The 137,259-nt window shown below is 40.6% G+C and overlaps 7 protein-coding genes across 12 annotated transcripts; 2 read left to right on the top strand and 5 right to left on the bottom strand.

Annotated features, from left to right (window-relative positions):
• Nucleotides 1–20,808: 20,808 nt before the first annotated feature.
• Nucleotides 20,809–32,781, bottom strand: mmadhcb (metabolism of cobalamin associated Db). The gene is made up of 8 exons (XM_054614970.1): nucleotides 32,638–32,781; nucleotides 31,868–31,915; nucleotides 30,963–31,107; nucleotides 30,487–30,692; nucleotides 30,209–30,317; nucleotides 29,808–29,938; nucleotides 23,012–23,098; nucleotides 20,809–21,514 (listed from the first exon to the last, which is right to left on the bottom strand). The coding sequence occupies exons 2-8, from the start codon at nucleotides 31,874–31,876 to the stop codon at nucleotides 21,320–21,322; spliced, it is 882 nt and encodes a 293-aa protein (XP_054470945.1). The 5' UTR covers nucleotides 31,877–31,915; nucleotides 32,638–32,781; the 3' UTR covers nucleotides 20,809–21,319.
• An 11,369-nt stretch (nucleotides 32,782–44,150) lies between these two features.
• On the top strand, nucleotides 44,151–54,702 carry LOC129104337 (rho-related GTP-binding protein RhoE-like). Its single transcript, XM_054614973.1, has 5 exons — nucleotides 44,151–44,337; nucleotides 44,419–44,506; nucleotides 51,164–51,273; nucleotides 51,848–51,973; nucleotides 52,758–54,702. Exons 1-5 carry the CDS (start codon nucleotides 44,233–44,235, stop codon nucleotides 53,001–53,003), a joined length of 675 nt encoding a protein of 224 aa, XP_054470948.1. The 5' UTR covers nucleotides 44,151–44,232; the 3' UTR covers nucleotides 53,004–54,702.
• An 874-nt stretch (nucleotides 54,703–55,576) lies between these two features.
• nmi (N-myc (and STAT) interactor) lies at nucleotides 55,577–62,819 on the bottom strand. Of its 2 annotated transcripts, none has more exons than XM_054614963.1 (10): nucleotides 62,731–62,819; nucleotides 62,589–62,630; nucleotides 62,433–62,504; nucleotides 59,621–59,779; nucleotides 59,419–59,535; nucleotides 59,152–59,314; nucleotides 58,509–58,615; nucleotides 57,774–57,960; nucleotides 57,301–57,404; nucleotides 55,577–56,299 (listed from the first exon to the last, which is right to left on the bottom strand). In XM_054614963.1, the coding sequence occupies exons 2-10, from the start codon at nucleotides 62,625–62,627 to the stop codon at nucleotides 56,093–56,095; spliced, it is 1,155 nt and encodes a 384-aa protein (XP_054470938.1). In that variant the 5' UTR covers nucleotides 62,628–62,630; nucleotides 62,731–62,819; the 3' UTR covers nucleotides 55,577–56,092. The 2 variants fall into 2 exon arrangements, with proteins under 2 accessions (XP_054470938.1, XP_054470939.1); XM_054614964.1 differs by having other exon boundaries at nucleotides 62,433–62,501.
• A 2,372-nt stretch (nucleotides 62,820–65,191) lies between these two features.
• ubxn4 (UBX domain protein 4) lies at nucleotides 65,192–80,313 on the top strand. 2 transcript variants are annotated; one of them, XM_054614961.1, is made up of 13 exons: nucleotides 65,192–65,404; nucleotides 66,129–66,231; nucleotides 67,881–67,909; nucleotides 68,962–69,080; nucleotides 69,458–69,617; nucleotides 71,394–71,502; nucleotides 72,059–72,113; nucleotides 72,989–73,153; nucleotides 75,498–75,625; nucleotides 75,837–75,939; nucleotides 76,973–77,104; nucleotides 77,633–77,844; nucleotides 79,503–80,313. In XM_054614961.1, exons 1-13 carry the CDS (start codon nucleotides 65,323–65,325, stop codon nucleotides 79,639–79,641), a joined length of 1,536 nt encoding a protein of 511 aa, XP_054470936.1. In that variant the 5' UTR covers nucleotides 65,192–65,322; the 3' UTR covers nucleotides 79,642–80,313. The 2 variants fall into 2 exon arrangements, with proteins under 2 accessions (XP_054470936.1, XP_054470935.1); XM_054614960.1 differs by having other exon boundaries at nucleotides 77,630–77,844.
• A 3,302-nt stretch (nucleotides 80,314–83,615) lies between these two features.
• LOC129104334 (interferon alpha/beta receptor 2-like) lies at nucleotides 83,616–98,628 on the bottom strand. 4 transcript variants are annotated; one of them, XM_054614965.1, is made up of 7 exons: nucleotides 98,272–98,627; nucleotides 97,364–97,496; nucleotides 95,885–96,060; nucleotides 95,565–95,716; nucleotides 91,616–91,778; nucleotides 87,008–87,141; nucleotides 83,616–85,404 (listed from the first exon to the last, which is right to left on the bottom strand). In XM_054614965.1, the coding sequence occupies exons 1-7, from the start codon at nucleotides 98,309–98,311 to the stop codon at nucleotides 85,237–85,239; spliced, it is 966 nt and encodes a 321-aa protein (XP_054470940.1). In that variant the 5' UTR covers nucleotides 98,312–98,627; the 3' UTR covers nucleotides 83,616–85,236. The 4 variants fall into 4 exon arrangements, with proteins under 4 accessions (XP_054470940.1, XP_054470941.1, XP_054470943.1 ...); XM_054614966.1 differs by having other exon boundaries at nucleotides 83,617–85,404; nucleotides 87,023–87,141; nucleotides 98,272–98,624; XM_054614968.1 differs by having other exon boundaries at nucleotides 85,312–86,675; nucleotides 98,272–98,628.
• Nucleotides 98,629–98,711: 83 nt separating this feature from the next.
• Nucleotides 98,712–113,032, bottom strand: LOC129104331 (interferon alpha/beta receptor 2-like). The gene is made up of 8 exons (XM_054614962.1): nucleotides 112,658–113,032; nucleotides 111,933–112,082; nucleotides 110,984–111,113; nucleotides 110,294–110,469; nucleotides 109,207–109,355; nucleotides 108,424–108,580; nucleotides 106,945–107,060; nucleotides 98,712–101,440 (listed from the first exon to the last, which is right to left on the bottom strand). The coding sequence occupies exons 2-8, from the start codon at nucleotides 111,979–111,981 to the stop codon at nucleotides 100,736–100,738; spliced, it is 1,482 nt and encodes a 493-aa protein (XP_054470937.1). The 5' UTR covers nucleotides 111,982–112,082; nucleotides 112,658–113,032; the 3' UTR covers nucleotides 98,712–100,735.
• A 7,420-nt stretch (nucleotides 113,033–120,452) lies between these two features.
• LOC129104329 (interleukin-10 receptor subunit beta-like) lies at nucleotides 120,453–133,131 on the bottom strand. Its single transcript, XM_054614959.1, has 8 exons — nucleotides 133,020–133,131; nucleotides 132,307–132,424; nucleotides 131,692–131,812; nucleotides 125,321–125,481; nucleotides 123,940–124,103; nucleotides 123,123–123,285; nucleotides 122,577–122,695; nucleotides 120,453–122,101 (listed from the first exon to the last, which is right to left on the bottom strand). The coding sequence occupies exons 2-8, from the start codon at nucleotides 132,353–132,355 to the stop codon at nucleotides 121,304–121,306; spliced, it is 1,575 nt and encodes a 524-aa protein (XP_054470934.1). The 5' UTR covers nucleotides 132,356–132,424; nucleotides 133,020–133,131; the 3' UTR covers nucleotides 120,453–121,303.
• Nucleotides 133,132–137,259: the final 4,128 nt, after the last annotated feature.

Below are 137,259 nucleotides of genomic sequence, written 5' to 3'. Positions count from 1 at the left end.
CAACAGTTACATGATAATTAATCAACACGCATCCTCTTTTGACTCTTGTAGTAGTCGGTCATCTTCTTACATACATACGCTGCACATACAAGCAAGCCCAAAGCTTTAATGGGCTGCACTTATATTATCACAGGTTAAAGTATTCATGTGGCTCATCACAAAAGAATAGGTCAGACAGTTCAACAGCACATGTAAAAGTACTCTCCCTACAGTAGTTTAAAGAAATACACTCTGTCAGCAGGGGCCAAAAGGCTCCCACTGTGAGAAACACTGTAAGCATAGACATTAGTCCTGTCATCTCATTAAAACGGCATTCATTCATGTTTTTATTTCGAAATCAGATCACATACCTACAGAGAATAATTCTCCATGTCTGCAGTTCCCTTCATCTCCACATAACTTTTGGGCCTCTTTTAGCTCATAGTTTTGGTTTTGCATTGTTCAATCCCTTATCAATACTAGTAGTAGATGTGAAATGACCTTCAGCGTCATTTCACATCTACTGTTTTGTCACAACTTTAGCAGGATGATCATGTTGCTCTGTGTCTTCTCGATTGTTTGGAAAAAATATTCGTAAAGACAATGATTTATCAGCGTTTTGGGTTCTTCTCTTAAAATACTGTTTTGTCTAAAATCTTTAGGATTTGATGTTGCATGTGTGAGTCAGTAATCCAAAGTACGTCATTGATGTACATTTACATCGTATTTATTTTATATTAACTGTTAGATTAAGGTGAAGGAGTTGTGGTTCAGAGCTGAGGTCAAAGAGTTATCTGCCAATCCAACATGAAAAACATAAATATCATGACTAAAAATCATGGCATTCAGTTTCTATGAGATTTTGAATTAAACTTGGTGTACTTTAGCAGTTACAACATGAAAAGAGGGCTTCTCCTCTTTTCTGAATAATTTGAAAGCATTTTAGCTAGAATTATCTCTGCCATATCATGTGGTGGAAAACAGCAGGCTAAATGAAATAAAAGAGGGGGTTAGAAATGCCCATTCCATGTCAGTGGGATTAGTTACCCCTGCCCCCTGAGAGGAAAACATATGTAGCCTTTCAACATGGAAGAAACTCAGTGAAGAGCTGTTGTGCAGTCAACCCACATACTCAGAATGAATTAAAGCATTAATAAAAATACAGTAGAAGTTAAATATAATTTACAACGTTTGGAGTTTTTGTGATTTGCCTTTTTGGCATGTTTATTCACATCTTTATATGTCAATGCTCTCAGACCACAGAGGCCCTCTTCACATGATCAGCTACAGCATGGCTCTGCACCTCATTAGCAGGATTGGTCAGGATATGATTGATTTTATTGCGATGGTGTCTGCACAGGTATACTGTAAGTATCAAACCTTCAATGTTCAGAAGACTGGTTCAGTCTTTATGGTTCACATGAGCCCAACAGTCTTCAATAGCGTCCTCATGCTGCTGCTCACTGATTGGTTATGTAATATCTGGCTCTAATGGCTATGGTGAACTTCCTACTTATTGATAAGTGCATGTCTAAATTGATTAATGTGCATATACTCTGTTACTTCCAGTCCAGGCTGTTTTGGATTGTTTTTCAGCTGCCCCTGTCATGCTTTGCTCATGTCTTCAACAGAAGTCCCACAATTCAACATAAATAGAATCTCCACAACTGACAGGACTGAGGTTGTGTAGAGCATGAAACACAGACATTTTGTCACAGGACCACCATCAGGTCATAATTTCACTTGGTTCACTGAAAACTAACATGCTGAGTGTCCCCTTCTGTTTCTGTTGACCCTGGCCTTCCCTCCAGCACCTCCATCTTGTTACCCATCTGTCTCCTGCCCTAAATTTCACCTTGTTAGGGCATCTAGGAGCTGCAGCTTTTATTGTACTTCAGGCTATATCTATAAAAAAAAAAAAGCTGTGACGTGACAAACTGTCTTACAGAGAAAAACTCACCATAACAGAATTCAGAAGCAAAATTCATAAACCACTTTACTTGGTGTGGTAGGATCAGTAGCTCACGATGACTAATGCTATCAAGCTGCAGACACAGTACATACTGTGCAGATAGCTCTTCTTTTATTAGACATGACTGAAGGCAAGTGTGCACTACACTTCCCACAATGCTAGACAGAAAATTGTTGTAACATTTCCTGAGTGAGTTAGCCTTGTTGCTGTAAAGCTACTGAAGATCATGAAAGACATTGATGTCCGCCACACATACTAGTTACACTCTGGACCATTAGTGCTATTCAGCCCCTCTCGTCTTCTGCTGCAGTCCCACAATTCTCAGTGTCTGGATTACCTATGACACGTATCTCATCCGTCACGCTGAGAAAATGCTGCATCTGCATTTGCAGTGTTATTGTGCCGGTTTATCTAGGCTCGTGGGCAGAGACACGGTGGAGTTTGCCCACTTCCCCTCTCACTGTCTCTCTTTTTCTTATCTGTCTTTTTCAGCAGGTTTCCAGAGAAAACTTCCTCTAATTCTGATTTACAGACACATATCCAGTTCGTTCTGTGAACAGTTCAAGGCTAAGAAGTGCTTCATCCTATGTATCCAGCAATATTTGACAAATTCAAGCTTCTGAATCAACTCAAAATATGTTTCACAAGTTGCCTTCACTGACATCTGGCAAACTTTTGAACAGAGGATGTGAAAATCAAACAGATGCATGCCAGTTTTGTGCCAACTTGTATGTAAACATACATTTATTTGTATGTATGTGTAGACATGTCACTTTTCATGTTACAGATGAAGTTCATGTCTTGTTGTTGTACTTGTTCACTGTAGTCTGTGATTTTCCGCTGATGGTTAACTTTCCATGCTTTAGACTGAGCATGGAGCCAATAAAGCAGCCAGAAGTTTCTAAGTGCAGCCTTCTAATTGATTCCTCTCCAGTGTTTGCCAACATTATCAGTACAGGCAGCCGTATCCTCAGATAAGAGTTTCCTGCTGACCTCTGTCTCTTCTTAAAGGGGAAATGATTAAGCAGTTAACACTCACCAATTCTTTTGTGTTTGTGCTGAATTACAGCGCTTTATTGTATTTATGAGCCAGACCAAGAACAGACTACACCAGCAAATGTTTCTCTTTAGTCACTATTCATAGAATGTTTTTCTCTATTAATTAGAACAAAAGAGTGGTGTTTTTTACCCCGTCTCCACCTGCTATGAACATGTTAGCCTTTGCATTACACTTGCTAGTATACGCGTTACTGTTGAGCTGAAGGTTCTCTGGTACAACTTTCAGGAGCCTTAAACCACATCTTGTGGCCTTCCTCAGTGGATGGAGTTGCTCAGTTGTCATCGATGTCAGTCACATGACCTACCTAAAGAGTTTGTGGCAACGTGGTAAGTACAGATATATGCTGGTACCACTACGTGGACGAAACGTTTGCCAGTATGAGGAGAAGGGATGACGTGTGCTCATGTGGGCCACAGGAGCACTTAGACCGCAGAGTGGAGACAGACCAGCATAAAGTCCTATAGGTCACATGATACGGCCACAAGCTTCAGGCAGGGATATGGTAATCAGGACAAGGAAAATAAAAATGTAACCGTCCTTTACCCTTCAGGCTGTCCTGAACTTCTGATGGCTGGAGCTGGTTGGCGCTATATGAAAGTTCTTTCATGTCCTTTAGAGGTCTTTCATTGAACATCATTTAAAGATACGACAGTAAACAACTTATGATCTATCAGCCGGTTCCCAGTGGAACGAGTGCATCAATAGAACAACTGTTTGACCTGCCCTCACATTATCATATGCCTCTCAGACTAAACCTACACCTTAAATACTTGGCACACAAACATAGTGTCAAATCCTCCAACTGAAAAAGGACAAGGTTTAACACACACACACACACACCTTTCTGACATTATTGAATTAGGGATGCTGTCCGTGGTGACTGGCCAGCTGTGTGAATGTGAGAAAGGAATCGAAAATGTGCGCTGTCTTCTACAGAGGCAGTTCTGTAGTGATGGGAAAACACGACGTACATAGCTCTTTGCTAGCAGAATCCAGCTCTAAGTCTTTGACTGAATGAGGTGTCAGGTTGCCACAGACCATCGCAGAGTGGGTGAGAGTTGTAATCCAGGATGGCTCAGATCTTGATCTCTCTGCCACGGCTTCCTGACTGTCCAGTCCCAGTCTGAGCACACATTTGGCCTTCTTGACTAGCTTGTGGATTTCCCTTGTGTCAGAAGCACACCACAGCAAGAGTTCTTATCTCACTAAAACATAGCAGAAGAAGATGGCGTTGCATTTTTTGACATTCTCCATGAAATAAGTTTTTCAGAACTTATTTCCTTTTCAGACTCACTGTGGATGTTTGAAGCCCGCCGCTATAGAGTTATAAATAGAGGTATAAGGGAACATGTGACTCTTTGTGTCCCAGTTGGGCTATGTGCACTAAATGAAGTGGACTTTGCTGAACATACACATTTGGTTTCACAGTGTGTTGGTGTGAGCAGCAGCCTCTCTGCTTGTCTAATGTTAGTCTGGAAACAACTTCACTAACAGAAAGAAAGCCTCTCAACTTCTCTTTTGCCTTCTCCTCTTTCCAGGACAGCCTGCAGCTTTCTCAGGCTTTCTACCCCCAAGTGTAATTTTCTAATCCTTTTTCCAAGAAGGGATTAGTTTTCCCCATGACCTTAGGACCTGTGATGGTGTTCATTTAATGGTGACCTGCTCACTGATCCATGATATGCTTTTACCCACATGTTGTCTGCAAGAAGCTTCAATGAAAGCTTAGAGGGGAAGCTTACGGCTGTACTGGGGACCAATAACTGTTTGTAAAATATTCCTCTGCAATGCAATATAAGGTTTACTTTATGGACGGCTAACTGTGTGTATTATTGTGTTTTATGACCATGTTTTTGACATTTTATGAGGAATAAACTGCAAAAGGGTGGTCAAATGTATTATGTTGTTACAGGATGCTAATAATGGCTTAAAATAAATGGCTGAATTGCTACGCTGTAATGTTATGCTAATGCTAGATTTCCGCCCTAATGTGCTTTTTGAGAAGAATATATGAGAAAATGTTTAGAATCATGCCCATGTGTAAAGTTGAATGTCTTTTGATGAATGCAGATAATCGTAAGAACTCATTTATGTTTAATCTGTTCTGTAGCTCTTGCAGTGTTTTCTGGAGGCTGGTTGTAAAGGAGAGAAAAGTTAATTTATGTTCATCAAAATAAGGCTGACAGTTGAACATGAATAAAGACCTCTGGAAACATCAGTACGCTTCACCATTGTCCGGCTGGGGTTCGCTACACCAGATTCAAGAAACATTTCAAGCATTAAAATTAGATTAAAGCTCCATTTGGTTCCCTTCATTCTTTCAGCTTGACTTGATTGTAGTTTGGGAGGGAATCCCTTTGTTTCATTTTTAAGAACCAATCATAATACAAAGTATTTGTCCCTCCACTGTCATTTTTCAGTTGACTTAGAAGGAGTTTCATGGATGTGTACTAGGTAGAGAGTAACAGGACCCCCCAAAGATGTCAACATCACAGCTTTTTCTCCCATTTATTCACATTGTAAAATTAATTTCCATGTTTAAATATTGAACATTGGAGCTACACAGAAAACTTGACTAACTGAGCAGACAGCAGATGTAGCCTTTGTTGCTGCCGCACATTTGATCAGCCTGTCAGGATGGGTTGGGTCTGGAAATTATTTGGAAATAATTCAATTTAATTCAATCTCTTTTGTATAGCCCAAAATTGGTGCTTTGGCAGAAGGGGAGAGGGTAGGTGTTGGGACAGCTGCATGTGTGGAGCTTGGAGGAGATACATGATAGCTCTTCTTCTGGAGCCGCTCCCTCATTTCTTCTAGCTCTCTGCTGAAACTCAGGGCCCTGTTGGTTGCATCCTCCTTTATTCTAATAGTCTGGGCTCATAGTGAGGTGTTCTCCTCTTCCAGCTCACGTATAATCTGTGTCAGCTGTTTGAATCTCCTCTGTGTCTCCTTCAGCTTTGTGGCGGTTTCTTCATTCATCCTACTCAGCTCTGCGATGGCCTCATGGCTGTCCTGCTTTAGTTGTTGGAGCTCATATCTCAGCTGTTGGGTGGTATCATACTTAGCTAGTCAGTGAAGTCCAGCTCTAGGAGGGACAAGTTCTCTCTTGTTATTTGGAGGAGCTTGGGGGCTGTTGGAAGGAGGGGGCCTGATGGACTGGTTGTTGGCTTCAGGTCTGGCTCTATGACTTCCTGATCTGATGTTGTGTCTCTTCTTAAAGTGCTGCTGCTGATACTGGGTGGGCCTCTCTCAGCCTCTGCCTTCATCCTGGGAAAGAGTTTCTCAAAAGAGTTGAGGCTTGCCTCATTTACCTTTTCAGTATAGTAGGTACCGGTGAGCAGAGGGTTGTCTGTGTCGAGGTGTCCTGACAAACAGTTAAGCAGCCACCTCGACTAATGCCTTCTTCAGTGTGTGTAGTGTGTGTGTAGTTTTTACAGATAACCTTTTCCCATGTGCTAATGTTGTCTCTATGAAAGAGGACATTGTTTTTAGTTGTTCTTGGCTCTAGCACTGTTACAGGGTATTCTACCTCACTGCTGTATCTGTTTTTATCCGTCTCCATGGTAATAAACTCTGTTGGGAGGAGTTTTCAACTGATATCATCTGTGAAGTTAGCTAGCTAGCTAATTTTTGACATTCAGGCTATTAAATATTTTACAACTGATTTGTTTCACTTTATTCAGTGTATCAGATGAAGAGTCTTTGTCTTCTATCAAGTTTCCAGTTCATTTCTTCTCAGCCTCATTTCCTACCTCCAGGTTTTGTGTCAGGCTAGCAGGGTGGTTGGGTGGCTCCTTGCTGTCCTTCCGGTTTTTCAGGTGCTGGAGATCTTTGTTATATATTTTTGTTGCTATTTGTCTTCTTTCTTTAAGTCGCTGCACCTTTATGTTTCTATTCACAGGTTATCGGTTTCTATGTTTCTCATTTTCATCCACAAAGTGACTTTCAGAGTAAGCTTTTATAGAGCTAATCAAGTGCTCTCCCTCTCTCTCTCTCTCTCTCTCTCTCTCTCTCTCTCTCTCATTAAGTACAACAATTCCAACAAAGCGTGATTTCCATTGGACAGCTGAAACAGTGATACATTTAAGCATTTGCACCTGGAGAAGTGGAACCATGAACTGCTCAGTGCTAAAGGCTGATTGTATACAGCACAAACACACTCACTCCTCCAATGAATCGCCACCTTATCGTGGTGGAGGGGTTTGTGTGCCCCAGTGATCCTGAGAGCTGTGTTGTCGGGGGCAATAGCTCCTGGTAGGGTCTCCCAAGGCAAAGTGGTCTCGGGGGAGGGGTCAGACTAAGAGCGATTCACAAAACCTCAATGAATCGGACGATACAAGGTTGTGGCACCTCGCCCGGAATAGGGAAACCGGGGCACCCTCCTGGAGCCAGACCTGGTAGGGGAGCTCGCCGGCGAGCGTCTGGTGGCCGGCCTTGGTACATGGGGCCCGGCCGGGCCCAGCCCGAAAAAGCTACATCGTGCCGCCACCCTGTGGGCCCACCACCCGCTTTCAAAAAGGGGGGCGGAGAGTGTGCTCCAATTATAGGGGTATCACACTGCTCAGCCTCCCCGGGAAAGTTTACTCCAGGGTGCTGGAAAGGAGGCCTCACCCACCTCGAACCTCGGATTCAGGAGGAGCAATGCGGATTCCGTCCTGGACGTGGAACAGCGGACCAACTCTTTACCCTTGCAGGTCTGTTGGAGGGTGCATGGGAGTTTGCTCATCCAGTCTACATGTGTTTTGTGGACTTGGAGAAGGCCTTCGACCGTGTCCCTCGGGGAGTCCTGTGGGGGTACTGCGGGAATATGGGGTACCTGGTTCGTTACTACGAGCCATTCGGTCCTTGTATGACCAAAGTGAGAGCTGTGTCCGGATACTCGGCACAAAGTCAGCTTGTTCCCAGTGCGTGTTGGCCTCCACCAGGGGCCCATTGTCACCAATCCTGTTTGTGATTTTCATGGACAGGATTTCAAGGCGCAGCCGGGGGAGGAGAGTTTCCGGTTTGGGGACCTCAGAATCACATCCCTGCTTTTTGCAGATGATGTGGTTCTGTTGGCTTCTTCAGAACGTGACCTTCAGCACGCACTGGGGCGGTTCACAGCCGAGTGTGAAGCGGTCGGGATGAGAGTCAGTACCTCCAAGTCTGAGGCCATGGTTCTCTTCCGGAAAACAGTGGATTGCACCCTCTGGGTTGGGAGTGAGTCACTGCCCCAAGCGAGGGAGTTCAAGTATCTCCGGTTCTTATTCACGAGTGAGGGTAAAATGGAGCGGGAGATGGACAGGCGGTTCGGTGCAGCGTCAGCAGTGATGCGGGCGTTGTACCGGACCGTTTTGGTGAAGAAGGAGCTGAGCCGAAAGGCAAAGCTCTCGATTTACCAGTCCATCTACGTTCCAACCCTCACCTATGGTCATGAGCTTTGGGTAGTGACCGAAAGAATGAGATCGCAAATACAAGCGGCCGAAATGAGCTTCCTTCGTAGGGTGGCTGGGCTCAGCCTTAGAGATAGGGTGAGGAGCTCAGACATCCGGAGGGAGCTCGGAGTAGAGCCGCTGCTCCTTCGCGTCGAAAGGGGCCAGCTGAGGTGGCTCGGGCATCTGATCAGGATGCCTCCTGGACGCCTCCCTTTAGAGGTTTTCCAGGCACGTCCAACTGGTAAGAGGCCCCGGGGTAGACCCAGAACACGCTGGAGAGATTATATATCTCGTCTGGCCTGGGAACGCCTCGGGGTTCCCCAGGAGGAGCTGGAAAGTGTTGCTGGGGAGAAGGACGTCTGGAGGACCCTCCTTAGCTTGCTGCCCCCGCGACCCGGCCCCGGATAAGCGGAAGGAGATGGATGGATGGATGGATGGACAAACACACTCTCTCACACTCTCACACACACACACACACACACACACACACACACACACACACACACACACACACACACACACACACACACACACACACACACACACACACACACACACACACACACACACACACACACACACACACACACACCTGGAGTGTCAGGGGAAAGGGATTAGAGATGGGTCAGAGGCCAGGTGAGATTACACAGGCCTGTGATTGTGAGCATGAAACCCCATACATAAAGTTCTGTGTGTATAGCTGTTCGTGTTAATGTATGAATGTATAGTATGTGACACATGTGGTGCACTGTTTTATCAGTTCCAATAGTGTTTCCACAGGCATATATAGAAGGCTGACACACCAGCTTTTAAAGTTGTGTCTTACTAACTAGACATGTAGTCAATCAGGTTGCATTTGAAATGCTTAAGAAATGTCTTGGAAGATAAACATCTCTAGAAAGGTGCATTCACTAGATATCTCTACCAGGTGTGTCTGCAATGACCACTGCTGTTAACAATTGGCTACCCCCCCTTTAGATTACAAGTAAAAGGGCTTTTCAAACTGGTTTCTTTTTACTTTTTGCTGTTTTGTTTTTATGTCTGTTATCTGTGTTTTTATGTGGTGAAACTTGAATGTTCAATCTTGGCCAGGAGCTTCTTGTTGAGAGATTAAAAAACTCAAAAATAAAGGTTTAATATAAAAAAATAATAAAACAGAAGAATGTGAGATTAGCTGTGGACAGACTCACACGCGTGCACACACTACCAATCTCATTATTGCCTGGCGGAGATGATGATAACACAATGCATTTGGACATCCTGCAAATATCCTCTGAGACATGTCCCAGCATGCCTTCCTTCCCATGCCTGCCCTAGTCTGCAGCATGTTTGTGCTTTTGTCAGCCCAGGAACATGCAGTGTGGCTCATTACAAACCTCAGGGCTGATCCGAGTCCTAATTGAATTCCTGGTGTGAAGGCCTAACAGGATTACAAGATAGAGCAGGGCACCCTGCATGGTCAGCAAGGGGATTACACTGTGGGCACACACACTGCGGCTTTCAGCAGAACATCAACACTGGCATGTTCATACCCTCACACACTTCCTTTGCACTGTTTTCCACAGGTGTCAAGACATTCCTTTATCTTAAAAAATATATATACTCCTGATGCAATATAGTTGTATTCTAATACTGAGTGAATGTGATATATACTGCTTAAATTGAAGCGCTCATAATTCATTACTGCATCCATAATGTCTACTCAAAAAGAACATTTCAGATATCCATGACTTTATTCTTCCTATTCAATTCCATTTATCTATAAAGCTCAAATTGACAAATTAACCTCAGAGGGCTTTACAATCTGTACAGCATACGACATCCTCTGTCCCAGGATCCTCACATCGGAGAGAAAAAGACTCCTTGAACAAGGTAAAAAAAAAGAAAGAAACCTCAGGGAGAGCAGAAGAGGAGGGTTCTCTCTCCCAGGATGGACAGAGGAGCAATAGATATCATGTGTACAGAAGGAACAACATTATAAAATTACAACATAGCCAATCCGAGCTCTCGTTTGGGCACACCTGTTGTAGCAGGTCCTGCTCACCACTGAGCTTTTCCTTTTACATTTGTGTTAACCCTTTTTAATTATTTATTATTCTTTACTGTGTGATTACTTATTTGATCTTGTTTTTTTACTTAAGTCCTGCAAATTTCCCCGCTGCAGTACTAATAAAGGATTATCTTATTTTATCTTATCCATATGACTTAAGTGTTACATATAATGAGACTAGTAATAGCATTAATAGCACTAGTAATAGCAGAATAATAATAGAAAAATTATCACAAATGATAACAACAGAGGCAGTGGATAAATAGAATAATCATGATATACAAGCAGTAACTAATAGAAATATGACTAATAATAAGAGTAGCAGTGGGTGTCAGAAGGGCCACAGCAGGAGGCACGACCACAGTCCAGATATAACCACGAGTCATGGAAACCTGCGAGGCGAGAAAGCACAAGGACTCCGGGGCAGAAGCAAAGATCACTTAGATATAGAATGAATAAAACAATTAAACAACACAGATAGACTTTGTTATAATGACACAGATTGACGTATGTACATGTGTACCTATATGCATAATAACTGAATGGACAGGATTTAACTACATTTTTTTGCACAAATCAGTGTCCTGGCTGAGAGGCAAGATAGGGAGAACACTCCTTCCCCTCTCTGGTGGTCTGTGTTTGGTTAAGATTAAAGTTAAATGCAGAACAATCAACATCCAGTTTAAATGGCAGGATCTAAAAGAACTGTAAACTGAGTTGGCTATCATGAACTTAAATATACATCATTTTTTACAAACTCAGATGTTCCAAATTTAGAGATTTTGTAAACTTCAAGCTTGCACAATTAATGTATCAGGACACTATACATAGTGAGTCAGTAACGTAAGATTACTTGTATGACTACAGAATACAACAATGCAACAAATGCAGAAACAAATGTTTTGACAGTTAAAAAGTAAATGGTTTACAAATGAAGTAAATGTATTACACTAAAGTAGATTAATATATATACAAAGACAAGGATTAACATGGGAACATAAAAGATGCATATATGAAAATACCAATGAGGCAGGAACTTACTAAATCATTAATATAAAAGGATGGGCCTTTTTATTAGTATGAGTTTGTATGAGTAGTAATTAGAGTAATATAATTTGAAATCGGGCAAAACAGAGTTGTTTAGTCCGCACCAGATCACCAGGGGCCGGTATTTCAAAATGATCCGACAGGATTAATCCACCTGGATTGGATTAAATCCTGATCAGATCCTAAAAACGGGTATTTCAAAGCAAATCTGATCCTGAAGATTCAGATTCAGATTTGGCAATCCAATCCTGCCTTTGATCCGGATTAAAAGCTGCTGTTGAGTATTTCAAAACTTAAGTGGGAAATCTGGATCAGTTTGATCCTAAAAATCAGGATCACCCTGATCCCACCTCAGAGGTGGATTTGAGGGAGATTACATGTTAAGATTTGAACAGTTGAAGTGTAACTGCTCCCAAAGTTCTTTGTTTAATACAACTAAGCTTCACTGCTGTTTGATCAATGTTTATTTCCTTTTCACGTTCCTTTTTTTTTTTTTTTACTGCAAACATGCACGCTGTTCACTGCAATGCTTTAACAAATCGGCGTCAGAAGTGCAACACAGAATAAACATTACACTACTGCGTGTAAGTGACATTACAAACTCCAATTAACAAGGAATTATGAAGGAAAAACAATGTGATTTATTAAACAAACAGTGTTAAACTATGCAGTATACATTTCAGTCTTTTAACTGCTTTTCCAGCAACTGAATTCTTAACTTCACTTCTTCTTGTTTAAGAAGTGTTAGTTTGATTTGTTCATTTATTAGAATTATTTGTTGCTGAGCCCGTTCCGTTTCCACCTTCAGTAGTTCATTGTATGTTTTTATTCACATGCATTCAGCACACACACTTAATTTTCATAGCCAAAGCTCAAAAAGTAATGCCATTTGGAGCAAGTCTGTGCAAGTCTCTTCCCACAGACATCTGTAAAGAAAATCTAATATTAAGGTTTTAGGGCTGTCCCCTTTGTTAACAACTGTTTCCTAAAAAGATATGTACAACACATTTTAAAATCTACACACAATGCCTTGCGAGTGAATGCATTCAAATGGACTGTGGACCGCGACATACAGACGCTAGCCTATTTACTAGCTTGTTAGCTCCTTAACACAGGAGTCAATGGAGCAGCGTTAGCTCGCATTAGCGCGAACTCTGCTTAATTAGAGATCGCCGAGCTCTTCTTTCAACTTTGTGCTGATTTACATAATTGGTTAACTCAATATAATGATTGCCTTTCATCTAGTCTGAGGACGCATCAACACTGGCTAAGATTATACTTTAATTCAGAGACAATAGTTGAGCTAGCTTCTCCTTTTTCTGTAAAATGTTGGCTCCATTTCCTGTTTGCTGTCTGTGATCCAGGGGCGGGACGGATTTGGACATCCCAATCTGCCGGTATCAGGATCACTCTGATCCAATCCAGCAAAGTTTTGAAATACCGGGATAGATCAGGTTGATCCGTGGCTGAGGACAGGGGGATTTGGTTATCCGGATCATTCTGATCTGGATTACAAGTTTTGAAATACCGGCCCCAGATGGTCAATCTCCCACCTGTAGGCTGACTCATCCCCACCTGAAATGAGCCCATTGAGGGTGGTGTCATCCGCAAACTTCTGGAGCTTGACGGACTTGTGACTGGAGGTGCAGCTGTTGGTGTACAGGGAGAATAGCAGAGGGGAAAGAAGGGAGAGACAGAGTCTGGGCCGGCTGCTTCGTTCTGCCTTCTAAACAACCTGTTGACGTCTCTCTCCAGAATAGAGAGAGTGGTCGTTGTGGTGGGGTATGGGGGCGGGGGTCAGGACTGCCCCATTGTCTTTCAAATCGACAGTAAAACTTGTTCGTTTGCCAGGCGGAGGTCATTCATGGAGTGGGGGGCTTTAGGCTTGTAGTTGGTGATCTGTCTGAGACCTCTCCAGACAGAAGCACAGTCACTTACTGAGAGCTGGTGTTGCAGTTTCTCAAAGTACTTGTAGTGGCCCCGTTGCCAATCAAAAAAGGCCACTACGGCTGCTGATTGTTTTGTTTAGACGCGTGCCAAAAATCTGATGAAATGTTCAGCTTCCAAAATAGTCCAATTTATTATTCACAAACACAGGGTTTCATAGAACATACAGAGCACAGCCAGTTTCTTTGCTAAATCACAGTCAACAGAATTCATACCGTTCATCCTCCTTCACTATTGCACGGTCAAAAACTATTTGCCTTCCCATTTCAGCAGCTCCTGCATCAGGTAACCCTCACTGATTATATACGCCCCCAAGTGGTGGGAGGTTTACAAAACAAAACAATGACAAAATGGCTCTTACAGTACTGTTGTTTAGCATCTCTCACCGCCTTGCTAAACCTGTTTTTTGACTCTTAATACAAGTCCTTGTCCCCACTCCTGTGGTAGCAGTCCTGAAAAGATCCTAGTTTGTACAGTCCAAGCATACATGAAGATCCTCCCTGGCTTCACTGTTCCACTGCTTTGATTTCCTGGCAACAGGCTTACAGAGCTTTAATCTCTGCCTGTATGGAGGAATCAGATGGACCACAACGTGGTCAGAGTGTCCCAGTGCAGCACGAGGGAAGGCAGATAGGCCCCGCTAATTGTACTGTAACAGTGATCCAAAGTGTTCTCCTCTCTGGTTGTGCATTTAATAAACTGTCTGTATTTCGGGAGTTCATGGCTGAGGTTTCCTTTGTTAAAGTCACCAAGCAGAATAACTAAAGATCCGGGTTGGTCCGCTCCACACACAGTATCTGGTCGGCGAGAGTGTGCTGAGGTCTGGTGAAGGAGCTCCGGGTATCACAGCAAAAAACTGAATAACAACAAAAACTAAACTTAATCATAGATAAGAAGTAAAGGTAAACAGAGGTTTCATTTCTCTGTAGGGTTTTTCCATAATGTTGTCATAATAACAATCTGAACATTACATTACAGTCATTTAGCAGACACTTTTATCCAAAGCGACTTACAATAAGTGTATTCAACATAGGTATTCAAGAGAACTACTAGTCACCAGAAGTCATAAGTGCGTCTCCTTTCTTAAACAAGCATCTAAAAGCATAAACCAGAGCAAAAGTATAGTGCAGAAGCAAATTACTACGAAAACAATAAGTGCAACAAACTAATACGAATGCAATAAGTGCTAAGAGGAAGGCTCAGGGTAGTACTTCATGAAGAGGTGAGTTTTCAGCCTGCGCCGAAAGATGGGCAGCGACTCTGCTGTCCTGACGTCAGTGGGGAGTTCATTCCACCACTGTCGGGCCAGGACAGAAAAAAGCTGTGATCGGCCGCAGGGACCTCTGAGCGACGGGGCAACCAATCGCCCCGAGGCAGCAGAGCGAAGTGGTCGGGCGGGGGTGTAGGGCTTGACCATGGCCTGGAGATAGGAAGGAGCTGTTCCTTTCACTGCCCTGTAGGCTAGCACCAGAGTCTTAAACTGGATGCGAGCTCTTACAGGGAGCCAGTGTAGAGAACGGAGAAGGGAAGTTGTGTGGGAGACTTGGGGCGATTGAACACCAGACGAGCTGCAGCTTCCTGGACAAGCTCCAGAGATCTGATGGCCGACGCCAGCAGACCTCTCACCTGTCAGGGTCAACAACAGGCTCTGTTAGTGGACACACATTGACGGTGTGGAGCGGTGACAGGACAGCCTGTTTACCGGCTGCCATCTTCAGTGTTGTCCCTCAATACTGGCCTAATTGCAAACATTGTTGTTGCCGTTAGTCACTGAGGCCCAATCCCAACCCCTAACAAGGATTCAAGGGCTTTATTGCTCTTTCCCGAAAGAGTCTGTGAGTGTTTAGGACAGTCCTACCGTGAAATTGTTAAGTGTTTTAGGACTCTCCTGAGACATTTTGAGCCCTTTATGAACACATTTCGTAAGTCCATATTTCTGCAGACTTAACCCAAGGGAATTACCCACAATTCATCGCAAGGTGATGTTAAAAACAGGGTTACCAGTGGAAACGGTAGAATAAAAAATAAAAAAAAAAAGAGACAACCACATTGGTATTAAGCCTGGCATATAAAATATATACAAGGAAAGCAGAGTCTATATGAAACACCTGGTTTATCCATCAAACATTTCATTTTGTTACTGATGCCGTTTGGACAAAAAATACTAATTAGAATATTTGACAATTACCTCTCATCCGGTTCATGTAGTGTTGTTAATAACTACCTTAAAATAAAGATATTGCTTAAGTAAAAATTGCAGGGCACCACTTCTGAATAGAAGAAACAAATAAAAATACGATCAATAATTTGGTAACAAATGATCCAGTCTCAATATCTCAGGCGTAAGTCCTGATTTCAGTGACCTCAGAGTTTCCACCTTTTGAAACAATATGACAGACAACGACTTGGCGGTATTAAAATTTATTAAAAAGATAATTAAATGAATAGATGAATTAAACAAGAATACAAATCATGAATGAATGGATTTAAAATGATCTGGCAATATTATATCAAATAGTGAAGAAAAGTTGCGGACTCCTCTTTATCTGATTCCTACTCTACCTGGTCAATCTAATTTATTATTCAGAGCTTCTATATCTCCTACACCAACTCTGGATCACAGTAACGTTGATTGTTCCTACTTTGTGCCGTGGGGTCCAGATGCCTTTTGCGGGTCCCTGCAGTTGCTTCAGCGGCCCTGGTAGTTGCAGCTCTGCCATCAGACTGTCGGAGGTGAAGAGGGTGAAGTTGAGGGTTCGCGGACCGGTGGCTCTCCGCTGTCTCCGGGGTCCTCACTCAGTCAGCAGGCAAAAGTCTCTGAATTATTTGTGTCTTGCTTCAAGACGGGCATTACATTACATTACATTAATGAAGTTTTAAATAACGTAGTTCGGGAACAATGACCACGCCCTGAACACCTAATTGGCTCTGCACAAAGTATTTAAGCATGACGAATCCATCCACTTCCTCCCTGACTCTGTTTTTTCATGACGTCAGAATCGTGAGACAACACAAAGAACCCAAAACCGCTTACCCAGCACCATGGACCAGGAACTCTTCCTCAACCCTTCCGACAGCGAGCTGTTCGAAGAACACGAGCTCACCCCCGAAGTCCCGAGGCTCCAACCTTCTCCCACCATCCTTCGTCGCCAGCAACCTCGGCTACGTTCCACCATCCACGTTCCTCGTGGCTCCCAGCATTCATCCCCGGACAACTCCGAGGCCGTCGGCCCCTCGCCTTCCATCAGCCCCAGGGGGAGAACTCGACTTCGGCGCGCGAGGGACATCGTCCCTCCCCGACGCCGCTCTCCCATCCGCTCGAGATCCAGGCGCTCGAACGACGGGCAAAACCACCCCGACCCTCCTTCACCACGCCGACTCTCCAACAGCGCCAACACGTCCCACATCTCCAAGTGGACAGTCGCCCGTCTAAAGAACGTACTCACCCAGCGCAACATCCCGTTCAATAAGTCCGACAGGAAAGCAAAACTTTTCAAACTTTTCACGGACTCCCAACACAACACTCAGCAAACCTCCAGAGCACTTCCGGATTCCCGCCGCCGCGTCAGCCGCTACGCCGATGACGTCACGACGCATCCGACGGCCGGGGAATCCCCGTCAGCCACAGCAGCCCCCCAGAGGGCCAGGTCGTATCACAGCAAACCCTCTCTGCCCCAGAGACATCACATTCTGCACTTGTTTTCCCCCAATCTGCACTATCAACCCATGCACATGCATCCTTTCATCCCAACATCCTTTCCTCTTCTCTCCCTCCTGCCTTTCCTGCATCATCTACCTTTGCCAACTTTGCTCCGCCCTACATGAATCCACCTACCTCAGCTGCTCAGACAGTTCCAACAGCAGGGGCCCATAGCGGAGCAACCGGCCAAAACCTATTCTTTCCTCCTGTTTCTGCTCTTCCCCCCTCCCTACCCCTACCCCCCCCCCACCCCTACCACTCCCTTCCCTGTAACCCATATGCAAACATAACCCATCCTACCCCAAATGCACCCCCTTTTTTCCCAGGTCAGCCAGCAAGCAGCGCAAGCTTCTTTCCAACCCATCTCCCTCCACCCACCAGCTTCAGCTTAGCCACAGCATTACCCCCAGTACGCCCAACAGCATCTGCTCGACCATCACCCGTGTCACTCACACTCCGGCAACAGATACTAGCCGGTAACTACGTCGACCTCGCTCAACTAATCCACCCATCCACATGCAATCCCCAGGGAATTGCAAACCGCTTTCGGCCCCATCGAGCTCAAACGGCCACTCCCCACCCACTCCAAGGAACTCACAACAGCCGAATTCGCCTATTCTTTCTCCCTTTTCCGCGACACCATCTGCTCGGTTTTTCCCGACCGCAGGCCCGAACTGGACGACTACTTGTCGTTAATCCTAGACCTGGCCTTGAGGTTCGGCGGCAACAGTTTTTACTCCTACCATGTTCTTTTCACATCCGAAGCCGCTGCTCGAGTGCAGCAGTTCGAACAGTCAAAGCCAAGGAATCCCTGACCACGTCATCAAGACCCTCCTTTCCCCATATTCACCAGGGAACTTACTGGGGTACACTAGACCCCGAATTATATTGCAGAGTCTTTGCAGCTCTTTTTGCAAATTTATAAAAAAACAAAACTGAAATATCACATGGTCATAAGTATTCAGACCCTTTGCTCAGTATTGAGTAGAAGCACCCTTTTGAGCTAGTACAGCCATGAGTCTTCTTGGGAATGATGCAACAAGTTTCTCACACCTGGATTTGGGGATCCTCTGCCATTCTTCCTTGCAGATCCTCTCCAGTTCTGTCAGGTTGGATGGTGAACGTTGGTGGACAGCCATTTTCAGGTCTCTCCAGAGATGCTCAATTGGGTTTAGGTCAGGGCTCTGGCTGGGCCAGTCAAGAATGGTCACAGACTTGTTCCAAAGCCACTCCTTTGTTATTTTAGCTGTGTGCTTCGGGTCATTGTCTTGTTGGAAGGTGAACCTTCGGCCCAGTCTGAGGTCCTGAGCACTCTGGAGGAGGTTTTCTTCCAGGATATCTCTGTGGCCGCATTCATCTTTCCTTCAATTGCAACCAGTCGTCCTGTCCCTGCAGCTGAAAAACACCCCCATAGCATGATGCTGCCACCACCATGTTTCACTGTTGGGATTGTATTGGGCAGGTGATGAGCAGTGCCTGGTTTTCTCCACACATACCGCTTAGAATTAACGCCAAAAGTTCAATTTTGGTCTCATCAGACCAGAGAATCTTATTTCTCATAGTTTGGGAGTCCTCCATGTGTTTTTTGGCAAACTCTATGCGGGCTTTCATATGTCTTGCACTGAGGAGAGGCTTCCGTCGGGCCACTCTGCCATAAAGCCCCGACTGGTGGAGGGCTGCAGTGATAGTTGACTTTGTGGAACTTTCTCCCATCTCCCTACTGCATCTCTGGAGCTCAGCCACAGTGATCTTTGGGTTCTTCTTTACCTCTCTCACCAAGGCTCTTCTCCCACGATTGCTCAGTTTGGCTGGACGGCCAGGTCTAGGAAGAGTTCTGGTCATCCCATACTTCTTCCATTTAAGGATTATGGAGGCCACTGTGCTCTTAGGAACCTTGAGTGCTGCAGAAATTCTTTTGTAACCTTGGCCAGATCTGTGCCTTGCCACAATTCTGTCTCTGAGCTCCTTGGGCAGTTCCTTCGACCTCATGATTCTCATTTGTTCTGACATGCACTGTGAGCTGTAAGGTCTTATATAGACAGGTGTGTGCCTTTCCTAATCAAGTCCAATCAGTTTAATTAAACACAGCTGGACTCCAATGAAGGAGTAGAACCATCTCAAGGAGGATCAGAAGAAATGGACAGCATGTGAGTTAAATATGAGTGTCACAGCAAAGGGTCTGAATACTTATGACCATGTGATATTTCAGTTTTTCTTTTTTAATAAATTTGCAAACATTTCTACATTTCTGTTTTTTTCTGTCAAGATGGGTTGCTGAGTGTACATTAATGTGAAAAAAAATGAACTTTTTCGATTTTAGCAAATGGCTGCAATGAAACAAAGAGTGAAAAATTTAAAGGGGTCTGAATACTTTCCGTACCCACTGTAGCTCTGAATAGTTTAATAACTCAGGCTACTGGTTGATATAAACTAACCTCGTTTTGGCCTAAACGATAATAATAAAAGTTGATATCTCACGAGGTCAACAGATGTCCACTAAAATAAAATAAGGCTTGCTTAAAAGAATAATTCTAAGGTATATACATTTGGTATACAGAAGTTAACAGAGGTTATGCATGTCATATATGTATTATCACCAATTGACCACTGGAGTGCAGTATGGTCACATGATGAGTCCAATCTGAAATATCTGAAAAATTATTTTTAACTCTGTTTCCCATGTCATAAAGACGGGAGAAAGACGTATTTTCATAAATCAAATGGGAAACACTTTGAGTGGGGTTATTGAATACTCCAAAGACGTATACAGTGTAATACCGAGCTACAGAGAATATTTGCAAAACACTAAGGGTCAGTTCCTGTTTCCTTGACCCAAGTAGTTTATGATGTGACCTGGGAAGACCAGATGTTCAGTTATCAGATAGAAAGAAGAGGGGGAGGAGAGGAAGGTTATTCATTGGTTCGGATTTTCCGGGCTGACTTCGTCATCTCATATCCACTGTTCATACTGTTTATACTCTCATACTGTTATTTTTTCTTTATTATTATTTATACTGTTATTTATCCAGCACATTGCACTGCACCTTTACTGCTTCTTTTGCACTTCTGGTTAGATGTTAAAACTGCATTTCGTTGTACTAGTACTCTGTGCAATGATAATAAAGTTGAATCTAATCTAAAGTGCTGTCCCATTCATATTTATACTACATCAAGCCTTTATGGTCAGACTCAACCATTAACCAGGTGACCTCATTAAAGTCCTTGAGGGATCAGGGCTTGAAGCCTTATGGGGGACAATGGGAATGGCCTTTAGACACAAAAATTGGGAAAATAGAATAAAACCCATTTAGCTGAGTTAATGAGAGCAGTTGAAACTGAGATATTTGTAGAGACTAAGTTGTTGTAACACTCGCTGACATCGGAGCACCCTTGTGTAGCAGGCGTACGTGTGAATGGAGGACTGGAGCCTGACCAATACTGAATATTGACAACATTCAAAAGTTTACTTATATATTTAAGATTTTTTTTATGAGGGGCCCTTAATTAATTGTAACCCTGTTGATATTTTCTTTGAGCCCTAGCCTTGATTTCAAAAGTGAATCCCTTTTTGTGAGCATATTAGCAGTAATAGCCATTAGTGTGTCTTACTGTACAACACTAACATTAGTTTTGCATGATACATAGTGTTTATGTATGTTTATTTTGTTTTCGAGCACTGTACGCAATGTTTACAAAATATATTGTCATTTATTTCTGATTACCTCTAGTCTTGTTTTCACACATTCAAGCAGTAGGAAGCAGGAGTTTCTTGAAGTTTCCAAGAATGTACATTTTAAGATGGTAGGGTAGAGTCTACATTGTCAGGGCACGGGCACAGCTACAGTAGAGTTCATGCCATAAAGTAACATGAAGACAGTTCAGGCAACACAATCAGATAAGCAGTGAGACAGAGACAGGGCCGGGTTCCTGAGAGGGTTCTGAATCCAAAAGGTTCCACAACCCCGCAGTTTAGTCAAGAACCACTTTAATATAAAGACAGCAGCTTTAAGCCTGTGGGATTGTAATCTAGAATTAGAAAGCAATACATACATCTTGCAAGGTAAAACACAAAGAAGTCAGTTTATGATATTCTTAAATAATTGTGTTACAGATTTACAGTTTTAATGGCAACCCAGTGTCCCCGAGCGTGTGTTCAGCTGCTCTGCAACTTCTTCATAATGAGGCTGCTGGGCGGTGCGCTGGTGAATATAGTCCCCACAAAAACATGGGTCCCCCACAGAGAGTGTCGGATCACTCTGCAGCAGCCCAGGTCCTCGATCTGAAAGCCCAGGTGACGGTACCGGTCATCCGTCTCAAACAGTGTGTTGTTGGTGTATGAGCCAAAGAACTGGGGAGGAACACACATTCATCATTCAGTTATCTGATCACATCCGTCTCCAGAAAAACAGATGAACAAATTTTCTTCAATATGTTTACAATTTATCAGCAGCGCTGATGGTTGACAGAGGATTCTAATCGTGAATTCATTTTCTGACCGATAGTCCACCCTTGTTGAACGATCATTAACCGTTAACCTACAAGATTAGTTCCTTGCATGCAAGGTGGTTGAAGTCTACCATTTCTCAAACAGGTTAAATCCATCATTTAAAGCATGTGTTCATTGTCATGGACACATCCAGCACATGAATGATCTTATCTTATGTTAACTCTGTCAGGGTTCACAGCAGAGTATTGTTAGTGTTAACATTAGTGAGCGTCCGGTTGATAGAGACAGAGGAATATGACGTCAGCAGTAACGTCAAGCTGCTCCTCTGAGTTTTGGTAATTTAAAAAAAATATATATATGTACTTTTCTTTTAACTGTTTAACTGATCAAAATGGTTAAACTTCCTCCTGTTGGTTAATGGGTAACGTTTAATTATTAACATCCCTAATGTTGACAGTGTTAAAGACAACACGGCCTGTATTGTTTTCCTACAATGCTCAAATTGTGCCACTTGCTTGAACAGTCCAAGTTAAAATGATTTGAACTTAAACTGTGTTCATCTCTTTCTTGCCAGGCCTTAATAGCTTTTTCTTAAGCAGGAATTTAATAGATCTTATAAATCAATCAAAAGTATTGAGCTTGACGCTCAGCACCGACTCTGCACCTTTCCCCATTGTTGAATCCAGCTCAGACACTTAACATGAATCTAAAGTAATCTCTCCCAGGTCACTGTTCACATTTCAAACTTCACAGGGTACACCATTGCAAGTAGGACAGGCCTACACAACGATGTGAACTTTGAGTAGATACAGCTTAATAGCTGCTGTTAATACAAGACTTACTGAATATGGCTGGCCTTTTCAAAGTGTGACCGACAATTCGAGGCAGGTATTAAAACATGTGAAATGCAATATTTGTGGGAGGATTCTAACGATAAAGAGGGAAAAGTCCCTGTTTAAAATATTGACCTATCAGATTCTGTGACCTGCAGCATTGTAGCAAGTTCAAATCGGCTGGTTTTAGCTGATATCTGCTGAATGATGAAGTAGAGTTCAATTATTTACACAGAATAGCACAGTGACAGTGATTCACAGTTTTCCCTCCCAGCAGTAGGAAAAAGGTGGCTAATAGAGACCTGCACCCTTTCAGCACAGTTGAGTCTCTGTGTTGTGGATCGATACCAATTGGAAAAATATTGAATAAAAACAGGACAGAGTTTTTCCACAAAGATGTCATCATTCCACCAAACAAACTACCTAAAAAGATTTTATGAGGGATTGGAAAGGATTCAGATTTATAAGCAGATTCAGAACTGAATTCAGATTTTATGAAATGCTATGGGGCCGCATCCCTTACGAAGTGTACCCCCTAAAACACTGAGTGACAGCGGTATCTTACCGCCAGGCCTGAGGATGGGTCGATGAAGTCAGCCCAGAAGCCCTCCCTCTGCAAAGCGTAGCAGATCTCCTTCGCTCCATCAATAAACTGCAAAGCAGAAAAAAAACAGCTTATTCAACTGGCTACATCCACACTTATACGTTTTCGTTTAAAAACGGGGTTTTAAAACCAAACGATGTCCCTCCACACATGTGTTTCAGCATCGTTTTAGAAATGATTTCCGTGCAGACTAGCTCCCCTAAAAACAAATATCACATGACTATTCACGTACACTGAGCATGCGGATGCCGGTGTAAACCGGAAGCACATTGGTTGCTTGGTTACAAATAATATGATAATATATTATTATACTACTCAAAAACAGTTGTGCTTGATACTTAAGAACTTCCTCTAAAATCTTCCTCTATAAACTCAAACAGACAAATTTCATGGAAGGTTTTAGAAGTTTATTTTTCATAATTATTTACAACGCTGCAGGTCTAACCCTATCTCTCCCACACAGACATCAAGGTTACTTTGAAATGAACAGTTATTAAAATAAGTTTACTAGATTATGGGACCAAACATTTGGCCAACACACGTCTCTCACTCGTTTCCTCGGGTTCGTTGTTTTCTGTTCTCTTACTCGTAGCTCTGCCGGTTGCTAGAGTCCCTGTCTACTGGAGAGCATTTATGCTTTTGTTCCTTATCGGTTATTTGTGAAGTTCACAATAGTGGTGGAAAACAAAATAAACATTAATTAGAAAAGGAACATCCTCCGTTTTGTGTCCATCCCCCTCCTCAAAGCCTCAAACCGTTCCTTCAAACGTCCGCTCCGTAGAGCTGCTGGACACCGCGATCACTAATCGTTCCAATAACAGCTGCTTCCTTCGCATGTCGGCAGTAGTAGAATTATAAAATGCAGAATTTAACTGCACAACAGCTGCTAGTAAAGACAACAAGTTCAGCAACACCTGTAGTCCTTTATCCATGCTGAATTCACCAGTGGATCGTCAATCAAGGCTATTGTTTGTTTGCCTCTGGAAAGGGTCACGTGATAAGGGCGTGACGAATCAGGGAAGGACACATCATCACTCCTAAGATACAATCAAATCGCGAAAGCCGGTGTCCACGTCACCATTTCCAAACTTCTCAGGAAACCCGGCATTTTCAAACTTATCCCTCTTTGGGAGTCTTTTCAAACTCCTCCGTTTTTGGTCCCCTAAAACTACCGGCCTAGTGTGGATGCTCAGTGTAAACTTCGCAAAAGATATACGATTTATAATGAAAACGAAGTAGTGTGGAGAGGGCCTTAGTGATTAGTGATTTTGTGTTTGCTGGTGGTTGACTGTCTTCAGCTACCCATTTGTGTGACAGATGTGCATATGGCTAACGCACCAAATTATTAATTAAAAGTATTTTTTACCAAAATGTTCTGGTTTTATGAAATTAATTTGAAGCACCTATAATTCTATAATGTTGAAAATCGTAACAATACAGTTTTTTCATGCCACGGTCATGAGGGAATGTTGGCTCTATATAAAAGTGTCTGCAGATAACTTTTGCTATGATTTGACGCTTAATGAATAAGTGAATTTTCAACTCCATAGCTTTTTTGCCAGAAATGAGATTTCACATTGTACTCTCTCAATACAGACAACATGTTTATATGATCATGAACTTTAGTTCTTCAGTGTTTTAGTTGTCTCAAACTTAAATGAAAAGTAAATAATGTCAGGACAGAATATCGCCCTTACCTAAATTAATTGACCAATGCAATATCACTGATATTTAAATGTTATCTGGTGAGGTCAAAATTAAGGAGGAAAATGGTTCAAAGGTCAAAAGGGAGAAAATCCCGATTCAAACACATTCAAGTTTGTGTAAAGGGAAAAGCAATGAAGTTACAAAAATAAAGTAAATCTATGTATGGTGCACTGATAACGTGAAAAGTATAAATTGATCATGCAGAGAAGGACACTACAGTCATTGGCCTGATTAATAACAACAATGAGACTTCATATAGAAAGGAAGAAAGGAGTAGAAATATGCCAAAAATGTTGTCTCTCAGGGTAATAATATCACATCACGTTATATTATATTTATGTATTTTTTGGGGCTTACAATAATCAGTGCAATTTATGTAATGTTTATCATTAGAAGAAACATCAGAACCCACAATTATTGTTATTTTTTATTTTGACTCTGAAAGCTAGGGTGGGCGATTTTGGAGAAAACAGCCGTTGAGATTCCGTCGCGTGCTCTCTGGCCTCTCCCTGCCACGCTACCTGCTGTAGCTCCTCCCACCGAACGTCAGTTATGCGCGTTCATGTGAATTCAGTTACATTGATAGGAAGACGAAACACGCAGGGACGCACCAACGTCGTTGCCAAGGTGACCGGACAGTCCCACAGCCAATAAGAACGGAGAATCGGAGCCTCGCTCTGATTGGTCAAAGTGTACATGAGCGGTGGCAATTTTTGGGTGCGGCCCACAGAGGCAGGGGAGAGCAAAGTTATGAGCAGATATTCTCAGAGCACTTCACCTACATATAGCTGACTGGCTATTAGGACAGTTTTGCCAAATATTACAGTAAAGAAATTACCCACCCTAGCTTGAAGTTGCAAGAGGGCTTATATGGTACCTGGGCTTAATGGTGATATTTACCCCATAGCTGGTTAACCAACTCCTGTACTCAGTCAATGGATTCTATGGATCTCTAAATGCATTTCCACAAGGGACAGCTTGACACCAGCCATCATACTGCCATAGTTATCTAATAGAGCAGTCTGGTGGTCTCTGATGGTATTACACACCATGTGCCCATTCCTCCCCTACAGAGGGCCACATCAGCCCCATGGCTTTATTCTACAACACCACCATTTTGTAATAAGAGAGCATTACTACAAGACGGAACTATTTGTGGGAATAAGTTCAGAAAACTGCTGTTCCCTCAATGGCTGTCAACATTACAACTCCGTAACCACTCCCTCCTCCCCTCCTTGTGTTTGCTTAACAGGTAGTCAGACAGAAAACAGCCCTGCATTAACACAGCGCTGGGGGCTGGCGCCATTCAATTTAACAAGAGGGCTGCGTTTTTTTGCAGACATGGCTCAATGGCATCTGCGGCACGTGCAGATGAGGGGGACGGTCACTACCATAGACTTCGCTTCATGCATGACAAAAATACACTCATCCACATTTTGGATTAAGTGAAGCAGCTCTTGAGACGATCACCACCCACAAAATCCGACCCCTCAGCCAGACCGTCCAAACCAAACGGCAACGAAAGCGGTGTGACTGCCCCCAGAAGCCTGCTCCTAACTAATAATAATAATAATAATTTATTCGCACATATATTGTATAGTTGGAAGAAACAAACATAATCACATGCTCGCTAGGAGACTGATCATGGTCTTGATGTCAGTCCCCTCAAACTCACATTCTCTCAGACCCTCCCGAACATCACATAGTTCTTGTGTACAAGTAGCAACATCCATACAATTAGCAACGGTATCATTACATATTTGGCGACGCAAAACACGGCTGTTATACGTCAACATATTTACATTAGTTTTGTACATGAGAAATCGTTGGTTAATAGCAACAGACGTCTGACTATACATCAATCCATCAGAACATAGGCAAACTAAGGCATTATCGCTATTATGCACAGTGCATAGGAACATAGAGAAGCGAGATGACAATTGACATTCACTATTAGATGCTGACATAAGACTGGGTAACAGATTGCAATGGTGTGGTGTTGGGGACACGCCAAATGCGTCGTGCCAATTTACGCCATGTTACATAAATACGCTGTATATGGGAGGAATCGAGTCTCCACAACACAGAACCATAGAACGATGCACAATAAGTAATTTCGCTTTTGTGCTTGACGCACACATATTGAACCTGGCCATCATAGTATTTGCACTAAAAATCAAATTATTGGTTCCTTTTGTTATGTTTTCTACATTACTGTTCTGACCTATTACGTGTCCGAGATGTATGCGTTCTCAGACTGTGTGATCGGCACATCTCATATATGAGATGTCCACTTGACAATTAAATGACAGACTAACACTCTTTGATGGGTTAAATTTAACATTAAACTCATCAAAGAGCGAACTCATCACGAATAGACAATAATGCATTCATAGAATATCGTGAGGGTGAAATTAGAGTCATCTGCATAACATATAGCACCACAAAAACGCGTCCCTATATGACAACCAAATCCTGATTTGTTAAGCATATAAAGTAGAACATCCATATAAACAAATAATAATATTGGTGACCGCACACCACCTTGTTTTACACCATTTAGACAAACAAAACTATTAGTGACACACTTGCCCCATTTCACTCTGAGGCATTGGGTGGTATACATGTTAATCAGTAGTTTGATAGTTTTGCTACATATGTTTCTATCTATGAGGATGTCAAAAAGCCTACAATAGTGGACCCTATCAAATGCCTGTGATGCATCTAACAAAACAAGATAGTGAGCCGAGTTGTTTCTGACATATAGATCAATAACCTCATTTAACACATACATTGTGCTGTTGAGCTTTTGGCCTTAAACCCATATTGCAATTCCGATGTACATAGTTTATCGAGATTCCTAAAAAGTATAACATTATCGAGTACTTTTCCTATTACACTACCAAGAGCAATGGCATGATAATTGTTACTATCACATACTGACTTCTTGTTGCCTTTTGGTATTGGAACAAGAGTAGAAATATTCATGTCAGTCGGTGTGTAGCCATGATGCACCATAGCAGAGAACAACATACTAATATGTTCATACAATTCATCGGCTCCTTGCATCAGACGATTAGAGAATAATTCAAAATTTGCATCACCTTTGTAATTTTCATTTCGGCGACTGCATCACGTACATCAGATGCTGCAATAACATGATTGTCATCGCAATTGCCACGTGTGAACATCGAGACGTTATGTTACTATCCACCCTGTCAATCAGCTGTTCCATTTCCATAACATCATATGGGAGACTGCTGTATAGTGTCTTATACTTGTTCAAAAACAGGGAGTTTATGTCTTGGTCACCCTGGGCACCAACTACTAAGGTGGCAGCACTATTATTGTTTGACCGCAAAACATTTTTAACCTCCTGCCAGAAACTGTGTGAATTATTTGACAGAAGGCCATCAGCCATACGTTCCATTTTCAACTTATTTTGAGACCTGATAACACTGCGAGAGACACGTTTGTGATCTGCTCGCGCTTTAAGCATAATGAGTACACCTTGTCTAACACAACCATTCTCTCTCCACAACCAGTGCCAAAAGATAGACCTTTCCTTATAAGGTTGTACACGTTCGGACAATCCGGCCACTGGTTTACGATTTGAAGACATTGGTATAGATAAGCAACTACACTCAATACATGCCTGCACAATCGCCTTATAATACACATCAACATCTCCAGTATGTACACAACACCTGGCATCAGTACAGTTGATACAACTCTGTGGAGCTTGTATGCTATTCACCCGGTCACTGAGCAAGCGTTTATAGTTATCAATATGTTCTTGAGTGGCCTTACGCCATACAACATGGGGGGCGGTGATACATTTGTTTGTTAACTATCAAACGCTCCACTGGTAAATTAACACACATCTGAATAGCGCTGTGATCAGACAGATTATCACCATCATGACGTACATCGTATGTCAGTACGTTATCTACAAGATTCTGTGAGACTACAAAATGGTCTATAACTGATCTGTGACCTAACGCTGAATCAAATGTGAAGTCTACAGAGACAGCGACACTGAGGTTAGTACATAAAGACAGAGATTCTCGCTCACAAAAATCATTCAACGACGCGGTACGCGAGGAGCGGGATCTAGCCAAATCTGTGTTAAAATCCCCACCGACAATGACGTGATTTACATGCGGATACCGATTAATGATAAGATTGATATCGTGAAGGATATCATTGTATATTAAGTCTTGGGAGCAAGTGTAACAATCACATGGCATATAGACAGTCACAAGAAGTATATGACAATTACCCACAATCATCATAACAGCCACACAACGCTTGTTATCAACATCGATAGGTGTAACAGTACATTTAACATGCTTGTCATACACTATAGCACATCCGCCATAAGGCCTGCCAGTACGTATCTCGTTATCGCTCATACCAGAGGTCACATTAACATTATCCAACAAAGACAACAAGTTAGACAACTGCGAGTTAAGATACCAGTGTTCCTGAATGAATAATAACAATAATAATCATTAGACTTTAATAAGGTGTTGATGTAGTTAATCCTATCCATGCGGGTGAACAAAATTAATTTTTAACTGCAATGAAAATGTTAAAAGGCTAAATGCCAACTAATAATAAGAAATTGTAATTGAAGATTTCATCCATCTTTTTTCAATAAATGGTACCTTTAGGGCTTTACAACATTCTGGAGTTATTGGAAATGTTTGGATCACATAAGTCGGTATCAGTCCTATGAATACATATGCAAAATATACGTATGTCAATGTTATGAACGAAGCTTTGAACTATTCGGTCTAGCCCTTCTGAAACCCAGCAGGGGAGTATGACATAATATTTTAGTGATCGCCCTCAAAATCTTGATTGGGGCACCTTTGATATTCATCTTTTAGGTTTTAAGTCTATTGGAGGGAACGGCACCTAAACAAGTTGATTCTTTAACACTTGTGAATGAGGTGCAAAAAAAAAGTTGCTAGAGAGTATCCAAGTCTGAGTATCCAAGTCTGCCCAAACATAGAAAAACATAACCCACCCCCCAGCAGCTCACCTTGTCAAGCATCTGCTCCCTCTCTTGTTCCACCTCAGCACACCATGACGTCATATCGTTCTGGGTCTTTTGGGTCACTGTCACCACCATCATACCAGTGGATGGTGCCTCAGGAAACATGGACTGGAAATCTGTTCATCACATCAGGAAACAAACACATCAGACAGAAAGAGGAACCACTTCTCATCGGCAGTAAGAGCCACACTTCAGTCATTTGTTCTCTCCTGAAGGTGGACAGAAAGACAATGACAAACATTTGAATAACAAAGTCACAAACATTCACATAACTTTTAATTAAAGGATTGCCTGTTGCTTAATAACTGGTCCAAATAAAAAAAAAAAGGAACATGTTGTTATGGATAATTGTGTGAGTTGCTGCAGTGCAGTCTTAAGTTTTGTACCTTTCTTTAGAAGTTCAGGGCAGGACTGTATGGCACACTCCAGTCTGGAGCTGTCAAAGTACTGTTCAGCCTTATTGACATTCTGAGACGAGGCTAGGTCATCTTTTTCCTGACAAACACGGACGCACACACACAAAAATCAGCTCTCAGAAAAGCAAGTGCTCCCATTGTTAGTGTATGAGAAATAGAGATCATTCACAAGAGCACTCCAGTGACCACAGACTGCTGTCTATCTCCATTTATGTAAAAACTACTAGTGTCAACAATAATATACTTACAAAGAACTCTCCGATGACCTGGGCCAGAATGAACTCGTGTCGCTCACTGCTGGACGGGGACGACAGCACGTCAGGGACCATCTTTAGTGCCTGGCCCTTCTTCTTCTCCGCTAATCCCTCCAGGTGGCAGTCAAATCCCACATTACCGGGCAGCTGGAAGCGCTGGTCCTGGGGTCCAAAAGGGCCCATGCTCTCATCGGGCCAAACTGTCCACAGTCCATAAACAGAAAGGTACATTATTTACAGATCATATAAATGTGATAGATGAAATTATTTTCTTACAGGCTTGGTCTCCAACAACATCAATGGATCAGAGGAAGAGGCTGCATATCTTGTTGCCTTTAATACCCTTGCAAAGCTTTGTTTTCCCGCTCAAAATGAATGCCACACATTAGGATCTATACCAGGCTTCTCATTTCATATTTTATTATCAGCTCCAGCTAATTCATGTTATAATGTAAAACCAAACATCCTACCCATGTCAGAGGGAGTGATGGCTATGCGGGGCTCATCAGAGCCCGATGATCCAGCAGCAGAGAAGGCTCTGGCTCCAGCCACACGATGCACCAACACGTGAAGCCCTGGGAGGTAGCTGACCAGCCTGGATCTGCTGCACAGCACCTGTTGTTGATTCATAAAGCAAAGTGTTTCTTTTATTTAGCCTACCTTTTTAAGCATGCACATATACTGCACATACAATACAAATAAAGCCCTGTCTACACATTAACAGATATTTTCATCTACGTTTTAAAATTAAATTCTGTCCACATGACCTTGGTTTAACAAAATGTCCAACATTGTGGTTTAAGGACGACCTGCTCTTCCCTGAGCTACAGCTGCCCTTTCCAAGAGTGTTCAGAGAGCTACAGTGGCCTGTAAAAAAAACTAAACGTAAAAGGCTCCTTCTAGAGCCAGTGTGTGTGGTTTGTCTGTTCTGGGCTTCTTTAGAAACGCACATCCTTAATATACACTTCACACTTTTGTAACAGACTTGGATTAACGTAATCTAAACTTGTTTGATCAGATCATATTTTATTATACATTTTCACTTCACTATTACACTGTGTTTATTGTCACGCACCAATCACCAAGCTAAATAAACCGTTTCTGATTCTAAGCTTACAAAAACACGATTCTTAGTCTCCGGTGTATACACCACTGAAACTGAGTTATGATTATTATACACAAATTCTCCTAAATCCTACACACTGTTCTCTTAACATCTCCACCTATGGCTCCTAGGTGTGCTCTGTGCATGCATGTATCTCAGGCCGACTTGTGTACAATAAGAAGGAGTGAAAAAAACCTGAATTTACCCTGATTTCTGAAGTCATTCTTTGTCTCTACTCACTCAAACACACAGAGTAATGGGTGGACTTACGCTGGCCATCCTGGTGCGCCTGTATTCCTGCAGTGCCCACTTATGTTTCTGTGAGAGAAAGAGGTGAAGCAGTCAGGAACTATCCCCAAACCAGTGGTGTACAGTAACGATAACGAAGTAGAAATACTTCGTTACTGTACTTAAGTCGTTTTTTTGGATATCTGTACTTTACTTTACTATTTATATTTCTGTTGACTTTCACTTTTACTTCACTACATTTTGCAAAGAAAACTGATACTTTGACTCCGATACATTTCCCCTGAAACCTTCGTTACTCGCTACAAAATCAAAGAGAGACAGGTGTCTGATCTTCTAATTTAGCTACACATGGTGTATGTTAGGCTGCTGTCTCTGTTTGTACCTCCTTGTCCTTGGTCATGGTGGCCACAGCACTTAAAATAATAAACTTCATAATTCTCAAAATTCTAACCCTTTGCTTTTTTATTAACAGCATTTACTTGTACTTTTACTTTCAATACTTAAGTACCATTAATATCAGAAAATTACTTTTGATACTTAAGTACAGTAAATATTAGATACTTTAAGACTTTTACTCAAGTAGTATTCTAATAGGTGACTTTCACTTTTACTGGAGTCATTTTCCAGTAAGGTATCTTTACTTTTACTCAAGTATGGCTTTTGGGTACTTTATACACCACTGCCCCAGCTATCCTACGACAGATTGTCCTCTTACGTCACTGAATCTGCTGAGTCACCGAACAGTTAGAAAGTTGCGTTTAATGGACAACGGAGTAAGAACCAGGACTTACCTTACGATTTAAAGTTCAAAGTGTTACTTTGCAGCCATTTGCAGTGCTAATAAACACCACACAAACAAAAAGACGTTGGAATACTATCTGTATCGCACAGGTTCATCCCTGCTAGATTCACCTTGAATTCGCGCATGCGTTGTTGTGATGGAGGCGCGACTCTGTTTCGCGAATTCGATGAATGTCGCTTGGTTAACAACCAAAATACGCATTACTGCCACCTACTGACCGGAGTGGGGATGTTTATGGCTTTTTTGGCGGCCATTTGCAGTGCTAATAAGATACATAAGATAATCTTTATATCCCGCAGCAGATTCAGAATCAGCATAGTTAAAGTGCACAAAGAGACATAGCAAAGAAAGACAAGATAAAAATTCAAAAATGAAAAATAAAAAATAAAAATAAAAAACAAGTATTATAAATAAGCAATAAAAACAGTAGAAAAACACAATAACTGAAATATAATATTTACAGACAGAAAAAAAAACTATATTAACTATTATTGGACAGTATACATATTCTAATATCAGATATCAGAATCAGCTTTATTTGTCCAAGCATGCATGCACGTTCAAGGATTTTTTTTGGACTTACACAAAAAGAGAAATAACAGCGAGGGAAAAGGACAACAAACCTGGACAGATAATTCAAAATAAAATGTCTACATACAACTGTTGCAGGTACTGGATCATGATGTATAATATGTACATGTAATGATGACTATATACGTTATATAGGGTTGTAGGGTTTATATTAAAAGTGACAATTAAATTAAATTCATTTGATTTTGTACAGCCCAAAATTACAAACTTCAAATTTGCCCCAGAGGGCTTTACAATCTGTACACATACGGCATCCTCTGCCCAGAACCCTCACATCGGCACAGGCCCTAAAAAAACTTTAACGGGTAGAAAAAAAGGAAGAAACCTATGGGAGAGCATCAGAGGAGGGATCCTTCTCCCAGGATGGACAGAATGCAATAGATGTCATGTTTACAGAATGAACCACATAACAGAGTTGCAATACATTCATAAGACTACTTATAATAACAGCAGCAATGCATATAGTAGAATAATAATAACGATAAGAGCGGTAATGGTATAGGGAATAGTAATAGTAATGTGATTAATAATAGTTATCAGCAGAGGGTTTCAGCAGGGCCTGAGCCAGCCCTAACTATAAACCTGAGCCAGCCCTAACTAAAAACCTGAGCCAGCCCTAACTTTAAGCGTTATCAAAAAGGAAAGTCTTAAGCCTACTCTTAACAGCTCATCTGTCTTGGCTTACTTAGCCTTCTGTACTGAGACCGTACTGACCACCAAAACCATCAAGGTGTTCCCAAACCAGAAACCATGGCTGGACAGGAATGTACTGTCTCAGCTCAGAGCACGAGATGCTGCCGACAGGTCAGGAGACAGCCTGGCTTACAGTAATGCCCGCAGAGAACTAAAGAAGGGCATTAGAGAAGCGAAGAGCAGATACCAGCAGCGTATCGAGGGGCCTTTTGAAAACAACGACCCACGCAGCATGTGGAGAGGCATTAAAGTCTTAACAGACTACAAAAACAGCACCTCACAGACCAGCCATGACGCCACGCTTCCTGATGTCCTGAACCAGTTCTTTGCTCGCTTTGACAACCACACCAGCAGAGTGAGAACTAAGACAACACCACCAAGGGAGGAGCCTGTACTCGTCCTACAGCGCCACCAGGTGAGATCCACTCTGATGAAGATTGACATCACCAAAGCAGCAGGAGCAGACAGGGTATCAGACCGCACACTGAAGTCATGTGCCGACCAACTAGCAGGGGTGTTTACCAACATCTTCAACCTCTCACTGCAACAGTCTGTGGTCCCCACATGTCTCAAATCCACTACCATTACCCCCGTGCCCAAAAAACAAACAGTCAGAGGTCTCAATGACTATCGCCCAATAGCCCTGACACCAATTGCGATGAAGTGCTTTGAGAAACTTGTACTGTCCCACATCAAGGCCAACATCCCCACTGATCTGGATAGCCACCAGTTTGCCTACCGGGGAAACAGATCTACGGAGGATGCTGTCTCAATAGCACTTCACCGCAGGGCTGTGTGCTCAGTCCTGCCCTTTTCACCCTTTACACCCATGACTGCACACCCATCCACTCCTCTAACACTATAGTGAAGTTTGCTGAGGACACCACTATAGTAGGACTATAGTAGGCCATGATGGGATTTCGATCCCGGGCCTCCTGGGTGAAAGAGTGCTTTCTTAACTACTACACCATGATAGTTGTGAGCTTCAGCTACGTCTCTCTCTTTTGTTGTTTGAGGGCCAAACTAGCCGGAAGGAGTTTTACGTGACTTCCTTTACATTGTGACCTCATAAAGTTACGGAAGTTTAGGAAATGATTCAATGGAGCCGTTTCAGGCAGTTCAGGAGCAGTGTTTCTGAGGGGTAGGGTAACTCCTTTTAGGCGTGGACTTCAGGTTTTATACTCTACGGACCTTTTACATGTAAAAAAATATATATAACACACACAAAGAAGAGGGAAAAAGTGGAAAAGCATATTAGGGCCAGATAGTCCAGGCACTGGGTAAAAACAGAGTTCAACCACTAAGTGCCTTTATGCACTGTAAAGAATGTTTCCGTTAAATAACAGTAAAGTGCTGGCAGACAGTACTCATACCGTGAATTGACGTAACTGCCTATTACTGTAAAGTAGAATACAGTATATTTCTGTATTTTTTCAATCTACAGTGAAATACTGGCAGCAGAGATGCCAGCAATATACTGTAATTCTGCAGTAGTCATACTGTTGAACAATTTCACAGTCTATTACAGTAAAAATTAATGCAGTATATTTTTGTGATTATTTTAATTTACAGTTACATTCTGGTAATACAATAACTCAGTTTAGCAGATTAGATTATTTAAAATATCAACATAGACATAGCTATAATTATGGAAATTATGCAACATACGCAATAAACAACTTAGAAAGAATATAATTCAAACAAACGTTTATTTTATAATATAATAATTAAATACTGCTAGTGTATAAAAAACAACAACACTTGGACGACCCATCAAAACAAGCCAAAACGATTTGGAGTAGCAAAATAAAAACTGTGAGTTAGGCTCCTGTTTTGCCTCTTAAAGGAGTCCTTTGAGCTAGGTGCATCAGCAAGAGTCTGGGTGGTTGTGGACAGTCCTAATTCCAAGAGGATTCCTCTGGGTCAGATAGAGATGACCATCACATTGATGGTCGGTGTTCGTCTCCATATATTAATTCCAGTGTTGCAACTGTAAAACAGCAACAAACATAAAAATGAATCAAAATAACTCAATAATAACAATGCCAAACCAATGCTTATAAAGCTGATAATACCTAAGTCTCTTGTGGTTCAATGTGGCAACGTCAGTCTGTCAAAACAACATATGGAGTGAGAGAGAGATAGACGAGAGAGAGTTCTTTTACCGATATGAAATCCCATTTAAAGTCATGAGGTTCTTCAGTAGTGTTGATACGTGTGTATTCACGGTGGTAGACTTCTTCTGGACAATCACATCGTCCTCTTGGAGACAACTTTGTCCTTTGTCCTCTCTTTGGATTAATACCAATGAAGCGTCTAAAATCACAATAGTCTAAGATCACAGACTGAATGAAAAACTATTAGGAACACTTTGTAGTCTTAAATGGGTTGTTTCGGTTTTGTAACACAAGGTGATATGACTACTATAATCCCCACACCATTCCCACCTTCAGGTTTGTTTTGTGTATTTTTGTGGCATTGCAAACTATTAACAAGGGGCAAAAGGATATCAGCTAGCTAGCTTACAACCACTGCTAAAAATCTTAAGAGCATTCTCACATGATAAACCGTTAGCATTTGATTGAAGACCGTGAATCCAAAATGCACGTAAATATAAATGTTTGAGCTGTTTAATTCTCAAACCTCATTGGTAAGTCACATTTTAAAATCATAGACTGGCTAGCTAGACAGCTTGCTGAGCATCAGCTTGATTTCAAACCTTATATTCGGTAATGCTACGTTACCTGTATGAATAAGATACTGAGAGGAAAATAATATTGTTTTTAATTACCGTCTAATTTGTAGCTGCACAACCGGATCGATGCAGATGAAGCAGGTCTTCTTGTTGATGTGTAGCACATGTCCTCCCAAGTGCGTCCTCCTCTTGAATAACTGCTTTCCAAATTACTTTTCTAAAACGTCCCCTCAACAATGCCAGTATTCTCTTTGCAACACAAATTTCCCAAAAATACTGTAGTTTACTGTAATTAAAAACATTAAGATACTGTTTAGGGCCTCTGTGCTGTTGCTTCAAATGGGCCAGCCCACAATGCAATGCAAACCGTATTACATAAATACAGTAGATTAGTGTTGGAAATTGGCTGTAAATTAACAGCAATTGTTTACAGTGTGGTCGTGAGAGCAGTTCCTGAAGGAAGTTGATAGGTTTAGATCATCTCATTGACACTTGGATTCATATTGTCTTGGTGGATGTCCGCTACACTTGTGCTTCCTAGAGTATCAAAAAGTAGGATTGGAGCCAGAGCCTTCAGTTATCTTTGGAAACAGCTACCAGTTTCAGTCCGGGGGGCAGACACACTCACCACTTTTAAGAGTAGCTTAAGACTTTTCTTTTTGATAACGCTTATAGTTAGGGCTGGCTCAGGTTCGCCTTGGTCCAGCCCCTAGATATGCTGCTATAGGCCTAGACTGCCGGGGGACTACCTAGGATACACTGAGCTCCTCCCTCCTCTTCTCTCCCTCCATCTTTATGTATTCATGTCCTATTTATCCACATTACTGACTTTACTTCTACCCTGGAGTCTTTGTGCTTTCTCGCCTCGCAGGTTTCCATGAATCGTTTTGGTACCTGGACTGTGGTCGTGCCTCCTGCTGTGGCCCTGCTGACACCCACTGCTACTTCCATTATTATTATTAGACACATTACTATTACTATTCCCTATAGCATTATTATAATTCTACCATAGTCATTGCTGCTGTTATTATTATTAGTCTAAATTTTTTCCTTTGTTACTCTGCTTGCTACTCTTATTATATGAATCATTTATGTCATACACATTGAATATGTTGTAACTCTGTTATGTTGTTCATTCTGTACACATGACATCTATTGCATTCTGTCCATCCTGGGAGAAGGATCCCTCCTCTGTCGCTCTCCCATAGGTTTCTTCCTTTTTTTTAGGGGAGTTTCCCTGCTAAAGTTTTTTTTCTCTGCAGGGAGTTTTTCCTGTGCCGATGTGAGGGTTCCGGGACAGAGGATGTCGCTGCTCTTGTCCTGTTTGCTATGTGTACAGATTGTTAAGCCCTCTGAGGCAAATTTGTTATTTGTGATTTTGGGCTATTCAAAATAAATTGAATTAAATTGAATTGAATTGAAGGACAGGCTGGCTTCAACGATGTTCTCTGCAGTCCTGACTGTCCGTTGTAGTCTGCTCTTGTCCTGTTTGCTAGCTGATGAAACCACACATTGATGGATGTGCAGAGACCAGACTGGATTATTGAGGTGTAGAATTGTGGCAGAAGCTCCTGAGGCAGGTTAAACTTCCAGGGCTCGAGCAGGAAGTACATCCTCTTCTGGGCCTTTTTCCTGATGGTGTCCAAGGAACCTATAAAAGAGGGAAGGGTCATTATGTAACTGAACTCCTATTGGTGCCAAGCCAGTTCTTCATGAATTTGATTGTAGTAGAGCATCTTTCTTATCAATAACTAACAAGTTAACAAACTGTTAATGATATTTAATAATATTCAGGAGGGCTGATATTAGCCTGCAATCTCTATTATTGTCAGGGGGTGGCGCCTTATGCCTCTATATATCTGGACCTTTATACAGGTACTTGTAAGTGGTGATGGTGTCTATGTTTGAAGTCCATTTGAGGTCACGGGAGATCGAGATCCTAAAAACCCTGAAGGCTTCCACATTGTTGTTCACTGTGGTGATGGAGGTCAGTGAAGGGGGTTCCTCCTTAAGTCCACCGTCACCTTCTGTTTTAAGAGCGTTCAGCTCAAGGTTCTTCTGACCAGACCAGGGCCAGCTCTTCTATTTGCACTTATATTCTAATGATATATGGGTTTCACTTTGGGTTTTCACTTTTCTTGGGGCTTACTATTTTGGATTTAATATGTCATGCCTTCCTATGAATGTGTGGCACCAATAGGGGAATGTTGTCCCACTGTCCCTCTGGTGTGACAATAGGGCAACATTTAACCATCGTAATGTAGATCCTGATTTAATAGCAGACTTGCGATTCAATAAAGGATATGTTTGTAGTTTTGTGCTTCTGGTATCAAGACAGGTGGAGTAAAATTATACTTGATATTTGAAAATGTGTTTTTCCAAACAGAGTGATTCAGTGATTCTCTGTACTTCACACACTAGGGTATAAAAGTTTTTATTCTGCTCAGAGGTAGACAGTTTGTTAGTGTTCATAGCAACATTAAATAACTTATTTGCAAATACTGAAGTCTGATCACTATGCTCAGGAGAAAACACTGTCTCTTCTCCATCATGTATGACTAATCAGTTCCCACTGAAACCTCCATTCCTCATTTTTAACTTGAAAAAGTGTCTTTTTTTTTTTAAATTCCCTTCTTATTTAGGATTTTAATGTGTGAAATGGACTCTAAATGAAGACATGTTACCAAGTGGTGCAACCTGACCTTCAGAAGGATTTTTTTGTTAAAATATTTAACCATTTTGTGCTCCAATTAGCAAAAGCGGGACACAGTGAGCATCATCCAGTGATCTGCAGACTATATGCGGAGTGTATGTAGTATTTTAGGCATATATGGACACAGCTGTCACTTTGGTCATACAAGGACCGGGTGGCTCATAGCTACGACCCAGGTATTCTGTATTCTGGCAGTACCCCCAATAGGACACAAAACACTTAGATAAACTCTAATGACCCCTCCAGCACCCAACATAAACTTCCAGGGTCTCAGCAGTGTGTTACCCCAACAATTGGATCACACACTTCTGTCCCCCTTTTTCAAAAAGGGAATGAGATGAAGGGTGGGCTACACCCACACAGGCATGAGGAGAACATCATTCACACAGAGAGTGCAAACCATTGAGCCCCATGCTGCCTCTACTAACATGTTCAAGTTAATAATAATAATAATAATAACTTTATATAGCACCTTTTTTCTGGATTATGAGCATTAACGCATGTAAACATGTTGTAACTGTAACTTGAAATACAAATATGCAGACGGAAAATAGCATAATAGGGCCTGTTTAAGCTGCTGCATTCTGAACTAGTTTGAGGCGAGTGAGTGACTTGTGACACAAACTGCTTTAGTAGAATTTTTCATCCTTTCTTCTGTATTAACTATTGATAATGTTAATAGTATTCTGTCTGTAATTCATATTAAGAAAAGCTTTTGTGCTATGTTACTCATATTCATGTATTAATTTATATATACATATCCTTGTTATGGGGGGTGGCAAAAAGACTCTTCCAAGCCAAGTCTGATAATTCATGGCTTAGACTAATTCTCAAGGAGCGTCCAGCTGCAGAGCTCCAGACTGGGCCACCTCTGGTGCTGGGACCCATCTCCATCGCCAGGACCAATGGTGGAAAATCTTGTGGTTTCATCACACTTTCTTATCAATAAATAACCTTTACATGCCACCGTATTATGTTGCACAATGTATCGCGCTTTCGTTAATAAATAGAGTTGCCTACTGAGCGTATAAATACATTGTATCATGTCTATTCAGTGATATTCAGTGATAAGCACTGTACTTAAGTACAATTTTGACATACTTGTACATGCATTCAACTTTATACTTTTACTCCACTACATTTTAGAGATACATATTGTACTCTTATTTATTTGCACTTAAAGTTACTAGTTATTTTTACATATAAAAACACAGGATGTGCTTACATTTAATGATGCAGTAGGAAAAAACACTTAGTATACAAAGTATCTCAAATTGGCTCTACATTAAACATTAAAATGTGAAAAAAACAAAAATATGATAATCTAGTATCTCTAAGTACATTCTGCTGACAATACTTCTGTACTTTAACTAAAAGTTACAACAAGGAACTTTCATTTTTTGTTGATTTTGCGGTACCTGTAAAGACAGTGGTAGTGAGCTTTGCTCCATGGTATAACCCTCAAACCCGCAATTTAAAGCAAACATTGCGAAAACTTGAAAGGATATGGCGTTACACCAATGTGGAATCAGCTCTGTTGAGCCGTGTATTCCTATAAACCTCAGTAGTAGTGACTTCATGAACTTCTTAATAATCTGCTGCCCTCAACCAGTACCGATCTATCCTCAAATACAGTAACCTTAGAAACAGCTGTAGAACCTGAATATATATTTAGATGGCTTTTCTCCCATTGACATTCAACAACTGACTTTAACTATTTCTAAGTCTAAACCTTCCACCTGTCTCTTAGACCCGATTCCGACTAGGCTGCTTAAGGAAGTTTTGCCTTTAGTTAGCAATTCTTTATTAGAAATTATCAATCTGTCTTTACTAACGGGCCATGTAACCACAGGCCTTCAAACTAGCTGTAATTAAACCTCTTCTTAAGAAAACCCACTCTTGCTCCAGAGGTGTTGGCTAACTATAGACCTATATCTAACCTCCGTTCCTCTCTAAGATCCTAGAGAAAGCAGTAGCAAATCAGCTGTGTTACTTTCTGCATAACAATAGTTTATTTGAGGATTTTCAGTCAGGATTTAGAGTGAATCATAGCACAGAGACAGCACTGGTGAAAATGACCAATGACCTTCTAATTGCATCAGACAAAGGACTTGTCTATGTACTTTTTTGTTAGACCTTAGTGCTGCGTTCGACACCATTGACCATCAAATATTATTATACAGACACTGGAGCATCTAATAGGCATTAAAGGAACTGCACTTAGCTGGTTTAAGTCGTATTTAATCAGACCTATCTCAGTTTTTATATGTAAACAATGAAACCTCGATGAAAACCAAGGTCAGTCACGGAGTTCCACAAGGGTCTGTTCTTGGACCAATTTTATTCACCTTATATATGCTTCCTTTAGGAAATATTATCAGAAAACACTCAATAAACTTTCATTGTTATGCAGATGATACCCAGTTATATCTATCGATTAAGCCAGACGAAACTAACCAGTTCTCTAAACTTCAAGCATGTCTTAAGGACATAAAAAACCTGGATGACCTGCAACTTCTTGATGTTAAACTCCGACAAAACTGAAGTTATTCTACTAGGCCCAGATCCCTTCGAAATCAATTATCTAACGATATAGTTTCTCTAGATGGCATTGCTCTGGCATCCAGCACTACCGTTAAGAACTTCAGAGTTATCTTTGATCAGGATCTGTCTTTTAACTCTTATATAAAACATATCTCAAGGACAGCCTTTTTTTATTTACGTAACATTTCGAAAATCAGGCAAATCCTGTCTCAATGCGATGCAGAAAAACTAGTTTATGCATTTGTTACCTCTAGACTAGATTACTGCAATTCGTTATTATCAGGCTGCTCTAATAAGTCTCTTAAATCTCTACAGTTGATCCAGAATGCTGCAGCACATGTTCTAACAAAAACTAAGAAAATAAATGATATTACTCTGGTATTAGCTTCTCTGCACTGGCTCCCTGTTAAATCAAGGATAGAATTTAAAATTCTTCTACTCACCTACAAAGCTCTAACTGGCCAGGCACCATCTTATCTTAAAGAACTTACTGTTCCATATTACCCAACTAGAGAGCTGCGCTCCATCAATGCAGGGTCACTTGTGGTTCCTAAAGTATATAAAAGTAGGATAGGAGCCAGAGCTTTCAGTTATCAGGCTCCTCTTCTGTGGAACCAGGTTCCAGTTTCAGTTCGGGGGGCAGACACACTCACCACTTTTAAGAGTAGGCTTAAGACCTTCCTTTTTGATAGCGCTTATAGTTGGGGCTGGTTCAGGTTCGCCTTGGTCCAGCCCCTAGATATGCTGCTATAGGCCTAGACTGCCAGGGGACTACTTAGGATACACTGAGCTTCTCTCTCCTCTTCTCTCCCTCCATCTTTATGTATTAATCTCCTATTTATGCACATTACTGATTTTGCTTCTTCCCCGAAGTCCTTTTGCTTTCTCGCCTCGCAGGTTTCCATAAATCGTGGCTGTACCTGGATTGTGGTCGTGCCTCTTGCTGTGGCCCAGCTGACACCCACTGCTACTAGCAATATTATTATTAGTCACATTAGTATTACTATTCCCTGTACCATTACGCTTATTGGCTTTGCTTCTACTCTGAAGCCCTTTTTGCTTTCTCGCCTCGCAGGTTTCCATGAATCGTTGTGGTACCTGGACCGTTGTCTTGCCTCCTGCTGTGACCGGGCTGTTACTATTATTATTATTATTATTATTATTATTATTATTATTCACATTACTAATACTATTCCCTATATCATTATTTTAATTCTACTATAGTCATTGCTGCTTTTATTATAAGTATTCTTAATTTTCTCCTTCGTTACTCTGCTTACTACTGTGATTATATGAATCATTTTGTAACTCTGTTATGTTGTTCATTCTGTACATATTTGTGCAAATACTTCCTAAGAATCTTTTTTTCAAAGCCTGATGTTTCAGGTTGATTTGCCTTTGGGTGTATCTTTTTTTTTTTTTTTCTGAAAATGACAATTCTGAAAAATCACAGTAAGCTATGATCAGTACTGGTACCGTCCACACTGTGACAAATGGTACCGACAGCGTATCAAAGGAAAAAGTTTCGTGTAGTGGGACGGAGGAGGAGGAGGAGGAGGAGGACCCGAAGCTCTTCAGCCAGACCGGATCCCACGGTGGAGCCCCGCCCTCCTCTGTAGATGATACGAGTCCATGCTGAAACCGTGAATTAATTACATGTACGGAACTTCACTGAGCATGTACCGGCTCCTGCGTTCACAGAGGACATTTAATTTATGAAAGGAGTCCGTCAGTCAGGGGCGCCGCTAGGGATTTTGGGCCCCATGAAAAGAATCTTTACAGGGCCCCCAACACAGCGGCAAAATTTTTTGATGCTATTTTACATACAATTATGCATTTTAATGGTATTTTTGACTATCATTACCATATTTGTGAAAGAAGAACAGCATGACAGTTGACATGTACAGTAGGGGAAGAACTGAGCACTCTAAATTTTTTACGTAAATAGAGGGGGGGAAGGGGGGGCCCTGCAGGGGTTGATGCTTCCAAAACAAATAAAGGAATTGTTACCAGGACATGGAAAATAAAACATGTGTGATTATATGTTAGTTAATAACTTAGTGTCATTATTTTTTCTGTATTATAATTTCATCATCATTAGGGGCCTCTCTGGGCCCCCCTCCATCATGGGCCCCTAGAATCCGTCTCCTTTACCCCCCCTTTTCGGCGCCCCTGCGTCAGTGGACCGAAGCTGAAACGAGACGCCTCCTCCGCAGCCAAAGGCGGTCTACAGACGGTGTCCCGCCCTCACTTTGGACTCCCAGGACTTGCGAGTCCGTGATTCCTTCTCTCCCTGTTGTCAAACGAACACTTGGAACCAGTGGAGACTTAAGGTCACGACCGGCAGCATGGATCCAGACGCGAACGTCAAATGCAAAATAGTGTTGGTAGGAGACAGTCAGTGTGGGAAAACCGCTCTGTTGAACGTGTTCACCAAAGACTGCTTCCCCGAGGTAAGATGCATGTCATCATGTGTCACATTAACGACATGATTCAGTGTAGGTCCTGTTCTGACTCGAGTGTGTCCTCTGCAGTGCTACGTGCCCACAGTGTTTGAGAACTACACCGCCAGCTTCGACCTAGACATGCAGAAAGTGGAGCTCCGGCTCTGGGACACTTCAGGTGAGGACAGTCCGCTCGGTATGGGAAAGATTCTGGCAGGGACTTTTAGTGAGTACCCAGCAAAAAATACTCCTTACCTGCATTGTTATTTAACTATAGGCCAAAAATAGTAGAATGGAAGCACACCATATACAATATATTAAATGCAAGTAATGCTACTAAATCAAAATGGCCATGTCTAATTGTGATATAATAATATGAGATTTACCAAATACTTAAAAGAGTATGGCCAAAAGTCACTCCTAGATAAAGAGTTTTTATAAAATTTTCGATTTTTTTATTAGGGTAAAACCACGATGAAGTAGGCCAACCTGTAATTTAATTCATCAAATAAAAATGTTTACTTTAATAACTAAACAAGGCTAAAATCCTTTAATCACTAGGTATTAAGAATCAACCCATGAGTCAAATTCTTAAGAAAACTTTATACTGCACTTCTGAGAAGCTTTTGGTATTTAAGATAGTTCAACTTGATTAATTCAAATACATTTAGAAGCATTCAGCGATTAGAAAATCGTATCGTGCAGTGTTGACTATGTTGGCCCAGTTAAATTATGTATGTTTTACTAACTGGAAATCAGTTTCAACATAATTCCACTGCATTGGGAGGTTAGATCTCAAGCAATATCCCATTTCTTTAGTCTGCTGTATTGTCATAGGAATGTTCTCGAAAAATATTTATTGAAGTTTGGGAACCCTGTGTAGAGATCATGGACGTTGGTAGGTACAGAGGCTAATGAGTATGGTCCTCATTCTTTAAACCCTGTCCTTTGTGTGTAAACCTCTTTGCCCTCCCTGCTCAGCTGTCAGAATCAGATCAGAGTCAGCTTTATTTGCAGCCTGGTAGTCAAACAGGGTTTGAGCAGGAAACCCCAGGCAACGGCTTGAAGGACAGGGCAGACGGATAGAAACTCCCTGAAGGGCGTCCACGATTCCACGAGTCCACGATTCCCTCATGATGTTTTCTGTCGAGGTCAAGGCGAAGTAGTTAGGAAAAGACATAAGAATGTCATTTTTTTGACTTGCAGCCCAGGACTAGTAAGAGAGTCCGAGGGTCCAGTGGATTGTTAAAAGACAGCAGGTCTGGGGAGTGAGAGGGTACATGGCCTCAGTGAAGTGAGCCGGAGAAACAGGTCATGACTGGCAAAACAACAAAGAGACTAGAAAGTCAATATAATATATTAGAAAAAAGGTGAAAAAAATGATTAGGCCACTCGATAAGAAATGATTTTCTCCCAACTTACATGACGTACTTAGAAGCATGTTAAAAAATTATAATAAATATTAATGAACATAATAGGTTGATGCAATTTATCAATTTAAAAAAGAAGAAGTGAATATTCCGTACATACCCAACACCATGCAAAGCTGACCATCTGACAACAGGCAAGACATGGGCCGTTAGCAGCAGCTTAATACCAGTAATAATACAATTAGCACCTGATTCAGGCCTTGAGACTTGGTTGAAGCTGTGGTAGGTGGCACAGTTCCTTGATCAGTTGCTACAGTGTTTCACAAGTGAGAAGCTCTTATTGTCTGAGCTGTTCCACAGTCTCTCTCACAGCACATCCTCAAGTACTTGGTAGGGAAGGAGCTTTGCCATTTAGCATCTTAACATGAGGCATCATTAGATTTCGTTTGAAGGTCTGAGGATGTCATATTTGCCAAGAATGTTGCAGTGATGGCAAGTGTTGGGTTGAGAGCCTGCTCGTAGTACAGTGCCAATGGATGAGGATCAGATGGGAATCTCTATCCTGATTTCTGTGTCCTCTGAGCAGCTTCTCAGCCGGATTGTGAGGAGGGCTGGGCAGTCAGCCTCCAGCCTTCAAACTAAAACACAACTCCTGTTGTGGAGCTGTAATTCATCCAACAAGAGCGAGTTCCACAGAAAGACTGTGACGCTGTGTGACTGGAATGTAGGCGAAGCCCTGGCTCTGGAGCTTTGGATTTAAACTAAGAGTCAGATTTCACTGGAGCCACATGTGAAAGTCTCCCAACAGCCCACTCCCCCCCAACATTCACACTCACGCCTATCAAATGGCAGAGAGTCATTGTTGCCTTGAAATTAAAGAATTTCTCTATAAAAGTATATATCTGAACAATGAAATACGTAAATGTCATATCACATGTGTTCTCTAAATCTTTTTGGGGATTCTATATTCCAGGGCTCCAGCAGCCCACAGCCTGGAGGTGATGACCTCCTTTAGACTGTGATCCCTCACTCCCTCACTCCCTTTGTCACCTTGTCCCCAAGCCGAATGTCAAGACACTCCTTGTATTACAAATTCAATCCTTATTTACATTTAAAAGCTTGGTTTACCCCAGTAACAAGTATCCCTATTATGGGTTTGAGCATGTAAACACCATATCCTGTTTTCAAAAACCCCAGACATGCTAGCCGAAGTACTCGAAATTCACCAAGATACGGTTGCATGTAGACAGACACCTTCACCTGTCTGTTGAGCTCCGCCGACTACATGGGCAGGCGCAGTGACGTAACAGAAATAGAGCAATGACGGGCGGTAAAAGCATCTAATTTCTGGTTGGGTAATGAAAGAGGCTGTGTATCCGCGGCTCCACCGTCATACGGAGTGGTAATGACGGTACAGGCCGACCCCGGTTAAAGAGGATGGCGCTGTTAGAGGAGCGTTGCTGCTTTACAGGAGCAGCTCGGTCCGTAGAGAGAGATGGTGGAGCCGCTCAGAGCACACAGCTGTTGGCCATTGTGGCAGAGGAAACATTTAGCAGTTAAGTTTGATATTTCCTGCCGCCCTCATCTCTGGTGTGTTTGGTAGCAGCTGCACAAACAGAACCCATTAATCAGTAACTGTTTAATATTTTTCATGTATACGGGGATATGAAAAACCCGATTTCTCTGCGCTCTTGTATACATCATAACTGGGATAAGCTCATGAACAGGTTATTCAGGTCTATGTTAACACACCCATGCATGCAAACACATACATCACCTTGGAAACAAAACACATGACCCCAGAGGTCACATGGGATAAGAGAGGTCACACCTGAGACAAAGGTCACTGTGGAAACTATAGCTCAGACTTATAGCAGTGTTGATACAGAATAAGTGTCGGGTTGAATTCAACTGTTTTTACATAGAGTCACCTTAATGGCTGCCCTCTTAGAGGAGTTCCCATTTGGATATAATCAAGAAAAGGGCATAGGTTTAGCTAGAGAAGTCTAGTCCTAAAATGTACCTGAAATTATAAATAAAAGGGGGACAAAAATCGGTTTGGTAAAGTTTCCAAAGGAAATCACGCCCTCTTATCAAGGTGAAAAAATTCCCATTTTGTTCCCTTGGTCCTCACATTCTGCATTTTCATCTGCTCTCTCACAAACGTTCCAATAGAAAACCCTGAAGAATGGCAGATATTTTCAAGGCCCTGTGGTAACGGCTATGAAAACAAGGGCCTCGCGCTGTTTGTTTAACATGAGAAACTTAAGCAGGATCTGTTCATAGAATGAAATGAAATGTGGATATTTCATTCTGTTGAAGAAAAGGAGCCTCAGGAGTACTGATTTGACTCTGGACAATTCTCACTTGCTTTAATCTGTGTTTAGGTGAATTAGATTCCAGTCTCTAGCCTGTGCAGGTCCAGAGTGGACCATCTGTACTCCATCTGTGAATACAGACATCCTGAATAGGTTATAAAGGCACTTTGAGAGCAAATACATCAGGTTCTGAGTGATGGTTATCACGTCCAGTAATGTAATAGCATACTAGCCCCCTCATTCTTTCAATTCAATGGAGCAATTCAGTAAGCTTAGTTATTCTATACTTGTATTTGACGGAAAGGCAAAAATGGCTCAGTCCCATTCTTTAGAAATAATCTACTGTGTCCTTCAGTAAGGCCTGTGTGTGTACAATAAAAAACTGGAAAAGGCTACATTTGTGAAAATCTCCAGGCCATGGTCAAGCCCTACCACTTCGCTCTGTGGCCGAAAAGTTTGAAATGGTTCAAATATCTGAACATTGTTGAGAACTTGGAGCTTTTGAAACAATGTAAAGCTCTTGTGATGTGTAGAAGAGTTACTGGAGCCCTGAAAGGGTTTGAAGTATTACTTGAAGTGTAGGAGAGAAAGTGGAAGTTGACATAGTTAAGCTTTATTTATTAGATCTAGTCTCTCAGAGAGATGATACATGCTACATGGGCCAATGGCATCCATGATCTTACCAGCTTTAGTACCCTGAAGCATTCGCTCTATCAGTGGAAGTATTCATGTCATAGGGTAACATCACTAATACAATGATACACTGTGCTTTCAAACTCTTCAACTCTGCTGAAGGGAGGAATGAGTGTTTGGGATTCTCTGGTGGAATGCATACCGCTGCAACACTTGTTTTGCTTTGGAATAACAAAGGGATGGTCAGCACTGAAGAGCAGAGACATATCTTGACATCTACTTGGATGTATACAGGGGTCAGGGGAGACCTAGTCTGGGAAGTCCACAATCAGCTCCTTCTTCTTGCATATGTTCAGCTGCAGTTGGTTCAATCTGCACCACCCAACAAAGTCATCCACCGGGCCTCCCTAGTTCTCCTCCTGTTGACCACTGATACACCCCACTATGGCAGAGACATCAGAAAACTTATTTTTATATTATTTTTTTATTTTATTGCAAGACAAGAGACAATACATAAACAAAACAAGAGGACGACAAGTGAATACGGGCCAGCTAACATCATGTAGTCAGTGTATGGGAGAACTGAGTGATGTCAGTGTGTTGTATTTGAGCTTTGTGAAATGATAGAAAAGACAATACAAAGGGAGATAAATAAAAGGGCAGATTACATTAATGTCAAAATAATAACATCCATAAACATGTGCGTTTATCTTTCTAAAAATAGCAAAAAATGTAGGTGGCGCCCTGCAGTGTAGCATGACAAGGGCAGTGTCGGGGCGCTGCAGAACGGGTCAGCAGGATCAGTCAGTCAACCAAGTTATGTTTTTAATAAAGGAATATTATTTATTCATTAATTTATTGTTTTTAATTGTAATTTTTGTATTGTTGTTGTTATTTTTGTTAGATTTTTTGCCACCAGACCCTTAAGGAAGAAATAAAACAGACCCCAGATCCTAGGGAGGGGGCCTGTTCTATATTTTGTTGTTTTTGGAGGGGGGGGGGGGTTAACAGTCAGTTGCATATATAACCGGTGACCCGGCTTACCATCCCCATGCCGCCCGCACCAGAGGGAACCATCAGAGTGCCCTGAATTAAGCTTGAGCCGGTTTTAGATTAGCTTTTGTGAAGAGGGGATGTTAATTCATTCTAGGATAGTGGTCCTTATGTTAAGTTTTGATTGAACTGATGATTTAAGTTGCAGATATTCTAAAAATTGTTTTCTCCCGATGCCGAACTTCTGGACCAGGTGGGGGAATGAAACCAGGGTATTATTACTGAAGATGTGTTTGAGATGTGTGATGCCTTTGTCGGACCATGTGTGGAGATTTAGGGGTTTTATTGTGGCTCAGAGAACTTTTGCAGGTGGTTCAATCCCTTAGGACATAAGTGGAGTGTTCACCTAGGAGCTTGTCTCCCTAAGGGCAGAGGCTAGTGAACCAGGATATGTATTGTGCACTTCTTTGTCATTAGCATACAGTAAATCCAGTGTTTTATTATCTTTAATTGTTGGTGGAGTCTCCACACACTGTGAAATGTTCAGGGCGTTGGCCAGGGAAATATGTTGTTTGAAAAATGATGTAAGTACAATACCAGTTCAATTAAGAGAACAGAAGAGGAAAGTTAATTATTTATTATTAACAGATGATTTGTGATGATAAAGTCTTGACAGAGTTTTTGGCGCTTTGACTCTACAGGGAGATTTGTTATCGAGGGGTGTCTGCCCTGAGCAGCAGCAAGATAAATCCCCTCCGTGAAGTCCAGACACTGGTGGTGGTGGTGGATGAGGCTGATAGAATGATGAGTTGATGAAGCTGATGAATCTGTGAAGATTGGGCAGAGATGGGGAGGTGGAGGGGCGCGTATCAGCAGCATGAACGTACTGAAGGTAGAGAGAAAGTCATATTTAAAAAGAGACAGCAGCAAGATGATAGGCTAACGATGTAATTATGTCACTGTGCTATTGGATAGAGGAGACCGGCTGATCTAAACAGCTGATATCATGATTGACACCCCCGAACAATGACAGCGAGGAAAACACGAGTGAGCATGCGAGAGGAGAGAATGGCAGATGTATGAGAAATAAACTACAAGACTAAGCATACAAGAGTATCGTCTTCCTGTCTGAACCTCAGCTACAGCTTCATTATCTTATAGTGATACCAACCAGTGCTTCATTCGATACCCACCATGTGAATAGAAGCTGTGTTTGTCTAATTGCCGCCGCACTGCACAGTGCTCATACAGCGGATTCCACTCATAACGCCGTCCAGCGAGACTTCGTTTTCGCGGAAGGGTAACAGTTACCCCCAAGGTTACAGGTTATTAACCGTTAGCTCTGTCAGCACTGTTGCCATTGTTAGTGCTGTTTGAGCTTTTAGCACTGCTCGCTTCTAGCAGCTGGCATCTCCATGTTCAGAGCCGTCCTAGCTGAATGGGTTGGAACCGCTGCGGTAGTGGGGCCCTTGACATAAGGTACAACCTGACTGACCTGTGAATGTTTTTTTTAAATTAAAGGTTCTCCTTACTATGACAACGTGCGACCTCTGACCTACCCTGAGGCTGACGCAGTCCTCATCTGCTTTGACATCAGCAGACCAGAGACATTAGACAGTGTTCTTAAGAAGGTGAGTCTTAGTAAGATCCAGTACCTTTTCTGATGTGCTGTTATCTTTTGGGGTTCCGCAGGGGTCCATCCTGGTTCTATTTTACCAATACATTTATATGTTCCCCCTATGTTCTCCATAGGTTTTGCAGTAGGCTACTTAATTCTAAATGTAGTTCGCAGCCTGATCCCCCAGATCTACCCTGCGGACTACATTCATCATTTAGACACTTATCACAACCATTTCATTCTCTGCAAGTATAGTGTAGTATATTGTGTAGGTATGCACAGGATGGGCAATTCTAACAGACACTGTTTTCATTTGATCACAACTATTAACATGTTTTACCTGGTATTGTATTTACAGACTATTCATACCAAAGTTAGATCTTCCATGTGACCTAAAGAGGGAGACACTTCTTTGAAGCACAATGGCAAATTAACATTAAAAGGTCTTACAACCACTGATGTTCTGGTTTACACACAAGCCAATGTTTCAAACAGCCCCTCGGCATGTACAGTGTGGGTCAGAGGCTGATCTTATGATCATAAAATCATTGTTTAACGGCCTGCTGCTCTTTGACCTGTTCGTCCAGTGGACAGGAGAGATTGAGGAGTTCTGTCCGAACACCAAGATGCTGCTGGTGGGGTGTAAGTCAGACCTCCGAACAGATCTCTTCACCAGATCCCTCCACAGACAGACTCCAGTATCATATGATCAGGTGGGTGAATGCCTTTGATACTCTTGCTGCCTGCTTTTTTGGGGGGGGACAATATCAGTTCTTATTTGAATCGGATTCTTCCTAATGGAACCTGGTACTTAACAAATTGTAGTGTTGATCTTTACTACTGTTGCTATGTGAGAGAAAAATGACATCTTTAAGGAACGTCTAACATTCTTATATGGTTTGTGCTCTTATGAATGGTTGTAAAGTGAAGGGGAAAATTAGCATGCTGTTTTTTTCATGATTTTAACACATCTTCATAGATATGTTTTTCACTTGGCTTTTGATGTTTGACCCATACTGGAACCTTTAATATAAAACAGGTGTCACCAGTGTAGTTCATACAGTCACTGTCAATTAAAGTACACCAGACAATTGCCAGTGAGTGACACAGAGACAGACAGTGGCTGCTGGTGGCCTCGTCCACGCTTGTCCAAACACTGAGTGGTTGTTGTCAGACCGGGTCCCCAGTGTCCCCTCGTCCGTCTGTGTTTGAAGTTTAGACTCCAACACTGCACAGACACAAGGCCTCGCCTCACACCGATCTGGTGAAAGGAACACTTTTTCAAGGACGGAATCACCAAGCAGAACTGGAGGATTTTAGGAACATGACACAGTTGGTTGTAGAAATGTTGACGGGTGGGTGTGGCTCTACTGAATTGCTAGGCATTGGGGGGAGACTGTGGGTTTTCCATGACACATGCCATCGTGCAGCCCAGGACCAAATTACTGTAGTATCAATGTGACATAATGTTTTTTCTGTTGATGCTGTCTTTACCAGGGTTCCAACACAGCCGAGCAGCTGAGCGCCCCCTACCTGGAGTGTTCCTCTCTGCAGTCTGAGAACAGCATCAGAGACATCTTCCACGTGGCCACGTTGGCCTGCGTCAACAAGGACAACAAGACTGTAAAGAGGAGGAAGTCCTCCAGAGCCACGAAGAGGATGTCTCACCATGACGGAAACATGCCCACGGAAGTAACAACATGCTATCAGCAGAGCAAAGCTAAGAGCTGTGCTGTCATGTAAACACAAAAACACACCAGTGAAGACTCCAAACCAAGGACAAGATGTTCTGAAGGATCTATGAGAACAGAACAGAGCAGGTGTGAAGACTGATTTTGGGCTTGGGATGAAACTGTGCCAAGCAGACTTAAGGAAGACCCTCAACTGACAGATAGGAATCTGAAATATGTGCATACAAATGCTAAAAGATGGGCTTGGAACCATACACAAGCACTGACCCATAATTCCACATCACCTGCAACCTTACACAGCTGTTGAGAACCCAGCGGAATGTGTTGGTCGGGTGTTGTTGCACCAGAACAGCTGCAGTGTCATTGCGTGGAAGGAGGAACAGCATTCCTCCAAAACATAGTCCCTCATTAAACGCTTACACGTGGCTTTAAACTGTGTGCCAGCACATACGATTCACTTTATTTCATTGTTAAATTCCATCAATGAGCCCCGGCGACAAAGACTTCTGGTCAACTGGGCCTGCTCTTCATTTTAATACATGTCACACAGTACATACAGCGCACACACACACATTCTTTATGCTGTTTCAACTATTTACTTTGCATTGATGCCTGACATTAATATGTGTTGTCAGTATATAAAACTCAGCCCCCGCTTTGTTCTGATATCAGTATGCAGACCACTTCCAGATGTTCCAGATCCAGATGAGACCCTGCTCCGGATCACCACATTTTTACACCAGCTGGACCTTGGAACAGTTACTGGCAGCAAACTGTGTTTTCAATCTTATGCTAAATTTCAATGTTTTCAACTCTTTTGTATTGAATGGTATTTGAGTGGACGCCATCACATGACAGACAAACTGTATTCTGACAGCAGCAGTTTGATGGTACCAGGGTTTGAAGTGTACTGTCAACCTTAGCAGTAGATTAGGATTAGATTAGAAAGATTAGGGGAACTTTTCTTTATATGTGTGGATATTAAAGGTCCAGTGTGTAGCATGTAGGGGGATCTATTGGCAGAGATGGAATATAACATTAATAAGTACGTTTTCAATAGTGTATAATCTCTTTAAATAGGCACTTGTGTGTTTTCGTTACCTTAGAACGAGCCCTTCGTATCTACATAGAGCGGGTCCTTGAGTCTTCACAGAGTCCACCATGTTTCTACAGCAGCCCAGAGCAGACAAACTCAACTGACTCTAGAGAAAGCTGCTGTTTTCCTACACACATGGCAGACTAGAGAAGTTTCTGTTGGTTGCAATCAACCTCACAGCTAGATAAAACCAGATCCAACACACTGGCCTAAAGATGCACAGGTACCACCTTTTTCAGACCAAGTACAAGTACTTACATTTGTGTACTTGCCATTAACCGGGTACCGATATGAGTACTTAATAAAATAATTACAGTTCTAACAATAACTTTGAAAACATGTTGTATTTTCAGCAGATGTTCCTAACTTTGTGACTGTAACAAATTATACTACATGCTGCTGTGGCTGACATATCAACATTCTAAATTGTTTTGCTGATATAAACAGAGCAGAGGGGTTTTCATAATTAACTGTTTAAGCATGCTATCAGGAAAACAGAAATATTCAAATTAGAAACAAACTCAAGAGGAGCAGCTTGCAAGCTCAGCCCACCTTAAAGGCTAACCCCCGTCACGTTGATCATCAGCTGGCTGACAAGCTAGACAATAGGATTTAGCTAATGATGAGCTGTAGCATTTATTCAGCCTCAAATAAACTGTAGACACACGGCTCTGCAATGAAATGTGAGTCTTTCATGATGTAGTCCAGCAGAGGATATGTTGACATCTTCTTGGAGGATATGACTGGAACCCAACTCTAATAACTGACTGTTAATGTCATGATGTACTGATGGTTCTTTGGTAACCCTCATCACAGACCTGTCATGCTCTGGAGAGATGACCCCATGACCCTTCGCTCAAACTTTACTTTTTGTTTTCTTTTGCCCCTAAATGCTGATCCAGCACTTTTTTTCCCTCCACTTTCAGCGTCACGTTTAGATTTGTGTTGATCAGTAAGCTTTAATTAAATTGAGGTACAACGTTTCAAGGGAAAGAAACTATGGAACCCATTTCTACCAGCAAGAGAAAGAAAAGTGAAGTATTAAGAAAAGGGTATACTTTGTAAAATCATAATGACATAACATGTCAAATGTTTTCCCTTTAAGTCAAACTTCCGACAGTAAGTCAAAGGTTTGACTAGTCAAATGTGTCATTCCTAACACTATTAATAATGTATACGAGGACAATGTCACGTTTTCTCTTTCCCCATTTCCCGTTCATATTAATCACCCGTCCTGCATTGATTGGCTCATTATTGAAGTAAAGTCACAGATGAATGAACTGACATGTCCTAAACTCATTAGCTCTGTCAATCACTGCACAGTGACGCTGTGGAGTTTGTTCCACAACTGAGACAAACTCAAACTCAATTCCAAAAAAACGATGGGAAATTTAGTTGAAACAGGTCCTGAGGGTTTTATATGAAGATGCCTCTGCATTATGTTACTGTGTAAAGGAGCAGTCCAACCATATACTCAGTCATGTTTGGATGGATCCAGTCTCAGTTTAGAAAACACTACTCCTGTGACTGATTCAGCATTCAGATCGTTTAATGAGCGCAGAAGAGAGAGACAGACAGAACGACAGGCTTAAACCATGTGGAGTACTGGCCTAAAACAGGAGGACAGGAAGTCCAGTGTCACTAATAATACTCAGTGGGACAGTCAGTGAGACAATCATTTATTCTTCAGCTCGTGTTTGTGCACTTGTGAACACCTAAGGGAAGAGAATTAACAGGTTTCTAATGAACTGTAACATCAAACCCAACACCATTTTCCCAGTGAAATATGTGCTCCCAGTGGTTGTGAGGCTGTTAGCCTGTCTACATACTGGTGTCCCCATGTTGATACAGTCCTATACATATATGTGTCAGCAAAAGCATAAAGATCATTGTTAAGTGGCTTGACCATAATATCACCGAAATCTTATCATCTTATTCTCACCTGGACAGCAAATAAATGAAATTTCCATATCATATTCATATATTACAGATAAGATTTTCTAATTCAATCGATCAAAGGAGGCAGACAATGAATGAGGAGGAGCTCATGTTGAAGCTGTAGGAGTTGAGTCCTCACAGAAAAAGGCCTGCAGAGTCTTCCTCATGGAGATGTACCGGATGCTCTCGATCTCACCGCCGTAGTTGCTGGGCTTCTGGAAGTGGATCTCCAGGTAGTCCTGCAGGTCCTCCTCGTCCCCCTTGTCCTGGATGCCATCGAGGAGGATGGTACGCTTCGGCAAGCCACAGAAGGTCTGAAATGAACCGCCAGCAGATGGTTATTGATGATACCACTGATATGAACTGGAGCTGTTGATCAGGATTTGATACTAAAAGGATCCAGTTTTTTGATCTCAGACCCCTTGATTGACACTTCAGATCCCTAAATACTTCAATAGCAAAATGATGGGGGTCTCTAAAATCATAAGATAATAATTTGTCACTTTCAATTGTCAGTAAAAATGTATTTTAAAATCTTGATAATTCCCAGCAGTTTTCATTATTATAACGGCATAACATGTATTCAAACATATGAATAGTGAGAGAGAGAGGATTTCTAATTAGATCCAGTGCCTTTCGTGAGAACCTGGATTAAAGCAGGACCTCGTCTCTCCTCTTCCTGGATAGCAGGGCGGCAACAAGAAGAAGCTCAGACAAGGTCTGTGTGTGCGGTTCAATCGTGTGCGTGTGTGTCGGGTTGTGTTCAATACTTTATGTAATAACATTTAGGAGGAGTTAACAGACATTTCAGTTTCTTCATTCCTCTCATCAGTTAAACAAACAGAACATACGCTCTCCTTTCCAATTGGATTGACTGTAGTACGACTACAGCTATCAGAACAACAGGAACATTTAGGCTCCCTCATGTGGCTTTAAGGTGAACTGCAGATATTAATGTTGAGGAAAAGACTACAGAGGAAATCCTGCTTTTTTTATATGGCGACCCTTTTAATATCTCTTGCGACCCAGCGGTGGGTCCCGACTCAGTCTTTGGGAATCACTGGTGTATTTTATAACATTAATGAGCAACAAGTTAACATGATACACACGATGGTAAAACATACTTCGACAGCATTTCACTTTGTCAGTAAGAGGATGAAATGTTTTGTAGAAACTCTTGCTGTCTGATAAAAAAGTACGACTCCACCATTAATAAGATGACTGAAGATAAGAGCAAGTTTAGCTACAATCAGCATCTGAGAGGAATGCAGACCATAATATGCTGCAGATAACCTGTACCAATGTTGGATCTCACCTGGAACTTGCACAGCTGGTAACTGTAAATGGGTCCAACCTGCACGTTCACTTCAGAGTCCAGATCCACGCGGTACCTCTCTCTCAGGGCCAGGCTCTCAGCAACTACACACACACACACACACACACACACACACACACACACACACACACACACACACAGACACAGACGCAAACACAGACACAGGGTTTCAGTTCATCTGGGGTTGCACCTTAAGAAGTGCAACATGTTGACAGTTGTCATAAAAACTATGAAATCAGCCATCGCTCATCTGAAGAGACATGTACAGGGGTGCTGTGGCTGCATTCCCCTCAGTGCTAGTGTGGCATGTGGCCGGTCTCCAACCCTCTCCAGCTGATTTCTATTCTAACTATTATTGACTCTTGTTGCATTTATTATATAATTAGCCCTTAACATTTAATATTGTCCACTGAGCCACGCTTTATCTGCAGCTCTGGCCCTGATAGTTGTACCTCCAGGGTGGAGGAAGGTGATCTCTCCGTTCCTATTGTTCCTGTCGTACTCCACAGCTTCTACCTCTCCTCCTCCTCTGCTGGGCCTGGAGAAACTAATCTCCAGTCGGTCCTTTATTCTCTCCTCTGGCATGGAAGGGGGGATGTTGGAAACCTTGAGCTTCTTTCTGGAGACGTCGAGGTGGACCTACAAACGATGACAGTAATGCTGAGTGCAAAGAATACAGACCGTGTGTACAGTATGTAACACATAAAGCTCCATTTTTCTGTGAGTCAGCGTTGATGAAAGGAAATACACTTTTACCATTACTATTATTAGTTACTTTACTGTAACTAGTACTGCTTTTATTATCATCATTATATTATATCAACTGCTGCTCTTATTACTATTATTAGTCACATTATTATTACCATAACTGCTTTTATTATCATTATTATTTTATTATATCAACTGCTGCTCATATTACTGTTATTAGTCACAATACAATTACTATTCCTGCTTTTAATCAGAAAATCAGGGATTAAAGGGTTGAATCTGTCAAAATGATCTGCGTCTCTCTCTTGTCTGTCTCTTGGTGTGTGTGTGTGTGTGTGTGTCTGTCTGTCCCTCCATCTCTCTCGCTCTCTCTCTGTCTTCATATGTCTCTCTCTCTCTGTCTGTCACACTGATGGAAACACACTATGAGTGTATGTGTCGATGTGCAGCCCTACCTGAAAGTGGACAACAAAACGTACCTCAAACTTAACAGCAGGATCCATGCTTATTCTTTTTGGTTTCACATCAAAACTGATGTTGTCACAGGAGACAGAGCACTTGGCAATCTTCAGGATCTGAAAGGCCACTGGAGGAGGGAAACATAGAGTCATCACAGTACGGCTACATCCACACCAATGGGTTTATGTCTTCAAGTAAAGTTCTTAGTTTTGTGTCCATCACCCCTCTCAAAGCAACAAATAAAAAGACTGATTGGAGCAAATCACAAAGCGAACGATGATGTCTGCGTCTCCGTTTCTGCCTGTCCAGACAGAAACGCAAACCAAGGAGATTTCAAACTAAAACAGAGTGGTTTTCAAACGTCTCTGTTTTAGGGATTAAGGTAGCCTGGGTCTACTACTGAGTCTTAATGAAACACAAGCCCTGGTCCCCAGTGAGGACACTGTTATTGTTCCACTCACTTCTATCTTTTGATACATGCCCTCAATATTGACTTGAGGTATTGTTATAACGTTTTCCATTTGGATGTCTGCTAATGTGAGCGTATTTGACACAGCCAGTCAGCCCTCAGCACTATTTTTTTAGTACTCATTACTTTGGGGTTTATTATTATCTAAATACAAGTGAAGAAGGATTAAGAAGCCAGCTACTCATCCAGTCTACCTTTCTCTTCTTCGAAGGTGATGAGTGCCTGTCCTCCCTGCAGCAGCACATTGGGTCTCTGGCTGATGGCAAACACTCCTCTGATTAACTCACTGTTGTCGTCCTTCTCCTCTTTACTCTGAGCCCTGAACTCTACCTCTGTGTCTGGAATCTGGGCGTAGACCTGCAATACAATACACAACAATAATGATAGAAAGTACAGTTATTATAGTTTGTATTGTTGGATATGCCAATGTCTTGTTATATTATCAAGATGTTCATTCCCACCTTGAATTTCTGCTTCAGTTTTTTGGACTCGGCCCTCTTAGCCTCCAACCCAGCTTGACATCTCTTCAGTTTGTCAAGAAGATCCCGTCTGCGTGCACCAAGCTGCAGGATTTCCTCCTACGTGAAAGGATCAGGTGAAAACATGCAGTTTTTCCCCTTGTAACTCTCTCTGTAGGTATCACAGAGATGACAGTAACTGTACCTGCACTGCGCTCCTGCTCTGAGTGAACTCCTTCTGACACTCCTCTTGCCTTTTAAGGTAAGCCAACATTTCCTGCTGGGCATTCCCCTTGGCTTCATCTTCCTCCAGTTTTTCCAAGATCAGCCTGGCTTTTAAATCATCGGCTTTCTCTGCTTTAATCTTAAAGACACAGACGGAAAAGTTAAGAGTGACCGTTAGAGACCTGTGGACAGTTTGCATAGAGGCTGTTTCTAACAGGAGAAAGTACTTCCAACTTCAGATAAGCACTTTTCTAGTAAGAAATGTTACTACTGAATCTGTTTATTCTGTCAACACCTGAAACTAAATTCCATACACCTGAATTGTATATTGAGCGCTGAAATCTGAGAGGGCAGATATGTCAACCTGGACACTACAGTTTCTGCGTGGATCCCTTGCACCAGAGGGATTAGAGAAAACTATTCCCTGAATTTGAAAGGAGGATATGAAAACCAAGATACTCCATAGAAACACACTCAAGTGTTGACTTACACATGGAAAGACTTCACATGGGAAACACAATCCCCATGATGTGATGAATTCATAGGTAGCCATGCTTTTCAGACATTTCATGTGGAATATATATCACATTACATTTGAAAAGGTGAATTTCACGAGTGCAATTTTTGTAACCTCATGCTATAGTGACAATTCAGAGCATACGAGACAGACAGAAGATGTAGCTGCTGAAGTGCTTGAATTGTTTCTGTGAATATATTACTGTTTATTTAGAGGAGACAGAATAGGGAGGGGGATACATATTCCCTGCTCAGAGGGAATTGTAGATTTCTTAGGTCAGCATTTGCCACACATTTCTATCCAATTTCTCTGAGTTTTTTAACAAATAAACAAGATCATAAAGGACTTATTAAATCTGATGGCGTTGTAGGCAAGCATATATTTGTCTGTATGACTGTCAGCCATAATCAAACCTACATGAGCACACATACCAAAACACAAGCATAAAGCCATGTTGGAGGGATTACAGCAGACGGCGCTGTGTCCACTCAGCTTCTCTTAGACGGCATCGGGTACAACACGTATGAAGTAATAATCTGGTGTGAACATGCTAAAAGGCTCATTAACTGGCTCAAGATCAGAGAACATGAGGACGACTGGTTGGTTCACCGAGGGGCCTGCAGGGAGGGTATCAGAAGTACACTATTTTATGGATGACTATTACAATTCTGAAATAATTGAAAATAATTTTGATGGCAGATAACATCTCCTCTTTCAACGCTTCTTACTCAAAAACAATGACATGGTGAGGGCCAGGGCCACTCACCCATATACAGTCAATACAGTAAATGGTGATGAACAGCCTTTCTGGTTGGAGTGCCCATCTAGTCTAAATGTATCATATTTGTTATTTATGTAAAATACAGCTGCCGACATAATATAATATAATCTACTATAATATAATTTGTCTCTCCACTAGTGGCGGAAAGTAACCAAGTAGGCCTACATTATGCTAAGTTACTAAGTAACGTTAGGCCTACATTATGCTAAGTTACTAAGTAACGTTAGGCCTACATTATGCTAAGTTACTAAGAAAAGTTAAGCCTACATTATGCTAAGTTACTAAGTAAAGTTAAGCCTACATTATGCTAAGTTACTAAGTAAAGTTAAGCCTACATTATGCTAAGTTACTAAGTAAAGTTAAGCCTACATTATGCTAAGTTACCTACATTATGCTAACTAAGTAACATTAGGCCTACATTAGTTTACTAAGTAAAGTTAAGCCTACATTATGCTAAGTTACTAAGTAAAGTTGGGCCTACATTAGGCTAAGTTACTAAGTAAAGTTAAGCCTACATTAGGCTAATTACTAAGTTAAGTTACTAAGTAAAGTTAAGCCTACATTATGCTAAGTTACTAAGTAACGTTGGGCCTACATTATGCTAAGTTACTAAGTAAAGTTAGGCCTACATTATGCTAAGTTACTAAGTAAAGTTAAGCCTACATTATGCTAAGTTACTAAGTAACGTTAGGCCTACATTATGCTAAGTTACTAAGTAACGTTAGGCCTACATTATGCTAAGTTACTAAGTAAAGTTAAGCCTACATTATGCTAAGTTACTAAGTAACGTTAGGCCTACATTAGCTAAGTTACTAAGTAAAGTTAGGCCTACATTATGCTAAGTTACTAAGTAACGTTAGGCCTACATTATGCTAAGTTACTAAGTAAAGTTAGGCCTACATTAGGCTAAGTTACTACACATTAGGCTAAGTTACTAAGTAAAGTTGGGCCTACATTATGCTAAGTTACTAAAGTAAAGTTAGCCTACATTATGCTAAGTTACTAAGTAAAGTTGGGCCTACATTAGGCTAAGTTACTAAGTAACGTTGGGCCTACATTAGGCTAAGTTACTAAGTAACGTTGGGCCTACATTAGGCTAAGTTACTAAGTAACGTTGGGCCTACATTAGGCTAAGTTACTAAGTAAAGTTAAGGCCTACATTATGCTAAGTTACTAAGTAACGTTACTAAGTAACCTACATTATGCTAAGTTACTAAGTTACTAAGTAAAGTAACGTTGGGCCTACATTATGCTAAGTTACTAAGTAACGTTAGGCCTACATTATGCTAAGTTACTAAGTAACGTTGGGCCTACATTATGCTAAGTTACTAAGTAACGTTAGGCCTACATTAGGCTAAGTTACTAAGTAACGTTAGGCCTACATTAGTCATTCCGTCATGAACTCAACATATAGCTGAAATAAAGCAGTTCTCTGCATTTGACCCTCTGGAACTTGTAAGGTTTTGTCCAGACAGTCAGCAGTTGAATTCTTACCTTCCATGTTTCCAGCTCTTTATTGGCCTCCTCTAACTTTCTGGCTTTTTCTTCCGGACCATCGTCATCCTGCTAATGAGGAACATTAACTCTGTTAAACTCTGTTAATGGTTCACTTCGTCCTCCACCGAGAAGTCACGGGCACACAATCCTTACCTGGCCATTAACCGGGCGGGTACTGCAGATGTCAGCCATGATCTGACGGTTTCGAAAAGAAAACTCAGTAAACAAAATAGCCTGCGACTAAAAAAAAAAAGCCAGTTAAATGAGCCAATGTTAACAGTAAACGGACTTCTACCTGTTCTGTTCCTCTTTGCTGGTTTATTTTCCCGTCGAGGTGCCGTAAAGTGAGAACACACACACACACACAGCTGCGCTTCCAAAGAATCAAAAGTGAAAGTTAGGACCGGATTAAAGATGACGCAGCTCTCACGGCGGAAGAAGAATAACAATATCACTAAATTACTTTAAGTTAGAAATTAAGTTAGAAATTAGATATAAAATGTATTGAAAAATGTAGCGGGGTCTCTGGTTTAAAAATCATTATTAGAAAATCTATTTAATTTTCACTAAAGGAACAGATATACACGGAACTCCTGTTAGTGATTCCTGATAGTGTAACATATAACTAATTATATTCACAGATGAACAACAAATCAGTATTTAGATTTGAAACCTTCTGTCGAAAATCAGTAATCACTTGCTCATGAGAGACTTATATATGGCCGAGTACCCTTATCCAAATATATATTTATTGCTTTGTCACTTGATGTTCCACATAATGCATAAAGGACAAAGACAAAGGTGCTTTACAACTTCATTTGGAGGAATAAGTGTCCTTATTTAGAGAATAAGTGTTTTGTAATACCAAAGAAAATGTCTGAAGAGGATTTCAGCTCTTTTCACTGATCATTTTTTGGATCGAGTTGGTGGTATCACATTTCTACTACAATGTGACTTCTCAGTTCATAAAATCCATATCAAGTTATTGTAACAGAAAAGCAGTCAGAGCTTAGCTTGCAGATATAACTTTTTGCCCAAAAGCTGCTTTATATGGGTCAATAAAGACATCCCATGTTAAAATAGGACTATATTCTATCACACATGGTTTAATAATGGAACACTGACAGTCGGCCGATTACTCAATCAAAATGGGTAATTATTATCTTAATCTCTTAAATCAACAGGAGTATGCTATGGTTTTTGATGACACCACACACTGTCCTTGACCTTCTACGAAACTCTGGTGCTGAAGTCAAACCTCTTTATTTTGAAAACTGTAAAAATACTCATATTAGCTTAGAAGTGATATATTGAAAGAGATGTGCTCTAAGAAAAAAGTTAGGAATACACGTTATGTTACTGTCTCTTCATCTAGATGTTTTAGGTCTTCCTTATTTATGTACACATGGTGGGAGAAAGCATGGACTGATTTGTTATAAATACTGTATCAATGACAAGCTAAGGAAATGCTATCAAGATATTATTATTTACACAGTAAAATTTGTGTTTGAAAGAGTAGTTGAATATTGATTTCTGTGGACTAGAAAAAGAAAGTAATTCACATTTTTTTTGTCACTGTATATACACAGGAATTTTCTGGATTTTTGTAACCAACTTTCCAAAGTAGAAACTCTAGATGAATGTGGAATATAAAAATGTTTGATATAATACTATATTTCAGACAAGATACGTTTGGAAATAGCATGCTGTATATCATACAGCCATCTATCATTTTTGGAAAATGTCATATTCATTAGCAAAAGTGTCAGGAAACAAGCCTGTGCACAGGACAGGAGGGTTCTACAGCGGGTGGTTAAAAGCGACCAGGACATCATTGGTACCATCTACTGAGCATCAGTGATGTTGGTGAGAAGAGGAGGCTGAGGAGAGCTAAAGGACATTAAAGACAAAACCCACCCAGACACAGCCTGTTCACCCTGCTGCTGTCTGGAAAGAGATACAGAAGTATCAGCTGATGAAGCACCAGACTTCAGAGCAGCTTCTTTCCTCTGGCTGTGAGGCTCCATAACTCATCCTCCACATATACAGTAGTATCGTTCGTTTTTTTGAGTAGCAAAATGGGACGACAGTATTTGAAACTTGTAACCTTTACTTTAAATGCCCACCCTCATAACTTAAAATAGGCTTGGCACCAAAGTCTGGCATTAATGGAAAATCAGAATTCTGTCATGATGACGTAATGACCCTTCCCTACAATGGGTTCTTTTAAAGGTTCCTTGGTTTGCTGGGTAGCGTCATTCTTCTTGTAGGTTAATGTAAATTGCTGATTATGCTGTCATGTCTTTAAATCTTACCTTCGAAGATGAACTTTTGCAGCAGGAGTAATACATTTGGACTTTAATTGATATACAGTACCAGTCAAAAGTGTGGACACACCTTCTCATTCAATGGTTTTTCTTTCTTTCTTTCTTTCTTTATTTTTCTACATTGTAAATTAATATTGAAGACATCCAAGCTATGAAGGAACACATATGGAATTATGTGGTAAACAAACAAATGCTCAACAAACCAGAATATGTTTTATATTTTACATTCTTCAAAGTCGTTGAATGAGAAGGTGTGTCCAAACTTTTAACTGGTACTGTATATTCATTGCATGATGTACATTTGTGTTAAAATAAATAGAAACATAGGCATATCATATTATTGTATTTGCTATGGGCGATGACGGTACCGGTCACATGACTCCCGTGGTGTTTGTTCCTGAGGTGTCTTACTCACCCCTGCCGGCCGCTCAGCGTACTGCTCCATGTTCAGGCTCGGAACTACAAGCTGACAGTCTAGTCTGCGCTTCATGAATTGATGTAACTAGTTTAGGCGGATCATAGTGTCACCAAACCAGGGACAGAAAACACAGCTCGTAAAGATGCATTGGTTTGAGGGCTCAATTCCGGATGCCATTAACTTAGCTAAACAGCGGAGCTCGGTCTTTGTCGTTGTCATTACAGGTACGTGAGTCGGTTAGCCAGCGGGCTAACGCTAGCCTCTATAGGTGACGAGTGATAAAAAAAAAAAGCACCAGCGCTAGCCAGCAAGCCGCTGTTGTTGTCGTTTTAAAACATTAACCAGCTAGCATAGCCAGCTATCGTAGCCAACCAGCTACCAAATACATAATAAGTGGCGTTATGCATGTTTGAGTAGCATGGCCCAAGAGATAAGATAAGATAATCCTTTATCCTTTAAGAGGAAAGAAACAGTCACTTTAATATGGTGTACGATGACGTGCTAACGTCAACGCTATATGTTAGCTTGTGATGTTGGTTACTGGCCCATGTCACGCTAACGTCATGGTGATGCCTAACAGCGTCTGTTGTCCCAAACAGCCTAACCAGATTAATGTAGCGCTACATGGAGGACGGGCCGGTTGGTTTTGGTAGCCCAGCTAAAGGAGTTTACAAATCGGTTATTGATGTGACTTTGGTCAGCTTATGATCGGAGGGATCCGAGCTGTGGGTTCACAAGCTAGTTGCACGGGTAAGGTTACAGTAATACACCTTATCCTAGCCAAGTGTCACCACTATGAGTTGGGTCATTATTGCATCATAAGCACTAGTTAGCATTAGCAGTGACGATGTAAGCTAGCTCATTCACCATTGCCGCTTTCTATAAGGTTAGTGTGTTGACAGTGAGCTGTACCTGAACCACCCTTGCTGTCACTGTCTCTTTTCTCAGGGGAAGATGAACAGTCAGCACAGCTGATCTCCAGCTGGGAGGATGACACAGTGTCAGAGGAAGCAAAGAACTGTTGTGTGGCTATCAAAGTCGATGCCAAGAGGTACTAATGTGTTTAATGTACAGTGTACTGAACTGAATCAACACTTTCCTGGGAAACTTGTGTCTAAGTAGTTTTTAAGTTGGCATTGGTTTACCAGTATTCAGTGTACAAATGCAGGGTGCTTGCATGGCCTGTTTTTGAAATTCAATTTGAAAAATGATTAATCTCAAAATGTTTTAGATGAACTTAAATTGAAAATCTTAAGTAACATTGTAGGGAATTTAATTTGTTCTTGAAAAATTTGGTACGATAATACAAACTTCATTATATATATATATTTATTTTGTGAAAGCACCAATAGTCAACCCTACAATATCATTGCAATGTCGATATCAATGTATTTGGTCAAATATATTTTAATATTTGATTTTCTCCAGATTGCTCAGTCCTAGTTGCAAATTATTTGAATCGCTCTCTGAGTTCATGAAGCACAGAGAAGACGTTTACAGACTTTACTGATCATTTCTCCTCTGCTCTGATTTAACAACTGTCTCCTCTGAGCTCACCCACTGCTCTCTCTCTCTCCCTGCTCGCCCACTCACTCGCTACATTAATCGTTTTATAACCAAGAAGCACATTCAATGAATTTGTCTTGGTGAATTTCTGCATAACAATAAACAAAGTGCAAAAGTCTAAAGATATTCTATAAATTAGGTTATTTTAGCATGTGTCTTTTTCAAAGCCGAAATTCCCCATACCAACGGCCTGAGCAATTTAGTGACTGGTGCTAACTAATCAAAGCTACACAAGGTTGCGAAGCAAAGGAACACTGACACGCACAGACTGACACGCACAGACCGACGTGGATGTAAACAAAGCAGCTTAGCTGCATTGCAGTACTCAGTTTCACAAAAGTCAACACACACATCCAACCTACTACTGTCGGTATTAAACTGGCTTCATATGAGGCTTAATGTCCACACAGTCTCTCTCTGTATTACCTAATGTTACAACATTACTTCATCCTGTGGACCTACAATCAAAGCCAGCCACATTAGCAGTGCAGTAGTTTTTTTTTGTTTTTTTTAATCCTACTGCTCTCCTTGGCAAGACCCACCCTGCGTAGCTGGTTAAGCCGGGGATGTCTGGCTAAGTTTAGGCATAGACCTCCAGTAGTTAGGGTTTAGAAGAGCCCATTGGTCAGGGCACAGGACACGAACAAATCAGGTTACTGCTACTTCGGCGAGCATGGACGCCTGGCCAATCCAAGCACTTGAATGTTACACAGGGCAAGGCCTGCCTAGAATAGCAGTGGGATTCATAAATACACAGTGCAGTATGCTAATGTTAACAGGCAAACAGTCTGGAGCTGGAGAGAATGAGAGAGAATGCCTGTAGACAGACCAGAGATGCATATTTTATATTTTAAAAGCCAGGAAAAAGTACAATTAGCATCATATGTGATCTTTAAATTCCTTGATATAGTTCTTCTTAAATATAAAAGAGTCTCTGCATGCCTCTCTGTTGTACAGTTCACATCTGCCAGTCTGTCATTCCCATTAAAATTATTTTTATAATTTATCACACCAGCAACTTATTTAGCACAGTCAATTGGAGAGGTGTGTGATGTAAATTGTTTTACATTAGATTAAAGTGTTAATGTGTATTTAGATCCACCTATGACGATGCAACATTTTTCTTTCCCACAGCGAGCCATGTGTGCAGTTCTCTCAGATCTGTATCCTTTTTGTTGTACAAATATCTACAATTTCTTCTTGGGATGAATAAGTATTGAGCTGGTTTTACTGACCGACGTCAGAGGAAAGTTAATAGTTGCACTGCCGATTACCTTGCTATATTTATTGGGCCAATAGATACTCTTGTCTTGACCCTAGCAATTACTGTCTTATAGGGACCAGAGCAGTGCTTTTGTATTTTTTAGACCATAAACCTCCTTTGTCAGGCTTAATTACAAAGGAATGTTTATAAGAGACTGAGTAAGACTAGATGCAACCAATACATGAAATGCCTCAACCATTAACATCATCATCATCTTGTCTGGCAGCAGTTTACACAATGTTAATATTATCCTAGAAATGTCCCTACTAGACGTGATACTAGACATTTTGTGAGTAGAGGTGATACTACACATGTCCCTAGTAGATGTGATGCGAGAACTAAAAGTACGTAATTCCCTCTAATCAGACCCCTCCTCACCTCTTCCCACATTGTCTATGGTTTTACTTTGTCATTAACCACAGTTTAGCATTACAATCACAGCACTTCACAAGCCTGTTCTCTCCTTTCTGTGGACTGGAAATCCAGCTATCAGCACACTACAAAATCTGGTGAATTGGTGTGAGTGACTGATTATCTGGAAGGAGAAATGTGCTTTCCTACACTGTCACAAGAGTGTGTTGAGGAAACATTGAGTTGTTCTCGCTGGCTAGTTAGCTAGCTAATGTTAGCCTTACACGTTCAAGTATTCTCCCAGTACTAAAGAGGAGAGGCCTTAGGTTGCGGTATCTAAGGACAAACGCAGGTCATCTATATGTTTGATTAATTTACCATCTCATAATTACAACTTTGAGAAAGGTTTTTGACAGAGCATCTCATAAATTCGTCTTACCATGACTAATATAATTTGAATCATTCATTACCTTTCAGTTATTTCTATGACTATGGTGGAATGGTATGTGATCGGTGAATGCTATTTATACTGGTTATGTAAACAAAACAAAATGTCATTTGCTGGGAGCTTGTTCCTTAACCCCCCACCCCCGTGTGAAGATCCAGTGGTGTGCATACCCTCTAGCTTCTTTATCGGGGAGAATGGGATCCCCCTGGAGGTCATCGCTGGGAGTGTGTCTGCTGAAGAGCTGATGAAAAGAATCAACCGAGTTAAGCAGGTATGGCCAAAAGGTTGTAAACAGTGTGATTTGCAGGGAGCTCACTGTTTTTTTTAACCTTTTTACATGTTTTATCTAGCGATCCACAGTACCCCAAGAAACACAAGCATGTCATGCTAGCAGGTCTGGGGAAGGCATTGTCGGCCGGTCGGTCCCCAACTTTTGTCCTGACTGAAATATCAGTTATTTTACATTTTTTTATTCTTATTTGGATTGCCATGCAATATCCTACAAACATTCGTGGTGTCCAGGCAAGGCCCTAGTTTAATTGAAGTATATCCAAACCCTGGATATGGAGCCTTCCCTCTATCACCTGAGCTACTGAATCTACATGATGGTCTTTCTGCTAACGATCCTACTCCCTGTTTTTCTGACAGATGCATGCTCAGCAGATTGGAGGGGGGACAGTGTTACCACAGGCAAGCGGTCCCGTGGAGACTGGCCCACTTGATAGCACAGATCCAGCTCCAGTCCCAGCCCAAGCAATGCCCGTCAGGTCAGCCACAGAACCTGCAGCAGTGCCACAAACAGCAAAAGGTGAGTGAGCCTGGATAACATCAAGTAAGTTCCAAAAGATGAGTTTTGTGCACCTCATCTATCAGGGTACTTTTTTAATTGACTGCTTTTAATCAGTTTCCATTTTCAGCATTGGGGAGTAAAAGGCCCAGATATTTGGGATATGCCTTCCTCAGTGTCCAGTAGTCATGCAGCCATATGCAAAAGCAAAAGTTTTGAAAGGTGTTCTGAGAGGCCACATAGGGGTGTTGTTATATAGATATATTGCACCTGTTATCTTCTGTTTTAAATTTGTCCAGTTACTTAAAGCACTTTTATTTTGAGATTTGTTTCGTTGACAGAAGATCTTGTTACTTTGGTCAGTTTGTGATTATTTAATAGTAAATGTTTAACTATGAATATACAATTGAATTAAAATTTTCCATGAAAGAGGAGACATGAGCCTGTATTAGTATGATATGTTTGTAATATCACAGCCGAGCGAAGTGCATTAATGTCTTACTTTTATTCTTTTCTTTGTATTGCAGCAACAGTGATAGCTGACGTTGGCTAAGCTAACATAAGCTATGTGTTTGTTTGCCAGAAGATATTTGTCAGCTGAATGAGCTAGTATGGCATACTGTGTAAAATGGTTGTTTTGGTTTCAATCAAAGTAGAGCTTAGTTTGCGTCCGTGTTGAAGCCGGCGTGATATGCCCGCCCTCTGAATTTTTGTAACTACTAACTGTTCGATGCACTCGTGATCAGAGCTTTTCAGATGTCATTAATATTCACTACCAAAAGCACTACTCACATGTGTGAAGAAAGTCTATTCCTTTTTAGATGCAATAGAAACTGGAGATGTTATAAATCTACATTTGAGTAAATATTTTGCAGCCAAATCAAATAGTTTACAGGTTCATCCTTTGTTTCATTATAGTGCATTTCATACTTGAATTATTTCTTTACAGGGCTTGTGTAGAGGCAACAAAGTAGTCCATGAATAAGGGTTATGAGTTAACGGGCAATTATAATCCTTCCTCAGCATTGTGGAGGTGGGTTTATGGCGTTTAGACGGCTACACTCGTAGTCTTTTAGGTTCTTTGCAGTACATTTTGTTTTGACCCCCTCTGGCGTTTCAGAGAATATTGCAACAAACGGCACGCTGAGCATTAAAACCTTTGTTTGTGATCAAAGCCACGCGTATAAACAAAGCTTAAAAGGGTAGCAACTCAATCACAGTCAGGGCAAAGTCACAAATATCACCTGACAAACAGACACATAACGCTAGCTGATTTTAGCTTTAGCCTGCTGTCATATTACTAACATATGGTACTGGTCATGTGGTGGTCTTTCCTTCAACATCGTTGATGTATCTTGGGTCCAGTTGGACCTTTTGTTTGGATTTCTTTTGGGATCTTTCCAAACTTTTCTGCCCGAGTTTGTGTCTTTCAACACTAAGCTAGGCTACACAAGTCAAATGTGTCGGCCACTTCACTATAGCTATATAGCAGTCTGACTAGCTTCTGGAAGAAATCTTCTCACCCTGAGCAAAATGGCCGCTGTAAATAGCAGCCATTGACATACAACATGGATTTAAGGCCTAGTTGAAGACCCAAATGCAACAGCTCCACCGTGTGGCATAAAAGGAACAGAAAAATACAATTAAAACATTAATCGCAACAAATGTATGACAGTTAATCGTCAGGTAAAACTTCATGATTGTGACGACCTTTGGATGTGTATATCAATGGAGGATGGATAGACTTTGATTGCTTTGTGCGAACAAGCGAGTTAACCCAGTTCTTTTTTTACGTAGCGTCCGTCTCCAGCCCAGTAGATGATAGCAACCTTCCAGCCACAGTGACTCCTGCAGAGGATGCATCTTCAGATCAGAGTGAAGACAACCTGGATGCTAAGGTGGAAAGGTAGGAGCCTACATACATGTCAAGCTCTTAACATTCTAGACATAAAATGTGCTTTGGCACAATACAAACAACATAATACACACAACACAATACAAACAACATAATACACACAACTAGGGTCTGCTGAGTGAACGTGCTGATGGGCTGCTGTAAGCGTGCTGTCTCATTTCAGGTTGCCAGCGTTTCTGTCTTAGTGGTATGGTACGTTAGCTGCTCTAGCCTAACCCAGCTAATTTGCCAGGATACTAAAATTCCATTACAGCTAGTGGGGCTCTCAAATAGACCTTTTTTTACTCATATTGAAGTTGTCAATAAAATATCAGAATCTTTCTCATTAAACTTTGAATAGCTACATCAACAATTGGCATCTGACCTGAAGTTCAACCAACCATCAGCCCATAGTTCAGTCCAGAATCTTTCAACTGCTTATATTGTGATGAATTAGAACAGAAATGAGTCAATGTGAGGAGGGAAGTAGCATGCACACAGTCTGTCATCGTTACATTTATCATTCTGAACGTAGATGTGATGTTTTCTCATTATACTGTCCTATCAGATTAACCAAGAAACTGGAGGAGAGGCGAGAACAAAAGAAGAAAGGAGAGGAAGAGGTAAGGAGACTAGACAGAAGTTCATATTTTACATGGATCACATCCCCCCTATTATTGGAAATATTGATATTAATGATATTTGTTTTTGAAAAGACACATGATTAGATTCCTCCCAAAACTGAAAGCAGACTTATTTGTTACCATCCATCTTTATTGTTCAGCTGGTTGTGTAGCGCGCCCTGAACTCTTCATGTTGGTGTTGTCCAGTGACAGTGAACACCACAGATATGAAAGCAGCTCAGCAGCCGCTCTGTAACCTCCTCACCCCATGCACACGCCTCTGATCTAGACGAGTAACACAGTCCGTGTCCTTTACAGCTCCACTGGGCCACATGTTAAATATACAACAGGGCTTTACTGCTCCTGTGGATTAACATGTGTAACACTCACTTGTCTTTTAGGAACTGGGTCTGGACTTGATTTGTCTTTAAACCGTCATTGTGAACCGACCAGTGTATCACTGTGTTGTTAAAAAAAATCACACATTTCTGCAACTTGTGTGTGTGCACCTTATTGCTCTCTGTGTACTGTGTTCTGTAATAAGTTCTAGTACATCCAACTATGTATAAAACACATCTTACTGTCGCCTCACCTAAAGACACTCGTGTGATGTTTCCTTTACTGTGGGCCCCAGTGTTGTCTCAAAGTCTGTTCATCTTTAAATATAATAATAGTCATAGTGTGCCACCTTCAGAGCTCTCACATTAACGGCGTCTTGTAATAACCACAACCTGCTCAGCAAAAGTTACTTAATACAAAGATAATTCAAAGAATATGTTTTACAAAATGCGATAATTTACAGACTTTTTGCCAGTGTGTGCACGTTGAGATTCAAACAGGGCCCCTGACCTACCTGTGTGTTGCCTGTGATTCAGAAGGAGATCCAGAAAGAAGTAGAGCGGCGGAAGATGGGGAAGGATGTGCAGGACTTGAAGAAGAAACAGGAAGATGATAGGACCAAGCGGCTCCTGGATGAAAGGAACAGGGAGAAGGCTGAGGAGAAGGCTGCCAGGGAACGGGTCAAACAGCAGATTGCCTTGGTAAGTTCATCTGTCTCTCTCCTCTCGCCCTACCGAAAGATCACATCAGAGTTTGCAGGATTAAATGTGGAAGTGAAGACCAGTTGTCACTCTACCTTATGACTTTGAAAAAACTGAGAATATCTTGAGTACCGTATTTTCCGCACTATAAGGCGCACTTAAAAGCCTTTAATTTTCTCAAAAAACGACAGTGCGCCTTATAATCCGGAGCGCTTTATCTATGGATTAATTCTGGTTGTGCTTACTGACCTCGAAGTGATTTTGTGTGGTACACGGCGCTCTGTCAACATGTTTTAGTAGACTTAGTAAACTACAAAGCCGCACCGCAGCAGCATCACGGCCACCGTAGTCAGGAGCGTCATTAGTAATACATACTGTGCTTCACCATAATATTACAGTGTGTGTGTATAAGGACCCCAACATGGCTCCTGTCAAGAGACACGCTTACGACGCGGACTTCAAACTCAAGGCTATCAGTCACGCAGTAGAACATGGGAATAGAGCAGCTGCGAGAGAATTCAACATTAATGAATCAATGGTACGGAAGTGGAGGAAGTTTGACTGACTGACTGTTTTATTTCGCTTAATGCGCCTTATAGTCCGGTGCGCCTTATATATGAAAAAAGATCGAAAATAGACCATTCATTGACAGTGCGCCTTATAATCCAGTGCGCCCTATAGTGCGGAACATACAGTAGTTTGAAAACCACAGTGGACAGTTCTGGAAGCATTCCCAATCGTTGTTCTTCTGAATCTTTATGTACTGTGTCTGAGTTGCACAAGGCAACACTACTTGGCATATATTGGGCATATTCTTGTTCTTCACCTTTCACATTGAATTTGGCTGCGCTACTCGTCAAGCAACATAAATACATCAAAATGTGTGATTAGAAGAACATTTAGGATCAGTGACCCAGGAAGATGAGTGTTTAGATTTAAAGTCATCAAAAAGTTGGTGTGCTATTAATTGTCATGTAATTTTTTTTAAAGCGTTTAGCTTCTCTTGTGGTTCTCTCCCTCTCACAAACGCACTGTCCTGGGTGATGGCGTGTGGCGTATGAGCATGGGGGAATAATCGATCGCAATATTTTGCATGGCAATATTGTATTGAAAAAACAAACGCTAAGTATCCATCTTTTATTATATAAACTATTCATGCACTGTTACGGAGGCTATATTTACTTACATTATGGTGCGTTCCAGCTCCATTTAGTAAAAATGAGTATTGGATGAAAGTAAATTATAATCATGTATTCAGATATAATCTGTGTTGGTGTTTTCACAGCAACATAATTAGATAAAAGAGATCAATTAGTACCTGTTTAACTTCCTAATACTAGCTCTAAGCAGTTTATAATACATAAATATAAAAAAAAAATTGAATAAAGATACAATATTTTATATCCTAATCATTTGGATCGTGTGTTTTAATGAAAATCACCCCATAGATGACTTCAGTGAAGCCTTTCAGTTTTTGAGCTGAGAGTATTTTCCATGATAAGAAGGTGATACCAATAGCATTGATGAACGATGAATGCTACTATCACATCCAGACTCTGGAAACCTATCCCTGCCTCATATCCATGTTGGCTCCTCTCATTAATGTCTACCGTTTTGTCCTCTTGCTAATGATCGTTACCAATGCCTTGTGTTGTATCCAGGCACACTGATTAATATTCCGCCCTATATTTTGGAACTCAACTCTTTCCACATTTTTCAAAGTAGAACCTTCATTCAAACTTCAAAATGTTCAGCTCAATTAGGACCTTCTAGCTACTGCTTGTATCAGTCACACTTTCAAAAAATATTCCACTTTTTCTGGGCAAAATTCCATATTCAAATAAATATATACAGATTGTTGAGAATTGGAACACTTCCATTCATTCATACATGGTTGGGTCTTTTGCCATCTCCATTCATGTCCGTACAACCAATGTGTTTATGATTAAATTGCTTTCCAGAGCACAGAGTTCTTCATAGATCTAACCTCCTAATATTGCTCTCAAAGCGCACCAGACGGAAGCATCTACCTTTCTAAATCAATGAGTAATTGTCTTCAATAATTGAGATCTCAATATTGACCAAGAGAATGGTGACATGTCTGTGTTGTACTGATGGAAACATCAACAAATGGAGGAATCAAGGAGATTTGAGTTTGGTTGTCCGTTATTAAACACGGGTATTGATAGATTGGAATGATACTCAAAGTATTACTGTGATTTATAGGCTCTACCAAGACAAGAATGCCTGAATAGAATAACCGGCCTTAATTTGAAGCGTTTCAACTGTTTGAGACAATGCAGACATATTATAAACATTAAACCTTTGTCCATCTGTCCTGCAGGATCGAGCCGACAGAGCAGCTCGCTATGCCCAAACCCAGGAGGAGGAGAAGACGGCCAAGCAGGCCGTTCTGCAGGCCAGACAGGCAGAGCAGGATGCCAGGACGGAGGCAGTGGTCAGGGAGAGGAGGTAAAGGAGTCATGTATTCACAAACTGTACATGTTGTAGCTGCCGGCACTGCAGGATGTCTATTAATTTGTTTTAAAGCCAAAACAATTATCATCCTAAAGGGAATACATCAAAATACCAAAATTAAAACCAAATCTGTTTAATCCTTTTACACAAAAGACATTTGTGTGTGAAAGATGTGTCTTAACGTGTGTGTGTTGCCTGAAATCAGAACCATAGCGAGGATACAGTTCCGCCTCCCAGACGGCTCCTCCTTCACCAGCCAGTTCCCCTCACAGAGCAGACTGCAGGAGGCTCACCAGTTTGCTGTTCAGGTCTGACCAAAGTATTTTCATACCGCTGCTTTGCTTGTGCTCGTTGGTACGTTTGATTTTCACATGATTTCCTCAAGGGAATAAATCACTCTTTTCTTCAGAAAATTCTGGACACACCATCACCATAAAAATTTTCGTACGTTTTTTTTTAAATCTTCATACTTGTGGTAACATTTTCAGGGAGTAAACGGATTCCTCTATAAAGTACACCATGGTTGCGTTAGAATATGTTTTTAGTAGCATGTGCTGCAGTTTAAATTACACACAGCCGTGTGTTTTGTGGGGTACATGGTTGAGTTGTACCATTAGACACTTTTGACATTAACACACATTGCACTTAGCTCTCCTCACACTTATTCTAAAATACATACAGTACTTAGACACAGATCTGGACTGGAAGCTGACACTTTCAAAGTATCTGACATAAAGGTCCACAGCTGAGAAGTTGGTGCAGTTAATATCACTGTACTGTTATAATAGCACATAAATGTTGGACTTGTATTTGGCCATGCCAGTTCACAGGAGTACTAGTACATGAACATTCTCGTGAACATGATATCTCAGAAATGCCTGGAATGAATTTGTTCAAATGAGTGTGTTTTTGTTATTTATTTTTTTTACAGGGGAGTCATTATTGTAGCATTAATGCAGAGGTGAAGCGGCTTGGTGGTCTCAATTCTCGGGGCCTGTATCACAAAGCAAGTTGAACCTAGTGTGGCTCTCCTGGGGTTACCTGCTGCGTACTGAGCCTAACAGTGGTCATTCTGGATAACTGGTACCATGGAGCTGGCTGTCTACTGGACCTGGTCCAGCTACGAGTGCTTTATGTGAAAGAGAACCATCAGAACCATGAATACTTCATATGTAATGAGATGAAATAGTGATAGCAGACTTGACCAGAAAAAGCTTAATCAATCCCAGACAGAAGGATGCTGGTGATACAGGCCCCTGGTGTTGTAGAATCTCTGTGACCCAGTTTCCACATCAGAAGGTCACATCTGTGAGTAAGGTTTTCGTGCTGGTTCTTTCTCAGGAAGTGGGAAACCGCTACGGGAACTTCACCCTTGCGACCATGTTCCCTCGGCGGGAGTTCACCAGCGGAGACCTGGACAAGAGTCTGCTGGAGCTGGAACTGGCTCCCAGTGCTTCCATCGTGCTTCTGCCAGTGAGTAGAACAGAGTCCCCCTTCCATGTGTCAGCCAGTCGTCACCTAACCAAGTTGCCTCTGAATCATACAGATGCACCAAAGCAGTGTGCTACTCAGGAGAGGCACCTGACATAAAAGTATGACCTTATGCCACTGTGTTTTGGTAAAGTTTCCATTTATATTTATCAGTAATAAAGACATTTGGTACTCCTAGTAGCATGCGTATTGGATCCCTTTTCTAGGTTTTATTAATTTCTTGCCCTATAATGTGCCAGGACCTCTGTATTTTCTAGCAAGACCACAGGCAAACTACCGTCTCTATTTTGCACTTCAGAGGTAAAGGAGAGCTGCCATGCTCTACTCGGACATTCTTCAACACTGGCACTTCTAATGGAACGCTTTTAACATTTTGCCAAATGATCTGATGTTCAGCCTCATGTCTGTGGGTTAGGTGCAGTGCTGGAGTCCAGAGGAGGTTCTGTTGAACAATTCCTTAAATCGCTCTCTTGTATCATAATATTATTTGGATGCTCTCCCTCTCAGCAGTCAAGCAGGCCCGCTAACTCAGTGGTCCAGTCCTCTGATGGTGGTATCTGGGCCGTTCTGGGCACACTCCTCTACCCTCTGCTGGCTGTGTGGAGATTCCTCAGCTCCTTCCTGTTTGCTACCCCGCCCCCTCCCGGAGCAGCATCCAGAGGCCCCGGCCAGCCGTCCGGCTCCTTCACCAACTCAGCATCAGCCTCCGACAAAGCAAAGAGGTACGATTCAGATCCAAGTACATGTAGTGTGCAATATGTGCAGTCTGGGGAACATAAGGGTGTAAAGGTTCACCAGTTTGTATCCCCGCTGATACACAGCCTCTGTGTGAATCTTCCTCTGAAATATATTTTATTAAATGTGATCTGAAACGTTCTCCAGCACATAAGCGCCAACAGCTGATACAAGCAGTGTGAAAACAGTGTTGAAAACACCACATTTAGTTGGAAGCCCTGTTCATTTTGTTGATCAATAAATTTGTCATTTGTAAAAAAAAAAAGAAATCTTGACTAATATATGATGAAAAAAACTATGAGGAAATTTATTGACACTTAATAATATAACAAGACAGAAATGTTAGAGAAGAGACCCAATCAGAACTTTTCTTAGCCACTAGGTGGGGGAGGATCCCCTCTTGGGACCTCCCCCATTTCCTCCATGGTGGTGCTCCCTGACCGGCTCTAGTTCAGCCGGGGTGAAGGTGTCTTGCGGATTGGGCCATTAGCTTTTTATATTATATTCCTTTATTGATCCCCATGGGGGAAATTCGAGTGTTGCAGCAGCTCAACTACACAGACACAGACAATAAATACACATACTATACAACTACACAGACAATAAATACACATACTATACAACAAAACAAAAATACACAACTAGAAATAAGAACAAAAATACACATACTATACAAACACAGACAAAAATGTACAGTATATCCACAAACAAACTCGTCAGAAATGAAGACAGAAATAGTTAAAAAAAAATAAAAAAATGTACAGTCTATGGCATGGGCACAAATGACAGTCTGATGGCAGTGGGCACAAATGTCTGAAGCGCTCCGTCCTGCTCTTTGGTAGAATCAGCCGATGGCTGAAAGAGCTGCCCAGCTGCCACAGTTCCTCATGGAGAGGGTGAGAGGGATTGTCCAGGATGGCTCCGAGTTTGGCCTTCATCCTCCTCTCACCCACCGACTCCAGACTGTCCAGCTCCAGACCCACCACAGAGCTGGCTTTCCTCACCCGCTTATTGAGTTTGTTGGCATCTCCAGTCCTGATGCCACCACCCCAGCACACCACAGCGAAGAAGAGGGCGCTGGCTACCACAGACTGGTAGAATGCCTTGAGCAGTTTATTGCACACATTGAAGGACCTCAGCCTCCTCAGGAAGAACAGCCTGCTCTGTCCTTTCCTGTAGAGGGCGTCAGTGTTGTGTGTCCAGTCCAGTTTATTGTTAATCTGCACTTTACAGAGTCCCTCACCCCCAGGCCGTGGACTAAGTGCTCTATTCACTCTCTCTCCTGTAAACCAGGGCGGACTGTCCTCATTTGTCATGGGTCTCTGGCAATGTTCTGAAACCCACTATTTAGGGTAAACCAAATCCCAAGGACGTGGTGAATTCTACACCCAGTAATGAGTGCCTTAAAACACCACTGTTTATCTTTTGACTGAACTGATGGCTCACTCATTCTCTTCAAATAAAATCCACTTGGGTTCTTATTTGGTGTGGTTTGACCTGTACCTTATGTGGTACTCCTAGTAGCATGCGTATTGGATCCTTTCTATTGCTACTGCTGTGGGACACTTTGATATAATTGAGTCAGTCATGTGACTTTGACTCTTCTGTATTGTTGTAATTCACTCACTGTGTGTCCTACCATCAGAGAAACTGTCTCTAAGCAGACTTTGGAGAAGCGGCCAAAGGACTTCAAGAAGGACGGGAAAATTTGCCGGCTCCGGACTCAGGAGGACAGCGAGGACGAAAACAACACCTGGAACGGGAACTCCACCCAGCAGATGTAGCGCAGAAAACAGCAGTGTGATTAGTTCAGTGTGATAAATTCAAGGTTTCTGTTCGCTCCTCTTACTGTCTCTAGGCCAAACCCCTGCACCTCGCCTGCATGGGTACATCAATAATAATCAACAGAAGCTCCTGTGGGCTTAAACTGAGTGTGTTTGTGTTGATTATGACACGATTGTGTCTCTTTACCCGGCTCAGGCTACACCAGCTCATAGTCGATCACACCCGTTGAGATTAATGAGCATATGAACTGTAAGCAGTTGACCTTACCTGAAGATGTTGTAATCTGAGCCTGGCTTCATATTATGTTATGAGCCACTGTGTTTTGGAAACGTTTAACTTTTGAAAAGTGATTGGCTGATTGCCAGTGACTCATGCAGATTATTACCTAACAGTGGGATGAAGACATTTTGTTTTAGATGTATGAAATATTTCATTAAACAGCTTGGACTATGCATCTGTTGCTGTTGGAGTTCTACCAAGCCACCACGGCATACACACACACACACACACACACACACACACACACACACACACACACACACACACACACACACACACACACACACACACACACACACACACACACGTTGGCATTATGTGTCTCTATTGGTAAACAATGGGTGTAGTTCTCCTCATCCAACAATGAAAATTAAAGCAGCCTGTTTTTCCAAAAAGCCCTGAAATGTGTCTTGTTTGTTTATTATCCAGGAATTTGAGGTTGTCAAGTTAAATTCAGGGTTGACTGAAGCAGTTAACTGAACCGGTGGTTGACTTCTTACCTGGTAGATCACCATAGTAGCTGCTCACGAGCAACAGATAAGAGATCAACTTGTGAGCAGCGCCTACTAACCGATCAGAACTCTGTACATGGATTGTAAATTCTATGGGGGATCTGGGCTAGGGGGGGAGGATGGAGGTCCCACCTGAGGGAGGCCATTCTGAGACGGATGGAGAACACTGTGAAGCGGTACTGGTCAACCGGTCAGCTTGATTAAGCACACCTTCAACACTAACAGCACATTTACAACACATCCATGCACTGCTTTAATGAATCAACAAACTATTGTTTATTTGAGTTAACCTCAGTTTGATAAATAATGAAGTTTAACTGCATGGACTCAATTTTTGTCACTTTCAAGTTGTGACACTCAAACGGAGAGAAACTGATTGGCTGGATTCAAAATGTCATCAGTGTGAAAGAGGCATAAGGAGGTTTTTCATTCAAATGTAGCAGGAGTGACTCGAGGGTCAATACAATATACAATAGTATAAGACATAATTAAAACCAAAATTCTGTAAGACTACAATATGAAAACAAATATATACATTTTTTTTTAAATATGTGAGTTATCAAAGTGCCTGTATATCAAGTTTACAGTTGTACAGGAAGTGTGGATGTGTGTGAAATAGGCCATGCATTAACAGAATATTGATCACTGTTGATCTCTGTCTAGTTTCACAGTTTGATCTGAGTTTTCATGGGCTACGGTTGAAAAGTCAGATGTTACCTCCAAACGTGTATTCCTTACCACTGAGAGAAAATGTCAGGAGGTCAAAGAAAGATGTGAAGGAGAATTCATAAGCATTTAGAAATAGACAGCCACCCCATTTTCACTAAGCTATGTAATAATGATGCGGCTGCAAACATACATAGACTTCATATAAGAAGGGGTACATCCATAGACTTCATATAAGAAGGGGTACATACATAGACTTCATATAAGAAGGGGTACATTCTTCATATAAGAAGGGGTACATACATAGACTTCATATAAGAAGGGGTACATACATAGACTTCATATAAGAAGGGGTACATCCATAGACTTCATATAAGAAGGGGTACATCACAAGTCTCTTTTTGTCATTTCCTCGATCCTCACCGCTACACAGCGTCACTGCAGCCTGCTGAGCTGGGATTTAATGTGAGCTACACAGTTTAGCAGCAGTTCTTGTACAAGAAAAGTAAATGTTTAAAAGCAAAAGTTTGAAAGCTTTAAACCCTTCAACTTCACACAGCACATGTTTCAGCAAGAATCTGATCCAAGAGAAAAATTAATGAAGACACACAGAAGGATTTACAAATGTATTTTGCTATTTATATATAAATGACTCTCCATGAAAATAATTTTCAATGCACACAAAAAAAGTTATAATTTATTACTGTCAACAAAATCCACTTTTTTTTGAGATTCACTCAAATATTTCATGTTTTATATAAATGCAATAGGAATCCACATATATATGCAATAAAATATGCAATATAAAGTTTTGATATTTAAATCAAAATATATTTTGTTGAACATTTATAAACAAACTGTTAAACTTGTCTTTACAAACTGCTTGTCATGTGTGAACTTCACTGTGTGTGTGGTTTTTTGAGACTCACCTCACGTCGCTCGAATCACAATGCATTATTTCAACAGGAAATTAGCTGCAGCCAATCAGATTTCACCTCCATTTCAACCACTCACATGAGTGTACCCTAATGAGGGTTTACTCTTACGTCATACTCAGGAAGCTAAGTTAAGTTTGAAAGTAGCTAACTTACCTGTCGTCACCTTCCTAAAATAATGGCCGAAGTAATTTTTTGCCAAAAATCATCAAATTTTGTTGCCTAAATCATCTCATGATGCTGGCCACATCTGGTAAAATCGCCTACATCCTCAGTTGAACAGATCATACGATTCTACCCCGTAGTTTAATGGCCTATGTCCAGAGTGTGACTTAGGCTGTTTTATTTTGCCTAAGTCAAAAGACAATGTGACTTAGGCAATTTTACAAGCTTTTCAAGATGAAATCCATCCATCCATCTTCCGTTACCGCTTATCCAGTTAAGGGTCGCGGGGTTGCTGGAGCCGATCCCAGCTGTCAATGGGCGAAGGCAGGGTACACCCTGGACAGGTCGCCAGCCTATCACAGGGCAGACATATATAGACAGACAACCACTCACGCTCACATTCACACCTACGGGCAATTTCAGAGTCATCAATTAACCTAAGCTGCATGTCTTTGGACTGTGGGAGGAACCCGGAGAGAACATGCAAACTCCACACAGAAGGTTGTCTAGCCCGGGAATTGAACCCGGGCCCCTCTTGCTGTGAGGCGACAGTGCTAACCACTACACCACCGCGCAGCCTAAGATGAAATCTACCTAGCCAAGTTATCGCCATTTTGAAGGTGTGAACAAAGACCATCCAGAACTCAAGGAGATCATAGTGTGGAGCGATGGTTGCGGTTATAAGAACCGCAATGCATGTATGGAGAATTTCTGTCCATCCTGGGAGAACAATCCCTCCTCTGTCACTTTCCTTAAAGTTTCCTCCTTTTTTTTCTCCCGTCTTTTTTAGGGCAGTTTTTCCTGTGCCAATGTGAGGTTTCCGGGACAAAGGATGTCGCATGTGTACAGATTGTAAAGCCCTCTGAGGCTAATTTGTATTTTGTGAATTTAATTTAATCGAATTCGCCAGAGCTAGCTGTTGTTTCCCAGGTTCCAACCCTGTCCATGACAATACGTATGAAACACGGGGTATACCCATCAGTATCTCGCACACTGCGCAAGAGTATACCCTCATGGGGCCACGTTTATTTGAACAGTAGGAAATGGAAGAGAACATTAATTGGCTACCTATTCTTTGTTGAGAAAAATGCAGTAGCGAATCTAGCGACATCAGAGGTTGCAGTGGAGTTCACATGACTAGTCCCGGCCTTTGCTCCAGCCTCACCGGCTCCCTTACCACGTCGCCACATTTCGTATCTATTGTATAGATACATATATACTATCCATTATATCCGTTGCGTTACATGAACCAGAAATAAAAAAGTTCAACAGTTTGTATATAAATATGACATCTTGATGCGTTTTTGAGAAACATTTCAAATAATTTGTATACATATATTAATGGATTTCTATTACATTTATTTGAAACAAATAAATATTTATTTAAATATCTTCTGACCACTCTAAGCGCTGTACTTCGTGTTAGCCTTCACCCATTCATACACTAAAGGGGCCAGCTGTCCATCAGGAGCAACTCGGGGTAAAGTATCTTGCTCTGGAGGAGCCGGGGATCAAACCAATGATATTTTGAAAGGAAGAAAACCCACTGTGAACCACAACTGTGTGTGCATCAGAATTGTATATGTGAGTTTTATTTTTTAATATGTAGATTCCGTGTTACATTTGTGTATAATGATTACATTTTTTTTGTGTGCATTAAAAAATATTCTCGTGGAGTCACTTATATATAAATATCAAAAATACAGTTGTGAATCAGTCTGAGTGCATTCTTCAACATTACCAAACACTTGCTCTAGTAAGAGCCTTTTGCATTCTGACTTTACCTGACACATGCTTGGAAAGGGAGGGATGAGTGGAAGGGTATTCAGCAGGATGCAATCTGCAACTTCACCATTGGATGCCTCAATACCCTACACACCGCTCCATTAACAGCACCTTATGTGGTGGTGGCATGTCATTTGTCCGCACCATGGAAACTATTTAAAGTTAGGTTGAGGCAACAAAACCACTTAGTTAGGTTAGGGTTAGAATTAAGAAAAAACTTAACTTAGTTGGAAGAACATCATAGGTAAAATAATTATGTATTGAAGGTGTTTTAGGGAAAACGTCACAAACATAACTTCACGATAACTCAATAACTTTGTTGACACAAACTAGAACCCCGGTCTCATGGTTGAAAGTCCTTTGTTGTTTGTTTAACACAGGGAACTCCACTCCCACAGACGTAGTCTTTGTCACTGTTTATAGCTCAGCGTCACAATCTGCAGCATTGTCAAACATTTCACAGTATATATATGGCACGTTCTTCGCATTGTTTCAGTGGTGTCGAAGAGTCATTTTAACACATTATGTGGTGGAACGTTGTGTGAGGTACATTTTTTTAAATGACCATGTAAACATGTTCTGGTAGAAAATTTAAATACATGTATGAACCTGAAAATATGTTTTTTTTTACCATGTTTACCATGCTTTATTCACCAGAGGGTTTTTATTTCTAGAGCTCATCAGGCTGGTGCTCCTGCGTACAGAATGGAATGGCTACCATCAGTAAGGCATGACAGAAAAAAAACAGCTTTTCAGTAAGTATAATAACAATTATAAGTCTTAAAGGAAAGAAGGACAACAGGGTGGACGGCAGCATTTAAGTAAAGACATGACTACTCTTCAGTAATGAAACACATATTCTAAATGCATACAGTGATATACTCATTACTCAAACTAATGTGTTTGTTAATGCCTATTCCTATATGACTTGGTTGCTCAGGTCAAATCTCATGTTTACTGTAAACTCATGTTCCTCATCCTTTGATCCAGTTATTCTCTCGGTTATAAAACAGACAGCAACTTCATCCAGCTCAAACAAATTTAGAATGTTAGCAGAAGAGTCAGAGGAAATTCTAAATATTGTCATAGAAACAGAATTAAAACAATTTACAAAAAACATCTCACTCTGATAGTAAACCAAAAACTTGACCCTCAACATCTCAAAACCAGTCAACCAAAAAAAGCTCTTCTGGTCTTCAGCTCACGTCCCATTCCCCCAAACCCTTCCACTTTAAACATTGGATTTCATTCCTCAGTCTTCCTCTGCCCCCTCAGAGCAGCTCCTCAGTGGCTGAACCAGCCTGTTGGCAGTCAGGAGGCAGTCAGCAGAGCCATCTTTATGTTGCTGCAAGGCTGAGATCTGATCTGAGACTACCATGGGTGCACATCCACGATTCTGGCATTGGAGAGGGATGTATGACTGGAGATAAGAGAGACAGTCAGTTTACATGCTGCTGACAATACTCCACGTAAACCACAACAGAAATAAAACTGGCACACATGAATGTCTTTGAGTACTAGGTTGGTAACCTGATACAGTCTACTTTTAGACGTTTACCCTGTTTGACATTAAACTGTTTCCGACTTGTGAGTCAAACAGGAGACAGATAAGGGAGAGAGATATAAAGCAGTGGGTTGAAAAAGTAAAATAAATGTTGGGTGTGTTTTTCTTACTGTCAACAAATCTCAATAAAAGATCTAAACCTACAATGTTACAGTCCATCTCTACTTTGTGAATTCCTGTCTGTGGCATTGAGACCAAAGTCCACTGATTCCTACTGAGGACAAATCTTAAAAAAGAATGCTTCACAAATGTGTAGTTTTTTTATAAAGAAAGATCCAGTAATTTCCTCAAACAGCTGACCATTCTAGTTTATGGTTAATATTACTCAAACAGTAGGAATTGAATAGGAATAGGAATGTGCCTTTAAAGCCACAGAGGAAGATATTTCAGGCTTTGATGCACACAAAATACTTATTAGCAGGTACATTCACTGGTGGCTCAGATCTTTTCATCATCCAACAGTTGGTAAAACATTTTAAGAAAAAAAAAATAGATTATCACTTTTTTCACCAGAAGCTGGAACTACAATGGATGTTTTACACTTCAAGCCATACTGGCTGAATGGATTTAATCGAAACGGAAAAAACGTAACTATTAAAAGGGTTGATCCTCTGAGCTGGTAGACATTTATGTTTTCTTCGTGAAATGTTTTTCCAACTGTTGGATGATGAAATTAGCTACAAACATTCATGTTCCCCTGCGGAGGAATTTTAATACCTTTGGTAATCCTCGACTTTTCCTCTAGTGCCAATATTCTAATCCAATACTCTAGTATAATACTCATATCTGCAAAACTAATGAGTGAATAATATCAGCCTCAGATGCACTTTGTGTTTAATGGTAAACATTTATATCTTCTAAACATCAGTTAGCATTGTCATTGTGAGCATGTTAGCATTTAGCTCAAATTTGTCAGTAATTAATATTCTGTTGATTGACGGATTCATCTACTAATCACTTTATCAGTAGTTGAAAGAGTAATATATGAGGCGACTGTGGCTCAGTGGTAGAGCAGGGTCGTCCCTCAATCAGAGGATCGGCAGTTCGATCCCCAGCTCCGCTAGCCCATGTAGATGTGTCCTTGGGCAAGACACTTAACCCCAACTTGCTCCTGCAGGCTGTTCCTTCTGTAAATGTATATGAATGTTGGTTATAGATCTGATGGACAGGTGGAACCTTGTATGGTAGCCCCTGTCATCAGTGTATGAATTGGTGTGAATGGGTGAATGATGACAGGTAGTGTAAACGTGCTTTGAGTGGTTGATAGACTAGAGAAGCACTTTACAAGCACAGTCCATTTGCCGTTTATTTACCATTAATAAAAAACTAATTATCAAAGTATGATCTGAGTTAGCTCAGTTAAAGCAAAACCATCTAATCAAACTCATAATCAGATGCTCTCTATGTGCACATCAAGTATTTTGCAAAGTTTAAGGCAAAGATGAACAGAAGCACACACATTTGGATTGGTTACCAGAGTTCTGTGTAGGAGTTTTCTGAATTCAAAGCACAGCTGACCGCCGTAGACAACCAGTCCAGTGAGGAGAAAGCCCAGAGCACAGAAGGCACCCAGCAGGCTGACGACCACAATCACTGTGAAAAAGGAGAACAGCAACATATTTCAGATTCAAAAACACATTGGCTGTCAGAATGTCAGAATCCTATTACTTTTGTAATGACTGCGAATTCAATTAACCTTCAATTTACCAGGCTTTTTAGCAAATGAAGCACAATTGTTCGGGATTTCTGCACCTGTATTCTAAATATGTGAGGGTTCCGGGACAGAGGATGTCGCATGTGTACAGATTGTAAAGCCCTCTGAGGCTAATTTGAAATTTGTGATTTTGGGCTATACTAAATAGATTGAATTGAATTGAATATATATGATTGTGAAATTAAGAGAATGAAGGAGGAAAATTTTACATTACATTACATTACAGTCATTTAGCAGACGCTTTTATCCAAAGAGACTTACAGGAAGTGTATTCAACATAGGTATTCAAGAGAACTACTAGTCACCAGAAGTCATAAGTGGATCTCCTTTCTTAAACAAGCATCTAAAAGCATAAACCAGAGCAAAAGTACAGTGCAGAGGCAGATTACTACGAAAACAATAATTGCAACAGACTAATCCGAATATAGTAAGTGCTACAAACTACTACGAATAGGATAAGTGCAGTAAACAAATACAAATTCAATAAGTAAAATGGCAAGGGTTAGGGTAAGGCATGGCATAGGGGTGAAAGGGAATGACCTCTTAGAAGACGAGTGAAAAGAGGTTTAGGTAGAAGAGGTAAATGCTGCATATGAGACATTTCTAAACAGCTACTTCTTATAGTATGCAACGCACTGTACACTAATACTGTGTGAACATAAAGGTAGTTATAATTTAAAGCCTTGGAAAACAAAGGGCTTACAAAATGCATGCAGAAAGAAAAATAAAATGTACACAGACTTCAGGAAATTTAAGAACAAAGTTGACAATTATAATGAGACAAGCCCAAAAAAAAAAAGAAAAAGAAATAAATATCAAAGGCACTTAAAAGGCACCTAAAATAAACCTGTGTCCACAGTAAGGTGGGAATCACTAGAAGACCCACGATACAATATCATCACGATACTTAATCAACGATACTATCTTATTGCGATTTGAAATATGCTCTATATGAGTAATATGAGTATTACGATATCAAACATTGCAATATATCGAGATTTATTACCTTTTTCCACTGCACATTATGCAGTTTGTCCACATCTGATTTATCTTTTAAGCTAAAGTTTTCACTCTGTTCATCTCACTTCACTTCATTTGATTGCAGCATAATGGTTTTGGCAGTCAAGCAGACAGACTGATCAACACTGCCAATAGAACTTGTCATTATGTTGCATCAAAACCCAGCTCCCTCTAGTGGACTGAAAAAGGGATGTCACAAGATGACATTTTCATATATCAATTATTATCAGGCAAAATTTCTGGTTTCACTATATTCACGATTATTAACCAGAATTTTTTCGAATAGTTGTTAGAAGGTTAAACAGGTCATAATTCACATTATAATATCTATTTATGTTGTTGTGAAAAAATCTCCTTCAAACAACTGGGTTTATTCAAGTTTCTCACCAAAACTACATTTGACAAGATTACATTTGAACACATCATGATTACCTTATAATTTACCCTGGTCCAATACAAATGTGTAATGAATGGAGCTTGAACTCAGCACAATGTACATAAAAGGACCTTCCAGTACTGGCCTGCGTCATCTGTCAGTGTTACCAGCTCTCCTCCTGCCGACTTCTACACAGTTTTGTTGTAAACAACGTATCGATATCAGACCAGCGTTAAGAAAGAATCAATGCTGATCTCAAGATAACACACGTTTTAGTGAATATCGGCTGGAAATGATAGACAGTAAAACTTTTTTTACTCTGATGGTTTGAGTGTGTATCTGATGACTCCCTGATCATTTACTGTATCACAACACACTGCTGATTTAGGTCACTGTTGGCTGATATAAGACTGGAGTGTTGTTTCCCTCTGAAATAGTTAAAGCAACGCTTAAGGTGAGAGGCAGGACACAGACCCACACAGACCCACACAGACACACAGACACACAGACACACACACACACACGTTACGTGACTCACGCAGCAGGAGATCTCACACGCACACAAACATGTCTCAATGCCGGGAGGACAACATAGATATCTAGATTCTTGGGTTCTTATGGTTATGATACTGTAACCCCAGTTATGGCCGAACCGAGTAAATCCCAACATCCCTCATTGCAATATGAATAGTTTATATAATAAGATATTAATACTCAGTGTTCATGTATTAATACAATATTGCCACACAAAATATCGAGACACTATGCATATATTTGTTCCCCCACCCCTACTCCACAGGTCTGCCCAGTCATTTCATTAATGACAATAATACAGTTATAAAAAAGACAAGAATGATTATTTTTTGTAAATATTGGGCGAAATCTTGAAATTCCATAAAAAAACAAACATAATTTGGGGCAAATATATGGCGGCTGGAACGTGGGAGGTAATGTGTTGTAGTCTAGTGTGTTTCTTGGAGAGGTAAGTGAAATTGAATCAAATCTATTGCAAATCCAAAAATAAAACATTCAGATAGTGATGGGATCAACATAATACTGAAAGATTATTGACTGTACATCGAAGCACTAAGCTATATTTTCAATCTTTCTTTTCAACTTAGTGACCCCTTGACCTCCCTATCTAACGCACTGGCTAGCCCAGTGTGTTAAGGTTTAGGCAACAAAACCACTTGGTTTAGAAAAAAACATGGTTGGGCTTAAAATAAGTTTTAAGAAACAAAAGAATCACACTGGTCTCACACACCTGTCGAGGTTGAACGTACCGTGTTTGTTTGTAGAAAGTCAGAAATACACATAAAGGGTGTTTAAAAAACATTTGATACTATACATCTACCATCTTATACTCTTAATGACATACATATTGTGAAAGAAGAGTAGTTCTAAACTGGTTAAGCTATTTAGATGAAAGACATCCAATAAGTACAGTTTGCTGGTAAAACATCTGAGAGAATGAAGATTGAATGTGGAGTCCCATAAGGCTTGGGCTTTTCGGTTCTAAACTTTTTATTTTGGAATCAATGACATGTGAAACGTCAAATATATTGCAGTTTGTGTTTGTAGTGTATCTTATTTTAGCAGTTAGCCCCTCGGCTGGGTGAGGGAGAAGACCATGTTTGTTATGCGCTTCAATGAGGAGATTCCAAAAGAGTGGTAAAAAGTGAGCGATCTCCCCGTCAGCCATGCATCATCAGCCTGTAGCACCTGTGCAACGCTTAGAATGCACCTGTCACACTAATCCACACAGCCACAGCAGTAGAGGGCGGAGCCTGTGTGAGTTAGAACAATCTGTTTCCTGTTATTCAAAAGAAATAATTGCAGTAAATGTAGTAAAGGGGATCCACGTTACTTCCTGAGTCAAGTATTCTATTTTACCCAAGAAAGAGCTGCCACACACCAGGTGTTTAGACAGGAAATGCAGAGCAGCTCACAGATGTGTAAAAAGTAGTAGTACATCTGTTATTCTAGCTCCACTAATTTAAGATTTTTGTAACATGCATGCTTGTTGTAAAAAATGAAAGGCTACTACCAATGTCTCCTGAATGTCACATTTGTATGCTGTAACTGAAATGGGGGTTGAGTTGATTCGAAATTACAGATGTCTGTTTGTTTCCTCGAACAGACAAATATGAGCAGTTGAGAGGAAAACGTGGGCAAAACCCACAAACACAACATCAGCCATCTGAGGCAACCTGTAGCAGCTGTGCAACGCTTAGAATGCACCTGTCACACTAATCCACACTGCCACCCGTGGTCAAATTAAGGTAGGTTACCAATATACACAGACATATACTCAGACATAACTAATGGCTCCTACGGTGTTCTTTGCAGATAACAATTTTTTTTTGCTTGGTCAGAATTTTGCGGAGTAGACAATAGACAAACTGACATGGAAATCTGACATTGCACATGCAAAATCCACGGTGTCTCTGAATATTTACAACTTCAGTGATGATAAATCATTTATCCTGTTGCGTTTTGTGTTGTATGAAATATGCCCAATTTTTATTTGCACTTTTCCTACTTTTCCTAGTGAATTGTAACTTCTGCTTTTGTGAAATGCTGTTGTCTTTTGACCTTTAGGGACACCGTAGAAGTGTCTTGTTGAAACTGCATAATCAGGTATGAAATAATTAGAATAAAAACATGCCATTACAACTTGAAAACCTGTTGTTAAAAAGTAATGTTCTCATTACAACAAGAAATTGTGCAAATGTATTTTGTTGTTATGGTTGTGATAGAGTCCAACATGTTTAACTGCAATCACATTTTTGTATTACCTGGTCTTGACTTGAAGAAAGCTTGTGGATGGATTGTGAACAGAGAAGTGTGTCTCTCATCCCCCAAATAAACAGATAAAGTTGCACAAAAGAGGCGGGAAGATTACCCTTGTCTGCCTGTCCTAATTATTGTGAGTGTTAATGTAAAACAACACTGACCCGAGCTTTTGGACCGAGGAGGGCTGGTGAAGGCACAGTGAGGGTTACTAGAGACACGGTTGGAGTTGAAGAATGATGTCACAGAGACGGTCACACAGTACTCCACACCTGGCTGCAGGTAAGTGATCATGTTGTCCTCTTTGTAAGGCAGATTCAGACTGAACTGCAACACAACAGACAGACCAGGTGATGAGGGCATACAAATGAAAAATTAATCGCTTTGAAGTTTACATAAACTATGGTATGGTTGTGAACTTTTATAATCTACTGTACTCTTACACTTTGTAAGTGTATATGTCACTATTATTTTGTTTGTATCCTTTGGATTTTTAAATCATCTTGATTGTGTTAACCTTAATCATTTTGTATGACTGGCAATACATTCGTGACGGTTTTAAGGTAAAACTTCAGCTTGTTGTGTTTGAACTGAGTCAAAATATATAATCTTGAATAAAAGGATTCTTAACCCAAACAGTATAAGAATGACACTAACACTGGGTCAAATGGGTAATTTCCCATGAGTAAAGGTTTAATCCAGTATTGTCTTGGCGCTATTTTGACCCAGGCTGCACCAATGTTTTTACCAATGTGGTCTGGACTTCATGCTGAAATAAATGAACAATTTAGAATTCTAGTAGAAGTATTTTAAAAGAGCATTAAGAACTTTATGTAGAGAAATAAAACATTTAAAAACTAAAACTGAACAAGAGATAAAATACATGACTTCAGTATTTATTAAAGCTTGGCTGCAGATCTGACTTTCATACATTTTTATTGGTTACTTGATGCCTTAATATGTAGGTAGCATGCTTAGGTCAAGGTGGGGCTAACTAACCTACAGTACATTGTATGTACAATCTTAATGTGTTAAGTTACTATAGCCACTGAACATCATTCCTGTGTTGTGTTACAATATTGACGATATTGTCACCATAAATCTAGAAGCACAGGCTGAGCCATCTACTGGACTCTATGGGAAATACTCTTCCACCGTCATGAGCACTCATTCGCCCTCTGAAAATAATAGCAAGCCTAGCCAGCTGAGCAGGACGCGTCTACCAGAACATGTGCACCAGGCTGCATGTTTAGGAGCGTCAGCAGTTCCAGTGGATGGGTATGAATGGGTGTGAATGGGTGTGAATGGGTGAATGATGACATGTAGTGTTAAAGAGCTTTGAGTGATCGGAAGACTAGAAAAGACCTCGACAAGTACAGTCAACCCTAATTGCTGCATTAAGTGATCTCAATTAAGAGCGTCTGTGTGGACAGAGAGGTCATAATAAGCTGTTTATTGTAACCTTTGCTGTCCTGTAAACCTTGTTGTGTATTGTGAATTTAACGGACCGCTAATTAATTTATCGTGCTTGCTGCTTGATTCTGTGTTTGACACGTTATATTGATCGTGGCGTCCCACACCGTGGGCCCCCTGCTTGTATTTCTGTCACAGCATGTAAAGCCAGCAGCATCGATTAAAGGACCACAGCCACAGCAGTAGAGGGCGGAGCCTGTGTGAGTTAGAACAATCTGTTTCCTGTTATTCAAAAGAAATAATTGCAGTAAATGTAGTAAAGGGGATCCACGTTACTTCCTGAGTCAAGTATTCTATTTTACCCAAGAAAGAGCTGCCACACACCAGGTGTTTAGACAGGAAATGCAGAGCAGCTCACAGATGTGTAAAAAGTAGTAGTACATCTGTTATTCTAGCTCCACTAATTTAAGATTTTTGTAACATGCATGCTTGTTGTAAAAAATGAAAGGCTACTACCAATGTCTCCTGAATGTCACATTTGTATGCTGTAACTGAAATGAGTTGATTCGAAATTACAGATGTCTGTTTGTTTCCTCGAACAGACAAATATGAGCAGTTGAGAGGAAAACGTGGGCAAAACCCACAAACACAACATCAGCCATCTGAGGCAACCTGTAGCAGCTAAAAGCCACGTTTGAGTCCTACACATGTGTTTCACTCCATATCTGGATGGAACTTTCATAAATCTGTCAAAGAGGTGCCTTGTGGGTTTGCTGTTTTGATTTCTCCGTACTTCACGCTGTGCTGAGTTTCATATCAGTTTTTAAGTTTCACATATGAGTACATGCAACCTGAAATTAAAGGCTCTAACAGAAACATGCAGAGCTGCAGTAAAGCACTGGTATTTTATGATACTGGGATGATTAATGGCATTTGTCTTAATTATTAGGGATTATGACGAATTGTGATATGTGAAAATGTGATGGACACATTTTACACATACAGCACCTTAATCTTATTAGACTTCATAAAATACAAACAGTGTCTGACTTCTGCATGTTGAGTACTGATCACTGCTTTTGCTCTCTATATATTTATTCTAGCAACCAACCAAAAACAAGATTAGACCAGTTTAAACCAGTGTGGATTATTTTTTAACCCTGACCAAGTCCAAACCAACAGGTCATAACCAACCAATTTAACAACCTGAACTGGATTCAATGTTTCTTCCAATGCATGGCTGCTTTAAGCGAGGCTAGAGGGCCTTTGTCACTGAGTTGTTGTTGACTTATTGCTCAAGGGCTCATTGGCGTAACTATCACATAAAATAGCAGTGGGAGCTGGCTAACACCACTCAGGGGTGACAGTGGCTCAGTGGTTGGGTGGGCCATCTTTCAGAAGATTGGGGTTCAACCCCGGCCCAGTCCCTGGGCCAGACACTTAACGGAGAGCTGTGCCATCGGTGCAGAAAGACTGTGAATGCATAAGTGAGGTGCTGAAGAAGTTTAACTCAACTTTGATTTGTGGAAGCTACAAATTGATGTCTCGTTGCCTGACAAGTAGTTGTGGCCTGTTGCTGTGTTGCTCGTAGTGTTAATACCATATCTTAAATAATGATGTGTTAAAAGCGGAGTGGGTAGGTTTTGTCAGTTGCGCTTTGTGAACACATTTAAATTCAGACCATCGTCCCCGGCATAACAACGCCTCACCCCCGGACCCGTTAGGGTTCAGTAGCCTCATGTGACTGCTGACACTTCACCAAGCATTACTTTGGTGAGATTGTGGTATATTTTTAATGTTTTGTTATAGAGTTCAGGGAACTCAGAGGATGGGTACTTTATTACCTTCGACCTCCCTTGCTTGCACGTGTCGCTTCTGGTTATGTCACCTGCAGCTGTTCTCTCACTGGTTGGGCTTTGAAATGTCAGATGCAAGCAAGGTCAAAGTTCAAATAATTTGATCTTTGAACTCAGCGCTCTGCAATTTCGGGCAGTCTGGTAGGTCTGGCTGTGAGCCTGCTGAGACCACAGACTGAAGAGGGTGTGTTGGCCAGCGGAGCCAGGAAAACAGGACACCTCTCAAGCTCAGCGGCAGGAGACTGCTGCAGCGGTCAGGAGAATGTGACTGCCAGACGGCTGGAATCCAGGAACAAGTGGCGGCGGGTCCGCAAACAGAAAACAACGGTTGTCGGGTGGGAACCCTGGGCTCTGAGCTTGACTTTGGCTGGGACCTCCCACTCAGGAACCGGCTTGTTGTTGGCTCAAGACCCAGACTCAGGAACTCTGTCTGGACTGACGTTTCCGGGACCCATATTTGCTTCTTGGGACTCCAACCCCCTAGATACCTTGGTTAGATAGCCAGGCGTGTTACCCAGAAAGGGTACTGCTCAAAGTCCACACTGTCAAGATCAGACAGGAGGCTAGCAGGCTTAGGGTCAAGACAAGACAGGAAGCTCTCTGACTGGGGTGCTAGCTGGGTGCTAGCTGGAGGCTAGCTGGGTGCTAGCTGGAGGCTAGCTGGAGGCTGAAGAAGAGCTGTAAAACCGTCTGCCCAGTCGAAGCTATCGGATAGTCGAAACTGTTGACCTCTTGTACTATTGTTTATTTTATACTAGTATTTGTATAAAATAACACTTCCTCAACAATGTGTACATTGTTTATGAATAAAAAATATTGATGAATGCAGCACATACACACATACCTGTACGCCATCCCTGGACCTCCGCACATAGACGACAACTCTTCTGTAAAAGTCTTTGAGCTGCTGGAGCCCCTTTGTTGTAGGAACTCTGATCTGCAGGAGCAAACAGTTTCCACATCCAGACACGGACACATCAGGAGGTCCCAACACAGCTACAGGGAGGAATGAACAATTTCAAATATAATGAAATACAAGTACACTGCATATTCCATGTTTATATGGACCAGTTAGATGTTTGTCATTGAAGACTGGCACCTTGTACCTGTACCTGGAACAGGTCTTATTTTTTTAAATCTTAAATATATAGGTGTGTGTCTCACTGTCTGAAAGAGGCTGGAACTGCCCAGACACGGTCCAGTTGGATGTCTGGGTGGAAGTGAAGGCTTGGATGCGGGCTATGTAGTGATCAAACGGGTCCTTGAACGCTCGGGTTAGGTCACATGTCTGTCCGGCCTTTAGCTCCAAACAAACAGCCACTGGTCTCCACGTGTTCCTCCTCCAAAGTGAAGGAAATACAGAGGGACAGAGAAAAACAGTGACAATAATCCATGACAAGACCAAGAACAATGTGTCATCCTAAAGAATGAGGGTGAAGGTCAATGCAGAGAGGGAGGGAGAGAAAACATAACTAACAACATGTAAAAAATACAGTTAACATTCACGCTCTGAAAGATACAACAAACTGGGCTTTGACAAGGAACTCACACTTGTTATGATGTCGCTTCAAGTACACAGCAACTCAAGAACTGTGTTAACTCACAGGGCTTGTCAAGTGCCTCAGAAACAAAAATGAAACATATGACTCACTGTGCAGAGCGGGCATGAGATAAGCATCATTATTGTTGAATAATATCAGACTATGATAAATATGAGAAGCTATTGCCATCCAGGGATGCCAGTCTGTTGTTCAGTCCACCTTTTTGATCCAGTCTGAAATATCTCCACAACTGTTGGATGGATTGGGATTACATTTGCACAGACATTTATGCTCCCCATAGTGTTGTAACAAATTGGTAATCCCTGAGTTCTCATCCAGCGCCAGCAACAGGTCAACATTTTCACTTTCAAATTCCTCAACAATTGTTGGAAAGAGTCTACGCAATGGTTTGGACATTGTTCCCCTCAGGATGAATTGTAATAACTATGCGGATCCCTTGACATTACTTTTCAAGTTGAATGTACTACTCAATACGTCTTGGTTTCAATTCTTCAACAACAAAAAATCCTTATCATAACTTAATTTTGTTTATGTAAGGAAAATAATATTTTATAGTGTGTCATTATGAGAGTTTTTAAACTCTACAATATGCGTCTTTGTCAGTGTCAATGACAAGAACTATCCAGAAAATGCAGACAAACCTACATTTCCTGTAAGAGCTGCAGTTGTTTTTGTGAACATAAAGGTTATATGTTGCAATAATTAACAACAACCAAATCATTGCTTGTAACGTGAATGTCTCAAGCTTGACAAATCACTGATCTCTAGCTCAGTTTCCCCCAGGAGGTTTGAGTTTGGAAAGCGGTGGGTTTGTTGTTCATGTTAATAACCAAGATGAGGGCAATCATCTATTATACAGCTTTCATGAAATGACAAACCACAATAAGTAAAGCTTTGTGAGGCAGACTGTTTAAAGTTCCTAGAAGCAAACACTATGTGATAATAATGAAGTCTTTGTTTCTGGTAATCATCTTGTCAATGTTTGTCTCAGTAGATATAAAGTGAAAGCAGGGAGTCATAAATACTGGTCCCTCACTGTGATTTATCAATCCCTGCTTTCTGATGCCCGTGGACTGAATACCTGAGGCGAAGGATCTGAACAGTGAAATGGGTGTCCGAGGGGGTTTCGAGGCCGGGCAGGAAGCTGAGTATGTGCTCCATGTTGAAGGAGGAGATGGAGACGTTGCAAGGTGCAGGGATGGAGACACACACCACTGCACAGGAGGACAGGATAACAACACAGTGTTTAGATTTTCAATAATACTGTTTGATATTTAGAACTCTGTATCACCAAACATGGCTAAGTCTACAGTCTGCACACATACGGAAATATTTCCTGCAAATAGCTCTGAATCTCAGTGAGTTGTGAGCAGTTACAAAGTTTACCAGAATAACAATGCGTTTACTGCTCCAGACAATATTCACATACACATCTACACACAGCTTCTTTAACATTCAATTCAATTCAATTCAGTTTATTTTGTATAGCCCAGAATCACAAATTACAAATTTGCCTCAGAGGGCTTTACAATCTGTACACATGCGACATCCTCTGTCCTTCCGTCACATCGGCACAGGAAAAACTCCCCTAAAAAACCCCTTTAACAGGGAGAAAAAAGGAAGAAACCTATGGGAGAACGACAGAGGAGGGATCCTTCTCCCAGGATGGACAGAATGCAATAGATGTCATGTGTACAGAATGAGCAGCATAACAGAGATACAACACATTCAATGTATATGACATAAATGATTCATATAATAAGACTACTTATAATAACAGCAGCAATTATTACAGTAGAATTATAGTTATGAAAATCATCTCAGCCCAAAGGTATAAAAACAATTAAACACACACAAGCACAATGTCCTTTCACAGCACTACCAAAGCTCTGTTGAACACAAACAGTCCAATGACTACATGCATTCATATCACACATTCACCATATAAACCCCCTACTTCCTCCACACAGTCAATCCAAAAGGCATTACCAAGGTGTAAATGCAGAAGAAGTATCCACAATCCCATCATCTCTCCATGGACTTGGTTATGGCTCACAGTAAAACTTCACGCACAAGATAAGGCTGCTTTGTGGGTTCGAGCGCTCAACATACAGAGAGGGATGGGAGGGAGCATGAAGTTACGTGTGGGGGTTGGTAAACCAACACTGTTAGCATGTGCAGATCTGAGTTTCTATTTCCCAAGAAGTCCCTCCCTGTGTATTTTGTCCTTTAAATCCTACATTGAACTGTGTGAGCTTTTGCAGTTGCAGGACAGAAACTGGTGCACACCAGTCAGCAAAGTTGACTTCAAATTTACTAACATTTATATGATATGTGGGGTTTTTCGTGTTATTATATTTTGTCCATGCTTTGGTAGCTTTTGAAGAATTTGAACCTTTACTGCTATAATACAAACAACAAAACATGGCTTGCTTTTTAAAATGTATCTTTATTAAATGTGAAATGTAATGAGTAATGAGTCTTTCGGAAAACCTGACACTGAGTTATATACATGGCAAGATTTTACAGTGAGTTTAAAAAAATATAAAGAAAATAATTAAACTGTAAAGTTAGTTGCATACTGTAACTTTCAATAATACATGTAAATATCCTGATACAATGTGTAACTTATATAATTGCAATGTTGATATTAATCTACATTAAACATAACAAGTTAAGAAAATATGGCAAACATAAAAACAGACTGGCATGTATGTAACCATATACTGTGGATACAGTGTAACAATAATTCACTAATATTTCCTCAGTCACTATTCAAACATGATGGTTTATACTTCTATGCAGACATATATTATGCATAACAACCTAAGCACCCCTTGCCTGGTAAAAACAGAATTACAAGATTTTTTTAAATGCATGATAATAATAATTGATGATAACCTTTACCATCATCCTGCTGAAAACCATTTTAAATAACTGGAGTTTCACAGCTTAATTGTGCTGACAGTAAATCAGAAAAAATGAAAAAATGCTTTCAATACAATACAATACTTTCAAGTACTTCTGTTTGTAACAGAAATCTACAAAACAGTACTTAATTGCATGTTACCAGAGCTGCATTTTATAGATGTTTTAATTACTGATCTACTGCAATTTTTTCCAATATTTACAAAAAATAATCCAAATTAATTTTGATAAAGCAGTCAATTGTTTCATTCAGCAGAGCTGAAAGAGTAAATTATGATAAAGACAGATTAAATAAAATAAATTCAAAAGCCATACTGTTCTTATCAGGTGGAGCTTTTTTTGCAAACTGCTATTTTGCCCAAGCTATTTTCACAAATTCAGTTTCCAGTTAAAACACGGCCTTTTAAGCTGTTCAGTGTGTGTCAGTGTTATTAAGTGCAATACATTGACAGAACGTTGTTAAGTTTACCTGCCATCTCTCTAATTACTTCTACTTAAATGACTTTCTCTCTTCCCCAAAAGCATCCAACAACCAGCATCAGTCCAACAGGACGAGGAGTTTGGGCTGCTCGCGTGTTTTTATGTATCTGGCAGCAGCGCTGTAATAACAATTAGATCAAATACAGAGGAGAATGGTATTAATAGGAACTTTTCCTCTGACTCTAAACAAAGAGGTAACTTGACTGCCTGTTGAGCTGCAGAAGAAGCACTGATGTTTGAGGCTTTATAATGTACAGTTAACTATACAGAGAGCAATGCATGGGCCTGGTGAAACAACATTATTGTATATTATCATACCTTCATCCCAAGCCGCTCTTATGTTTTGTTTTTTTCAAACTCTCTTAGCAGCATAGACTTGTCATTAACTGTTTGTTTTAACTCTATAAATGCCAGCTGTTTGTAACAGGATGATCAGAGTAATTACATCCAGTAACAGTTCTGCTCTGTTTATGGGCACGTTTCACAAATACAACACCCAAGTTGAAGTAAGAATTTCCTACTGTGAGCTTCTAGTCCTGCTGTCAGAAACACACATTAGAAAATATGAACAACATTTCATCAGAGCAGCACTGTACTGTAAAATAAATAAAAAGTGAATGGTTTGACATATAGGTAGATGCCAAAGAACATATTTCTAAATCAAAGCAATATGAGAAAATACAGTAATGTGACAAGTTCTCTTATATCACTCATAGGTACCACTTAAGAACAAATGTTTGTACGAGTGGTTTTTGCAGGAAGCACATTGTTCTAAACTTGAACTGAAATTTGTAATTTTTGTTGGAAAAATAAGAATCATCACAACAAACCTTACTTCTGAGAAGAGTAGGTCCTGTAATGATAATTATTTATCGGAATATCAGTTTTCAGTGTCTAGATGGATGGAAATGAATCTAGAGCAGTGCTGCTACAGTTTTTTACAGTCTGTCTTTTGAATACTGGTTTTTAAACACATCATAAAATTGTAAAAAAATATTAAAAAAAGACCTACAGAAGAAAATTATTGGAGAAAACCCCAAGGTTTCTACAATAAGTTCTGTAAGACATCTGTAGATGGACGCCCCATATATCCACAGTGCTCTTCCTCCTCCTCTTCATCTACAGAGCAGGAAACAGATTCTATGATAACTTCCTTGGTGTCACTAGTTTGTGGGGGCAGGGTTGGAATGGTACTACACTCCTCTGAAGCAGAGCAAGACTCTGACTCCATCTCCCCCAAATAAATATGTGATGTCTCTACCTCCTCCACTTCCTGCCCAAGCATGCCGAAGGTTAATGTGTGTAGGTTAACATCCTGGTTGACACACTCTTCCAGCACCTTCTTCTCCTCCTGATTTGGCAGGATTCGTCCTTCAGTCCCACTGAGTGTGTCTGACATTGGTAAAGAATCAGATCGGGAGGCAGTGTGTGTGCTCTGTGCTTCGTTCAGTCCAGCATTGGAATGTGTGTCTGTTGAAATCAAGAGTTCAGGCTCTGGGGACATAGAAACTGACAAAGATGATGAAGATGAAGAGGAGGAAGAGAGGAGGTTATTGCCCAATAGCATTTTATAATCTCCTCCTCTACTCCCACCGGTGCTCTCAGTTATAGTCTCCCCATCGCTCTCATCGGATGTTTGGTTGTTCTTCTTTTCATCTGAAGAGGGCAGAGTTGGTTCAACATTCAAGAGAGAAGACGACGTGTTGCGGGATGGAATGACTAGAACCTCTTCTATGTGATGGATGGATGTCTGAGACAAAGAGAAAGAGAGGAAAAGGTAAAGAAAGAGAGAAAGCAACTACTAATGTTAAAACCAATAAGTGGAATCAACAGCAGTCCCACCAGCTTGTTTTAAGAAAAAGCAGATATTCAACAGATGGGAAACCTCTCCCTGGTCTTTCCATTTAACTAAAATCTACTAATAAATAAATACTGACAATAAGTCAAGGAAGAATCAGTGACATTTCATTATTATTGCTCTGTTAAGCTGTGATACACAATTGTCAATATTTTGAGCCTTACTTATAGGATTTATGAAAAATAAAAGGCCAAAGAAAAAAAGGCTACAAACTTGATTAATAGATAAGTAATTTGTTCTACAAACAGTCAATCAATAAAAACAGGCCAATCTACAAAAAAAAAAAGCCCCAAATCCAAAATGGCTACCATGGACCATGTTGTAAATTATCTTTTCAATAGTTTGGTCTACAATTCTGAACAGAAGTATATGGTTTCTGGGACTTTTGGGGTGGAGGATTTCATAGTTGATGTTGTTTTGATGATTTGACCTATTTTCAAATCCAAGATGGCCAGCGATTTTCAGCTTCCAAAGGTCAATTTTTCAAACTCGTCATAGAGAATTCATATTAAACTCTAATGAAAGCCCTGCTGAAGTGATTAATGTGTCTCAACCATAACCAAAGGGAAAGGGGAACCAGCGATTTGCAAAACAGTTTGTCCTTCCCACACGAAGATCCAATGAGTCTTCATCAGGTGGGAGGTGGATAAACATTTCTCTGGTTTGTGCCACTTGGAAGTTCAAAATCCGACTGAACGGCAGCAGTCATCTCAACTGTCGTGAAGTGCTTTAAGCAGTAAATCAAAATGTCCATCACCTCCCTCCCTGCCTGATTCACTGGACCCACTTCAATTCACATACATCAGATCTAGCGGTGACGCCATCATTGAGGCCTCCACACCGCCCTCTCCCACGAGGACCAGAGGAACACATGGGAGAATGCACTACACTGATTCAGAATTCAACACCACTGTCCCCCCTAAGCTCCTCATAGAGCTCCAAGAACTGGGACTAGGGTTCCAGCTATTCAACATTTTAGTAATAGAGTGTTCTAGCCATTATTTCATACCCTAAATAATTAAAACAATACTTTTGCTATATTTAGGAGAAATAGTTAATAAACAAAAGAGAAAACAAGACGGAACAACTTATTGGTTTCCTTTTTTTTCTAATCAATAACTGCATTGCTTATTTTGCATACAATAATATGTGTGAAATGCCATTTAGTGCATTTAAGAGTAACATAACTCTCTCCTTCAGTTTATGTAGCCTGGAGAGTTTTGTGTCCGATTGTTTGTTTGTATATATATATATATATATATATATATATATATATACACACACACACACACACACACACACACATACATACACACAAAATCAGAGGGCAGAATCTATAAAAGATGGATGATTAGAGATGATTTTAAACATGTGAATTACAATTCATAAATTTCAGAGAATATTAAACATTAAAGTAACAAACAGATGTAAACAAAAGGGTTGAGTTCCAATCACATTGTGTACAAGATACATCAGTTTGTGTTTGTTTATTCAGTTGATTTAATGTATTGATACAAAATACCACCAGTATGCAAGTGTAATTATGTTTTTGTACAGTGTATCCGAAAGTATATTTATTTGTATGATCGTTAATTTGTATATGATGATGTCAAGATAAGATTAACCTTAACAGACTTGTTACACCTGTTGCTCTATGTTTCCATAGTAATATGTTTTAACATGGTTAGTTTTAATGAACAAGTTATGAACTGTTGATTTCATTATGGAGTCATCTGTCAATCCTTTTTCAAAGTGTTTAATCTATAAAATTATAAAGACAAAAATAAGGATGATCCCTAACACAAGTTCCCTGAGCCAAATAATGTATTCCAGTTGCTTATTTTGTCTCATTACTGTTACTAATAATACAAATACAGACGGATGAATTACAAAAGCTAGAATTATTTAAGTTGTTAATGAATTGACTGATCAAGCAATCAACAAATCCTTTTAGCATTAATCGTTAAAATTTTAGACAAATTCCGACAAACATTTTAATTTAGTGTTGGTATATCTCTCAACAACCATCTGCTGCCAAACTCTGAATGCATCAAAAAAGGAACAGCTGCCGACCCTCACGATGACATTTCAGAAGAATGTTGATAGTTGTTCACATGTATGCGTGTGTTGACATTTGACAAAAATTGAGCTGTATTTCTTCTATGCTATCTTTCCCACTAGTGGAACTATTGCTGAATCATATCATAAACTGCTGGCTGCTACAGTGTTCTTGAAAAACACTGTTGGTGAGCAACCAATAGCCTCACGTCTCCTACTAATTTCACATTTAATTTACTGGCTGCACAAACAAGTTCTGGGTTAGGGGAAACCCCTCTATATCTCGCTGTTACTCTGGTTGACTTGGAGTAATTAATAGCGAAACAATAAACATTATCTTATTTTACAAAAAAAGTATGTTCAAATCCCCCTCGCATGAGAAAAATACCACAAATTAAAGGTTAACTGTAACCGACGCCCACATCCATAACGCTTCGACATCCCAGCAGGCTGTAATAAAATAAAGGCATTGACTGATATGAATTAAAGGTTTCAAAGATATGTGACTATCAATTAAAGAATGATCTCACTATAAAATATGGTCAGCGGAACAATAATTATCACAGAATTTACACTCAAATCTTTTCATCTGGCTTTTTGTTGCTTTAGGTTATCAACTGAATCAATGAAAATTATTTTCATCCGTTATCTGTTTTGTTTCACCTGCGTGACATTTTTTTTTTCTTCATTCTATATTAAACTTTATGGAGGGGGGCCGTGTCGGAACCACGCATGCTGACTACGGGGGTTCCGCAAGGTTCAGTTCTGGGCCCCCTTCTCTTCTCGCTCTACACAACATCCCTGGGTTCTGTTATTCGCTCGCATGACTTCTCTTCCCATTGTTATGCCGATGACACCCAGCTGGTCTTGTCATTTCCTCCCGGTGACACCCAAGTGGAGGCACGCATTGCTGCGTGCTTGGCTGACATCTCGAAGTGGATGGCGACACACCACCTGAGGCTCAACCTGGACAAAACCGAGCTACTGTTCCTCCCGGGGAAGGGTTGCCCGCACCGAGACCTGTCCATCACCATTGATGATGCCGTGGTGACGCCAACTTGGACTGTGAGGAATCTGGGTGTGACCCTGGACGACCAACTGTCGTTCTCAGCAAACATTGCATCGGTCACACGCTCCTGCAGATTCCTCCTCTACAACATCAGGAGGATTCACCCCTTCCTCACTGAGGAGACAGCGCAGGTGCTCATCCAGGCTCTGGTCATCTCCCGCCTGGACAACTGCAATTCACTACTTGCCGGAGCCCCGGCCATCAGACCTCTGGAGCTTGTCCAGAAAGCTGCAGCACGTCTGGTGTTCAATCGCCCCAAGTTCTCCCACACAACTTCCCTTCTCCGTTCTCTACACTGGCTCCCTGTAAGAGCTCGCATCCAGTTTAAGACTCTGGTGCTAGCCTACAGGGCAGTGAAAGGAACAGCTCCTTCCTATCTCCAGGCCTTGGTCAAGCCCTACACCCCCGCCCGACCACTTCGCTCTGCTGCCTCGGGCGATTGGTTGCCCCGTCGCTCAGAGGTCCCTGCGGCCGATCGACCCGGTCACAGCTTTTTTCTGTCCTGGCCCCTCAGTGGTGGAATGAACTCCCCACTGACGTCAGGACAGCAGAGTCGCTGCCCATCTTTCGGCGCAGGCTGAAAACTCACCTCTTCATGAAGTACTACCCTGAGCCTTCCTCGTAGCACTTATTGCATTCATATTAGTTTGTTGCACTTATTGTATTCGTATCAGTTCGTTGCACTTATTGTATTCGTATTAGTTTATTGCACTTATCCTATTCGTATTAGTTTGTAGCACTTATTGTATTCGTATTAGTCTGTTGCAATTATTGTTTTCGTAGTAATTTGCCTCTGCACTATACTTTTGCTCTGGTTTATGCTTTTAGATGCTTGTTTAAGAAAGGAGATGCACTTACGACTTCTGGTGACTAGTAGTTCTCTTGAATACCTATGTTGAATACACTTCCTGTAAGTCGCTTTGGATAAAAGCGTCTGCTAAATGACTGTAATGTAATGTTTATGACAGCAGCAGCATGATACTACAATAGTCAACAGGAATACGACTGAAAATCAATAACATTTACCACGGCAGCTAGACCTTTACTCACAAAACATAAATAAGCGCTACAGAGTTACCTTTAAGCCATCAAGCTAACACTAGCTAAGACTGGAAATAGAGCACCTTCTGCCAGAGTATTCTTATTTTAAGCTTGGAAGGGAACTACTAGACTAAAGTTTAGCTGTAGCGAGTTAGATAGCTTAATGTGGGCAGACCATTGATGCATTAAGGAGAAGGGGCGGAGCTAGCATTAGAAAGCTCTCTCTTAGAGCAGCATTGGACCAACAATCGAGCTAGCATGGTTGATTAATGGCCTTCTAGTCAGTGAGTGAAAAAATAAAAAAGTTGGTTTTAGTTACAGTTGCCGTGGTAGTTATTATAGTGAAAAAAAAAGTTCAAACAAAAGTTCATTTTATTCCAGTAGTTGTAAAGAAAGCAAGGGTGATAGGCTACATAAAAAAGCCTTGGGGGGGAAGTAGTGGCTGAACTAGGCGCTGACCATCCAAAGGACACAACATTCTTGAATAAGGATAGGAAAAAGCTCAAGTCTTGGACGAGCCCTGGTCTCTTGTGCACGTTGGGGGGTACAGGCGGAATGCTGGTTGCGTTTCTATGACAGTCGGACATCGTGCTCATGGGTTAGATGGCATTTCCTGCGTAGTGTGTGTGGAAATGGAAATAAGGTATTGCAAACTTGTACCACTTTCTGTGAGGTTCAAGTTTGAAGAACACAAACTAATTATATGCCATGTTGCATGTAAATGAAAATTGGGTGATCTCTGTCACAAAAGGCTGACTTCCTGTTGTCAGAAGGTGGCGCTATGACTATAACTCAATATGGGTGTGTAGATGCCTTGGACTCTAATCCAGCATATAACATTTGGGGCAGATTAGACAATGTAAAGTTATCACCCAAATAAAATGGAAGAAATATTGTTTATAAATTTCGTTTTTGGTGCTGGTAGATTACTTCAAGACTGCCCGTTAATACAGGAGCGCAAGTTTCTCCAGTATCTTTTATTTTTTGAGCATACTTGGAATATTATTGTTCTGCTAAATATGTAGCCTGACATTTTTCAGATATTATTGATGACAGTTTGCTTTTTTTCCCCAATAATTAAAATTAAAAAGATTATTGAACCTGTTTAAACCACAAATTAATTTACTTATCATTTTAAAGGGGGCAGCCTGGTCACCTTCCAAGAACTGCTACGATTATAGCTGCACCACCAATACTGCTTTTAACACTAATGAATTGTATTACTTACCAGGACCCATGGCAGTGGCCTCGTTATCCGACAGATGAAACCAGTATAGAACAGCAGGGCCCCAACGACCACACCAAACATCACCAACAAACACAACGTGGCTGATATCCATGGGTCTGCAGGAGAGGGGGGGTCATGGGACATATTAAACCCAGAGGGACCTTAAACAGAGCAAGCTTCATCATTGTCATTATTAACAGTACTGACGACTACAAGTTACAGTGTTAGAGGCTTACAGTTTCCATGTTTCATATGTTGGAGTAGCGCTGCACAATATTGGAAAAAACATGGGGTCTTCAGCCTTCAGAATCCGTAAACCTACTGTATGTTGTCCAAACTTGGACTCATCACAATGTATTTTAATAAAGTCCTACAAATTTGACCGTAAGTATACAAGCAAGTTGTGTTCAAAAGATCTGGGATCATTTCTCGTCTATAACATGCTAGGTATCGTTGGACCTTTGTAACGCAACAGAACCCACCTTATCATCAGAATGTGAAGGTTATAGTGTTTAAGTTGTGTCACAGACGTCTGTGTATTGTGTTGCAGCGGTATCAGAATCTACTTTATTTGGCCAAGTATCTGTGCACATTAAAGGAATTTGACATTCTCTCACAATGTGCTTATACAAAAACAAATATTGCAAAGAAATAAATACTAAATGTATATACATAGGATGGATGACTATATACATGTTAAGATGTCTATATACTGTACATAGTGTGTAGATTTTGTATTGACTGACAGATTTTATGTACATATTTAAAATCACATTTTGCATTAAAAACTGTAAAATGATAATCTATAATGGCAGCAGTGGATGTTTTGGTGTTAGAAGGTTACTGACAGTGTATGACTGACGTTAACTGTTCATCAGAGTGATGGCCTGTGGAAAGGAACTGTTCTTTTGTCTGGTTGTTTTGGTAGACAGCGTTCTGTAGCGCCTCCCAGAGGGGAGGAGCTGAAACACGTTGTGTCCGGGATGTGAAGGGTCTGCAGTGATGCTTTCTGCCAGTGTTCTGACTCTGAAGGGGCATACGTTCTAGATGGTGGGCAGTCTGGCACCAATGACTTTTACTGACTGTTGACTGTATGTTGTAGTCTGTTCTTGTCCTTTTTGGTGGCTGATCCAAAACCACACAGTGATGGATGTACAGAGAACATACAAAAATACTTGTTTTGTTAACACTAACCCTTCAGATTAGACGACGACGACAACTGACCCTTTTGTAAATTATACTTCTGTTGAAGAGTTATTTCACGTAATTTGCAGAACAGGGACTGATATATACTCGATCTGACCTAGTTGCGTGAAGTTGGTGTCAATGTCCAATTGTCAGTTTCAGAAAGTCTGACCAAGTGTAATGGCCCTTTAGCTCTATCAAACTTCTACCTGACTAGAGGCAGACTTTAAAATGATCAGTTCCTTTAGAAAACATGTGGGAGAAACATTCACACAGACACAGTTCCTGTTGTACCTGCAGTATATTGGCCAGGGGTGGAAGCACAAACAGGTTGGCTGTAGTTGGACTCTCTAGACACCAGACCTTCTGAGAAGCAGACTGACACACAGTACTGTCTGCCAGAGGCCAGATCCTTCAAAATCTTTCTTCTCAGAGAGTTGGTGTCCTTAAACTGCACACAGGGAGACCACTGACGTTAGAGACTCAGAGAAACCAACAAGACAAATGTACAGATTAAACCACATTTGTTTGGGACTTCTGTGGTAAGGTATGCAATAGTGTGCTGCAATCAATACATCATTTTATACCAATTCTAGACCAATTAACCTTAAATGCATTAACTGATCTTCTCATGTCACACATCCATATAATACAGACATTTCATCTGACAATGAGTGAACACCATGCTAAAGGAAAGCATCCAGCTTTCATACCTAATAAAGTCAAATTAAAAAAGGACACTATCTGATTTTATTAGATTTTGTTAAAGCACCCACCAATATCACAATATCCCCATAGATCTCTACTCAGTTCACAGTTATGTGTCAAAGGATTCAAGATTTGGGGCACTTTACTTAGACAAATGATTTTAGATTTTCTTGTATTAGGTCAGCCTTTTAAAAGCCATACATGTGTTACTCAGACTGGACTTTCAAGATGACATATTCTAGTCTGTTCCTGTAACAACAAACCCACATCAACACAGCAGTGCTATCTTAAATATCCGCTTAAACTTGTTAGATAAAAAATACTCTATGTAGAAAACTCTTACACTGCATGTTGGACCATGTACAGTACCTGGGGTTTGTCTGCATTGTTGCTCTTAATCCTGAGTTTGTAATTCATAGAATCATAGATCTCCCTAAGGTGCTCCATGGGAGGCTGTAGGTCCACACACAAATCTTCTCCACATGGTGTCACAGTCAGCAGCGGCAGGTCCAGTTGAGCTGGAGGACACAGACACACTTTTGTTAAAATAACTCAAATTGCCATTGCACGATGAATAGGTTATTGAAAATGTGGAAAGATAATCACTTTAAACATTTTGAATGAGACATACAGCATTTTATTGAAGTGCGACATTGCTGCCCATGAAAGCCGGTTCCATAAACAGTAAACCGGTTTATGCAAAGTCCTCTGATGCACAACAGAGAACACAGAGAACCAGTAAAAACGCAGGGTTTGCATCACATTTTCAGTACTATAACCTGTAAAAGTATTTGCTCTCCAGCACTGTAGTGTGTTAGTGTTATCTTAATGACCAGTATTTTAAATATCTTTACAAATTTCCTTTTTGCAGTATCGGCAAAGATACATTTCTTTAAAAGTTGTTTTAAAAAACGCAGTGCTTAGTAGCTGTTGTTTTTGTTTTCAGCATAACAATGGCAAAAAGCTGTTGTCAAAGAATTCATTGCAAACATGAAAACATCAGGCCACTTTGTGACTAGAGATATAACCAGTGTGGTATAACACCAGAACTACAGGTTACAACAGACAATATGAGGTCTCTTGTTTGGCAGTTAAACCATTTGTGCAATAGATTAAAAAAATGGCAGTTTAATCATCTGATTGTTTCCCTTTCATTGTTGAGAGCTACACCAGGGGAAGATGAAACCCTGACAGAAGTCCTGAATATATCAACAGGGAGAATTCTGAAATGAATAACTCATAGTAGTAGTAGTGGAATGTATTAAAGGGTATTGTTCAGCAAAGCCAGAGCCAAGGACACAATAAAGAGACAAAAGGAAAACTCAAATGGAAAAGAACTAAAGACGCTATTCTCTGCTACAGTGGTAAAGAAAGAGATTATTAAATCTTTAGGTACCATCTCCATTATCTGTCCCTCTCATGAAACATACTCTAGTTTCAACACAGTGCCACTTACTGTCTTTGATGGGTTTAAATCCTGGGAGGATGACTGGTTTTGAGCCCTGTGCTTCAGGCAGTGCTTTAATCTTGGTAAAGTACACCTGGTTCGGGTCAGGGAAGGCCTTTGTCAGGTTGCATACCAGTGGGTGCTGGACAAGCTCGCAGCCAATCACTGGCACCCAGTAACTTCCCCTACAGGACCGGAGAGAAAGGAAAGAAGCAGACTTAATTGGGTCAAAAGAGCTAAAAGTCTTGTGTTTAAAAGTTGCATGCTTTTGTTAATGCTATCTGACTGTACTTGTATTTTCACTGTGAAGACCTACCAATGCCGAAAAATGTAAATGATTTATGGTGAAACACATGTTTTAACTGGTGAAGAATCAGATGTAGCTTCACACTGTGGGATCTGTGAAAATTTGCAAATTTCAGATTTCCTTTAAATTGTTTGTATAATAGGATAGTTTGTGCATTAAACATTTGTTCTGAGTTGCTTGGAGTACTAGATGGATAGAAAGACGTAATACTGCAACTAAGTACACTTCCCTATGAGTGAAAACTTCCCAAACATATTTGGCTGTGTGTCTTGCTAAAAAAAAAAAACTTCTGGTATCAAAAAGGTTTCAACTGACTGATTCTATAGAGGTTCCTCAGGACCATGTTAGTATACAAACAATATATAGGAAATATAATAACATATGAAACCCACATTTCTGTGATAACTGTGACCTGGTAGTAGACTCCTGTGGGTGTCCCAGGTCCAGGCTCCCATTTGAGTATGTGAATGAAATGGCTCGAGTTCAGGGTCACATTGAAAGGCTGTGGGAGTTCACTCATGGCTGAAATACACACACAGGACATTGAAAAGTTTTCGCCTTGAGGCAAACCCATGAGTGGCAGTCATTGAAAGCACTTTAGTGCTGTGTCACACTATGGAATTCTGAGATTTACCAATATTAATAAAGTGGAACTACCCCATTTTACCCATAAAAGTCTGTCAGCAGGTTTTGAGGTGCACTACTGCATACATCTAAAAACTATTTATTAAACCCTTTGTGGCTACAGAGGGAGCTGCATAAAATCTGATACACTGGCTTGCCTACAAGGCATTGTGGGTAATGTAAGGCCCCCGCTTTTGACAAAGAAGACAAATACATGTGATAAGAGATTGTGATATCTCAGGTTCTGTCCAGTGCGAACGATGTTATTGGAGTACAATGCTGAATAAGTAGGGTATTCTGCTAAAGAATATGGCTTGACACGCATGTTCTTATGTGAACAAAAACTTTCTTGATTCTCCAAATTTGTCATGTTCTACTTTTTGGATGCTTCATACAGAAGTTTATGCCCCTTAATAAATGCTTTCAGAAATAAAACACACATCAAAAAAGTTTCACTGTGTATATTTTGGAGTAAGCGACCTCTAATGCACCCACTGTGTTTTATGTATTTAAATCACTCTAATGTCAACAGATTCATATCTTACCCTTGCTTTAAAATCAACTTTTTAGAGACCTGGATAACTAATATTTTTTTTTTTTAGTTAAGAATTTCTGTCATTTCAACATGCTTTGTTTGTAGAGGAAGTGCACCCGTTGGTGAAACCTTGTTTCATGGTAATGACACTGACGGATAACATGACCGGACTGTACGCTCACCTGGCAGGACCTGAAGCAGCCATGCGAGCATCCAAAAGAGAGCAGTCATGACAGCCAGACCATCTCTGCTTCACCGCCATCAGCCCTCACGCTGTCCACCCTGCTCTCACACCCTGCTGCAGCTTTCGCTTTCCATATTACCAACACTATCTGTCGAAACAAAAAACTGAGTCAATACTGCGACATTTGTGGTCACATATGTCTTATTAGGTGGCCAAATAGTTACTACAACCGGCTTTGGACATAAGCATCTGAGAAATCAATGACATATGGCGAATGTGGGGAACTAGAAATGAACTGCACTTTATGTTGGGAGTTATTTTCCACTGACACCATGTCTAACAGTTATTTATCGCTTTAAATAAGCTAACTCATGATTTGAACTTAATCTTATATATCAATATTAAGCCATGTTCCTGTACCACCCGTTCACTTTCAGTGAGCGGATGGCAGAGCGCTTTCACTTTGAGGCTTTTCGTTAGCTTAACAACGACTAGTTTATCGTGACTTTTGTTAGAAACCACTTTCAAAATTACGCTGAATTTCTAAATACAGATAACGCTACCTAACGCCAATCTGCCCAGAGTCACCAAATAACTCATTCGTTTTCTTCGACGCCCCCTTGGCCGCCGGATATGCATCTATCTCTAGCTAGCTAAGGGGCTAGCATGTCTAACAACAGCGAGCCAACGCTTTTAGAAAAGGTAAAAAAAACAGTTACATACTGATCATAACATTTGAAATTACAGCGACCTGTCCCGATTATCGTGTCCATGGCTATCCACCAATTTCAGCAATGAAAGCCAAGCCGTGCACGTATAATCACACAAACGGTATATGGGTCCTCAAGTGGTGGTTCGGCGTGATGCTAGAAGACTGCAGCTGCAATTGGTGCCTTCAAAGAACTTCAGTTCATTTCCCTTTTTTGACAGCGTGGTGTGGCTTTTGGCAGACTGACTGCATACTCAAGATAATGCACATTCTCGTGTTTTTCCGATTTGGGTTAGCACAGAAAAAACTAGTACAATTGTATGTTGCGCACTTTGGGGCTTTTTTCTTTGCATGCCTAGACCGTAGCCATCTAATTTCGTCCGACGGGCTTTTAAGGCACCATCTGACGGAGGTTTTTTAGAAGAAATCATGTGACCTAGAGGAAGTATATGGTGGGAGGCGAATAACGTCACCTTCAGTGGAATCGTTTCCTTTCTTAAACATTAAAACAGAAAAGCGTTGTTTTTCCTTTTTGACTTAATAAATAGTCTGACCCAAGCCCTTAACTGATGTCAACTGGAAGAGCGCCTGGGCTCAACGTTGAAGAAAATGTTAATATCTTTAACTTTTATTAAGCTGTATCAATGGCCAATATTGGCTTGGGGCCACTGAATGGTACTGTAGTTTGAGGTAAAATTCAGGTTTTCCTATGACTACAAAAAGCGCACGTTTTTGAAAATTTACTGTTTTTTCCATGTTTTTACCCACTTATTTGAAACATTGCCTGGCCAACTTGCATTTGTTCTTATATCTATTTACTTATTTCTGGCAAAACTACTTCAACAGCTGAGCAACATTAAAAGAAAAAACTCTGATGAATAACATGGGCATCAGCCCCTACTTGCATTCCCTTAAAGTTTATCAAGAAAAAAATTTTTATGTACGTTTAAAATATTTATGTGTGAATTTAATTGCAGGCTGAACATCAATACAATCCTCTTCCTTTACATTTCTGCTTTTTCTATACCTTGGGCAGGACCTGTTAACTTCAGAACGTTATGAATTGTGGGTAATTCCCTCAGGAAAGCTGAGAAATGCGGTCCCAATCAATGTCCATTACATTATTCATTTTTTTGACAGCTCAGGGAAGGATGGAAGTAATTCTCTCATGAATTGCCAGTCATGTCTGCTTTTCCTTGCATTTATTACATTCATAGTCATGTTGCAGACTGCAATCAAAAGCCATTTACAATCATGCTTCCAAAAGGCATATCATTCACCCAGGGGTCAGCACACTGATGACAGCTACCATGGAAGGTGCCACCATCAAACTCTAACTGAAGGTTTTCATAACAACATGGCATAGCCTTCAGGAGCAACTTGGGGTTAAGTGCCTCCCCAAGGACAGATCACTGCAGGCTGTGTCAATCGGCTGTACTCTTTGAGAACTACCTTGCTTCCACTATTTCACAGTTTAGCCCTATAGAAGGCCCCCATTTTCAAAGCCTTAAAAGCTGAACCCTCAGGAAACTTAACCGTTAAAAATGTTACCTCTCAATATTAACTTGTATTTTTGGCATCCAGACTTCCATCAGTAACCCTGTGTTTAACGTCACATTGCTATGATTTGTGGGTAATTTTTCTTAGGCAAGGTCCACAGAAATGCAGACTAACGTAAAGTGATTATTAAGGGCTCAAAATGTCCGTTCTGAGCTTCCATGAATTTCTTCACTTCTGCTCTTAGCCCAAAACACTTGATGAAGTGACAGGGGGACAGCCCTAAACCAAAATAATATTTTGGTAATTCTTAACTGACTTTAAGTTGGATATCCAAAACATAGTTAGATATCTCAGTATATAGTGTATTTCTTAAGTCACAAGTTTCTGTAAAATGTTGAACTTAGATAACACATTGGGTGCTGCTGTTCATTGGAGCAATGTGCCATCACGGCTGCCATATTGCTTCAAGGAAGCCACACTTCAGCACATGTATGTCTATGAAGTCAGGAGGTCTAATCACTAAAAAAAAAAAACATAAACTGGCAAAATTTTAATGCAATGTTCCAAATAACATGTGGAGACTTACAAAAAGCTCTTGTCAAATACATCCAGGAAACCCAACATGGAGGAGTGCTTTTTGGGCTGAATGTGCCATTTGAGCCCATTTTTAGTAATTTACAGGCTGTATTTTAACAAACTGTAAGAACTTTGTTGTGGAGTTTTGTAACAGACCACATTAGGCTATGACACTCTGAACCGTCATCTGCCTGACTACAAACAACAATAGGACTTCATAAACCTTCAGAGAACAACCTGCTGCTCAACATAAAAACCAAGGAGAGATTTTGGATTTTAGAAAAAGTCGGTCAACCCGGTCTACATCAATGGAGCTAATGCCCAGCAAGTGAACTTTTTTGTTCCTGGGAATAATATCCAAACAACCTGACATGGTCAGCAGCTCACACATCTGCATCCTGACGGAAGAAAGATCATAAACCACATTAGGCTGTATGTCTTAAGTAAAGTTAATCTCCCCACGATGTTGTGCCAAGTTCTTTTGTCAGACAGAGGCAATATAAAGCATCCGGACTGCAAACATTAAAACTTTCAGGAGGGTTCTACAGCGGGTGGTAAAAATATCGACCAGGACATCATTGGTACCATCTACTGAGCATCAGTGATGTTGGTGAGAAGAGGAGGCTGAGGAGAGCTAAAGGATATTAAAGACAAAACCCACCCAGACACAGCCTGTTCACCTTGCTGCTGTCTGGAAAGAGATGTTATATCAGAAGTATCAGCTGATGAAGCACCAGACTTCAGAGCAGCTGCTTTCCTCTGGCTGTGAGGCTCCTTAACTCATCTTCCACCTTCCACATATCATATTGTTTCTTCTGTTCTCTTTCCTATGTAGCATATTGGGGCTACAATCTAAATTTTGTTGTGCAACCCAGGTTTACGTAATTTATAAAAACCTTGTAATCTTATAGATTTAATTAGATTGATTCACATTTGGTGATGACAATCTTAAAGGAACAATGTGTAACATTGCGGGGGATTTATTGGCATGAATGGATTATAATATTCATATATATGTTTTCATTACTGTATAATGACCTGAAACAAAAATGTGTGTTTTCTTTGGTCTAGAAAAAGACACTATATCTATACAAGGATCAGATTTTGCTGATAGCATAATAATGACACGCGGAAATGTCTTGCTATTTATACGCCTTCCCATGAAATTGGGTTGTTTATGTAGTGAATTAAATGATGACATAAACCCTAGTCGCTAGCTTTGTCATTTAAAAAAGGTCCAAATGTATTTTACTCATTATAATCTTAAACTACTGGATACTGAGGATCCAAACCCTCCATTTTTAGCCAATGAAGTATGTAATGAACATCGTCAATGGAGAAAGTTGGCTTAACAGCTATTTGTGAGGACAGATATAGGTACTATGAACAGAATAACATGGCATAATATGCCACAATTTCCTAAAAAACAATGTATCGACTGATATAAAAAGAAATCCCTCTCAATCATCACTTATGACCCATTAGAAGTGTGTATCTGCAGAGACCCTGCTCACTGCCTGTCATTTCTAATTTCTTCTTATTTTGCTGTGTTCCTGACTCCTCTAGGTGTAAGCAAAGAGCATTTGGACCTCAAGTTGGAATGTAACCCCGAGCCAATAAAGAGGGTGTGAAGCCCGTTCTCATTCCCAGATCATGCACCACAGCCCTCCTTGTACAGAGGCTCACAGACCTCAAAGGCCTGAAACAATGGATCTGTAAACAGGACTGGATACAGGGTTGGAGGCAGCGCACCGTTCATTCCTATTAAAGTTGCTCAGGGGTGCATCAAGCAAAAAAGTGAATCTTCCAAGTGGAATTCAGGTGAAAAGAGTTTCGGCAAGATGGCGGACTGTATGTGTCACAGTTCTTCCTCCATACTGTCAGTAGCTCCGTACTCCCTGTCACTCTGTCTCACTCACCTAATTGGCTCACTCTGTTCACCTGCCTGTCACTCTCTCTCAGTTCACTCCGGCCACTCCCAGTTCCAGTTCCAGCTCACAGCCCAGCCCAGCCCCCTCTCTCTCACCACACTCCCTCACTCACCTAATTAACCTCAAGCAGTGCACCTGTCTGCCACACCCACCTCATCAGCACAATCACTCTGCTGCACCTACACCCTGCAGTATTTAAACCCCAGTCAGTCACACACTCGCTGCCAGATCATTCGTTGCATTTATGTCAGACCTTCCAGCAATTTCCCGTGGACTGATTTCCCGTTGCCGACCCTGCCTGCCTGGACTTCCCTACCTTGCCTTTGCCTCGGTCAACGACTCAGCCTTCTGTCCCCGACCATGAGTTTAGCCTCCGCTTCCTCTGGTTTCCGTCTGCCTGATCCCCTGCCTGTTTCCCAATGTGAGTCTGACCCTGCCTGTCCGTCTGCTTTGTTCTCAGCTTTAAATAAAGCTCCAGAACTTTATCTGTCTCCTGGTCGTACTGCTTTTGGGTCCACACCACATCTGTGACAGTATGCAGAAAATGCTTTGAGCTCTGTCTGATTGCATACCTTACTAACCAATTCTCATTATTTTATCCTCTTGAACTCCTTATGCAGCCTCCAGTATTAAAACAGTAAAGTATTAAAATTAATTAGCTAAGATGGAACTTTCCAAAGAGGGCTTCAAAAGAAAAAACCCTTTCTTGCTGACAAAGAGCCAACAGACAGCTAAAAGGAAGGACATACAGACCGAAGAAGGAATGAATGCTGTCATAGAAGTAATAAAACAGCTAACTGACAACGTGGACACACTCGACACCCAGCTGCAGCAGAACAACGTAATTCTAGCTATCAAAGCTAAATCAGTCAAGTTTAATGCAGCAGAGATCAAAGCGATGTTAAACTTATCACCCGCAGCATACAATCATTGGGACTATAAAAAGTATTCACCCCCCTTGGATGTTTTCCCCTTTTGTTGCTTTTATACATGGAATCATGGTTAATATAATTTGGCTTTTTTGACAAGAATTTGCAAAAAAAAAGCTAATTTCGTGTCAAAGCAAAAACAGATTTTTACAAACTGTCAATTAATTAAAAATATATAGTGTAAAATAAGTGTTTGCATAAATATTCACCCCCTTCAGGTCAGTATTTAGTAGATGCACCTTTGGCTGCAATCACAGCACTGAGTCTGTGTGGGTATGTCTCAATCAGGCTGGCACATCTGGACACTGCAATTTTTCTCCATTCTTCCTTGCAAAACAGCTCAAGCTCTGTCAGGTTGCTCGGGGATCGGGCGTGAACAGCTCTTATCAAGTCCAGCCACAAATTCTCGATTGGATTGAGATCTGGGCTTTGACTTGGCCACTCCAGAACATTCACCTTGTTGTCTTTGAACCATTTCTGTGTAGCTTTTGCTGTACGCTTGGGGTCGTTGTCTTGCTGGAAAATAGATCTTCTCCCAAGTCGTAGTTCTCTTGCAGACTGAGTCAGATTATCCTCCAGGATTTGGCGATATTTTTCTGCATTCATATTCCCCCTCTACCTTTACAAGCCTTCCAGGGCCTGCTGCTGAGAAGCATCCCCAGAGCATGATGCTGCCACCACCATGCTTCACGGTGGAGATGGTGTGTTTGTGGTGATGTGCAGTGTTTGCCAAACATAGCGTCTAGTCTGATGGCCAAAAAGCTCAATTTTTGTCTCATCAGACCAAAGAACCTTCTTCCAATTGACCTTGGAGTCTCCCACATGCCTTTGGGCGAATTCCAGGCGAGATTTCATATCAGCTTTTTTCAACAGTGGCTTCCTCTTTGCCACTCTCCCATACAGCTTCGACTGGTGAAGAACCCGGGCAACAGTTGTTGCATGTACAGTCTCTCCCATCTGAGCCACTGAAGCTTTTAACTCCTTCAGAGTGGTCATAGGTGTCATGGTGGCCTCCCTCACCAGTCATCTTCTTGCCCGGTCACTGAGCTCTAGGCAGATTTAAAAAGTGCTATACTCCTTCCATTTCTTAATGATGGATTTAACTGAACTCTGTGGGATGTCCAGTGAGTTGGAAATCTTTTTGTAGCCATCTCCTGACTTGTACTTTTCAATGATCTTTTCTCTGAGTTGCTTGGAGTGTTCTTTTGTCTTCATGTTGCAATTGTAGCAGGAATACTGATGAACCGGAGACTGGACACAAGTGTTTTTATACTACAATCACTTGACACACATCAACTGCACTCAGGTGATCTCCATTTCACTAATTGTGACACTGCTGGCATCAACTAGCTGGACCTCTGTTGAATTAGGTCAGTCACTTTAAAGGGGGTGAATATTTATGCAAAAACTTATTTTACACTATATATTTTTAATTAATTGAAATTAGTTTGTAAAAATCTTTTTTCACTTTGACATGAAATAAGCTTTTTTTTAGCAAATTCTTGTCAAAAAAGCCAAATTATATTGACCATGATTTCATGTATAAAAGCAACAAAAGGGGAAAACATCCAAGGGGGGGTGAATACTTTTTATAGGCATTGTACATATAAAAGGTCAGATCAATATTTGATAATGTATAAATTAAGAATTTAGAAAAAATGATTTGGTGCCAAATAGGAAAATAAAGAAAACGCATAATAGTTCTATGGCAACATAACCATGTCGCACGCATGGCTTTTAACCAGTTAATTAGTGCCCTTATTGTTCAAACACATAATTGGCAAAAAGGCATGCATGTTAAATCCTCTGAGTGATCTCAATGGAGCCAAGGACAGTACCTTGTTATCCGGTGCAGGCTATATTGTAATAATAATAATAAATAACAACAATAAAACTGAAAGTATAGCACAGAGTAGTTCAATAGTTTTTTTTTTTTTACCAAGGTCTGCCCGACAACACATGGTCAACCTTGTTATGACTAAAGACAGTAAAGAGCCTGTCAATAATATTATCACTGCTAAGTGAACTCCACTGACAGCCTCAAAGTTTGACCACTGAAACGTGATGGTGATATGGAGGCAGCACATGCCTGGACCCAAAGCCGGCAGTGTGGACTCTCACGCTCTGACTTTACGCAAAGAATGTGGGGCTTCTTGGTCGTTTAATTTTTTAACCTCTTTTTGTCAAGCTTGTCTAATCTAGCAACAGTAACTAGGGGTGTGGGGACTAGTCAAAAGTGCTGTCAAGTGCAGTAGCATGAAGTGCTAACATAATGTTAGATAGTTAATCTAAACTTTCACCAACTAGGTCTACATGTTGTATACAGTGGTACATTTTCAGTTGAGACCAAATGATGAATGCACTTTGCATTTTGTGCACCTACTTAACAATAAATACCAAAAATAACAAAATAATTCAAATTTTATATCAAAATCCAAACATCTTTTCTTCCTGTAAAATAAAATATGAAGTATGCTTTACATTAGCTAGTACTGACCAAATTTAACAAATAACATCATGACATACATCCATCCTTGTCACTGTACACTGCCCAAGTATTTTGTTTCACTGGGGAATATGTCACAGTACAGAAGCTAAAGACGCTCTTGTTGTGTTTCACTGAGACTTTAAATACCTACCTAGGTTAAATCAAACTTGTCAAGGACTGTGGTACAAGAACGTTGAACTCTCCCCTTTATGTGTGTTTACCTAATGCCTTATTCACTTTTATCAACTACCGAGAATTTTGTTTTGAAATTACTTCAGAAAGTTCTACCTTGCCCGTTTCCCTTCAACAGATACGAAGCTTATTTGACCATTTGGTAAAGTGAAAAATAAATTACAAAGACATTGCAGTCAGTTTTCTGTTTTTTTTACCTTGATCTGCTGGAAAAAGCCCTTCAACTAGCTGTGTTCCAATTCCATACCCCATACTGGTTGTATACAGTAAATACTAGATACAAACCTTGTTTCACCGTTTATGTAATTGGCATAAAAAAAAAAATGAACATACTTTTTTCTACTTACAGGATGTTATACAATATGGGCAGCAACTGTTAAAAGACAAACTGCCACTTTGGAATTCTTCCACCTGTGAGTGTGATGTTGAGTACATCAACATCACACTTAAAGATCAAGTGTTTTTTGGTATGAATACTGACATAATTTGGGCCCTATTTGCATGTGAACACAAAGTGTGTAGTGTAGAAATATGACAGTCATTAGCTTAAATTCCCACAATGTCTTTGCGCCCAAAGTGGAGGCAGAGTCCTGTACTGTCATGGCTTACTGGGACACTTGGATAGAACAGAGCCATTATTAATGTTATTAATAACAACTGCACTTTTCCTACTATGACTAGTCAAAATGCCTGCTGTAAAAAAAAAACAACCCACAATAATTCTATAACATTATATTCATTAAATTGGACTTCACTGGCTAATGTGAGGTACCCTTATGTTTGTCTTTTTGGGCTGTTCTTTATCATTATGTGTGATGTATTGTTCCTCTCAGATAAGTTTCATAGTTTTGACTTGGATGTTTACAAGGATGCTCATTAAAAGTCAGAAACTGGTCATTTTAAGGACTGCAGATGGGATAGAATAGGAAAATAGACCACTGAAACAACAGCAATTAAGAAACTCAATTAAGAAGGAATGTACTTGCAAGACAAGTATTAATTAATGATACTCATTCACAAAACAACACGTCAGAGCAACATATATCATCTATGTCCCATATATCCGGAAAATTCCTCCTCCTCCTCCTCCTCCTCCTCCTGTGTTTCTTCATGCTGTGTCTCACCATTACAGCCAGACGAAGTGTCCATCCGTCTGGCTTCATACCCATTTGCAGTAAAGTCTTCTTGTGTAGGTGGCATTAATGCCACAGTTGTCTGATCATCTGACTCGGTTTGCGAGTCTGTGTGGCTCAAAGTCCGTTTTGAGTTTGTGGGCAGTAGAGGCTCCAGATGGGACAGTTTCAAAAGGTCTGTGAGAGATTCCCTCGTGTTCTGCTTTTCTCCCTCTTCCCCTTCCTCACATACAGCCAGTGCAGCGAGGGTGACTGAGAACAGATTGATATTGCCTAAGTTCCAACACACCTCCTCCTTACCCTCCTCCTTCTCCTCACCTGTAACTGGTCCCTCGGGCATTAAAGAAACATCTGTTCCCCCAGCTTTGGCCTCGTTTGGATCGAGCCCCCCATGTCTGACCTCAACCTCAAACTCTGTGTCCTGCCCTACTTCTGCCTTCACTGTTGAACTCCCGGAGCCCCATGACACAGCCACTTTGCTGTTCCCTGACACATCAATAGAGTCCTGGCAGGAACTTTCCTCCGAGGAAAGTTCTGCGTCTCTGTCCATATAGACATTTTCCCCTTCCTCCTCTTCATCTGAGTAAGTGTCCCTGGTGGCAGCTTGTGGATTGTGGTGATTCCCTGGTTTATCTGTCTCTGTGCCAATGGAAATATTGTCAGGGATTGTGCTCTCTGGTGTCAGGGTGTAGCCTTGGCTCAGAAAATCCTAGAGTGGCAAAGAGGGAACAAATAAATAGAGATGGTGGAGGAAGGAGAAGTTGGGGAATATGACAGTAAGACAGTGTTATAGGTATTTCCACTCAAAAATGCAACATCTCTGCTAAATACAGTATGGTATCATCTAATCAACCAAATCCAATGATGGCACTGAAGGTGATCTAAGGCAGCAAATGTTCAGTGTGAAATGTGAAGCTACAATATCTCCTAACAAGCAGTGAGTGAGTGCTGGACTTACTCATTGGTGTTAGGTGTCAATGCATGAAGGATTGTTAGTTTCAGAAAATTAAGGAAATAGTTGCACACAGCCCATCAGATGCTGTTTGACAATCCAACAATCATGTTGTTTGAAGCACACAGACTTCAAAGTACAGTTAAGTGTTATGTTGAGAGGCGTACAAATCTGTACAAATGCAAAAAGTAAAATCAAGACAGAAAGACACACAAATTCTCAAGTTTCTTACATTGAGTACTCTAGGCAGAGTTGCCATTTTACAAAGGAATCCAGTGTAGTAGAGGGAGAACATGGAGCTCATCAGGACACCAATAACAATCAGGAGAGCAGCAACTGCACCTACAAAAACTAAAGACAAAACCAGGGTCAACAAGTGTGTGAATGACTGAGTGTGTGCGTACAACCTGGTGCAAATCTAAATAAAAATAAACTTCAGGCTTAAAAAGATTGAAGACATTTTGATCTTACTTATGTCATTAGGGTTGTATTTAACTCTAGATGGTGAATGTATGGATCAACTTTACAGAGTTACATTGGACATATTTTCAATATCCACCCATTAACCATAACTGCTTATCTTTCTTATCACCGCTGACATTATATTTATACAATTTATTGTACTTTTCTGTATTCTATATTCAGGTTTCTTGTCTGTGCACCCAAATTCCAAGGCAAATTCCGTGTATGTGTAATCTACTTGGCAAAAAAAATGGATTCTGATTCATTATGCTGCCAAATTATACCATCCTTTATTCCGCATGAAAGTTATGCTCACCTCTGCTTGGTTCCACAATGCTAGTGAAGGTGCAATTCCAAGCGGATGGCTTTGTGTTTCTGTTGACATTAATCTTTGTGTTCACCTGTACACAGTACTCCGTGCCAATCTGTAGGTGGTTCACAGTATAATTCTTGGTTTTTGTGATGGCGGACCCCTGCGGCTAAAATATGAAGAAAGAAGTGAAATTATTTCATTTAGAGCTTCATCCGTGACATTAGCACACTGTACATTAGCCTACCACGTGATTCGGTCACAATATTGGTTTTAAATCTTGCTTTTACCCTTGGCAACCATTTTATCTTTCCTAGCTTTCGGACAACATCTACAGGATCATGAAAACAAACATATGATATGAGCCCCTGTTGGATTACAGGTAAAATGAAAAACGTTTGCACTGGGAATTCTACTTGACCGAATCAGATTAACGTACAGAGTGCCGATTTCCCCTCCAAAGAGGAAACGGTAGTTTTAGCTCTAGTTGTTTTTGTCTGAGGCAGAGGTGCTCTGGAAACAGAAATGTCCATAGACAAACCTGAAAGGTCAGAGGAGTAAGGGATTTGGATCTACAGTAGGTTAAACAACTGCTCCTTTTCAGGGCTGATAGATTTGTCAAAGCAGGAAAAGCAAAGGTGCAATTAATAGGCTAACATCAAAGATGGCTGCATTCCATTTAGGTGAGCCTGTACCAGGACTCAGGTATTGTCCATGCTCTGACAAGTTCTACTGGGACACTAAATGGAATGGAGCAATGACAATATGGTCATCATACAGAGTACAGTTCATGAGAAGAAATGAGTTTGAATGCTTGTCTTACCATTGTTCCTTTACCTTTCATCCAAATGACTTCGAACTGAGAACCGGGGTAGATTGTCTTCATATCTTTGATTCCTGAGCTCCGGTCAGCTTCAGGGAGTGAAATGTTGACATGGATGCAGTTGCCGCATCCAGCCAGAGAGATTTTTGGAGGACCTATTATGGCTTGGTAGAAAAAAGAAAGAACAAACCTTTTAAATTAAAATCAAAAGGGGAGGATGTGGTGTGAAATTAAATCTGAACTTGTACCTCCCAAGTGTATGACATGTTTTTGGTTCATTCTGCTGCGTTTGCATTTTCATTGATTATTATTACCACTTTCAAACAATATTTTTTATCTGTATTAAATTTGAGTCAGCTGCTCATGTGGTGCGGCTTTTTAGTCCTTGCATTTTGTATTTTGATAATGATATCATTTTCCATCCAACCAATCTTATTTTTCAACCTGGGGCCAGTTGCCATCCCAGGAAGTAAATCTCTATGTGGTTACCTAACATAGCTAATGCAGGGGGTTCGTTTCTGAATTTACTTTTCATCAGACCCAAAAAAGAAATTTAACACTCGACCTTCATGGCAAATTTCAGCCTCCTAGGGCAAAATCTATGGCCACCAAAGGGTGGGGGAATTTTTGTGGAGATCGACCAACCAACCAACCTGCAGAGTGAGCTGTAGAGTTACTGGTTGCAGCTCAAAACCTGAATATTTCTTTCAGTATACTGTAACTGGAGACATTTTTCTAGCTAACTAATAAACACAATGATGCCACTTTCATGTCTGTGTTAAGTAAGAAACAAGTATTGACAACCATGCTAGTAACTCTGTAAGGTTGTATCTGCTTTCAGATGAAAGCTAATGTCAGCATACTAAAAGAAACATCGGCACTCACAGATCACATACTAACATGCTCATAATGTGCATGTAATATTTAGCAGGTATAATATTTATCATGTTCATCATCTTTGTTTAGCGTGATAGCATGCTAACATTTGTTAATTAGTACAAAACACAAAGTAAACTTGAGGCTAATGGAAATGTGATAAGTTGTGCAGTATAAAGTATAAAGACATGATGACCAGCTGATGGCATTCAATGAGAAGTCAGGGGATCACCTAAGTAGCACATTTCATGACAATCTATCTCATACTTGTTGAGACATTTCATCCACTACCACCATTGCAGAAGACGGTGTAGCTACTAAAGGGCAAATGAGGAACATAGCAAAATTCCTGTCAGCGACAAATCATAATTTATAAAGTAATTCATTAATCCGAAGCAAAAAGCGCGCAACTCAAAAGACGGTCATTGTGATTCTAAGTCGCTTTGGATAAAAGCGTCTGCTAAAATGACTGTAATGTAATGTAATAATGGTCATGCTGACGTACTCTGTGTTAAAGGCCAGAAGTTGACTTTGTGGGATTCTTGAGAAAGGGTCTGGTTGTAGGACGCCTGGACAGTCAGGACATACTCCTCATCGACTTTTGGAAGCCTCAACTTCAATGATGTCTTCAGTGAGGATGATGGATGTTTATTTTTTCCGTTCACCCTGCACAAAGATAAACAACATTTCTCAAACATTTTATTTCATGCTTTTAGTGGTCTCAATATGGCAGGATAATTAATTTTGTTCAGCTTCCTAGGGGAAGCATACTTGTTGGTAAGGTTTGATTATCAATACTGGCCCAACACAGATATATCAGTAATGAACAAGAAACTGCAGTAAACAAATGCCAGTGTTTGAAGTAACATTTCAATAGTTTGTACACCAGAGAGCACCGACAAGTTAATTATTCAACCCTCAAATATCCTGTTTTATCCTGTAACGTCTTGTTTACAATTCTTTAATGACCAAATTCAAGGGTTCCTTTTGAGAAATGTTTAAACAATGAGTTTATGTTTAAAAAAAAAAAAAAAAGAAAAATCTACAGAAATATCAATATGAGACTTTTAAACTCACAATATGAGCATAGTCCTCTCTTTAGTCTAAACCTAACCGTGTAGCGTATGAATCAACCCTGAACCTAAACTAAATTCTAACTCATTTAAAAAAAGCCTAGTCCTTCACACCTTACCTGGAAAACAACACAGCCAATTGTCTTTGTTATAGTGTACCGTGCCCAAGGTCCGTATTCTGAATTATCAGTTTTTAATCAAGGTTAATCCTTGAAACAGATTTTAATATTCATGTAGACGTTGATGATGATAGCCTTAGTTTTACTTTAACCTAATTATTAGATTAGACTCACTGCTTAAACCACATATGCACCTTGTTCTGGCATATGGTAATGCATTTGAACATTTAATAGTCCTTTTAACTGAACCTTTTTTTTTTTATTGGACCATTATTTAATCACTTTTTTATTCTTAATAACAGACTACGCACCATTAGGCAAAAGTTTTAATTTATTTATTTAAATGCCATGTCTCAATATAACAGAGGACTCCTATGCTACCTTTAATCCCTCCCAAGTTGATCATCTTGTTGATAGTGCTGCAGGTTCACTCAACTCTAATGCCAAGGCAGCCTGTTACTCATCATTAATAAAGAAAATAAGAACAAACCCAGGTTCCTCTTCAGCACAGTAGCCAGGCTGACAGAGAGGCCCCTCTGAAGTTTTACCCTTAGTTAGCACTTCTTTACTAGACATGATCCATCTGTCTTTACTAGCAGGTTATGTACCAGACTCCTTTAAAGTGCAGGTTTGGACACTGAGCTTTTTCAGACATTTCGCTATGGGCAAGAAGCCGAGACGTTTTACTTGCCCACTAGCCAAAGTTACTTGTCCGAAATGGACTTAATTGAATTAAATGTATTAAATTTAAATAAAAAGATTCTAAATGTTATCTCTGTACTTTGTTATTGTCATCTGTAGGGGTTATTTGCACAAAACCACAAAATTAAATTGATAAGGAAAATGATTGTATTTTTATTTGAATATTTTCTTTGATTAAACATTATGTTGGGGTGTTAGCAGTTTTAATGATGTATTATAATCTGCTCAGAGCTAGTGTTAGGAAGATAAACAGGTCATTATTCCTTCTCATATCCGTTTCATATTGCTGTGAAAACATCTCCTCAAAACACCTGTATTTATTCAAATATCTCGTCAATCAACTACATTTTACAAGATTACATTCAACCACATCGTGATAACTTGGTAGATCACCTTTTTCCCAATACTCAGTTTTTACTCTTTGGCGCTTGAACGCACCTTAATGTAACTGAATCAAACCTCCATTATCTGTTAACTAAGATAACTAAGAAACTAACTAACAAAATATGTTTGCCTTTAGAAGCAGCTATGGAAAGCAGATACTCTAAGAAGTGCCCACATTCATTCATTAATTGACGCAGACTGATTTGGGCCCACTGACTTTCTGCTTTAACCAGTGTTTAATTGAAATAGAATATTAATATTTAAAGCATTAATCCGTTGTTGCAGCAAGTTTGCAGCACGTGTTTCATGTCATTTTATTTTAGACCAATCTTAAAATAACATGCGATGAATCTCACCCACTGGTTTGCGTGCTCCGTTGCTGTGGTTATGGTGCCCAACTGACCAAGTAGTTGTGGCTTTGAGATAACAAAAAGTTTTGCATAACTATTTCAATGTCCCTTTCCCAGGCTCCATAGACACTACTTCACATTTTGTGCCTTTTTCAGTAAAACTGAAAATAATAAGTCACTGTAAGTGTAAAAACATTGTGTGTACATGGTATGTTTGACCCATTTATCCCAACAACACCGTATGTCAACTCTCCAATACACATGGCGTCCGCAGTGGCCTCTTTTCACGAGACAGCAAGTTCTTTCTGTTGGAACAGTCTGAGTCAGCAGTACATGAACAAGGAAATGAAGGATGAGGTTGGCTTTATCCTCTATTGTTCTATAGTGGTATTCATTTCAACAAATTCCTTGAAAAGACAAAACCATCAATGTGTTAATCTATCTCAATAGTTGTTTGCCATCCATACCAATCCATTCATTATGTCGGAATATTTCTGAACTTAAATCTTTCAAGATGCACTAATACATATTATATTAACAATAGATCAAAGGAATAAGTGTAATGTAAGAAGTGTAACTTATTGTTATGTACACAGGATTATCACCGAATGCGCAAAAAAGGGAAGGTCCAAAGTCTGAAAGAGGAAATGTAAGTAACCCACTTAAAACCTGAAATTTGCCTTCTTTCACTGCAGACATTTCGGCATGTCAAAACAGGAAAGCACAGGTGTAAATAACACTAATGAAAGCTTAATTCCCAGTAACCCATGTCAATGAGTTAGACGCACAATGACGATTATCTGAAACTGAAATACACACACACACACACACACAAAGGAACACTCAAATACCACTAACTCACAATAACTATTTATAAGAGCGGTGGAATTATCAGTTCCTTAAAACCTTTCAGCCGGCCTATGTGGTCACCGCTGCACTGCACCCGCGTGACATGCCTTACAGATGGAAAGAAACCCCACTGAGAAAAAGTTCCCTGCAGTCAGTTATTCCATCAAAGAAGACGCTAAAGGAAGCCATAGATTTTCAGACAGACCTTTAACTGACTCAAAACATGCCCAAATTAAAGGTCACTGTTGTTTCTCACAGTTGTTCAGAGAGGCCGATAAAAACTGAGGCTGATATAACATGACTAATTCACAATGATCTAAAAATCAAATAGATCGATAATTCAGATTTTTTTATTGTAATATATTTTAATTAAAACTGGCTATTTTCCTTATGAATATAAAACACACATAATATCTCAAATATTTTTGAAATACCAGTTGCACAGCTCTAATGTCTCTCAAATTACATAACACAATTAATTATCACATTAAAATGCAAACATGACCCATTGTCTTGTGTACAGCACGCTTCCTGATAGATTTTGTTAAACTCAGCATACTCACATCACCAAATGAAATGTTAGGCTTTGAATACGCAGAAAGTAGCAACCTCATATTCTCCAGTGTGTTTTAAGTACAAAGGCCGGGGCGTCCCCCCAGTAGCCTAGGGGTTTAAAGTTCTAACCACACCATCTTCAGGTTTACTAGGAACCTTTGATGCATGTTGGCCTCATCTCTCTTTTCTTTCATTTCCTGTTATCTCTCTTCTGTCACCCTGAAGATGACTGAGGACATATTCAAGTCTATAGATCTTTTTTTCAAAGAAAAAATAGAGCCTGGGAGCAGCCCTGTAGAAGGTTATTAACCTGTTTGACTTTGGGGGTGGAGAGAGGCAGGCAAGTGGATCTGAGGGGCAGAGAGGGTTGGTAGGTAAGAGATAAGATAATCCTTTATTAGTCCCGCAGCGGGGAAATTTGCAGAATAAAGGATTATCTTCAGGTGAGAATAGGGCCGATTCCAGGAATAGAGCACAAGAATGCATATGTGAGAGTTGGAGGATATTGACAGATTTTGTGTTTCAGAAGGTTATTTCTCTGACGAGTTGTGGTTGTGGGGTTGGGAGTGGGATAGTGAACGAGATGAGGTTATGGCCAGATAAAGGAAATGGGGAAGGCTGGATGTTGAGTACTGGTAGATTGACAGAGCAGACCAGGTAAAGGATATGGCCTCTAACATGGATGTGTAAAAGTAAAATGCTGAGTGAGTTTGAAATGGTCAAGCAAATTTGTGAATTCAGATGCAAACTTACAGGTGGGTAGGTAAATGTGTATGTTAAAATCACGGAGGCGCAGTACCGGTGAGAGGGACGAGGCAGTGGTTTGCAGGGAGAGTAGTGTAGTTGAATGAAAAAGCTAGCATGGGGGAAGAACAATATAGTCAAGTGCAGGTAAGAGGCAAGAGAAGGGGGACACTGAAAAACAAGAAAGAATCCAAGACAAACGATGACAGCCATAAAGAATACAGAGAGTGAAGATAGGTAAAGATACGAACAGAGGGAGAGGTGGCAATCACAACACGACGCCAGCAGTGCTCTTGTTCTGTCACATACTAAGATAAATTATAACTTGGTTATTGTATATCTCTACTCAGGGTCCATATGCTCTTGTTTTGGCTCGATCATACACTTACGTTTTGTCATGCAAATGTAGAAGATTAAACTTTCCATTATATTAAACACTTCTAGAACTTCTGAAGTTGCAAGTGGGTGGATCTTGATTGGAAATTGTTTTCCAATGCTCTTTGCAAGGTAAAGGAACAACATGGGTTTTATATACATAGCTCCTCCATTTTATCTGGTAAGATAACATTGTACTCAACAAGGGAAATACTGAGGTCTGAGAGCACCAAAAGATTGCCAAAAAAAAAAAACACGGAGCAAAGAACAAGAACAGTAAAAGTTAAAAAAAATAAAAGTTGTAATTAATTGTTTTCTTTTAATCAAAACTCCAATATATATGGTTGACACAAAAAATAATTGGTTATTTTATTATTGTGCACATGTTGGCACATGTGCATGTGCCCACATATGACTTTCATCCTTTTGTACCAAAATGTAAAGTCTTATAAATGGCCACATAGTTGTATTTACAACACACAAAACTAATTTGTTCTTGCTTGGCCCATGGCCAAACTTTTCATCACATCCCTTTCAAAATTGTTAAGTGGTGCCCTGATAACTAAGAAGCAAAACAAGCAAATGCACAGGACACAAACCAAAACCTTCTTGTTGCAAGTAATCCCAAACGTTTCCAAATATGCGTGTTTTAGAAAAGATGCAAAAGACATGAAAAGATCTGAAGTAATGATGCACACAATAAACTGTATCTCCCTTTCTCAGTTGGACCCCAACACAGCTTTGATGAAAGAGATACGCAGATAGGGAACATACTGTGAAACTATCGTAAAGTATGGGGGAAAAAAAGCAGCTTTTTGGAAATTCAAAAAAATGCTAAGTCTAGGTATCTTTGTAATTTTTCATTAGTAGTGTCAACATGCTTTTTATTTTTTTTATGTTTATGTCCTTAAAACATGTTTTTCATTCAACAAAATAAATCCTACTTTGGATGACACAAGGGAGTAAATTATCCAATAAATGTACTTTTGCCTCTGAAAGGCAAACAAATGTATAGCCTTGTTAATGGGAAGAATTAACAGAATAAAGAAGAATGCAGAATAATTTCACTGTGGCTGAAAGGGAGCAGTATTTTACAGAAATAAGTTTAATAAATTATGGAAATTGTGGCACACTTGCCAATATTCTGAGGAGCTATGATGTACTGAACGTCCACAAGTTTTCTGACAATGTTGAAGGACCTGGATAATACATTGGTGTATTTTGGGCTATGCTGCACCCCCATGTTCCCCATACTTCCAGCTGTATGTAATGTATATTTGTGTGTTCATTATATATTTATTTTTTTTGCCATTGTTCTCCATGATTTGCCTTGATAACTATTTCTGAAAATGAGAATCAAGATTTGTTTCAATAAAAAAAGAAGCCAAACTTCACACACAAGCAACTGTACAAAAACTTTGCCTGAATAAAAGAAATAGCAGACTAAATTTGCAGTGTAGTCTTGTTTGTAAGTCAAATACGAATTTGAACAAACCTTCCATGCCAACTTTGGGTTGCTTGACAGCTTATAATATTACCGAAGAAAAGTGCTGAAGTTCGCTGAACCAGCCCTAGAAAACACTGGAGCGCAAGTGAGTATAAGATATAAAACTACACAATACAGTCTGCTGTGATGTTTCCTCCTACCCAAATGGAAAAATGGCATCGGGCCATGTTTGGTAGCAAATAAGAGCAGCCATAAGGGTGGTGGAAAGGAGAAATTACCTCTTGTTGATTATGTAATGTGTTCCTGCTGGGGTGCCAGGGCCAGGATTCCAATGCAGGACATGGTGGAAGTTGACAGAGCTGATATTGACATTGACTGGAGCAGGAAGGGAGCTGAGCACTGTGAGAAACAAGTAAACACGTGAAGCAGTCTGACTCCAATAGAGCTACACAGGGGCGCCGCTAGGGATTTTGGGCCCCATGAAAAGAATCTTTACAGGGCCCCCAACACAGCGGCAAAATTTTTTGATGCTATTTTACATACAATTATGCATTTTAATGGTATTTTTGACTATCATTACCATAAAATAAAACATGTGTGATTATATGTTAGTTAATAACTTAGTGTCATTATTTTTTCTGTATTATAATTTCATCATCATTAGGGGCCTCTCTGGGCCCCCCTCCATCATGGGCCCCTAGAATCCGTCTCCTTTACCCCCCCTTTTCGGCGCCCCTGGAGCTACAATGAATGCAATGAAAGTACAAGGTGCAGAGACACACCTGTACAATGAGCTCATAGCAGTGAGTGAGTGGAGAATGGTATCTCTGGTATTCAATAAATGTTGTCTTAAAAATGTAATTAACTTCTCTGAGTGAACTTGATTTACTCACCGGACTCGATAAGTACTGTGAGATAAAGCAGGAGAGGCAAACAGTTCATCCTTTCCTCCTCATAAAGCAGCAGGCGGTGCGTCTGTTTCACCCTCCAAGGCCGGCATAGTTATCGTTGCTGTTTGACCACAGAGAACAGCAATCCTTAAGAGTCGAAATACTGCTGTGCGTTTATTTTCTTGAATGAAAACCTACATTTCTCTTTCTTTTGAAACAATTGTCCAATCAAGACTTTACCCACGTTTTAAGCTTCAAAATGAACCTTCCGTTAAAGCTCACGCATTGGAGTCAATTACATTAGGTTCGCATAACAGATAGCATAATGTACTTATTGACCTGCGTGAAATTCCTAAAATAGTCATAGTCATAATAGTCATAGTCATAATAGTCATAGTCATAGTCATAACTGACAAACGAATAGTTAAAAATACTAACACCAAGGAGTATTCATCTGATATGAAATACCATAATAAGATTAGTGCTTTTCTGACCAAGTTGACTGTTTGTTGCTCATATTAACAGTTGCTTTTCTAGTAATTATTATTAATGTCAACAGTCATTCTACCCATATTTACGGTAACTTAAGCCTACAGCGGCTTGTCCCGAGTGTTTAACTCATCAAGTTACAGTGGTTAGTTAGTTAGTTAACAGCTAACGTAAAAGAAAAAAAAATAGATATCCTTTGTCATGATATTGACTGTTCAGTGACTTACCAACAGACCGCTTAGGATAGTCGTTTCGATGTCCGAGAATCAAAAGCGAAAAACTCGTTAAGCAGCCCGTACAGTGAGTAGATGGTGTTTCCCTTTGCTGTCAACACTGTAAGCAAAGACTCTCTAGAGCAGAGATGACGCATTGGGGAGTTGCGTCTGTAACTTGGTAAACACTTCCTGTTTCCTGAATGGGCGTGACCATGATGTCCCCCTCGTTTGATAATGTTGTGAACACCAGACTCGTTTGATAATGTCCCGGAGGAGCAGTGGGCTGAACGCAATGGAGATGCATAAATACAGACTGGGTTATATTTGCATAATGTTTTTTTTTTTTTATTCACTTTAGATACCAGTAGCTATTTACACAGCAACACTTAACATTAAGCATTACCGAAATGAGTTAAACGTTCGTGAAACGTTAGCTGCCGGTTCTCGTTCGAGATGAACTGCCCCTCGCCTGGGGAATGGACGAGAGCAGGCGGTGGCAGTATGGGGCTTTGAAAAAGACCGCAGGCAAGTCGGACAGTTTTCAGCCACCTTCAAAGAATAAACAGGAAGTCCCAGAAACAATAGGTTCGTTCGAGATGAATTGTGCTTCGCCTGATGCGTGAAGGAGAGCAGGCGGCAGCAGCAGCAAAAAAAAAAGAAACTGCGGTCAAGTCGGGACAGTTTTCAGATACCTTCAATAAAAATACAGGAAGGCATGAAATGTTAACGTCCTGTTCGTTACATTTGTAGGCTACCTGTAGTTTGCAGACCTAACAGGCTACCTATGTTTGGATATCTTTTTATTGTCATTATTATAATTGAGGATACAAGATATATCATATTTTAGTTCTTGGATGTCATATTTATTTAAACATTTATATAAATAAATATACCTGAAGGAAGTGTAAATTCTAAATCATACAACCGTAAATTTTTGAAATTGAAAAACTTACCCAACAGCCCAAACATCACAGTTACATAAATAGGCTATACACTGGAGGAAAAGCAACACTGCAAGTTTCCATCAGTGACAATTGTTCTATCCTTTTAAAAGGTTTTCTGATGCTTCACAATCAATTATGGACTTCAGTTCTCTGCCTAAAAAATTTTGACATCAAGTTGGAATTAGGTTTTCTCAATAAATATCTTTATTTACAGATACTAAATAAATAACCTTATATAATTATTATTATTATTATTATTATTATTATTATTATTATTATTATTAGCCACATCATTGTACAACGTGAGACCACTAGCCAACAATCTAGCGTCAGGTTACACAGAAAATAAGAATTTTCGATCTCGTGAAATTATCGTTGCAAACGAAGCAAGTGAGGGAATCGAGGAGGCAATTTAACAGACTTGGGATGTACCCTGGGTCTTTCTCATTTCCTGGTTCTGTGCCTTCTCATCTCGCTTAGCCATCCCACAAGGGATGCAAGCGGAGGGGAGAGGAGATGAAGAGAAACAGGCATTTAACAGATATCAGCTGTGTCCCAATCCAGCGGCAGTACCTCTTTTTTTCTACCTGTCTGAGTGCAAATATTTACATTCCAGTGCGTGTGTATTGCCATTAGGATTGATGTTCGGTAGTGTACATAGGTTATGTTTTTACTAATGTATAGGTCTTAAATGTGGAGACACCTAAACCTTGGGGTCTGCTAGCTCGTGGGTACTATTGAAACACAAATGCTCACACAGGCACTTGTGACTACGCTACTTCTGCTACCGGTGACATCATCATTCTCCGCCTCCGGTGCTATCTATCTGCATATATGCAGATAGATAGAATCCCTTTTTGCTTTCTCGCCTCGCAGGTTTCCACTTATTGTTGTGGTCCCTGGACCGTGGTCGGGCCTCCTGCTGTGACCCGGCTGACACCCACTGCTACTTCGATTATTATTATTAGTCACATTACTAATACTATTACTACTTTTTTTTAGGGGAGTTTTTCCTGTGCCGATGTGAGGGTTCCGGGACAGAGGATTTGTACAGATTGTATGCAACACTTCTGTACAAAACTGGGACTCAGACGCAGAAGGAAGCAACAGAGACAAAAATATAGTTCAAAATAAAACTTCACTTAACACTCAAGAGGTCATACTTGGTCGCTTTCTCTGAAGGCAGTCAGAGAAGGCGACCAAGTCCATTCAGGGAAAAAGCACAAAATCCAAAGTTCGTAATCCAGGCAGTCAAAAACCAGGCAAGCACACCCAAGGAAATTAAGACATGAAAGCATGTGCACACTAAGGAGACAAAAACAATCTGGCAGAGGGTAAGTGGAAACACAGGGGATAAATAGGGCAAGCTTAATTACAAACAAGGTACAGGTGTGTGGGGAAACCTACAGGAAGTAAAACTAGACACCATACACTAGAACCGTGACAACAAAATAAAACAGGAAGTGAATACAAAAGAAAACAGACTGAACAGATTATCACATTGTAAAGCCCTCTGAGGCAAATTTGTAATTTGTGATTTTGGGCTATACAAAATAAATTGAATTGAAGAAGAATGATTGCCATATTGCATATGCACTGTTTTACTCTTCGGGTAGGTGGTGGTGGGCAAGCCATGGTAAAAGTCTGGTTTAGTTAGAACAACTTTCACCAAGTAGAATGGGAGTGAAATGCACTCCAGTCACCTTATGGACTAGAGTTATAGAACTATGGTGTTTTACTAGTCAACAATTGAAAAATGACCCTGATTGTAACTTATAATAGGTTAATTATCAAAGAATTCAAGGTGAGCTACAAAGTTGCAGAATACAAAGTTAACCATTACTGTAATAAAAATAAGATATGTTCTATGCTTACTTTAAGTTACAATAGAGTGTTGAAGTATGTCTGATTTACATGCATAATGTTTTTGTAATCATATACATTAAGTTAATGATGATGACTGTGGGAACAGTAGAAGATGATTGATGTTTAGCTTGTGTTTAAAGGTGCTATTCATTGAAAATAAGTATTGATAGGCCTCAAGTATTCATACAAATGTTTTGACTAATAAAGATTAGTCTAAATAGTATTTACTTTAAGCAATAAGAGGTAGTGATTAATGGTCAATTAGACAAAGTAATTCAAAGGTAATTCGATTAATTTGAGTATGGATTGTTTTAAAAGTCAATGTATGATTTTGATTCACATGTTTACTTGTTTTATGAATGTTTATTGTTGTTATTATGAGGTGCGATTCAACTCTGAAGGTGTTCCTGAGTTGTCCCTAAAATGAATAGTAAGAGTAATGGTAGCTAGTGTTGATCTCATGATGAAAAAGGGGGGAACTGTGAAGGAATTTTCCTTATTGTATGTTAAACTTCCCTCATGTAGGTTAAAGGTAACTGTCTGTAGGTCAGGTCAACTGTCTGTCTCTCTTCGCCTGTCTCACTCTATGTGCCTGATAAGGCCGAGCTGGCTATGGCAGCTGGTAGGCCAAGGTCAGCTAGAAACCTTCTGTATTCGGTTTAGACTCAACAGGCTGGCGCCTGGTTGGAGACGCTGGATAAGAGAGACTGTACAGAGGCTATGTTGTTGCTAGCACAGCAAAGGTAGATGTATTTCCTTGTTTAGATATTATATCAAATAGAATCCTCACACATGCCAGGCTGATGTAGAACTAACCCTATTTGGATATAGCGGAATTTAGCTGGTCTGGGGAAGGTTAAATATTGTGCTCAAGGACACCATCTTCAGAGTTGGGTAGCAGTACGCTGTGATTCACACGTGGTGTTTCCCTATTCTCCTCGATCGAGCAACAATAAATGTTAATGCTTCAGGCATCTGGGTCTGCCGAAACTTCTTCTGTCTCGAGGGAACTAGCTCTAAGATTTCCATCACATCCAGCGGCTGCAGCCTTCGGAGGACGTAGCCTTTGAATACCATGAAGGCTCGACCGAGTGGTCCCCTAAATGAGACGGTCTGGTCTACAGATTGGGGCAGATGAAGGGCAGATAATTTGATCGCCCATTTATTCGATCTAATCATCTTAAATACCTACAATACAAAAGGAACAGCTACAATTGCAGAGTGGTTTCAGATTATTATACTTGGTTTGAGGTAATTCCAACTGTGTGTAACGCTTTTTTTACGGGTGCCAAAAAGACCTCGACAAAGGATATACTGGTGTTTCCTTGCTTATAGCTCCTCCATGAAGCCACCTTGATCCTTAAGGAGTGAGGAATCGAGGAGGCACATAATAAGGAAATGAGAAGGACCCTCTGGCTGTAGTCTGACTGCCCACACTTGTG

This window comes from Anoplopoma fimbria, chromosome 16 (genome assembly GCF_027596085.1).
Source record: "Anoplopoma fimbria isolate UVic2021 breed Golden Eagle Sablefish chromosome 16, Afim_UVic_2022, whole genome shotgun sequence".
In the NCBI taxonomy this organism is placed as follows: Eukaryota; Metazoa; Chordata; class Actinopteri; order Perciformes; family Anoplopomatidae; genus Anoplopoma; species Anoplopoma fimbria.
This window is presented reverse-complemented; position numbering and strand designations above follow the sequence as displayed.

What these genes read in the sequence shown, in the direction of transcription:
- mmadhcb (XM_054614970.1), bottom strand. An exon ending in AGGTCATCGGAGAGTTCTTT is followed by an intron (nt 30,318 to 30,486) that starts GTAAGTATATTA and finishes CGTGTTTGTCAG; the next exon opens with GAAAAAGATGACCTAGCCTC. An exon ending in ACCCATCCTCAGGCCTGGCG is followed by an intron (nt 21,515 to 23,011) that starts GTAAGATACCGC and finishes GTTCCTCCCCAG; the next exon opens with TTCTTTGGCTCATACACCAA.
- LOC129104337 (XM_054614973.1), top strand. Translation starts at nt 44,233, where the DNA reads ATGGATCCAGACGCGAACGTCAAATGCAAAATAGTGTTGGTAGGAGAC. An exon ending in CCGGCTCTGGGACACTTCAG is followed by an intron (nt 44,507 to 51,163) that starts GTGAGGACAGTC and finishes TTTAAATTAAAG; the next exon opens with GTTCTCCTTACTATGACAAC. An exon ending in TAGACAGTGTTCTTAAGAAG is followed by an intron (nt 51,274 to 51,847) that starts GTGAGTCTTAGT and finishes CTGTTCGTCCAG; the next exon opens with TGGACAGGAGAGATTGAGGA.
- nmi (XM_054614963.1), bottom strand. Translation starts at nt 62,627, where the DNA reads ATGGCTGACATCTGCAGTACCCGCCCGGTTAATGGCCAG. An exon ending in CACCTTCGAAGAAGAGAAAG is followed by an intron (nt 58,616 to 59,151) that starts GTAGACTGGATG and finishes TCCCTCCTCCAG; the next exon opens with TGGCCTTTCAGATCCTGAAG. An exon ending in CACCTTCCTCCACCCTGGAG is followed by an intron (nt 57,405 to 57,773) that starts GTACAACTATCA and finishes GTGTGTGTGTAG; the next exon opens with TTGCTGAGAGCCTGGCCCTG.
- ubxn4 (XM_054614960.1), top strand. Translation starts at nt 65,323, where the DNA reads ATGCATTGGTTTGAGGGCTCAATTCCGGATGCCATTAACTTAGCTAAA. An exon ending in CTTCCATCGTGCTTCTGCCA is followed by an intron (nt 77,105 to 77,629) that starts GTGAGTAGAACA and finishes TCTCCCTCTCAG; the next exon opens with CAGTCAAGCAGGCCCGCTAA. An exon ending in GCCTCCGACAAAGCAAAGAG is followed by an intron (nt 77,845 to 79,502) that starts GTACGATTCAGA and finishes TCCTACCATCAG; the next exon opens with AGAAACTGTCTCTAAGCAGA.
- LOC129104334 (XM_054614965.1), bottom strand. Translation starts at nt 98,311, where the DNA reads ATGATGGGATTGTGGATACTTCTTCTGCATTTACACCTTG. An exon ending in GTTCAGATCCTTCGCCTCAG is followed by an intron (nt 96,061 to 97,363) that starts GTATTCAGTCCA and finishes TTCACTTTGGAG; the next exon opens with GAGGAACACGTGGAGACCAG. An exon ending in GGTCCAGGGATGGCGTACAG is followed by an intron (nt 91,779 to 95,564) that starts GTATGTGTGTAT and finishes GTTGTGTTGCAG; the next exon opens with TTCAGTCTGAATCTGCCTTA.
- LOC129104331 (XM_054614962.1), bottom strand. Translation starts at nt 111,981, where the DNA reads ATGACTGCTCTCTTTTGGATGCTCGCATGGCTGCTTCAGGTCCTGCCA. An exon ending in ATTTAAACCCATCAAAGACA is followed by an intron (nt 109,356 to 110,293) that starts GTAAGTGGCACT and finishes TGTGTCCTCCAG; the next exon opens with CTCAACTGGACCTGCCGCTG. An exon ending in GGCCACTGCCATGGGTCCTG is followed by an intron (nt 101,441 to 106,944) that starts GTAAGTAATACA and finishes TCTTTGTCTCAG; the next exon opens with ACATCCATCCATCACATAGA.
- LOC129104329 (XM_054614959.1), bottom strand. Translation starts at nt 132,355, where the DNA reads ATGAACTGTTTGCCTCTCCTGCTTTATCTCACAGTACTTATCGAGTCC. An exon ending in CACAGTACTTATCGAGTCCG is followed by an intron (nt 131,813 to 132,306) that starts GTGAGTAAATCA and finishes TGTTTCTCACAG; the next exon opens with TGCTCAGCTCCCTTCCTGCT. An exon ending in CTCTGCCTAGAGTACTCAAT is followed by an intron (nt 122,102 to 122,576) that starts GTAAGAAACTTG and finishes TTGCCACTCTAG; the next exon opens with GATTTTCTGAGCCAAGGCTA.